Raw genomic sequence first — 144,179 nt, forward strand, 5'->3', positions numbered from 1 at the left:
TCCCTTGAGCCTGGGGATGAGGTTGGATTCCCATAAATACTCTGTTGATACAGACGATTTCCTCTATAATGATAACTCTTCCTTAAGATTATTTGTGAGATCCATACTGATTGACACACCAATGAAGTGCGTGCGTGCATGTGTGGGCACAGGTTTCGGTGTGATTTGGCGCCTCTGTTCTTTGACCATTAGGTGCTGCTGTAAACCTGACTCTGGTCACTCCAGAGAAGGCCATCAAACTAGCTGCCAATGGCTTCTTTAGACAGCACCTGTCCAAGGATGGGTGAGTAGTGCTCAGAGGCCTCTTTCAAATACCTGCCTGAGTGTGTGTTCAGAATAAAACATTGTATCAAGAAAAAGTATGACATTAATCACTGTTTCTACTCTTTTATTCTATTATTTTTTATGATGCAGACATGTTTTTAGGGGGTAGATCAGCTTTGATATTGCAGATAGATTGTGGCTTCTATCAATGTAATTGACTGCATCATTTCCAATTCCCCATATTTTTGTGGTAAATATACTGTATATTAAAAAATCTTGCTTATCTTAATTTATTTCCACAAAATTACAAATAATATGAGTAATAATTTTGGCAGTTCATACAAAGGATTGTTAACTATAACCAGGATTGGCATTACAAAAATATCATTTTTGGCAAGTATTTATTATTTTGACAAACAATTATTGTGATTCATCCTGTATTGTCCCTAACATCATTGCAACAGACATGGGAGACACACACACACACACACACACACACACACATATACAATTGTAGCTGTTTGGGAAGGCATGCAAAATTGAGCAAGAATGGGGAGATATGATTCACCAATATCAAGTCCTAGCTGATGGCGCTCAGATACACCCCCCTTCCCTGAAACACACAAACACTGGTCCCCCGTTGTGAACATTTTCCCAAGCATCTCTGTGCAGTCAGACCTTTTCATTATTTTGTGCCACACGGGCCACAATAATTTGTCCTGATTGCTCTGATTGTCCAAGTATGACCCCCTCCCCATGGGTTACTGCAGCTAGTGTTGCCAGCACTGCCACTACCTGGGTGGGAGCACTCCACCGTAATCCCCACCGACTAGGTACAAGGTCATCAAGGTTCTCATTAGCAGCTTTGAGAAATTCCTTGTATATTATGCTCAGCCATCCGGGGGCTTTGGCTTTATTGGACCAACCCTGCTAGGCAGGCTCAGACACTTGAGGGGGCAGTGCTGCTTTAGTGGGTCACTGACCACCTTTATTTTTCTGTCTTGGCTGCATATAGGCTACTTGCAGTACGCTTATAAAACAGATAAGGATTTCTCCTTACTGTGTGGGTCGCGCAGGTGGGTGTCTAGGGTACAGGGTTGGGGACCGCTTCATCATGATCAGACAATATTTATAATTTATTTTAAAATGTATATCCCATATCTGCACAAAATTGATAACTCTCTCTGTCATAACTCCTGCTTGCAGACACACATGGGCTCTGGCATTTGCAACCATTTCCCTTTTTTACTCACTTAACTCGACTTTTCCAAACACAAACATACACACCCCACCTTCCACCACAATACACCCGCACATACCCATATACTGTGCCTTCTATGTCCTCTGTTCGCTGCTTTTATCCCTACCATCTTGCAACACAATGGACACACGAGGGCCTTGAGAACACATGCAGATTGTTTGTGAGAGGTTAAGATAACAGAAAACATGAATAATGTCCGCACTATGAGTCATCCCTGGCTGACTTGAGCAATGCATATAGAAAGAGGAACTTATGGTTGGTGGGACAAGGGCCCATGAAGCAGAGTTTATGGAAAACATAGTGTGTGCGTATGCGTGCACACGCGTGTGTGTGTGCTTGTCAATGGGCCATGTGATTTAACTTTGTCTTCTATCCAAGCCTTGTCTGATGGTTGGATCTTGTAAAGCTGAGTGCATTGGGGAAAATGAGGAATCGGGAATAAGAAGTGAGAAATCTGGATGTCCCCTTGCACGCCTGTCAGGGGCGGCTCCATGTCATTGTGAAAGAGATGACGGCCAACGAAACTGCTGGTGTCAGTCAGGCAGGAAACCAGGGTCAGGGTCCTCTCTGCAGCCTGTCTATCCAGGCCATGCCCTCAAAACCATAATTTTCCTGACAGTTGCTCGCTTTTTTTGAGAATGTTTTTTGGGGATCTGATATTCTGATTATCCTCCAACACATATGCATACAACCAGTTCTTTATTATCTGGGTAGACAGTAGACAAAACAAATAACTACGACTTACATTTGAATAACCCACACCCATAGCAGTGTGTGTCCACTCCGTTCAATTATTGTCACACCCTGATCTGTTTCACCTGTCCTTGTGATTGTCTCCACCCCCTCCAGGTGTCGCCCATCTTCCCCATTATCCCCTGTATATTTATACCTGTGTTCTCTGTTTGTCCGTTGCCTGTTTGTCAAGTCAACCAGCGGTTTTGTTTGCATCGCCTGCTTTTCCCAGTCGATCTTTTTCTCGCCCTCCTGGTTTTGACCCTTGCCTGTCCTGACTCTGAGCCCGCTTGCCTTACCACTCTGCCTGAGCCTGCCTGCCGACCTGTACCTTTGCCCCACCTCTGGATTGTTTGACCTCTGCCTGCCTGATGTTCGGTACCGTTGCCCCACCTCTGGTTTACTGACCCCTGCCTGCCTTGACCTGTCTATTGCCTGCCCCTGTTGGATTATTAAACCATTGTTAATTCGATGTGTCTGCATCTGGGTCTTACCTTGATTCGTGATAATTATAAACAACTCTCTGATATACATCCAAATCAATAAGGGCCCGTGGTGTTCAGGTCATCATATGGTAATCTAATGGAGTCTATGGCATACTACTGAATTGCACCTGCAGTATAAGGCCTGGAAGGAGCAAGTGGCTCCACAGAGGGAGCAGAAATCAGATCACAGATGACTACCTCTAATCAAGCTTTGCTTTGTGACAAGCTGTTTATTTACCATCTGGTTTAAGGAAGAAGGAGAAGGAGAAGAAAATCTTTTGAGTTCCAGGTTAAATTGGTAAAATTTAAGGAAGTTTTTAGTTCCCTAGTTAAGTTATAGAAATCTCAGATTTCTTGCTCTCTGTGGCAATTTGCTTTAACCGACTCAGTGAGATTCTCCTACATTCACAGAGAGCGTACTACTATCCATGCTGCTCCTGGAAGACTTATGAGAGGGACGGTAAGAGTGAGGCTGGCTGGACTGAGAGAGATGAGGCGTTTCTTCCCATGAGCATCCTTTCATACAGATTGTAATGTTATGAAATATGTTTTTCTGCTGGTTTCAGCTCAGAGATATATCTGTATTATTTGTATTGGTATTCTTGCTACTTTTTATTGAACGAAGTAAAGAGACAATTTGACCTTTGTAGATCACTAGGTTATAGTTTGCATTATATCCTTATCCATTATTTGATTTGATAGTCTTGCATTATAAGTTGTTGAAAAATAAATGCTAATTTACCCTTGTTGATCGTTAATAGTATATTTTATCTTTGACTGAGAGTCAATGGGTTACATCAAGAATAAAAATGTACCTTTAAAAGTTATCTTTAGCTAACATCTAGGCAGTAGACCTATGAACATCACTGGCAGCTAATACTTTGTATCCACATTGGTTTTAATTTGGTTCTTCTAAATGTAATTACTTGTTTTAGAATATGTTGTCAGCACATCAAAACTAATAACAGTACTCTTTAAATAATAACTAGAATGAAGAATGTTTGGTAACACTATTTGGGTAGTCCATCTGTAGATGCTTTACAGACACTATCAGTAACATTTCAACTAACTATTTACTAACCTTAGCTCTAATTCTAACCATTTTCCTAACCCTAACCATAACCTTAGCAAGCAGTTGCTTATCAACATAGTCCGGATTTTCCAACTCACTATCCAAATTAAGTGTTATCGAATGTTTTACTGGGCTATAACATGTTTCCAACTATTCAAGCTAAATTACACTAGTTGTTCAAGAGAGTTTGTCAGAGGATGATTACATAAATGCTGTCAAAACCAGCACAGTGTGGTCATTGATCTGGAGAAATGTTGGTCAAACAATAGACAAAGAGTGCAACATTTCCTGTTGCGACGGTCTCTGTATCCTGTTTTCCACAGTCAGTGGTCTTGCATGTCATCTCCTTGTGAGAGGGTCTGTGGGTACGTTCTCGTGACCCGAAAGTGTGAGGCCACAGAGGTCTAGTAGAGGCTCTCTGTCTGTCCGAATTAAACTAACAGATTATGACATGAGTAATCAAAGGTATCAGTTTAAAGCCAGATATAGTCCTGACTAGAAATGTAGTCCTGCATTGTGACGATTTTGCAATCCTTAAGAATAGTCTTTTGCCACTTATAGCCTGTAAAAATGTTTTTTTACTCAAATTGGTTTAAACCACCTTTGATGGGGATGGGGGCCACAAAAAAATCTGAACTCAGTCTGCATATCCATATCCACATCCATACCCACATATGCAGTCAGTTGCAAAAGACTCTAGGCTTTTGGGGGCCCTAAGCAAAAACATTTTGTGGTGGGGGGGTGCCACCTTACAGAGAAAAAAAAATGTAAGCTGCAATATGTTGCAACTTTTTGGGCAACCAGACCAAATGTACATAGAAATGTGAGTTATAGATATGTCATTCTTGTGCGCTATTTCTATGCTTCCAGTTCTTACGTTTTGTTTTTGCGACTTTTACCTTTGGTTTTGTACACCAGCTTCAAACAGCTAAAAATACAATATTTTTGGTTATTGAAAATACTGCTTGTTTTGTCACATAAACTGAAATTTGGCCAACTATTAGAATTTTAGCAACCAGGAAATGGCGGAGCAATTTCTGCATATTGCATTTTTACATTTTCGAGTACATTGTACACATTTTGCCATGGGGCATAAAGAAAATACTGCAGTTTTAAAGAAAGTTTTTTTCAATTTTACACATTTTGCCATGAGGGGGAAAGAAGGTTTTGCAGTTTTAACAGCTAATTTCCTGCAATTCTAAAAAAAAGTTGCCATTGGGTGGAGAGTAATGTTTGCAATTTTATAAGTAATTTCATGCAATTCTACTAATTTTGCCATAGGGTGGAGATAAATGTTTGCAGTTTTTAATATGATATTTGAGTGAGAGTGACAATAAAATCAATGGTGCTCCCCGGTTGGTAATTGGACAATGATTACTAGAAGTTTAGATACAGTAGCTAGACTAACTTAACAATCCAAAAAATATTTAGCTGACAGGGGCTAATTGACTGGCAGTCAGTAACTGATATAACAAGAGAAAAACTGCTGATGCACAACCACATTTCGAAATTGCACCTTGTGTTTTCTACTGTTCTAACTCAAAACAGTAAGTTGAGACCCTGACTGAGTCCCCCTCCAGTGTATTTTCTGTATTGCTAAATGAGTACTAATGTCACACTGTGGCCCTGAGAACTCAGGGTATTAAAGACATAGGGGTCTGTGAAGTAAGAGGTGTCAATGTGACTGCTTGCTTATAAGGATGCTTTAGCCATCTGAGATATGCATCTTGTGAACATAACTGCATTCAGACATCTCAAGTTGTCGAGTACTCAGTCACTCGCTTTCGTAGCCTAAAACCAAAGCGTCCACGGGTGCAAGTGATACAGTAAACACAACAGCATCCGTGTGCCTGTAGCATAGTTACACACTGAACTTCTGGGCTGGTTTCCCAGACCTAGTCTTGTATTAAAAAGCATGTTTTATGAAGTATTGCCATTAATTAAGTATTTATATTCCAGTAAAAGGCTTTGTGTCCAGGAGCTTTGTCCACAAGTCATTGCTGGAAACCAAACACAGTAGACATTTTATCTACTATGTTTTACCAAAGAAAGAAGCTGGTCTGATCTAGCAGGGACTGATAAGATACGATACGTATTATGTTTCCTTACTGTATGAAAAGGCCCAACGTGATCAGACAAGACAATCACTGAAATACCCTTATAGATTTATATTTTAAGTTTTGCGGCCTAGATCATACTGAAGTTTAGACACACAAATGGAGTCATTCATAGCAACCCCCCCCATAAGGAACTGAATCTAAAAGAGAATTTCCCAGTTCCTCTTTTACATAGTGCGTGTGTGGGGGGGGTGTGAGTGTGTGTGTGCATGTGTGATGCTGAAAATGATGATGGTCAAGACTGAAGTTGACTAACAGTAGAAATGTAAAACCAAATTATAGGCCTGATTCTGTTGGAATGTTATCTGCCTATTTCCTGTAGATTTTTACATTGTAAGAAACACACATTTACTGTATTGAGCCATTCATTCAAACACAGAACTGAAAGTGTGTTCTTGTCTTTCCCAAAATGGGATGAGCACAATGACGCCTGTTTAACTTTCATCTTGTTTCTTAGCTGTCGAAGGCCTAGTAATCTGAAGCCTTATGTAGTATGTAGTAGACCTGTATGTGGATGTACTCTGTAAAGCAAAGTACAGGGGAACAGAAATTACAGTATATCATACTCATCAAACTAACTATAGTGCTGTCCATGAGGCTGAGGGTCTGACCTCTTACTGAGATGTCCACCAATCTCCACCTAATAGTTCATTTTAAACAGATCTGGGAAACCTGAATGATTTATGACAAAACAGCATATTTTTGTGTTTGAGAAAAAACGATATATTCAAAAAGAGAGTCGTTTGTGTGCTCTGAAAATAGCCGTGGTGAAAATAGCGTGCTGGGCTTGCTGTAACGTACATAGTGTATTAATACTAAATGTCATCAGTTTTGCTCAGACAGCTGTGATTAACATGGGGGCCATGGACAGGCAGTGTGGTTTCAGCAGACCTACAAGTGGTAGAAGGATGCAGGGGACTCAAATTATAACCCCAGACCATGCAAGCAAGGCAAACTGAAAAGCCACGTAAACCAAAATCCAACAAAGTCCACCAACATCAAATGTACAGGCCTACCAAATGAAGATAGTTATACCGCACCCAGCAAGTCAAACTGATTGTTTGCCTTTGTTAATGTTGATTATTAAACAAAGAACGCACTGTATTTGGTGCTACTTAGCACATACACATATTATCAGATAAGGTTATAACAATTCACAGAAAATTCAACATAGTCTTTGATAGAGATGAAGTAGAGGAAAAACAATAGAATACATGGACATCCATAATAGAGCAAATCTGACTACAGGGTTTTTGGTTGTGTGTTATATTAAGCTTTGAACAACCAAGGGAATATAATAATCATTCCGAAGTTATCCTCAGTGCGATTTGGATCTTACTGTCTACAGTATTTCAAGTATCTGGTCATTATCAGACTGATGCACTCTTCCTCTGTCCAAATCTACACAAGCCTGTCAGTTGGAGGCTAGGCTTGTGACCTCACTTCTCTTCAAGTTAAAACAGAGATGTTGTGTCAGTGAGAGATACCTGAGACAGATAGGGCTGGTTTCCCAGACACTGCCTAGTCCTGGATAAAAAAGCATACTCATACTGTGTCCTGTAAACCAGACCATATTGTCAGGAGAGAGGGTCATCTGAGTCTAGTAGCAGAGCTACTGTACACTGTATTCATTGTGAGGAAGAATGGTGAATGGTGAGAAAAACACATTTGGTCAGAAAATAGAATAAAACATTTGTGATTTCTCAAGAATCCCCCCACCAACACTACTATTGTCTCAGGAGGTATTTTATCTCCTCTCCCTTAATCTCCACAGCTGTTGCAGGATTGCAAAAAGGAAGTGGCATGATTTTATCTGTCCAGCTAATCTACACACAGATGAAACCATTGTCTGGATAGAAAGATAGCAGAATTCATCGATGTATGTGAGTCATTATTTCATTGATACGGCTAGAACTCAAGCTACTGGTTTGTTTTTTAATTGACATATTTACACCACTAAGTTTATTTGAAGGGATAGCATAATATAGGGAATAACAGGGGTCCAAGTGCCGAACCTTGCTGAACACCAAATGCAATGTACACACTGATACTGGTCTGATAAGTAGGAATTAAACCAGTTAAAAATGTGAGATGACAATGTTTAGGTATCTGGCATTGAAACATGGTAAAAAAAATTCATATTAGATTTGTAATATTCATATAGATTTCAATAGTGTATGCAAGGTATATGAATATGGATACCTGTACTTTAGCCAGGGGTGGAAATCCCGGGGGGGACGGGGGGACACGACCCCCCATCCTGGGAAAAATATGATTTGTCCCCCCCAATATATCACTGAAACATAACTATGTAATTTAAATAATATTAATAATACGCAATGAAAGCAATTGTGCTGATTATAGACACTTAATAGCACGTTTTTAAGTTTCAAAAGATTGCGACCCCCCCACCCTTTGCCTCACAATGGTTTGATCCACTGCCAGTTCCTTAGTTGGCAAGGTAACAGAGGGGTCGTGTCTACTGTCTGAAAGGCACTCAATGAACGTAACTGACGTGAGGTTAATCCAGTCAATCGCGCCCACACACTAGCTGAATATGCAGAGCTAGCGCGCAAATATTAACTATTAAGCTAGCTAGTACCTATTCCATTTATGTGGCCTCGTCAAAGATGGAATCTTTGTTATCGTCAATTTATTCCAAGATCAGCATGCAGATGATGTAAATTAGTGCTTCAAAGTCCCTGTGATAAGGTTAGCGATAAACTGAAGTCCAAACTGAACAGAACTACACTCTCTTCTACCATTGTCTTAAATATATTTAATGGTCTCGGTACAAAAGCTAAATTGTCGCAAGGGAACTTTTATTTATTTATTTTATTTCACCTTTATTTAACCCGGGTAGCAAAGATTATAGCAAACACCACTGAAACGGAATTGGTGCTCGCTAGCTTTGCAAATTCAGCTATTGTTGGAAGCCAGCCAATATGAAACAAACTATTAAAATTACAAAAGGTTGCAGCATATGTTGTGTAAATGGTGAACTCATACAGCTGTCAACTCTTGTCATTTTAATCCGTTTCACATTTGCTAGCTACCTTTTAGATCGAAGCCCAAATAGAATGATAAAAGATAAGATGATAGAAGCCCATCTCCTACTGTAAATAACCTACACACTGTGTGTGTGTGTGTGTAGCCAGCCAGCCAGGTAGAAAAATGGCAGAAAAATAAAAGACAGACATCAGAGCATTTTTCAGTACACCAAAACACAAAGTAAGAACCCTAGTAGCCTAATATCTGAAAGACTAGTTGATAAAATGTTCATAAGAAAGAAATGAAATTTTAATGGAAATGTTTCACAATGATGTCATTAGGCAGAGCAGGCAACAGATGGCACACAGACAGCAGAGTTGGGGACAGATATGCAGGGACAGACTGGCAGAGACAGGGAGTCTCAGGTAAGTTTGTTGAGTCTTTGTTTGGCAACATTATGAAAAGTTCTCCATTTTTTTAACTTGTAAAATAGGAACATAATTGGAAAATGCCATGGATACCCCCACTCTCAACTTAAACTGGTGACTGAACTAAGATTTGTTAAAGGCAATGGTATTGCTGTTGTGATTAGTTGTGTAGTTTTGGGTACCGGTAGTTAGGAGTACGGCAAACACCTTATTTCTTTGGTTCCTCAATATACATTTACCATATTACAATGTAGGCTATGTGTTACAGCACTACTTTTGGTGTCCCCCTCAGGAATTGCTCTTGAGAAAATTTCATGTAATTGTCCCCTCCAAAGTTGATATCAGATTTTCGCCCCTGACTTTAGCCACACAAAAAAAACCATTTAATTTGGTTGGCAAAATGGTCACAATGACATGCAAAGATACTATCCACTGACAGATGATGCTATGCTAGAAGACTGACAGTTAAGACAGGCCTTGAAATGATTGGCTGGTTTGGGAGGCGACGCAATTGAGCCTTAATAAATGTGAGATGTTAGAATCTCCCCCTGACAAATCACCAATGACCAGGAACCACCACCAGACACACTGAGATGTGTACACCTACAAAGATATACAGAAGTCAAAATAACAGGTTCCCTTTTAATTTTCGGTCACTGAGTAGGGCTAATTTCTTTTATTTTCTTAGACAAAATTAGAGTCCCAGAGAATAGCTTGGCTTACAAGTGGATAAAGTTGTGTAGGCAGAAGGAGACATTTTGGGTTTCGTTTGGTGAGAGGAAATTTGGTAAACATTGTGCAATGGTGCGGGAAAAGTTTTGAAAGAGTGTGAGAAACAATTGCAAACTAAGTGCCTGAAGTAGGTCAGTTCAAGAAGAAGCCTTCATGTTGCATCCATACAGAATGGAGGGGTACCTCATCTCACCTGGTCCTGTAAGTACACAATGAGTCAAACAATTTGTGTTAATTCAGTTATAGGCCCAAGTATATACAGGTATGTGGTTATTTGTTGAGTTTATGTACTTGTTTATATACCACAGGATGTACTTATACAGAAAATGCATCTCAAGCATCGTAAACTCACTGAATTCAAGTTTGAAATTCATATTAACATTTCATTTTTCAAATTATGATAATTAATTAAAATATGTTAATAGATTACTGTAACATTATTCATTTCCAAACTCTTAAACTGGTACACAATGTTGGTACTTTTGTGGTCTACATTTTCTAACATAATAGTTTGTTTCACAACAATCAATTTTGTAAGGTTATGACCAACCATGAAAAAAACCCAGCAAAAGAATTATAGTAAATGTCAATGAAGTTTAAAAAGCTCAAAATGTTGTTCAGCAATGTCCTTATCAATAAACATTATCAAGGGCAGAAAGCAATTTGTATATAGATGTTGAGTGTCAGTTCCTTGGAAACAATAGTAAAACTTTATGTGAAGTTTTGTTATGATTTCAGTTGAGGATATTCTTTTTGTTTTGACAGGCGTCAGAAGACATGTACGAACCTGACATCTATAGACAACAGATGTCAGAATATTCATATCCGTATGTCATCAATGCAGAGAGTCAAGGAGGTGAGCTTTAAAACACTACAACATTTTCCCTAGTATTAATACCTCATGTATTATCTATTGATAATCTTGATAACTATGATACAATGATATACATTTCAAATTAATTTCCCTTTCTCTGATGAACTTACCATCACATAATTGTAGACGAAATAAACAATTTGAAAATCACTTATACGGAAGTGAATAGTGCCGGCCCAACTAGATATGTGTTTGACCAGGCCTGAGGAAATCACACACAGTAGCTATATTAAAGGCAATACTGTACATAAAAAGTATCAAGACACTGCAGCTGGAGCCAACCATGTTGCCCCCATGGAGTACAGGAAACAGATGCCATTTCTGTCAGGCACAACTTTCCCCCCTGGGGTTTATTGAAATGGAGAGGTTCGGTTGTATTTTCTCCTGTAATCAACTGATCCTACTGCAAGTATAAACTGGTATTTACTAGTAGGAGCTGTAGAATTATATATGCTCTGCTCCATTTAACAAACTAAATTATTACAGTATGCTTGATAAATATAAAATAATAAGAATGGCAAGTCTCTAAAACATGTTTACATGCGGAATGTTTTTAGAGTTTCTACACGTTTTAACACATTTGTGACATTCAGGCTAAAAAGAAAGAAAAAGACAACTGCCAAAGCAAAGATGTGTGAACAGGAAACTGCCTAAAACATTTTGCTGAACACTTTAAATGAATAGCAGTGTCATGTCCGTGTATGTAGGGGGCAGGGAAGTCAGGCGCAGCAGAAACCAAGTTGGTTAATATGGAGTATTTAATAAAAAAACAACTCCAAAACCAAAGTACAAAATAAATGGGTAAAGTATACCCGTCGCACACCGATACACAAACCCACGTAACATAATATCACAAACAATCACCGACAAGGACATGAGGGGAAACAGAGGGTTAAATACACAACATGATTAATTGGATTGGAAACAGGTGTGTAGGAAGACAAGACAAAGCCAATGGAAAATGAAAAACTGATCGATGATGGCTAGAAGACCGGTGACGTCGACCGCCGAGCACCACCCGAGCAAGGAGGGGCATCAACTTCGGCAGAAGTCGTGACAAGCAGACATTGTGTATTTGGAATCTGTAGTCAAATAGGTTTTCTCTATTCTATGCCATCTGAACATTGCCATTTAGTGTACACTTCCTTCAGACCTACCTCTTACTCTATAAACAATTAAAATGTTTCTCTCTGTTCAGATCACTGGGACTATCACGCTACTCATCATGCTCATCCTCTGGACTTTGACAACCTCCCAGAGGGCCACTTCACTGAGCTCCAGAGTGTCCAGCAACTACATCTACCCAGTATGGCTCGTTACAGCGATATTGACACTCTCTCTCTGGACCCTGGCCTTGGGGGACACAACCATGCCCTACCCCCACCGGTGAGCCCACCCCCTGACCTCTGACCTCTCTTTTCCTCGAACACAGTCAGAGCGTTGGAGTTGATCATTCTTTTCAAGCAGATGTAGTGTACATGACTAATAGAGAATGTTCTGAATGTTCAGGACTAAAGCAAGTAGCAGAATTCCTTTACATGTCCCCTCTAGTGGTGTAACCGATGTGAAATGGCTAGCTAGTTAGCGGGGTGCGAGCTAATAGCGTTTCAATCGGTGACATTACTCGCTCTGAGACCTTGAAGTAGTTGTTCCCCTTGCTCTGCAAGGGCTGCAGCTTTTGTGGCGTGATGGGTAACGATGCTTCATGGGTGTCAGTTGTTGATGTGTGCAGAGGGTCCCTGGTTCGAGCCCAGGTAGGGGCGAGGAGAGGGACGGAAGCAATACGGTTAGTGGCAATAGCAATGCTTCAGAAATGCTTAATAACAGATAAACATAAAATCAACCATCTGGCTTCAGATAAAGAAATGAGTATGAAAGCATATCTGGGCTACTATTTGTTACTGGTGAGCTATGTTGCGTGGAGGATGTAGGGTGCGCCTACACACAGATGGTTTGACATTGGGGCCTTTTCCTAACTGGGGCCTGCTGGTGTTGCTACAGAACTATAATCTGCCAACTCACTAACGGCTGATGAACAAATAATTCTTTTTTTAACCAGAAGTGGCCTCTCCAACATTATGACACACACACACACACACACACACACACACACACACACACACACACACACACACACACACACACACACACACACACACACACACACACACACACACACACACACACACACACACACACAGAGAGAGAACATTGTCTGTCTTCCTAGTGTAAAATCTTACATTTTAAATATTACACTTTAAACAGAGAGCATTAATTAATGAGCGTGGATGAGAATATCCTTAAAGATGCCTTTTCGATTTTTAAATGGAACTGACATACAGCCTCAGAGCAGAAACAGTGGGTTTTTAGAACTGTGTGCTGAATGTTTTGCCAGGATTTTGCACGGCCAAACAGTCAAACTGCAATAACAGCAACCACACATCACACCTCATGCAGCGGGGTGGTGCCCTATAATCTTTGCGACCGCTGGGCTAATTTGAGATGATTATATTGTCAAGAACAGGTCAATGGGCAGAGTTTAACAGATATACTACTCTTAAAAACATGGCGAATGTTTGAACTGAGAATCATGTAAATAGAATTTTGAGTTACAAGTTGTTATTTTGAGTAGTCAGACAAATGTGACGATACCTCTAAAATACAAATGGTCTCCTGACTTGAAACAGAGTCAAATGTAGCAAGCTAGCAGTGACATGCTAAGCTAATCAGAGCAAGCTAGTTAGCTAAGCATTTAGCAACCTCTTAGCTACTCATGTTGAATTAATAAATATAACTACTATAGCTAACTAGGTGTCAAATATACAAATAAGTCAGGTAACATTTGCTTTATTGAAATGTTAAGTTGAATAAGCTTTATGACAAAAACAACAGGGATGGAAAGTTATGCTGCTCCAGGGGCATCAATATAAAATGCTAAGCAAAACAGAACTAGTTGGCTAGCAGATAGCTATCTTTTACTAATGTTGAGTCAAAGAACAGAGCTAACTAGCTAGGTCTCAAATATGTCAGTAAATGTTCGTTTGGGTGAAGATAACCATAGCATTTAGAAAAGGGCAATTCCACGACTCAGATTTTTCACTTAAAATGTATGTCAAACAAAAAACTATTTATTTTAAAGTTTAACAAACCATACAGTGCACAAGGGCTACGTTTAACAATTTACACAGAAAATGTAACAAAACCACATTTACTGGTGGAACTGTGCAGATTCAAAGTTTGGTAACAGAATTTCTGTAAAATTTCAGAATTAGGATTCAACAATGTCTGCAGAAAGAATGGGGTGTCAGCTATGACATGATACCTTGACTTTGAAAAAATCTATTTTGTTATGGAACTACAATCGGTGAAGTGGATTTACACTGGGTAAATTAATTGCGGTAACAGAATTTCATCATGGGTCCCTGATCTGTACTACACAGAAATGCATAATTATGGATATGAATGTTATTCTCTTCATGCGGATCTATCCTAAATAGGTACACAAAGGTATACGTATGCAATATCCTCCTTTGCATATTTTGGAGATTATTCTACACAACGGCTATTACTTTAATGAGCTCTGCCCCCAAACAAAACCAAATTTGCTTGGTCCGAAACAAACTAAATCTGAACCAGTCATAGACGTCTATGTTTCATAAATTTGGACATCAAAGTACAGCACATTAGAGTTCAGTAGAGTACAGTACAGCAGAGCACAGAACAGTAGAGTACAATCGAGTACAGTAGAGTACAGTAAAGTAGAGCACAGTTCAGTACTTTACAATACAGTACTGCACTGTACTTTTCTTTACTGTACTGAACTCTACTCTACTTTTATTTACTGTACTGTATAGTACTGTGCTGTCCAAACTTGTGAACCCAACTGTGGTTTGTGACTACTATGATTTCCCGTCGTAGCCAATTAAATTGCAGAAATTCCATTACCGATTTTTGGGAAATTCCGTTACCAATTTGGATACAGAATTTAGAGTTTTAATCATTTAATAATTTATTATCAAAATTGATATCAGTAAAAACACTATAATAATTGATAGGTGTACTTGTTACTTCTGTGAACTTTCATTATCCTCCCTCCTCATGAGGGAGAGAAATTAGAAAATATCTTAAAGATATGTGGGGTTTTGGTAACCCGGGGAAGCATTTAAACAATGCATTCCAGTTTGCTTAAAGTCTGCCCTTAGGGCACCAAGTGATCTTGACCCAAACTAACATTTCTGCCCCCAGGGTAGCATAAACAGTCTGTTCCATTTTTTTGTTGTTGATATCGCTTATTCAACTAAACTTTTAATAAAACAAATATTAACTGACCTATTGGCAGAATTGAGACCTAACTTGCTAGCTATTTTTATTTTATAATTCATCATTAGTAGGAGGTAGGTTTCTGCTCAGCTAAGCTACATTTAGCTTAGCATTTTACTTTTCTTCCCCCAGAAGTTTATATAGCTTATTTAACTAAATATTTTTGATAAAGTAAATGGGAGCCGATTTACAGGTATATTTGAGACCTAGCTAGTTCTATTCTATGACTCAATATTCTATTTATTAATTCCACATGAGTAGCTAAGAGGTTACTAAATGCTTAGCTAACTTTCTTCCTCTGATTAGCTTAGCATAAGGCTGCTAGTTTGCTACATTTTACTCTTTGCTTCAAGTCAGGAGACCAGTTGTGTCTTAGAGATACTGCCACATTTGTTTGACTACTGTAACACAAAAATCATTTTAAAACATTACAACTTGTAACTCAATGTTATTTCCAAGATTCAGAGTTAGAAACCAATCGGATTGATTCTGCCCTAAACCAGTCAGATTATTTTTGCACTTAGGACAAAGTTGACTACACTTTAAGTAAATCTGCGTTGAAGCTCTTTTTCTCCCACATAAGTATTCATTCAACTCTACTGTCACTTGATAAATTCAAGGGAGTGGGTATTCACAAGAGGGTGTTGAGGGGAGGACAGCTCATAATAATGGCTTGAATGGAGTGTTTGATACCATTCCATTTATTCCGTTCCAGCCATTACTATGTGCCAGTCCTCCCTAATTAAGGTGCTACCAGCCACCTGTGGTGGGGATAAATGATTGGGGGAGTAAAAACGGTTGCCTTCATTAATAACACTTGCGCCTCACTGTGTATATAACATGATCAGCATGGTATCTAATTTGTTTAGCTGTAATTTGTCAGTGAATACTGCTCCAAAATAATGTATTGTAATTGGTTGTAATTGTAATGGTTTTGTATTGTAATGACTACATGGTTATTGTTGTTTGTTGTGTCCAAGGTGCCATATTACCCTCGTGCCATGGGCTACTTGCACCCCTCTCCTCAGACAATGAGGAGCTCAGACGACGAGGAGCAAGGAGGCCGCAGCCCTCCACTAGAAGTGTCTGATGAAGAGTGTCTGAGGGACCACATTGCCCACGTAACAAGGGGAGAATTGGGTAGGGAATTCTTTCATAAATGCATACCTAACATCTCACATGTTTGATTTAGCTTTTGAGGTCACAATAACCCTACCGCATGTAGGTCATAGGTAGGGAACCTCCTCAACTGATTCATTGCATGTTTAACCATTTTGTCACTTTGTCAACATTAATATAGGCAACAAGAAGAAGATCCGTCTGTACCAGTTCCTGCTGGATCTGCTGAGGAATGGGGACATGAAGGACAGTATCTGGTGGGTGGACAGGGACAAGGGCACCTTCCAGTTCTCCTCGAAACACAAGGAGGCCCTGGCACATCGGTGGGGCGTACAGAAGGGCAACCGCAAGAAAATGACCTACCAGAAGATGGCACGGGCTCTTCGCAACTATGGCAAGACAGGCGAGGTCAAAAAGGTCAAGAAGAAGCTGACTTATCAGTTCAGTGGTGAAGTGCTAGGTGGGAGGTCTCACTTGGAGAGGAGGCCATATTCCCATTTGTAGAGGGAGAAACATAGTGGAAGTCCTGAAGAAGGGTAGAGTGAGAGAGAGAGAGAGAGAGATAGTTAACTGTATATAGTATGCAAGATGGTTATCAATGTAATAACTATTGATTGTGTTCAAATTAACAATAACTGTTTTTGCTGCTCTTGTAAAAAGCATTTATGTGAACGTCAAAGCCAATGTCTTAGTGGAATCTTGACAATTAGCAAGTTTTGCTCCAACAACTCAATGATTGCACAATCACATCTGGACCTTTTAGATTCTATAGCACGTAGAAACAGGACCGTTTCAAATGATACTGTCAATAATTATCACCAGAATGCTTGCAGGAGTGGTAATACAGATGACCACTAGAAGTCCTCAGAGATCTCCTTTCTTAAAGCTGGCTGTATTCACTGACTTCTACGCACTGTTGGACTCACTGACCATTGTGCACATTTGACATCGATTAGACTTGGATGCAGAATAAGCAAACAAAAAGACTGCGATAAAGAACTCTTTAGCATTAATGAAATTGATTTGACACTCTGAGATGCACTGACTTGGAATACGCAATTCCTGTTGCTTAACCTTTGGTGTAGCAGCACACAAACACAACATATTATACATTAGCTTTTGCTAATCAGAACTGAGTATTCAGCCAAGCCGTGGTATAAAGCTTGTATATTTGATTGATGGTATTACATGTGTATTACATACTAACTCATGTTAGCGCAAGACTTTTGGAAGTAAACCCTTCTGAACATTGGGAGGTTTAACCTGCAAACTTTTTGGACTGTCCCCTTGACCATTACTTCCCTGTCACAACCCACTGACTTGTTCCTGAAATGGGAGAGGGTGAAGAGGCTTGTCACCCAGCCCTTAACATCTGCTAGTGTTCTGAGATATAGCACAGACCCTTGCCTCCTCCGAGCTACAGTGCAATCTATTCCTAGCCTAGGAATACCAACACAGGGATATTTCTCCCATACTCTCAATCATAGACCCTTGTTTGATCTGTATAATAGTGTATATGACCATTTGTTTTTCCGTACTCTATGTGCTCTCTGTTGGCATGTTTGTATGTTGGCATGACTCAGTTACATATCTGCACGTGATGAACTCGAAAGCATTTCTATTTCTCACGCGTCATGTGGTTTTAGTCGACTCATCCTCACATTGTTCCAGCACATCACAGACTGGCTTTAGCAAATCCTCTGGGAATCACAGCCATGTACGCAGAACCCCAGTGGCTGAGCCAGAAAGTATATAGACATGTGGGCAGCTGTGGAAACATTACTGGGCCCACTGGCAGCATACAAAGCCACCCCATCCCCCACCATCCACCCACCCCCAGCCCAGTTATGTGGCAGCCGAAGCATCTAGGTGTAAATAATTCTGGGTGCTGACACAGCTCTATGATGGGAGCACAGGGCACAGTCTGCAGTGAAAAGTGATGCAAAGTGAGGTATCCAGGGAGGGCACCATCAAGAGACAGATAATAGTTTTAAGTGTATTTTCCCTCCAGCACCATAAAGCAATGAATAAATACAACTGAAAAGGAGACATAAAGGACAGGGATATAGTTAGAATAATTCAATTTAATAATGCAAAATCGTAGAAACAGTGAGGATTGAGTGGCCCGACTGCCAGAGTGGCCCGACTGCCCGGAGCTGCCAGAGTGGCCCGACTGCCCGGAGCTGCCAGAGTGGCCCAACTGCCCGGAGCTGCCAGAGTGGCCCGACTGCCCGGAGCTGCCAGAACCAGAGCCACCTCCAGATATAGGTGGGTTGGGGAGGGGGGGTGTAGCACAGTGCCGTCGTTGACGGCAGCCACCCTCCCTTCCCTCCCTTTAGTAGGGGGATTTTTTTTATTATTATTTTTAATTTTTATTTAAATTGTTTATTTTTTTGTGTGGGGTTGTTGTTTTCTTAAGGTGCTTCCGGGGTTAGCACCTTTAGGGGGAGGGGTACTGTCACGTCCTGGCCAGTATAAGGGTTAATTGGTATTGTAGTTTGGTCAGGACGTGGCAGAGAGTATTTGTTTTATGTGGTTCGGGGTGGTGTGTTAGTTAGGAGGTCGTTTGATTGATTATTTCCGGGTTTTGAGTTGTGGTCTATTTCTATGTTGAGTCTGGTTTATGTATGTCTATGTTTGGTTAATTGGGGTTGGGACTCTCAGTTGAAGGCAGGTGTTGTCTATTTGCCTTTGATTGAGAGTCCCATATATGTGGGTGTGTTTGTGTTTGTCGGTGGTGGGGAATTGTTCTTGCACTGCGTTTGCATAGCCTGTAAGACTGTCCATGTTGTGAGTATCATTTATTGTTTTGTTTTCCGGTGGATGCTTTGCCTTTTACCATTAAAAGAAATATGAGTATTCACAATCCCGCTGCGCCTTGGTCCTTCTCTCTCCCATGCGACATATTCGCCGAATAGTACGACATATTCTGTGACAGAATTCCCCACCAAACCAGGACCAAGCAGCGGAAGAAGTCTGGCGAGGACTGGGGAACACGACGGGTAAGGGAGACCGAGAGGCACCCCCAAGATTTGTTTAGGGAGGGGCACAAGGGCTGTTTGACGGGGCAAGACTGGAGTGCCAGTCAACAGTTACCAGAGCTGTCCGCCAGTCAACAGTCACCAGAGCTGCCCGCCAGTCAACAGTCACCAGAGCTGCCCGCCAGTCAACAGTCGCCAGAGCTGCCCGCCAGTCGTAAGTCGCCAGAGCTGCCCGCCAGTCAACAGTCGCCAGCGCTGCCCGCCAGTCGTAACAGTCGCCAGAGCTGCCCGCCAGTCGTAAGTCGCCAGAGCTGCCCGCCAGTCGTAAGTCGCCAGAGCTGCCCGCCAGTCGTAAGTCGCCAGAGCTGCCCGCCAGTCGTAAGTCGCCAGAGCTGCCCGCCAGTCGTAAGTCGCCAGAGCTGCCCGCCAGTCGTAAGTCGCCAGAGCTGCCCGCCAGTCAGGAGTCGCCAGAGCCGCCCGCCAGTCAGGAGCCGCCAGAGCCGCCCGCTAGTCAGGAGCCGCCAGAGCCGCCCGCTAGTCAGGAGCCGCCAGAGCCGCCCGCTAGTCAGGAGCCGCCAGAGCCGCCCGCTAGTCAGGAGCCGCCAGAGCCGCCCGCTAGTCAGGAGCCGCCAGAGTGGCCCGACTGCCAGGAGATGCCAGAGTGGCCCGAATGCCAGGAGATGCCAGAGTGGCCCGACTGCCAGGAGATGCCAGAGTGGCCCGACTGCCAGGAGATGCCAGAGTGGCCCGACTGCCAGGAGATGCCAGAGTGGCCCGACTGCCAGGAGATGCCAGAGTGGCCCGACTGCCCGGAACTGCCAGAGTGGCCCGACTGCCCGGAACTGCCAGAGTGGCCCGACTGCCCGGAACTGCCAGAGTGGCCCGACTGCCCGGAACTGCCAGAGTGGCCCGACTGCCCGGAGCTGCCAGAGTGGCCCGACTGCCCGGAGCTGCCAGACGTGGCCCGACTGCCCGGAACTGCCAGAGTGGCCCGACTGCCCGGAACTGCCAGAGTGGCCCGACTGCCCGGAGCTGCCAGAGTGGCCCGACTGCCCGGAGCTGCCAGAGTGGCCCGACTGCCCGGAGCTGTTCTTGCACTGCGTTTGCATAGCCTGTAAGACTGTCCATGCTGTGAGTATCATTTATTGTTTTGTTTTCCGGTGGATGCTTTGCCTTTTACCATTAAAAGAAATATGAGTATTCACATACCTGCTGCGCCTTGGTCCATTTCTGAAGACAGCCGTTACAATGACACAATTCATATTTCCAACAATTGTTTACAGACAGATTATTTCACAATTCCAGTGGGTCAGAAGTTTACATACACTAAGTTGACTGTGCCTTTAAACAGCCTGGAAAATTCCAGAAAATGATGTCATGGCTTTAGAAGCTTCTGATAGGCTAATTGACATAATTTGAGTCAATTGGAGGTGTACCTGTGTGGATGTATTTCAAGGCCTACCTTCAAAATCAGTTTCTCTTTGCTTGACATCATGGGAAAATCAAAAGAAATCAGCCAAGACCTCAGAAAAAAAATTGTAGACCTCCACAAGTCTGGTTTATCCTTGGGAGCAATTTCCAAATGCCTGAAGGTACCACGTTCATCTTTACAAATAATAGAACGCAAGTATAAACACCATGGGACCACGCAGCCGTCATACCGCTCAGGAAAGAGACGCGTTCTGCCTCCTAGAGATGAACGTACTTTGGTGCGAAAAGTGCAAATCAATCCTAGAACAACAGCAAAGGACATTGTGAAGATGCTGGAGGAAAAAGGTACAAAGGTATCAATATCCACAGTAAACGAGTCCTATATCGACATAACCTGAAAGGCCGCTCAGCAAGGAAGAAGCCACTGCTCTAAAACCACCATAAAAAAAGCCAGACTACAGTTTGCAACTGCACATGGGGACAAAGATCATACTTTTTTGGAGAAATGTCCTCTGGTCTGATGAAACAAAAATTGAACTGTTTGGCCATAATGACCATCGTTATGTTGTGAGGAACAAGGGGATGCTTGCAAGCCGAAGAACACCATGCCAACCATGAAGCACGGGGGTGGCAGCATTATGTTGTGGGGGTGATTTGCTGCAGGAGGGACTGGTGCACTTCACAAAATAGATGGTATCATGAGGCAGGAAAATTATGTGGATATATTGAAGCAACATCTCAAGACATTAGTCAGGAATTTAAAGCTTGGTCGCAAATGGGTCTTCCAAATGGACAATGACCCCAAGCATACTTCCAATGTTGTGGCAAAATGGATAACAAAGTCAAGGTGTTGGAGTGGCCATCACAAAGCCCGGACCCCAACCCTATAGAAAATGTGTGGACAGAACTGAAAAAGTGTGTGCGAGCAAGGAGGTCTACAAATCTGATTCAGTTACACCAGCACTGTCAGGAGGAAGGGGCCACAATTCCCCTAACTTATTGTGGAAAGCTGGTGGAAGGCTACCTGAAATGTTTGACCCAAGTTAAACAATTTAAAGGCAATGCTACCAAATACTAATTCAGTGTATGTAAACTTCTGACCCACTGGGAATGTGATGAAAGAAATAAAAGCTGAAATAAATCATTCTCTCTACTATTATTCTGACATTTCACATTCTTAAAATAAAGTGGTGATCCTATCTGACAGGGAATTTTTACTCTGATTAAATGTCAGGAATAGGGAAAAACTGAGTTTAGATGTATTTGGCTAAGGTGTATGTAAACTTCCGACTTCAACTGTATACAGTACCAGTAAAAAGTTTGGATACACCTACTCATTCAAGGGTTTTTCTTTATTTTTACTATTTCCTACATTGTAGAAACTATGAATCAACACATATGGAATCATTTAGTAACCCCCAAAAAGTTTAATAAATCTAAATATATTTTAGATTCTTCAAAGTAGCCACCCTTTCCCTTGATGACAGCTTTGCACACTCTTGGCATTCTCTCAACCTTCTTCACCTAGAATTATTTTCCAAATGTCTTGAACGAGTTCCCACATATGCTGAGCACTTGTTGACTGCTTTTCCTTCACTCTGCGGTCCAACTCATCCCAAACCATCTCAGTTGGGTTGAGGTCAGGTGATTAAGGAGGCCAGGTCGTCTGATGCAGCACTCCATCAATCTCCTTCTTGGTCAAATATCCCTTACACAGCCTGGTGTGTTTTGGGTCATTGTCCTGTTGGAAAATAAATGATAGTCCCACTAAGCGCAAACCAGACGGGATGGCGTATCACTGAAGAATGCTGTGGTAGCCATGCTGGTTAAGTGTGCCTTGAATTCTAAATAAATCACTGACAGTATCACCAGCAAAGCACTCCCACACCATCACACCTCCTCCACCATGCTTCACGGTGGGAACCACACATGCGGAGATCATCCATTCACCTACTCTGCGTCTCACAAAGATACAGAGGTTATCAGACCAAAGGACAGATTTCCACTGGTCTAATGTCTTTTGCTCGTGTTTCTTGGCCCAAGCAAGTTTGTTCTTATTATTGGTGTCCTTAAATAGTGGTTTCTTTGCAGCAATTTGACCATGAAGGCCTGATTCACGCAGTCTCCTCTGAACAGTTGATTTTGAGATGTGTTTAGATCTTGAACTCTGAAGCCTTTATTTGGGCTGCAATATGAGGTGCAGTTAACTCTAATGAACTTATCCTCTGCAGCAGAGGTAACTCTGGATCTTCCTTTCCTGTGGCAGTCCTCATGAGAGCCAGTTTCATCATAGCGCTTGATGGTTTTTGTGACTGCACTTGAAGAAACTTTCAAAGTTCTTGATATTTTCCGAATTGACTGACCTTCATGTCTTAAAGTAATGATGGACTGTCATTTCTCTTTGCTTATTTGAGCTGTTCATGCTATAATATGGACTCGGTCTTTTACCAAATAGGGCTATCTTCTGTATAACACCCCTACCTTGTCACAACACAAGTGATTGGCTTAAACACATTAAGAAGGAAAGAAATTACACTATTTAACTTTTAACAAGGTACACCTGTTAATTGAAATGCATTCCAGGTGACTACCTCATGAAGCTGGTTGAGAGAATGCCAAGAGTGTGCAAAGCTGCCGTCAAGGCAAAGGGTGTCTACTTTGAAGACTCTCAAATGTAAAACATATTTCTATTTGTTTAACACTTTTTTGGTTACAACTGTTATTTCATAGTTTTGATGTCTTCACTATTATTCTACAATGTAGAAAATAGTAAAAATAAAGAAAAATCCTGGAATGAGTATGTGTGTCCAAAATTTTGACTGGTACTGTAGTTTACGATAATTACTGGGACACTTGAGAAAACTGGGCAGACACAAGGCCAAGGTAAAACACAAAAAGAAAAATGATAAAATCAGGATGTAGTGTTCAGGATCAGGGTCAGACATGCCTTATTATCCCAAAATGTTGTTCGCCCGCCTCCACACTCCATAATATTTTACTCCAGTCAGTCTGTCAGTCTGTCATGTCCTCGCTATGCCACCAAGCCGAGGCTTCAGACGGTAGGCCCCTACTAATAAGATGCTAAGCTCCAGTGTGTCAGGCAACATTGTATGATTCAACCAGAATAGGATTTCTTTAGAGAGGGTAAAGGTCCCACATATATGTGTATTACTTCCTTAGGAAATTAGGTTCTGATGTAAAATTGTCTGCCATTTGGAATGCTTCTTTTACATGAAAAAGTATTGTTACATTACGAACATAAGGAAAAATGTTTTGCTGTTTACAGTGCTGCCTGTTCAGAAAATGAATGTTAAATTAACCAGATGGATGATGGAAAGCTGTGCATATGGCCATGGAAGGATTCCTGGAAGTCCTTGTTCACCAGGGGAAAAGCACACACATTCCTGCCAACAGATAAAAGGATTGCTCTTGTCTCCTGTCTGCTGTTTTCTGAAGCGGCTACTACTTTTTACAAGGCCAGGCAGCGGCACAAATCTAGAAAGAGCAGGAGACCTCGCTGGACTCAGGTTCTATATTTAACCCTCCACCTCCCATTCCCTCCCTCCCTCCCTCCCTCGCTTTGCCTGTCATGCAGCTCAGGTGTTGGGAGAAGAGATGGTTGAAATAAGGTCTGCAGGAGGTCAGAGGGGTCTGGGGTTGTGTGAGTGTGGGGTGGAGGGATAGGGAGGGATGAGGTGCACGTCTATTATCTCATTGCCGGACAGAAAGGGGATTGGGTCTAGACATCGTGACAAAAGAGGGTGGGTTAGTACTGTTGTGAAGGGGGGTTGCTCAGGAGCCCCACTATTAAACGCAAGTGGTGAGCTAGGAAGGAGTGTGTTATTTATTGTTGATTACTTTCTGGAAGACACATTCAATCAGGATGCCAGAGCCGGTCAAAAAAACAGGTAAGTGTACCTGATCAGATTCCATCTCGTTTTACTTCAGCATCATTGTATCTCCAGTTGCTATCTTAAGACGTCGCTGGATTTTTTACCTCCTCTCCCCGTTTCCCTCTGTAATAACAAATCCCTCCCAACCTGTGGGACTGGTGGGACTTTTGATCACTGATCATCTCATGTCATAGTTTCTTGTCTTCACAGTTGCGTTTCAGAGAGGTTACGTTTGAAAGTTGTTGCTGTTACAAGGGGGAACTTTGCCAATGCCTGCCTCTTCAGCTTCATATTAGCTATGCATGTCTTCTGTGCAGTTTTTCTCTCTATTTGATCCATTGAAACTGTAAAGGGAGTGTACAGTGCATTCGGAAAATATTCAGACCCCTTCACTTTTTCCCATTTTGTTATGTTACAGCCGTCTTCTAAAATGGATCAAATTGTTTCCCCCCCCATCAATCTTCACACAATACCCCATAATTACAAAGCAAAAACAGGTTTTTAGAAAGATTTTCAGATATATAAAAAAATATCACATTTATATAAGTATTCAGACCCTTTACTCAGTACTTTGTTGAAGCACCTTTGGCAGCGATTACAGCCTCCAGTCTTCTTGGGTATGACGTTTCAAGCTTGGCACACCTGTATTTCGGGAGTTTCTCCCATTCTTCTCTGCAGATCCTCTCAAGCTCTGTCAGGTTGAATGGGGAGCATCACTGTACAGCAATTTTCAGGTCTCTCCAGAGATGTTAGATTGGATTCAAGACTGGGCTCTGGCTGGGCCACTCAAGGACATTCAGAGATTTTTCTTGAAGCCATCCACTGTGGAAAAAGCAACTCAACAGATCAGATGACAGTGCAGCCTCCTCCCAGTATCAGTTACTCAGATACAATATGTCTGCTAAGACATCTAGCGTTCAAGATCTCCTAAAGTATAACAGTCATGGGCTGTTTGAGTAATTTAGCATTAACATCAAGACCCTGCTATCAACAGATAATTATTCTGTAAATCTGTTTTTTGTTGAAGTGTCTTTTAAATGTAGAATGAGTCTCTCTACTGATACAAACATGCTTTGCACTGCATCTGCAAAGGGGTTTTGAATTCCCCAACTGATGAAGAAATAGTTTGTGGTGAACTATTTGGACTGAAATAAAACAAGAACTAGAAGATACAGGTGAACTATATAAGTTAATTGGGTAAACACTTACTGGTCCTAATGCTAGCTAACTGCTTTGTTTGCTTGTCAACAATAACGATTGTTAGTTCAAATTATGTTTCAACCCTCATATTATATTTTTTCTCATTTACTTTACTTTATATGGAGGAATTGAAGTGAAATGTAATATAAATAGGCCCAAAAATACACCGCTGAGGTTAAGGAAGAGATACCAGTCATCACTAGCCTGAAAAGGGAGCACACTTGGAAGCCCAGAACAGGCGTAACATTCTTTCTATGCTCGCTGCGCAACTAAAATAGTGTCTCACTAATCCCTCTACTGTGCTACCTGTGCCCCTGTCACTGGGGTTGCCTGCTGAGTGCATTTATTAGTGGGCCACATACGCATTCTATATTTAAACCCATAGGGTCGTCTTGCTCCATGTGGAGGTCATTTAATTTGTGATGTAATGAGCTGATTGGAAACCATTCCCTGGTTAGAGGGTAATAAACCACCTGATACGACTCACAGAGAGGAGAAATGTATTAGACAATAAAAACCTCTCATTAACAACACATTGGAGAGCTCTGATATCAACACACTGCAATGCAGATGATTGCAATGATAAGATCAGCCTTTTCAGCATTTATCAATTTCAATTGATTAATTCAACTGAATTCAAGATAGGGGTACAATTAAGGTCATATACAGTGCATTCGGAAAGTATTCAGACCCCTTGACTTTTTCCACATTTTGTTACATTACAGCCTTATTGCAAAATTGATAAAATAGTTTTTTTGCCCCTCATCAATCTATACACAATATCCCACAATGACAATGCAAAAACATGTTTTTTGAATTTTTTGTAAATTTATAAACATTTAAAACCGGAAATATCACATTTTCATAAGTATTCAGACCCTTTACTCAGTATTTTGTTGAAGCACCGTGGCAGTGATTACAGCCTTGAGTCTTCTTGGGTATGATGCTACAAGCTTGTATTTTGGGAGTTACTTCCATTCTTCTCTGCAGATCCTCTCAAGCTCTGTCATGTTGGATGGGGAGCGTCACTGCACAGCTATTTTCAGGTCTCTCCAGACATGTTCGATCGGGTTCAAGTCCGGGCTCTGGCAGGGCCACTCAACGACATTCAGAGACTTGTCCCGAAGTCACTCCTACATTTTCTTGGCTGTGTGCTTAGGGTTGTTTTCCTGTTAGAAGGTTAACCTTCGCCCCATTCTGAGGTCCTGAGTGCTCTGGAGCAGGTTTTCATCAAGGATCTCTCTGTACTTTACTCCATTCATCTGTCACTCAATCCTGACTAGTCTCCCAGTCCCTGCTGCTGAAAAACATTCCCACAGCATGATGCTGCCAGCCCCATGGTGCCAGTTTTCCTTCAGACGTGATTGTTGGCATTCAGGCCAAAGAGTTCAATCTTGGTTTCATCAGACCAGATAATCTTGTTTCTCATGGTCTGAGAGTCCTTTAGATGCCTTTTGGCAAACTCCAAATGGGTTGTCATGTGCCTTCCTGGAGTGGCCAGACGGAATGGCTTCCGTCTGGCCACTCTACTATAAAGGCCTGATTAGTGGATTGCTGCAGAGATGGTTGTCCTTCTGGAAGGTTCTTCCATCTCCACAGAGGAACTCTGGAGCTCTGTCAGAGTGAACATCGGGTTCTTGGCTACCTCCCTGACCAAGGCCCTTCTCCCCCAATTGCTCAGTTTGGACGGGTGGCCAGCTCTAAGAAGAGTCTTGGGGGTTCCAAACTTCTTCCATTTAAGAATGATAGAGGCCACTGTGTTCTTGGGGACCTTTAATGCTGCAGAAATGTTTTGGTATCCTTCCCCAGATCTGTGCCTTGACACAATCCTGTCTCGGAGCTCTACGGACAATTCCTTCGACCTCATGGCTTGGTTTTTGCTCTGACATGTGCGGTCAACTGTGGGACTTTATATAGACAGGTGTGTGCCTTTCCAGACAATGTCCAATCAGTTAAATTATGTAAATAAGGTATTCCAGCTATTTAAAAAAAAAAATGTGCAAACATTTCGAAAAACCTGTTTTTGCTTTGTCATTATGGGGTATTGTGTGTAGATTGATGAGGGAAACAATTTATTGAAACCATTTTAGAATAAGGCTGTAACGTAACAAAATGCGGAAAAAGGAAAGGGGTCTGAATACTTTCTGAATGCACTGCATAACCTTATTTGTTATTTTTCTGAAGTGCTTCCATTTTGATAATATAACTACTATGGTGTATCATCATAGTGCACTTCAACGGTTTTACATCACAATTTACTGCAAAAATCCATGACAAACTGGGCATCTTAAAGGGAATAATTTCATTCTGACCCATCCTCCCCTCTCCAGTCTCAGCATTTGCCAAGAAACCAAAGACTCAGGTGGCAGAGGAGGGTGCAACAGTGGTTTTTGAGACAGAGACAGAGAAGCCTGATGCGAAGGTGAGATGGCAGTGCAACACAAAGGACCTTGTCTCTGACGACAAGTATGTGATCAAGGCAGATGGAAACAAGCACTCACTTACCATCCAAGCAGTCACCAAGGAGGACGGCACTGCCTATGCAGTGATTGCCGGAGGGTCAAAAGTCAAGTTTGACCTAAAGGTGAAGGAGAAAGAAGTCATGGAGGAAGTCAAATTGGAATTGAAGGAGAAAGTGAAGGAGGAAGTGAAGGAGAAGCAAGGTGAGAGTCTATTAGGCTGTAGACCTGTGTCCAGAGCCATACTCATCTATGAGCACAGTGTGAGGAGCACCGAGCACAGAGGCCACCAAACACCATAAACATGTTTGTTGAACACTGAGCACTGTTTGTTGCACTGCTGGCTGTTATCACCTCAATCACACTCTGTTTTAGACAATCATTCAGTATGTTTCATTTCATCAAGCACAGAGCACAGTGTGTACTGTAACATTACCTACATAGTTGATCACACAGCAACATGTCCTCTTTCAGCCTGGCAGTAGGTACTGTGTGTGGTTTGATAAGATGGAAACATGTCTGGGGTCAGAGAAAGAGAGTGGCTGTGGAGAGCTCAGACTTGGAGCAGCTCCAGCCTGTCCAGTGCTGCTGTGATTCACATCAAACCCTCCCTGATGACCTTCACCCTGGCCTGACACAAACAGATTGTTTCCTCATGAGTAACCACAGCAGCAAGTGCTCAGGATAGATAGTCACAAGAGGCATCTGACAGGAGATAACACAGTGCACATGGAAACTTGATCCGTTCAAAGTTGATAAATGGAAATATTTGCAAGATAAGCATAGACAAATGTGTAAAATAGGGACCTTGTAGCAGTGGTAAGGGCAGGAATGTTACAAGAGGCAGGCAGGTTCAGGTGCAGAAGTTGTGCTTTTATTTATGTCAATGGTGATCCAGACATTCAATTGACAATATTGACAAAGTAATAAAAAATAGTTATTTCCAAACTTCTAATAACACTTATCATGAAAAAGAAAATGCCTAGAGGCAGGCAAATCTGTCTACTCCAGACTCAGGTTGGGGTATAACAGGCTCACATCAGCCTCCTAAAAATGACCGAAACAGGCAATTATATTCTTTTAGCTCCCCCCTGGGACATACCTCTGTCAAAATGACAGTTAACCCATAACTGGTAATGTAAAATGCATATTCATTCCAAAATCCTTCATTACTCTTCAATGTGGAATACTAGTCTAAAGCAGACATAATAATCATCAGAACTTATTTAATTCACAATTCACAGTCGAGTCATTCATAATACTGGCACCCTCACAGTAAGGCCACCTACAACTATTAGAAAGCGCCTGCGCACGAATACATTACAGATAGGCCCACTCAGAGCCATCTAGCAAAAGATTGTCTATTATATTGACAAGATAGTCGATTGACCGCTCCAACAATGGAAATACATGTCCTTTAAAGATGGAAGGCAGGCAGGCAGGCAGGAACAGGTGAGATCAGGTGGGACCATTCTAGCTAATGAGAGGAAAGATACTTGTATGAACAACAGGCTATAGAGATATACTGTATATCTGTGCCATTATAGCATCTGTGACTACCTGGGCAGCGCCATTGAGGCTGTCTCCATTTTAAAGTAAGCAATTTTCTTCTTCTTCATTGGCTGATTGCTCCCAACTAATAGGAATTCCCACCCAGTTGACTACTTTAAAATGGTGGAATCCTCAATGGCAATGTCCATGTTAAAACGGGTTATATCCATGATGAGTCCTCTATCTATCTCTATGACAACAGGCACAACTCTGATATAAAGTAGTTTTTTTCAAAGTTGCCGAAATGCCACGTGTATTCACTTATATCAGTGCATTCGTAACAACCTAACCATTACGGAACTTCTATTCAATCAAATAAGCCTCACGTAGCAAATTAGCAATTCCATTTTTTGTTGACCAAATTCAACACTCTCTCATTGACTACTGCACATTTGAAACAGATGGGGAGCGCCATGGACAAACAGCAAACAAACAATATTTATGGAAATCTCTTGCCTTGTGAGTCTTGCAAAAGTCCATGTGCATTATAAACATTGTGCCCACTCAGAGGAGAGGAAATAGTCAATGAAATGCAACAACATATCATAGGCCTACCAAACATGAATAAAAATGTGTAGAATGTTGCAAAAAAACGGTAAGGGAATGACATTTTGTAAACCTAGCAATTACTGGACGTTCATATGTAACATAGATTTAACAAACATGTTGATCAATTTGAGAAAACAACATCAAACAATAGGCCTACAGAAACAAAGCACTCTCAAATGTTAAGACATTTTATGAGTTAAGAGAGAGCATGCGCATAGGCTAAGTTTCGCCACAAAATGTAACCCCTCGAGCATCCCATTGGTTCCTGCATGATGCCCCTCCTCGATCATCTCATTAGTTCCTGCATGAACCCCCCCCAAGCATGCAATCTTCCTGCTTGTGTGACACTTTTGATATTGTGGATTTCCCAGGATTGTCTATGCAATTAAAATGTGGGTCAAAAGGGAATTAAAGTATTATCTGAGTTTTTCTTTGGTCCACCACCAAAGAACATCCAGCCAACTTGTCACAACTGTGGGAAGCATTGGAGTCAACATGGGCCTGGGGGGTGTGCAACTCAATATTAGGAAGGTGTTCCTAACGTTCTGTAGACTCAGTGTATATGGCCTACAGTCCAAGGTACACTTAGTCTACTAACTAGAGAAACATTCAGTTCTATGAGTCTCTCATTGTTTGTTACCAGAGGAAGCCCAGAGTGGAGCAGGGGACCCAGCCGCTCCAGATCCAGCTGCTACATATACTGTAGCTCCAGCGGAGGCCCCAACCCCAGCAGAGACCCCTGCATCAGCGGACACTACACCAGCAGCACCTCAGCCAGGTGCCAATATACAGGCACATGACACTCCAGGATTTGATGGTTAGACCAATGTTTACAGATTGTTTCCACCGATCCTTTGAGCTACAGGATACACGCTTGTGGTGATGTTGTAGGGTCACAATGCATGACAATGGAGACATTATAATATACTTCACTGAAAAACTTGTGCACTGCGCTTGCCAGTATCACAATTTAGCTTTGTATCAGCCTCACAATCTTCCACAGAGCTCTGAGCTTTCTGTGAAGAAAAAAACACACAAAAAAAACAGATGGTATAACAATCCTCGGTAGTTTACTTGCTCCCAGCTTCTCCCTAGCTCTGTCCTGTTTAACGTTTTCATGTTCCTTTCCCAGAAAGTCAAGCCCCTGACACGAAGACAGACCTCACTGGCCTGTTTACAGAGAAACCCCAGAGTGGGGAGGTCACTGTGGGTGAGTGACACCATTAAATTTTAGTCATTTAGCAGACTCTCCTCCAGAGCGACTTAGTTAGACACCAGACATGGTAGCATTAGGGAACAGCACCCCAGAGATCATAACCATTCATGCAAGCCATTCATAAAGATGTTATGGGCATGTCAAGGCATGTTTCTCTACTGTTGTGTCCAGGTGAGAACATCAATTTTGTGGCTAAAGTGAATGCTGCTTCACTGCTGAAGAAGCCCACCATCAAGTGGTTTAAGGGGAAGTGGATGGACCTGGCTAGCAAGTCTGGAAAGAACCTGCAGCTCAAGGAGCTTTATGATCGTAACTCTAAGGTTAGACTTTTTTCCCATCCATGGGCATGTTACATACTGTTGTTCACCAATGTACAGTTCTGAACATCATGATAGGTTGGACACTGCAATGAGCTGTTAAAGTTGTTCAGGAAAGTCCTAGAGGTCACCTTGCAAAAGACTTCAGAGGTTTTATGGTTTTGGCTGACATTATTATTACCATGAATTTTTTGGCCTTTGATTTCAGGTCTACACCTTTGAGATGCAGATCATTGAAGCCAAGCCCAGCTTCGCTGGAGCTTACAGGTGTGAGGTGTCATCCCGGGACAAGTTTGACAGCTGCAACTTTGACCTAACTGTGCATGGTGGGTGCCCTCTCACACAGTACAATTACTAGGGGCAGATTAACAGAAATTACAATTGTTCTTATTTTCTACTTAGTGCCTTTCCTTGCTAAAGCATACAGTAAATATCAGTTATTTTTATAGTACTTATGGTATAAAAATCAATGATAGAGAAGAGATAACTGATTATTCTATCATGTTTCAGAGGCCCGGGCTGTGGAAGGGTTTGACATCAGGGCAGCTTTCAGGCGAACGTAAGCTCAAACATTTCTTTCTTTCTGTGTGTGTGTGTGTGTGTGTGTGTGTGTGTGTGTGTGTGTGCGGTGCGTGTGTGTGTGTGTGTGTGTGTGTGTGTGTGTGTGTGTGTGTGTGTGTGTGTGTGTGTGTGTGTGTGTGTGTTTGTGTTTGTGTGTCACAGGAGGTTGGTGGCACCTTAATTGGGGAGAACGGGCTCAAGGTAATGGCTGGAGTGGAATAAATGGAATGGTATCAAATACATCAAACACATGGTTTGATGCCATTCCATTCTCTCCGTTCCAGCCATTATTATGAGCCATCCTCCCCTCAGCCTCTACTTGTGTGTGTGTGTGTGTGTGTGTGTGCAAAAGTTAAAAGTATATCAAGTTGTTATTTAGCAAGCTGTATCAACAAAACAACACAAATGAACTTTGTACAATGGTATTAACAAAAGCATTTTTCGACAGCCCCAACTAACAGTCTGCATATTGTTGGCCGGTTATTTGAATGCTTCTCTTTTTTTGTATACAGTATGTGCCAATACACAATAAGTAAATGGGGTGTAATAGTATCTATACAGTCCTTTGGATTTGTGAGAGAAATAACTATCTGGCAATGCCAACTTGTCAGGAGTGGAGCTGCTAAGAAGAGAAGTGGACCATCAGGAAGGTCGTGGCGGGAGGGGTGTTTGCTGCAACATTGGGGGTTCATATTCAAACACTGGGACCTCTGATTACCAAAAAGACTTCAGGGAAAGGTTTTCAGTCCCTCTTTTTCTCTGCTTTCCTTTTTGGTCAAACAGAGCCAGTTTCTGGGAATATTTAACTTCCTCGCTGGAATTTGAGAAGACAACCTTGGTGTGAAAGAGACAGGGTTTGACCTAACTAATCTTTTAAAGACACCACCTTAGATGTTAAATCCACTGGGTCATCCTTTAGCTTGATAGCTTGAACACTGTCAACTTTGACAGAACCAGCTTCTGGTCTGGAGGTGAGAGAGTACAATAGGCTGAGTTAACAAGCAGCTTAACAGCACACCAACTTTATATGTCACTCAAACTCTCTCTCTGATCTACCACGGGGTCTTTATCAAAACAGCGGAGCCAGCTGCACAAACAGTGAGCCGACGTAGTGAGTTTTGGTCTTGCCCCTGGTTCGATGGTATTGAAAGTGGCAGGACGTGTTAAGACACACAGGCTTTTCTGTGGCACTGGTTCTCCAGGGCTGTCGGATGAGAGATATCACTGGAGGAAGTCACCGCCGTGTGTTGTAATTCTACCACATAAACCACCAGGCCCTTGTTTAATCCTGATCGCTTCAGAGATCAGAGGGAGGAGATAAACACTTCCATCCACATTTAAAACTGCTGTTCTCTCCCTGAGATCCCTCATCACATTGATCAGTGTGGAATACAGATTCCATGGGGATTTTGACCAGGTGCTGGCATTCACTTTGTGTGGTTTGTTTTTTGTTTGGAAGATTGTTGCTTCTCATGGTTACGCTAGTACAGGGTAAGCATGCCAGAAAAGACAGTCTGTCTGTCTCTATCCCTCTATATTATACTATATTTACAGTGCGTCCCAAAGTTCTCTTTGTTTCTTACCCCTTCAAATATGTACCAGCTCCCTGCGTTCCACCTTGAAAAAATGTCAAGACCCTTTCTGCTACTGTCTGTAATTGTCCCCCATTATGAAATCGGGGAGGGGATGTGGATTTGTCTCTGTCCGTTCCTTCGTACGTTAGTCACACGCGATATCTCAGACAGTACTGGCCTGATTTTTTAAAAACGTGGGTGAATGATACATCTTGCCACAGAGATCCGGCATTTACAAAATTACACTGATTCGTCCAAGGCAGGAGCTATAGTAATTAACTGAACATCATTCGTGGGGGACGACATGTTTACTGTTGTTTTCTAGGGTGCTGCTCATCTCTTATGGTGATGATGATAACTACACTGTAAGAATACATTGCTTTGATAGGGTACTGACATTGTGTTATTGGCGCTGATATTTCTACAGCAGTATGGATGGAAGCGAGGAAGCAGGAGAGTTGGACTTCAGTGCCTTGTTGAAGAAAAGGTGAGTGTGAATTATCTCAGAACAAGAAGTTGAGTAACATCATTATTTTCCAAATCAGTAAGCTTCTTTCTCTTGGGCATGTTATCTCATTGTGTCCATCTCTCTTTGTCACCCCCTCCGTTTCTTCACTGGATTTCACTATACAGAGAGTAAGTGTCTACTAATAGTTTACCCAACAGATTGGATTAATGGACATGATTTCGCAGCTACTTTATCACTAACCTGACTTCAGGTCTGTCTTGCTGCCTACTCACAATGCATCTTGAGTCCTCCTGCTAATCTCATACTGGTCCCAGACTACTTCTGCCTAGCACACTCACACCCCTCATGCCCTGCAGAAGACTGTCACTTCTACCAAACAAGCTAGAACACATAGAGCAGTACACTATTAGAAAAAAAAGGTTCCAAAACGGTTCTTTGGCTGTCCCCATAGGAGAACCCTTTTTGAGTCCAGGTAAAACCCTTTTGGATTCCATGTAGAACCCTCTGTGGAAAGGGTTATACACGGAACCCAAAAGGGTTCTCCCTGGAACCAAATAGGGTTCTTAAAACTGTTCTCTTATGGGGACAGCCAAAGGACCCTTTAAGGTTCTAGATAGCACTTTTTTTCTGAGAGTGCAGGAGATTTAGCACACTTCTGAATGCACTAGAAGCTTTCACAACACTTTGTGGTCTGCACCTGTTTCTTCCCTATGAGTGTCACTGCATCATCACAATGAGTCATCACTGACTCTCAAGACCTACCTTCCATATCAAGTCACGACTCCACCTGTTTTAAAAGCAATGGTTTATTTCCGCCCCCATCACACACAAACATTGTTCCATCTCACTCAATCCCTTTATGTCAAACCCATCTCCTAGTCTAGTGGATTTCATGCCCTGGCATTTACCTTGATGTCATGTATTGACCTATACGGGCAAACACATTGTTTTAGGATCTCTTGTTTGTTGAAAATGTGAATGTCTTTTTCAAAATTCATAATGCAGTAAAAATGATTCTGATTTGATGTTCTGTATAATTCAGATTAATCGGAATTCATTTTCAATATTTTACAATAGCTATGGCACTTTTCTGTATGTCTGCAGACCACTGCAGCAGAAATGATATTTGTTGTAGGTGTTGTGCTTGTTTGCGGTCTTCATGGGTGGGTTCTAGGGTCCTAGAATTCGATTTTGGGTACTGCAATGTATATTTGATGTGTGTATTAATCCGTTTGGTTTGTCTTGTCATGCATGTCGCTTGGGTTCTGCTTCGGAATGAGTGCAGCAGTTGTTTTAAAGGTTCACCAGGTCATCGGTAAGAAAGAATTGTTGTCCATGTAATAATATGTTATCTGATTGTTATGTGAAGACTGCAATGAGTTTTGAGTGAAACCTGAATGCAAATTTGACTTATAAAATTGTAATGGAAAATTGAAGAAAATGTATAATGAAGAAAATGTATAAGTAGGCCTACTGAGCATGAGTAGACCTAACTGTTACTGTGCATGGTCAGTAATGTAGCCTAATAATAATGCTAAGTGATGGCTTCAGACAGTGGCTTACCTTGTCCCCTTGTGTCCTCTTTCTGTGCCAGTGCCTCTAAGTCCCAGGTCAAAAGTGAGCCTGATGAGGATGTATGGGAAATCCTCCAGAAGGCTAAAGCCAGTGAGTATGAGAAGATTGCCTTCCAGTATGGCATCACAGACCTGCGTGGGATGTTGAAGAGGCTGAAGAAGATGAAGAAGGAGGAAAAGAAGAGTGAAGGTTGGTATCTCTATCTTTGTGAAACCAACACTTATCCTTCAGCTACTACATTATGCATCCTGAGACTGAACCGACCTAAAATGGACACCGCAAACACCCATTTAGGTACTCATCCCTTCAGTCATCCCTCCATGGAAGCCTCCATTGTAGAAGCTAGCTACTGTATCTGTATTTACAGCTAAATGTTACCTCTGCAGCACAGGAGGCTGCTGAGGGGAGGACGGCTCATAATAATGGCCGGAACGGAGTGAATTGAATGGCATCAAGCATGGAAGCTATGTGTTAGATATAGTTGATACCATTCCACTCACTCCGCTCCAGCCATTACCACAAGCCCGTCCTCCCCAATTAAATCACCACCAACCTCCTGTGCTCTGCAGATCAGTATTGTTAACTATAGGAAAAGTAATTGCTCTCCATGTGTCTGTGTCTCCAAACTCCAGTTTTCCTAAAGAAGCTGGACCCTGCCTACCAGGTAGAAAAGGGGCATAAAATGAAACTATGCATTGAGGTGGCCAATGAAGACGTAGATGTAAAATGGTTGAAGAATGGGCAAGAGATTCAATCAACTGGAAGGTAGACATCAGCGGAAAGGGTTTTCTGAGCTGGCATTCAATTAGAATGAATTACTGATGTACCATCTCTTACAAATGTGTGTACAACACATGCTTATTCAGCAACTCAACAATACAATTAGCTATCTCTCAGATTGCTATATTATGTCAGGCTAACGTTTCTCTTCCTTCCCCCCACAACACATGGATGGACTGTGCTGATCTTGCTGACATTTCATGAACAGCAAGTAAGTGCTTTCGTCATTTCAAGCAGCACATCTGAAATTGTTTTGCTAGGTACCAACAGTACCAAAGGGCTGAAATAAGCTACACAGGAATACAACTTTGTCAACCATTGTAAATATGGAAGCTTTTTGGGGTCTCCACACTGCTGTCTACTCTGAAAACATGATGATGACTGATGTAAAACTGTTATGCTATCAACCAATTTACCAACTATCTATACAATGTATCATCAACAAGAATACAGTGTTACGCAGAAGGCTATTGTGGTTTGAATGTTGTCTATGTCTGTCAAAAAGAAAGGACAATTGAGTGAATCATTGAGTGGATAATGAAGGATCTTGTTCATCTACCAGGTACATCTTTGAGAGTGTTGGCAACAAGCGATACCTCACCATCAACCACTGCTCACTGTCAGACGATGCCACATACACTTGTGTGGTCGGAGATGAGAAGTGCACCACAGAGCTCTTTGTCAAAGGTACATGTGAGACAACTGAAAGTGTACAATCAACGGTCCAACATCAATGTTTCATTTGTACACTAGTTTGAATGCATTTCACACTGACATTTTATTTGTGCCTGCGTGATGTTTAACATGGCATCATGACATAACAAGGGAAACTCACAACAAGGGAAATAGGATTATTTGCTAAAGTACCTGGTGGTATAATGGTGGTTCTTATTGTTTCTTTCTCTGTGTGTCTGCAGAGCCTCCTGTCACTATTACAAGTAATCTGGAGGACCAGATGGTCATGAAGGGTGAGCGGGTGGAGTTAGAGTGTGAGGTGTCAGAAGAAGGGGCTACGGTCAAATGGTAAAACGTTTCCTCAACCCACAAATCAAACTCAAACACCATAACTTCCATACCATAGAAGGTGTGAGGAGGTCAACAATGGGTGCCATTCCAGACAGGGTCTTAAGATTTACAAAGTGCCAAGTCCCTGACCCAAGTCCCTGTTCACATTACGTCACTTCACAACAACTCAGACAGACACAACAGATGGCTGTAATAACTAATATGGTGACATAGTGGTACAGTAGGAAATAGCTATATTTTGTGTTTCCCTTGTTAGAAGTAATCCACATATCAGATCTTGGTTTGAGGATAACATTACTCTGGTTGTAAGGATTGAAACAGATGTAGTTTTAAAGTCTGCGCTGCATGGTGCACATTCGTCCCATGTCCGGTAGATGGCATTTGTGTCGCTCATGGCTTTAACGTGTTAGTCACCCCGAGGCTGTGACTTCTCTGATTGACAGATAGATGCTGACCTGCCTGCCACGGTGTCTCTGCCACGGTGTCTCTGCCACGGTGTCTCTGCCACGGTGTCTCTGCCACGGTGTCTCTGCCACGGTGTCTCTGCCACAGTGTCTCTGCCACAGTGTCTCTGCCACAGGGCTAGGCTGGATATCATAACATGCAGTAAATTATCAGCCACATAAAAGGTCACACAGGGCTGTTAGCACCTCCCCTGTCCTTTAGCGGAACGAGAAAGTAATTGTGAATTCTGGTCACCCATCTAAAATACAACAGGGTGATGTTCCTGGAATTGGGCCTAACCATGGGCACAGAAATAAATATCTATCTGCCAGTTTGTTTCTTTGGGCAAACATACAGTATCAGATTGCCATGATACCACTGTTAATACCTGTGCAACAGTGCCTTCATTGGTGAAAATGAAATAGTTGTGGTAAAGTGATGACCATTCAGAAAAGCGACATGTTGAGAACATTTGTAATGCAAAATGGCTGACTGTGTTACATGGACAACTCCGTATCACATTCACTAGATACTGTCTAACAGAACCTCAAATCAAAGCTGTTATAGTGACACCTCTGACTGTTTTGTAGAAATGTAGATTCAATGAATCAGACAATAATGGAGAATTTGAGACTGCTGGTGCTCATGTGGTTCTCTGTCTATGCAGGGAGAAAGATGGTGTGGAGCTGACAAGGGATGAGTCCTTCAAGTACCGCTTCAAGAAAGATGGCCGCAAGCACGTCCTCATCATTAATGAGGCAACTAAGGAGGACTGTGGCCACTACACAGTTAAAACCAATGGCGGTGAATCTATGGCTGAACTCATGGTGTCGGGTAAGTGCTCACATCAGACAACAGAACAGAATGAAATACATCTCTGCTCAACAATGTTGAATATGATAGCTAGTATCCCGGGGTCCAACTACCTGCAGTCCATAAAGCATGTCCAGTTTAAAGACAGACAAAGTAATCTTTGAACTAGAGTACTGGGCTGAAGATACAAAAAACATTCTGAATCCTCTTCCTCACCCTTCACCGAGACCCAGCCTACTCTTGTGTTCCTGTCACTCCAAGCAAGCCCCTGTTCTGCCTAACCTTGAAACATGGCTGCCCATGCCATCAACCATGTCACTATGTCAAGGTTACAGCACAGACACAAGTCTGTTCAAATGCCAGCTAAAGTTAGAAGACATGGCCCATATATTTTATCTGAAGGGTACAGGCTGGCACAGGTGACCCTCAATTGTCTATCTGTGTCTTTGTCTGTCTCTCTCTCTCTCTCTCTCTCTGTCTCTCTCTATCTCTCTCTGTATGTGTTCTTTCTCTCTCTCTGTTCTCTCGCTCTGTGTTCTCTCTCTCTCTCTCTCTCTCTCTCTCTCTCTCTCTATTCTGTCCTGTCCTGTCCTGTTGTACTGCATGTTTAATTTGTTCTGTATATCTAATTTGTGCCAATAGGTGTATATTTATAGGGATATTCCAAAAAGGTATTCAGGGAACACAGCAAACTAAAAATGTTGTCCTATTCCAGCGAGTATAGAGAATCAAACCACAGGCGACGTGGTAGAGACGTTGGATGATGACCATTCAATGGAAACGAACGTAGGAGAAAATCGAAACGAACGTAGGACAAAAATTAAATAACAACATTCATTTTGATTGAACAACAACCATCAATTAACAACGTCACTTCAGCATTTTCAACTGTCACAGAACCTTAGGCGTGTCATTATGACATCTAAAAACACCCATTCTCCACCATCTCGTAACTAAACATCAGTTTATCACCGTTTTACAATCCTAACATGACCATAAGTGCCCTGTGATTGATACCAAGAGCTGCAGTATGAAGACATTGGTTTTGCTGTCTTTAAGTTAGACCTGCATTTTTTTGGGAACATTTTGGATGTAGATGTACAGTACCAGTCAAAAGTTTGGACACACCTACTCATTCATGGATTATTTATTTATTTATTTATTTTTACAATTGTAGAATAATAGTGAAGACATCAAAACTATGAAATAACACATATGGAATCATATGGAAATATATTTTATATTTGAGATTCTTCAAAGTAGCCACCCTTTGCCTTACCACACTCTTGGCATTCTCTCAACCAGCTTCACCTGGAATGCTTTTCCAACAGTCTTGAAGGAGTTCCCACATATGCTGAGCACTTGTTGGCTGCTTTTCCTTCACTCTGTGGTCCAACTCATCCCAAACCATCTCAATTGGGTTGAGGTCAGGTGATTGTGGAGGCCAGGTCATCTGATGCAGCACTCCATCACTCTCCTTCTTGGTCAAATAGCCTTTTTTGGCCACTACATAATTCCATATGCGTTATTTCATAGTTTTTATTTCTTCACTATTATTCTACAATGTAGAAAATAGTAAAAATAAAGAAAAACCCTTGAATGTGTAGGTGTGTCCAACTTTGGACTGGTACTGTATATAAACAGACATGTATGTTTGTATATATACAGTTATCAAACCAAATCAAAATCGAATCACATTTTATTTTTCACATGGGCCAAATACAAATACAACCTTATCATGAAATGCTTACTTACGAACCCTTAACCAACAATGCAGAGTTTAACAAAAATTAAGTAAGTAAGAATTTTTCTGCTAAATGGACTAAAGGAAAAATAGTAACACAATAAAATAACAATAATGAGGCTAAATACAAGGGGTACAGGTACTGAGTAAATGTGCAGGAGTACGGGTTAGTCGCGTAATTGAGGTAATATATACTGTACATGTAGGTAGGGGTAAAGTGACTACGCATAGATAATAAACAGAGAGTAGCAGCAGCGTATGTGAGGAGTGTGATGGAATATTAATGTATGTATGTGTGTGGCGTCAATATGAATCTGGTGTGTGTGTGTTTTGTGTGTGTCCGTGTGTGTATTGCAGTGTCAGTGTAGTATGTGCGAGTGTGTGGTTAGAGTCCAGTAAGTGTACATCGAACCTGTGCAAGAGAGTCAGTGCAACAAAAAAATAGGGGGGGCCAGTGCCCCTGTGACAACAATTTTGGACCCCCTTGTGGTCCCCCGAAATGTGGAGTATGAAATAATTTTTACATAACTAATTTTTGCTATCGTTCTTTTTTTACATCCGTTATTATTAGACAGTGGCAACGATGATGATTATGAACATGGTCTTTTGCCTGTTAATGCCTGCAATGCAGTCAAGAAAACGATATGACAACAATAACGTCTAATGTAACTGCTGCTAAATGACTTAAATGTAATGTAATGTAATGTAACTGGCCCCTCTAACAGTACAACTGGCCCCAGCTTGGCCCCCCCAGTTGAAATGGTCTAGAACCGCCACTGCTCAGCGGTTGTTGCTCGTAGTTGAATTTAAAGATGATATCTGGCCCAGCTCGCAACTATAGTTTATCTGGGCCTCTAATCAAATTTAGCCATTGCCAAGAATTACCAGCTGCCAATCCCATTATGCTCTCGGTAGCAGCTTCTCATTGCTCCTGTCAGCTAACTTCATTCTGCTGTAACCTTCACTAGGAGTGGAGTAGTTTACATTGATCATTGCGGACACTACCTGTCCACTACCCTTAACTGTCTCATACTCTCTCTTATGTTGATAGACTTTGAGCTTGCAGCCTCCATTGATGTCTAAAAGTATTTGTTTCCTGTGTGGATCAGATGCCCTATCCTCTATGCATCTGGTGTTGTCATATACTGTACAAGTTATACAGTATATCCATGTCACTTAGGATCCCCTAGTAAAAGTCCCCCAGAAAAACCTTGGATCATAATGAACACACCCATACTCTGAAATACTTCATATACAACATACATTGTGAATCATCTCTGACCTCTGATCCTTTAGAGAAGGAACTGGAGGTGTACCAGAACATTGCTGACCTCACGGTGAAGGCAAAGGACGAGGCTGTGTTTAAGTGTGAAGTCTCAGATGAGACTGTGAAGGGTATCTGGTACAAGAACGGAGTGGAAGTGAAGGCCGATGCCAGGACCCATATTACACACATTGGCAGGTGAGAATGGTATCCATACTGTTGTACTGGGTAGGGTCAGAATGTTTGTTGAGTAGTTGGACAAATATTTGTGAAAATTGTCTCACTGAAGGATCCACAAACTCACTATCGATGATGTCAAACCTGAGGACCAGGGTGACTACACCTTTGTTCCAGAGGGATACGCATTCAACCTCTCAGCCAAACTCAACTTCCTGGGTATTTTTACAATTACACCATGTCATGTGCCCCTGCATTTCATAATGATCCTTTTCATTTTATGAATTAATTGCGTGTTTGTCTGCTTTTCAGAGGTCAAGATCGATTATGTGCCTCGCCAAGGTATACCATGGTTTATTCTTCATCCTCGCAGCCTCTTATTCAATTGAAAATATTATATATCTTGGATTGCTGGATTAAGAATACATTTACATATGTTGCATGTCCATCACTCTTTATTCCTGAAGATCCTCCAAAGATCCACCTTGATTGCATGGGTCACACGGCCGACTCCACCATAATGGTGGTGGCTGGGAACAAGCTGCGACTGGACGTGCCCATCACTGGAGACCCAGCGCCTACTGTGGTCTGGACAAAGGGAGAAAAGGTAAAGTTGCTGGTTTTCCTTATTAGCCACGCAGGCTAGCATTTAGCCTCTATTCCAATCTTGGTAGGCCAGAACCAAATCTTGTGTGAACGCTGGCCTCTGGCCAGTTGATGTTAAGGAGAGACTACCTCAGTTCCAATGACTGTACAGATGATCAGGTAAGGCTTGCTGTGAGAAGACTGAACCATGTTGTTTTGTCTGCCCCATTAGTAAGTCAGAAGCTGTCTGATACTTTGTATGTTCACTCATACAATTAACTCTTCCACTACCAGTGGCCACGTACTGTTGACTAGCTTAATTATTAATGTTTCTTTCCTTGTTTATTTCACTATCAACTATGGTGTTTACTTTGTTTTCCACTTTCAACTATGTGGTTTCCCATGTTCTCAATTGTCAAACTTTTTAATTTATGTCTTAGCTAATTGTCCCACTTTCAAGGTGAGAGGGTCCCTTCCTCACCCATCCCAACAGGTAGGAGGTCTGCAGGCGATCACATGACCTAAATCCCAGCAGGTGACTGGTTGATTGCTGGGAACGGGAGGTTAGTTGGTGAGAAGGGGAGGACAAGAGGGGAATACCCTCTGGCCTCCTCTTCAGCACCCTTACTGCTTTACTCTGCTCATGTAGGCTGGCTCTGAGGTGGCGGCAGAAACATGGAGCATCAAGGATGGGGATGTGAGTGTGGCCCTAAACATCAACGCTGAGGCCTGTGCATGTCTCTTTTCAATCTCTGTTACTATTTCTCTCCATAACACCTGGGTTCCAAAAAATGCATCTCTTTCCCCTGTATATTTGTGTTTGTGCATTTGTGTCAGTCTCATGCTGTCCTTTCTCTTCTGGCATCCCTGTTACTTTTTATTCCTCATGCTCTCACACACTGTTCATTTCAAACATCAAGGATTTTATTTTGTCTGTGCCAATAGAGGCCTGGGTGGCAACGTGTTGCCTGATAACTTAACACAGCATTCAATGCTAATTAAACAATGCATGCAGTTTCATACTTCCATGACGATCAGGTAAGAGCATGTTCAAAATCTTCTGCTGAAATAAAAGACATCGAAGGGGTGACACCAGGGCAGAACTGTAAGTATTATAGCTGCTTTTGCATGGCCATTTCAGCTGAGTCTATGAGTAAACCTCCCAGTGTGGTTGGTTTTCATGCCAAAAAGCATGACCAGGTAAATCCTTTCCAGCCAATGTGTCTTGGAAAGTGTATTTCATCCTTTTTTGGCTTTGACAATAAACAGTATCATCAAGGGTGTGTTCACTACAACAGACCGGAAGCAAGCAAGCCGAAACAAGGAAGGACCTACCTGAATTTGTCCATTAAGAAACTCTCGTTTGCAATGGTGTGCACTAATGAATACACCCCAGATCAGATGATATAAAAGGTTGCATTACGAATTGGAATTGATCCCTGAAGTTCAGCTGAATGAGAATGACTCCACTAATGAACTGCTGTCCTAATGAGTCAGGTGATGACAGAGGGAGATGGAAGGCTCCACGTGGAGAGCACCAAGGGACACTGTATCTTCACTATTGAGGGAGCGGATAAACAGGACGAGGGCGTCTACTCTGTGATTGTGCGGAACCCTGCTGGGGAGGACAAAGCTGACATTAATGTCAAAGTTGTTGGTAAGATAAAACCACCGTCCACAAGGATTTTTGTTGATACATTTTTCATTCTGTCATTAGTCAAAGAGACAAATTAGTTTAATCAGGTTGTGCCTTGCTTATCCTGTATTTTACACTATATTTCGAGAGCTTGGGACAAAGGTTCCATCTACATTTTTGTCCAAATGTAGTTATTGTCATAGCCTTGTTCTGTTCAATGTTCTCTGCCTATGTGGTACTCTAAATACTCCAATTCATTTTGTTACGTTCAAAAGAATACTAGATAAAAATTGCAGACACCATTCAAACCAATGAGGGTTTGAAACTTTAACGCCAATTATCTCAGAATCAACTTCTTGCAGATAGAACCTTATAGTCCCAAGTCATCTTATTTGTGTTTTTTTATGGCCTTTTCTTTTCCTCAGATGCGCCAGACCCTCCCTCGGCCCCAAGGATCCTCAGTGTTGGAGAGGACTCCTGCGTTGTCCAGTGGGACCCCCCTAAGTCAGATGGTGGCAACCCGATCATTGGTGAGGATATACAGTAGCGTGCATAATCTCTTACCAGATCTTTTGTTCAGGCATACACAGTGCTCACTTGTTTACAGCGAACATGTACAGAGAAAAATATGAGTAGTTTGATTGTAGTATACTGATAGGTACAGTCACGTCTATCAGTGGAGGCTACCATAATAATGGCTGGAACGGAACTGAACGAATGGCATCAGACACATGGAAGCCATGTGTTTGATGTATTTGACACCATTCCACTAATTCCGCTGCAGCCATTAAGGTGCCACCAACCTCAATGTTTGACTTTTTCTTCCCAGGCTATGTGCTGGAGAGGAAGAAGAAGAAGAGCTACAGGTGGATGAGGCTGAACTTTGACCCCTACACTGATACTACCTATGAGGCCAAGAGGATGATAGAGGGTGTGGAATATGAGATGCGTGTCTATGCAGTGAACGCCATTGGCATGTCATGTCACAGCGCTGCCTCACAACCTTTCATCCCAGTGGGTGAGTTCCCCTCCTTGTGATTTTCCTTTATATACGTCTATGAAATGTAACTTCCCTGTTTGAGGAATGGGGAAATACATTTTGTTCCATGTAGCGCCTCGTACAATCAGGTCATTCAAAATGCAAACAGATAGGTGTCAGCTTTCAAAACTTGTTGGTGTAAACTTTGGGCGTTGGAAAGTGATTAATGGGATGGATGGTCATCGTATAGGCATGTGCTCTCCCTTGGGCGGTCACACTGGACAGTCAGACTAAGGGTCAGGTCAGCTAAAGATATCAGTCACTCGCCAGTCATTTGATTATGTTTACATGCACACTAATAATTCGATATTTAAACTGATTATGGCAATAGGCAGATTATGCAATAGTCATGCAAACACCTTACTCTGATTATCTTAATCGGCGTAAGGTCAAAATCGAAGTAAACATGCAGCAATTAAAACATCAGGTTTTCTAAGCAATCTTTTAAATTATTCGGACATGTGTAAACGGCTTAATCGGAGTCCCAGCAGTGCATTTGATCTGCACTTGTGCCAGCACCAGCAGCGCAAGCCTCCCTCTTATGCACGAGGGAAGTTACCACAAGAGGGCACAGTGGTCTGAAAGTATGTATTTTTACAATGCAATCATGTATTATGCCAAATCAATTAAATTAAACCATTACTTATGAGAAGCAATTCACCACACATACTGTAACCTAACACGTCACATACTGTAACCTAACACCTCACATATGGTAACCCAACACCTCACATACTGTAACCTGCTGTAACACAGTGTGAGCTAGCCCATCTAGATGAATAATGCAGAGAAGTAATGACCTGTGTCTGTGGAAAAACTGAAATCTTAGAAATAGTTTTCACATACAAGCTGTATATGTCTGAACTCAGAATCAAGTAGGCTTCCCAAGAACATGGTCGCTGTGGTAGAACGTTTACTTTGATTGGTGATTTTCTGCATTCATCAAAGCCTCATCAGTTAGCCTGATTTCAGATGTGTCCATGTAAACAGGATTATTAGGAAAATCATTATTTTTGCATTGCATGTAAACGTTTTCATCAAACTATTATATTCATCTGATCATTCACAATAATCTTATTGAGGGGTGCATGTATTGTCACACTGTCACATAAACACAACTTTTGTCCTGGCAGAGATGACTGATGTCTGATTTACACTCACACTGACCTGCTGTGAGCTGACCACGGAACATAAACAGAGCATAAAAACAGACGAAACAACCCCATTGTTCTGACTGCAGCTACATACCTGTATTCTCTGAAGATAATGTTGATGTTACTTCCTTAATAATACAGTTGCGCTAATATGTCACAAAATTCCCAATTTGATGTGTCAAATTGAATGCATTTTTTTTACATGATTTTAATTGAAAATGTACAAAACTGTTTTCATCTTAAAGTATTTGGATTACCCATATACATATTTTCAGTGGCAGTGTGTTTGATTGATGTCAGTGCTGTCTATCACTACAGTGAATTGTCTTGGGGTTTTGGCTACTGAGAGTTAAGTTTACATATCCCCTAAGCCATGTAAGGTCTGCTATGCAATCACAACGGGCACCTGTAACCACTCAACAACAACACATGGTCATCTTGACATTTGGTTCCCATGGCATGCAGACTTGTGCTTGTAGGGAAAACATGTTAGGGTAGACACTGTCTAAAATAAGACTGGAGGAGGTGTCTTCAAGACAGAAATCAAAGTCTGGTGGAATTAAGGGGCTCTCTTTGCTGTGTCTCTTATTCTTTTACCTTGGGTCCCCCTCTACCTTCTCCTCCTTCTCGGGGATGTGAGTGTGAACATCGAGGTATCCGGACGGACCCATCTCTTGTAAGACAGCTGATTAGGAAACTATCCGCGGCATCCCCCTCTATAAATAATGGCATGTAAGCGCGCAGCAGGGCTGGGACCAGCTGCTTAGAACACAGGGGCTAGCTGCTACTGTTGAGGCTGCTCTGGGAGGACATTGACCCAGCTGAACTGCTGCTGTCGAGTGCTATCACTGAGGCAGAACAGAGAGAGAGAGAGAGAGAGAGAGGAGCAGCAGCAGAGTAGATTGAGGCGTGTGGGAGACAAGGAACAGGAGGAGTACGACAAGCTCACTTCGAACAGCACTATCTTAACCTTATTCAAGGATGACCAAGCCAATGCTGCCAAAGACGGCTGAGAAGAAGCCGCCAGCGGAGGAGGTTCCAGTGGATGGTGCAGCAAAGGCACCGACAGAGGGGGAGGCCAAGCCAGAGGCAGCAGTAGTACCTCCTCCAGAGGAACAAGCCCCAGATCTAGCACCAGAGGCCCCTGTTGAGCCAGCAGCACCCGCAGTAGAGCCTGTCCTAGCAGAAGGAGCCCCAGCTCCGACAACCCCAGCTGAGGATGGGGCCTCTCCGGCAGAAGGAGACCCACCAGCCGATAGAGCTCCCCCTGCAGAGGGTGCCCCAGGAGAGCCTGCCCCGGCACCAGAGCCCGTACCAGAGTCGGAACCTCCTAAGAGTAGGCATTGATCTATTTTCGTCTAAGCTGGGTCAACTATTAGGGGCATGGTTTGTGCTGTAATAAATACTGGGATTTCTTTAATGATGATGATAATAAGATAGAAGGTAAACCCTGGCTGTGGTTTCTGAGGGTCTGTTCTCCTTTTTACTGTTATTGTAAGGGGCAGTGTAAGTAGGAATGAACAGCGCCACCTTCATTGGTAAATCAGAGATGTTTGTTGTATATTTTGTCTCTCTGTATTAAAACTCACAGGCGCAAAAGAGAAGAAAAGTTTTCTACTAACAGACTTTCCTGTGTTGTTGTTTGTGTGTTGGCTAGTAAAATGAAAAGGATGTTTATCAAGGTATTATGTTAGCTGTGTTCCTGTACTGCCTGTAGCCGCCAGTTGGTCTTTCCCATTCAGTCTGACCCTTTAAACACAGACTGACCTCTGACCTCTTGTACATGCCTACATGGCCCCCCTGTCTGGTTAACCTGTGACATGGGACCATGGGATCAGGGCCCGGGGGAAAGGCAACTCTGTAACTCAGCCTCTGATGGCTGTCAGCTTGAGCTTATTTTAGGCTGCTTTTGCAGGATATCTCTATGTGCTATTATGTTGTTACATGCAAACTGTTAATGTGGTACAAATCAGCTATGACAAGACAAATTACAAATGACCTCAGTTCTCTCTCTTGATATTTGGAGGATTATTCATGAAATACATCTTTAGACTGTTGGATGTAAACAAAAAATGAGTGAGATACTCTATTTGTTTCTCCATTGTTATTTACCCATTTTCTAAGAAAAATGGTGGCATGAACATGACATTAAGATTTATAGGGACTGAATGGTTTCCATAGTAGCATTGATGCAGCTAGCCCAGTATTGCAGCCTGGTCTCATAGACTAGATGTAACATAGTAAAGGTAAATCCAGAACACTGATATTAGTATGATATGTTACGTTTGGTATGGTTACCACAGGAGGTTGGTGGCACCTTAATTGGGGAGGACGGGCTCGTGGTAATGGCTGGAGCGGAATAATTGGAATGGTATCAAACACATCAAACACGTGGTTTCCATGTGTTTGATGCCATTCCATTCACTCTGTTCTGGCCATTATTATGAGCCGGCCTCCCCTCAGCAGCCTCCACTGATGGTTACATAAGACAGATGGTTACTTAAGGGAAAATTAAACTAGGGTGGTTGGTCAGGGTAGAGGGGTAGACATATAACGCAAATATCTAGCAACCCAAAGGTTGTGAGTTTGAATCTCATTATGGAAAACTTCAACATTTTAGCAACTTTTCAACTACTTACTACTTTTGATCTACTTTGCAACTACTTAGCAAGTTAGCATAACGCAAACGGCTAACAACCCAAAGGTTGCGAGTTCGAATCTCATCATGGATAACTTTTGCATTTTATCAACTTTTTAAACACTTACTACTTTTGAGCTACTTTGCAACTACTTAGCATATTAGATAACCCTAACCACAACCTTAACCCCTTTAGCTAACCCTTGTACTGATCTAAAGCTTTAACCAAACTCATAAACTTAATCTTAACCCTAACCCCAAACCATAATCCCTTGCCTAGCTAAATTTAGCCAGGTAGCTAACGTTAACCCCCCAGCCACCTAGCTAGAATTTCTAACATATCATACCTTTTGCAAATTCGTAATATATTGTACGTGTCGCAAATTCGGAACACATTGTTCGTTTTAGAAATTCGTAACATATAATACGAATTGTAATTCGTAAACATGTTATACGAAAAGGGTAATGGACATCCACAAAGGAATACATACCATCCTAAACGGAGTGGCTCGGATTTGCATACAGAATAATACAAAATGCTCTAAGAACAGGTTGAGTATTGATGAAAGCTCTGTCATGCATTTTTTATTTAACCAGGAAAGTCAGTTAAGAACAGATTCTTATTTACAATGACAGCCTACACCAGCCAAACCTGGACGATGCTGGGCCAATTGTGTGCCACCCTATGGGACTCCCAATCACAGCCGGTTGTGATACAGCCTGGATTCAAACCAGGGTGTCTGTAGTGACACCTCAAGCACTGAGATGCAGTGCCTCAGACCACTGCGCCACTCGGGAGCCTGCAAGGTCCATACTTAATCTCCAATGTGCTAGCTCCATGTCAGCTAGCCTGCAGGGGAGCTTAACACATGGGTTGTGGTAAGGTTGGAGATACTGTATTTCAGGAAGTGATGCTTTTATTGGAAGACCCTAGTTTACATGGCTGTTACATGTAGCAACACTACACTTTATCTGCAGCTAAGTTAAGCTGCCTTGATGCTGAGGCATCAGTGACAGGTAGCAGTAAATCCACAATAAAAATATCCTGCATTGACACCTGCTGACACTGAAATGTTTCCTTCTCTATTTTGCAATATGTCTTCTTTACAGTCACATACTGTGACATCTGTGACATAACATGTGAAAATATTGATGTATTTTTTCTTGACATTATTCTAGTCTAAATAAGAAATCAATGTTTCTGAAATCCCTCTCTCTTCCTTTCTTGTCTCTCTCTCTCTCTCTCTCTCTCTCTCTAAGCTCCAACCAGCGAGCCCGTAGGCCTGTGCGTGGATGACATCAGTGACACTACCATCTCACTGAAGTGGAGAACTCCGGAGCATCTGGGTTCGTCTGAGCTGGATGGCTATGGGGTCGAGTACTGCAAGGAGGGCTGTGAGTACTGCATTCAATATTTTGATCCCTGACACACACACACACACACACACACATATCTGGGTAGATAAGGAGGAGGATGGCATGAAAGCTGTTGAAGAGAGTATTTCAGTTAGGAACACACTATTTGAAAACCAACCTAACAAAATAGAAAAACTGTCAAATAAATCCAAACAAATCCAAATGCAGCAACATTTCAGAGAGCATTGCCTGTTTTTTTAAATCTTGACCCTCTTACATAAAACGACATCCTCTATCATGCTAGCTGTATCACACTTTCCATGACGAGCCATTATCTAAAAAGCTTTGGTTTTAGTCTGACAACACCAAAGGCCTAAGTTGTCAAGAGTGGTTTGAGCCAGGGACCATTAGCACAACGCTTATGTAATTAAAGCAATCCCTTCAGGGCTGGCTATGCTGGCCAGCTGCACGTCAATGTTCTAACTCAATCCATGCAGGCAGCCCTAGTTGTGATGACATATAGGGATGGGGCACTGAGCCTTCTTCAGATGTTGCGTTTTGACACCTCTGTCTGGCCGTCTCTTGCCCACAGCTGATGAATGGGTGCCAGCTTTCGAGGGTCTGACAGAGAGGACATCTGTGATCATCCGGGACCTGCCGACCGGGGAGAAGATGCAGTTCCGTGTCAGAGCCTACAACACAGCAGGGCCCAGTGCACCTACCTCCCTAGCACAGGCCGTCACTATCCGCGAGATCATGCGTAAGCATTCCCCCATGATTGCCTAAAACGAATCCCAATTTTTCAATTTTACCCTCCCTCCCATACAATGAGCATAAAGTACAAACATGTACAAGACATAAATAGATTTTTTACCAGGGAAGTTCCTAAAACACTTGCACTGTAAGTGTAAGACATCATCAGTTTATTCAAAACCCAAAGGTTGTAATGGAACGTGAGGTGTCCTGCTGTTGTCTCCTCTCTCCTATTTCTCTACAGTTTGAGATATTTAGCTGATGAGGCTTGAAGTTAGCCTCCACTACCCTACATGGATCTCAGGGCTCACAGATCATGTTTGGGAACACACATACATTGCCAAGGTCATCAGCTATTTCGCTCTCAGCACCTAACAGATTAGTTGTGAGGTGTATTTTGAGGTCTCAGATGCATGCTGAAGCCCCCGGCCTTTCCGCTTGCTGACAGGATGATACTATCACTAAGTGCTGATTGGCAGTAAGGAAATTCCACGGTAACAGAGTGACACTGAGACTCAGATTTTTCACTTTAACATGTATGTAAAACAAAAACCAATGATTGCAAAGGTAAACAAACCATACAACTCTATGCATAATGACTACGTTTAACATTTTCCATTGAAAGTGTTACAAAAACACATTTACTTGTAGAACAGTGCAGATGCAAAGTTTGGCAACAGAATGGTGGCACAAACTCTCATTCTGTTACCAAACTTTGCATCTGCACTGTTATTCAAGTAAATGTTTGTTTGTAACATTTTCTGTGGAAATTATTCAAAGTAGTTCCTGTGCATAGAGTTGTATGGTTTGTTTAATTCTCCAATTATTGTTTTTTGTTTGACATACATGTTAAAGTGAAAGTCTGTGTCACTGTTACCATGGAATTGCACTGAAAAGCACTTGATGTTGTCAACTCAGCTTACTACTACCTCACGCGCGGCTTGTCAATGTACATGAACAGTAACTCATTGGATCAGTAATGGTGCCATCAAGCTAAACGTGATAGTTGAAATGTATTGTGGTACTCCCAGTCTCAGGGAAAAGTCTGAGCCATGAACCACCTTCTAGGGTTGGGCGGTATGCAGATTTTCATACCTTCATACCATTCCTGTACCATACCGGGGTATACGGTATTACTGGCAGTGGACACAATGGCCGGTATTTTTTTCCCCAAAAAATTCCCATAGCGGACACTAGCTAAATGCTAACAAGCGAACATAAACAAATTGACAACCCAGCTCATGAAGTTATATAACTACAGTATCTGAAAAGGCTAATCAGCTTGCTGCAGCACAAAGAAATGTTTGGCAGCCAGGATTTTTATCCAGGAGGGGATTTGATTGTTTCTGCCATAACCAAGAAGCTTGATCTTGCGAGCTAGCCACTAAGTTAGCAAGTTAGCAAACCAAATGCATAGCTGGAGATAATTTATTTGGCACATCTACGATAGTGAAAACGTATAGTTATAAGCAGTGATATAGCACACACCCCCGCGAGGCGGGTAGGCGCCGAGCTTTAGGGGACTGATGGCATTGGCATCATTTCAGGTAAACCGAGGGTAGGCTATAGCAAAGTGACTTTATTTATTCTATTTTCTGCATTCCTACACAATTAAAAAAAAAATCAAATGCTGTTCGGAGAACAGCAAAAACAAGCAATTGACAACAATTGACTCCAGCCATTATCACCTTGGCTGCTGTACCTTCATTCACCTCAGTTGATAAGGGACATAAATAACATTCTTCAGCAACATGTCTTACAGCAATTGGCTGCCACGCACTAGCCCAAAACCGGAATTCAAAACTCGAGTTTAGTTTCAAGTCAAAAAGCTATTACCTAGTCAATTACAGCCATCTTCCACCTCTGCACTGTTTTGAGAAGAAAGTCGGGCTGTTCACCGCAGTCACGCAAACAGCCTTCCCGCCCACTCTGAGGTGTCTTCCCTGTGGCTCAGTTGGTAGAGCATGGTGTTTGCAACGCCAGCATGGTGTGTGCAATGCCAGGGTTGTGGGTTTGATTCCCACGGGGGCCAGTACAAAAAAAAAAAAAAAAGAATGCATGAAATGAAAATGAAATGTATGTATTCACTACTGTAAAGTCGCTCTGGATAAGAGCGTCTGCTAAATGACTAAAATGTAAATGTGTCTGCATGGTCCTAAAGCCAGCCCAAATTGACACCCCTGATTGACAGTATTGAAAATATGGTATACCGCCCAAGCCTACCACTTTCCCTGCACACGCACACCACAAAACTGTACCCAAACACTTTTATTCATTGACATCTTATGATATTTTTGTTAACAGAGAAACCCAAAATCTGGATTCCTAGAAATCTCCGCCAGACCCTCACCAAGAAAGTGGAGGAGACAATCAACCTTGTGATCCCTTTCCAGGTATGGGGTAGAGTACACCCTTCACACTCTATAGGATGAATGTACTGTATATATGCTGGTGCCCTTGCCCATAAGATAAATATGTTAAATGACACAGGAACTAGAAATTGCTATTTCCTTTTCTTTGGTGCATGTTGAGTTATGGAATGATGCTACCCACATGAACAAATATTACAGTCTACTTTAGAATACTAGTCCTACCTATCTACAGGTTTTGGAAAATTTGCTATTTTAGTATTTGTCCAGTATGTTTCCTCAAGGAGAAAGCTCCCATTTGTATGTCAAAGATAATAAAACAAAATGACTGCAAAAACACAACAGTAAATACTACAGTATACTACAGTCTGCAAAAATACTACAGTAAATCACGCTATGTCTCTTTATTCCTTTCTGATTTTCCCTCAAGACTATAAATACATACAGCTTCAGTTTTAAAACTGTATCCTAGTAACACATGCAATTGACAGACTGATAACTGATACAGATTATCTTAAGCAGCTCAGAATGAGTAACTGCTAAAAACCACAAGCCAAGGAGTCTGGGCCACTGCCAAATTTACCACCATCTACTGTATCTATTAGGCACACATATCTAGGTTCAAATCTGCCATAAAAATATCTGAACAATATCATATTTCAAATGTCTTGGTCTGGAGATGTACTGAAATCATCATCACCCCTGGAACTATAATGATTATTTAGTAAACGTAGGTTACTGAGGAAAACCAATATTTCACACATACTAACTTACTTGTATTGTAGTCCTCCAGAATCTGGTTTAGTCTTTCTAAAAAATATTTGAATGTTTATGTTAATTTCCAATCTCAATTCTTTTTTATATTAGGGCAAGCCTAGGCCTGTGATCACCTGGAGTAAAGATGGGGAGCCTCTGAACCCGAAGCAGGTCAGCGTCCGGAACAGTGACACCGACACAATCCTATTCATCCGCAAGTCAGAGAGGAAGGACTCTGGGAAGTACGAAGTCAAGCTGCAGATTGAGAATGTTGAGGACACAGCCAGCATCTCAATTCAAATAGTCGGTGAGGAATCCTCACAACTCTAATGGTTTTGAATAGAAATGGTTTATGATTGATCAGTGGCACTATCAGTTCCCTCAGAATGGGTTTATGCTGTATCTGAGTTAACTATGAAACTGACACGTCCCGCAAGCTGGTCCCATGATCGTTGGATATTGAAACAAAACCACACCTGTCCCTAAAATACAACGTAAACAATATTCTACGTGTACCCACCGTGTGGTTTACATTTCTCTGTGATTGATTGAATTGGAGTTTAAGGTAAAGTTATGGTACAGTATGTTGACTCGATAAATATTATTTCTTATCTTTAGATTTGCCTGGGTCTCCAGAGAAACTGAAGATCATGGATGTTTGGGGCTTTAACGTGGCTCTGGACTGGAAGCCACCCAAGGACAATGGAAATTGTGAAATAACCGGCTACATGGTTCAGAAGGCTGACAAGAAGACCATGGTGAGAGTCAATGTGCTGGGCAGTGTCTAACATGAAAATGTTCTCCTCATTAATTTGTGCAAGAGGTTCATATATGACAGAAAACTAGCAATTAATATTGGTCAGACAATATTGAATGAGTAATGTTATACACTGCCCCTCCCATGGCAGGTTCAGGAAAGCATTATCTATATTCTAAATGATGATTAGGCTAATATTTATTTTCTAACTGACAGACAGAGGTCATCCCAGTGTGTGTGTGAGAGAGGGCGAGCTGCCTGATAATTATCTGTTAGTTCTCTGGCTGGGCTCAGAGTGAACTATGCCAAGCTCTGAGTGTTAGAACGTTGGGTTTAAAAACCATGCCATTGCCAAGGCAAGGTAGCTAAGCTCTCTGACACACGGCCATAATTGACTCATGTATGTACACTATGTGAGGGGAAGAATGCTACATGGTCACCGAGGGGTATTTTACCCTCCCTTGTGACACACAGTCAGCCACAGCTAGGCAGAGAGCCTTTGTGAGCAAGGAGAATTGCATTCTGGGCCTGTTTGTTTGAGCTCCAACTGCCACCTTCCACCACCCCAGGCAGCCACCCAGAGCACAGCAAGCCAAGCACACCCTGTTTTTAGCCCCCAGCCTTGGCCTCATACTGGACATGGCTTGTCTGTGTAGTGATGGAAACCCATTGTACTTCTGAGCTGCAAGGTTAGTGGCTAAATAAAAAGCTCCCTGTTCAGGTTTCACACAAGTCATTATTAGACCCAATTAATTTCCTCCATCTCACAATGGCAGGCTGTGAGATATGAGATTATCATGTTACAAAGAACAATATCTCATTTGGATATTGGAGATGCCCCATTGCTAAATATAGCACAGTTGGGCCCCTTTGTTTGGCAAACACTCATAGGAGTTGGCATGCATTCTCATTCTCTCAAGACACGTTACCCTGACATTGTGGTTTAGTTGTTCTGTACTATTTTGGTAGCCCTAAAATATGGTCTCACTTAAAAATGAAGAGTTTGACTAAAATATGGTTGGTTTTCAGGAATGGTACACTGTCTATGAGCTATATAGGCGAACTAACTGTGTGGTGGCTGATCTCATCATGGGGAATGAATACATCTTCCGTATCTACGCTGTGAACATGGTAGGCCTCAGCCTAGAGCCCTGCTTCTCAGCAGACAGTGCCTACATCCAGAAAACAGGTGGGCTCCCATACCTGGCGCACCGTTCATGACAGTAATACCACCATGACATCATAACTATAAACCAACAATAGTTATACATTTATGTATGAAGGAGCAGCATTCATATGAAATTCATTAAAAAAAAACATCCCCTACTGCCACCTGTGTAAAACCCATAAACTTTCTGAACAAAAGTTGAGCACTGCACCTGTTCATCTGTTTATCAGGTTTCGAATACAAGCCTCCAACCTACAAGGAGCATGACTTTTCCGAGGCGCCTAAGTTCACACACCCTCTAGTGAGCCGTTCAGTCATAGCAGGCTACAACGCCACCCTCAGCTGCTCTGTCAGAGGCATCCCCAAGGTGAGGTGTCCCTATACAAGCAAGAACGACAGAGACAAAGGCTATGCTGCTAACCATGAATGATATAGTGATTTATCACCATCAGAATGACCATCAAATCAGCACGACTATTACATTATCATCATGTCTGCTACTAGTACTGTAGGGGGACGACAAGCATGTCCTGACCAGTAAGAACTATGAGCCTTAGTTATAGCAGATAGACACTATTTCATTTTTTTGCCACATGCATTACTCTAGGCACATCTAGTTCACATTGTAACCTCTCTCTCTCAGCCCAAAGTGACATGGTACAAAAATAAGATGGACATCTCCAACGAGGCCAAGTACCGTATGTTCAGTAAGCTGGGCATACTCACCCTGGAGATCCGCAAGCCCTGCTTATTTGATGGGGGAGTGTACATGTGCAAAGCAGTCAACGCCAGTGGAGAAGATGTGGTGGAGTGCAAGCTAGAGATTCGCCGTAAGTATCCCTAACACTACTCACTTTTTCTCTGCTGGTGAGCTCCTTAACACACCTGGCCTGCAAACCAACTGCCAAATCCATTGTCAATCTTGTATGCTCAGTGGCTAGTTTATTAGGTACACCAGCCTGTTCACGAAAATGGTTCGCTCCTACAGACAATGAATCATGTGGCCGTGGCTTGCTATATAAAGCAGGCAGACAGGCATCAAGGCATCCAGTTACTGTTTGATTGAACATAAGAATGGGCAAAATGAGTGAGCTAAGTGACTTTGAGCGTGATATGATCGTCGGTGCCAGGTGCGTTCCAGTATCTCAGAAATGGCCGGCCTCCTGGGCTTTTAACGCACGACAGTGTCTAGGGGTTACCAAGAATAGTGCGACAAACAAAAAACATCCAGGCAACGGCAGTCCTGTGGGTGAAAACAGCTCATTGATGAGAGGTCGAAGGAGAATGGCAAGAATGGTGCAACCTAACAGGCGGGCCACAAACAAGCAAATAACGACGCAGTGGTGTGCAGAATGGCATCTAGAAATGAACAACTCGTTGGTCCTTGACACGGATGGGCCATTGCAGCAGATGACCGGGTTCCACTCCCATCAGCTAAACACAAGAAGTGGCTCCAGTGGGCACGCGATTACCAACACTGAACAATTAAGGAGTGGAAAAACATTGTCTGGTCCGACGAATCCTGGTTCCTGTTGTGTCATGCTGATAGCAGAGTCAGGATTTGGCGTAAGCAGCTTGAGTTTATAGCCCCATCCTGCCTGGTGTCAATGGTACAGGCTGGTGGCAGTGGTGTAATGGTGTGGTGAATGTTTTCCTAGCACACGTTAGGGCCCTTGATACCAATTCAGCAATGTTTCCATATCCCGAAGAATTCAGGCAAAGGGGGGACTGACCCGGTACTAGATGGGTGTACCTAATAAACTGGCCATTGAGTGTACATGGTGATTTTTACAGTTATGACCACCATAAATAGGGATGTAATTGTCAAGGTTTCCAACTTCCTATGTACTTCACTCTGTTTCCTGTCTGGAACAGGTACCCTTAGTACATATGTGTCCATCAAATATGAAGTCATATATGAATGTCTGAAAATGTCATAATATATGAATGCTCCCCAACTCATATTTGAAACATGTTTTGGGGTTTCCTTATGAAATAATACATTTGGACATCAAATCTGAGATGGAAGAATTATACTTGTACGTGTTAAATGGCATGTTCAAATCTAGAACATGTATCATGGTAATCATAGTATGTTCTAGAGGGCAAATACAGTAAATCTATTCTTCCTATTTGAGATCTCATGTTAACATATACAGACATATCATTATGTCTTCATAAGGGTATATTAACTCCCTGACGGACCTTTGGAATGTACACTGGAATACATGTAAAGGTTCTAAATGGATCCTGCCACCATTACATGATCCATCTCCTCTGACGTGTCTCTCCTTCTGTCTGTAACCCCACCATGCTGTGTCCTGTCATGCTTCTACCCTTTTTATTCCCAGCACCTGGCACTTTCCCCCAAGGTAAGCCCCCACACTCAGTAATAACTGAGGTCAATCCCATTATTATAGAACTGTTTCATTTGTGTTAATTAGAGAAGAATAAAAGGTGTGCCAAAATACTTAACCCTAATTGCTTCTGGAAATCGCTCTGCATAAGACCGTCTGCTAAATGACTAAGATGTAAATGTACTATACATTGCAGTATGTAACAATGTGCATTGTCCATCTCACTTAATTTAAGGTTCCGAGAAGGTAAAATATGTTATATGTTACAAAATATTGGATAATGTGAAAGGATAAGACATGTTTTACCTCATCTGTACACTATAGATTTCTGGAAAAATCTATCTTGATATTAACAAATTGAACTGGAGATGTTATTCTAATCCCAATGTTATTGAAGTAAAAGTCATTTCCTCAGTGGTAAGAATGTATCAAATGGTACGGATATTATAAATAATATATTTATATAGTCTAGAAATAAAATGTAAAAAGACAATAATTAGATTGAATAGTCTAAAATAGTGAAGTATTATCAGTCCTACATTGATCACCAACTGTAAGTTCTAGTATGTTTGATTTTTGAATTGGAAATATGATTCACGAATTAGACTAATTGCCTTGCAGCTCAAATCACCAAAGAGGAGAAGGATAAGCAGATGAACAAGGCCGATTAGGTGTAAAGAAGCCGGTTGAAGATAGGGTGGATGTCCTGTCTCATCCTACACAGACCTCCACTGGGACCCTGGCCAGACTACAGCTCAATGTGACGAGACCAGAGATAATCCATTAGCTTTCATTTCCCTGTGTCCCACTACCACCCCGTTACGTGCACATGTCAATCTTCCCCGTTCCCTGTTGTGAAATCATCTAACATAGGTCATCCAAGACATTACATTCATCCACATTGGGTTATTGTACCTTTATTTATTCCATGGAATAATTTGAGTAGCAAAGGACTGCATTGTTTGATTCACTCTGGCATCCTTTGTAGAAAAAGGTAATTGAGTATTAGTGGCAAAGATAATTTGTTTTATGTATGATAAATAAATGCAAAGCTTTGTCAACGGGCAGTGGGCACCCCTTTTGTTCTCACTTATTCAAATGCATGTCTATCCCAGGTTTCTAGGGTGCCCAATCATACTCATATTCCCAGCTGTAAACTGGTTATAATGCAAATTCGGTAAACCACTACCCCTGGTGTGGCCTGTTCGCTAGTGGGGCCTTATAAAACCCCACCATTGTTTAACATGGGAAACAGACAGTGGACAGGGGTTAACACTGAGATGAATACACAGGTGGAGCAGCACTCGTGTGCCTCATGCTGCCCTACCCACAGAACATGATCACTATGAGGTCAACAAACAGTTGACGCTCTGGCGCTTGAATGCCAGTGGGAATGAACAAAAGCTGCTGGGTATTAATGTAACAAAGCCTAATTAAGGCCAAAAGAGGATACAGCAATATGCTTAATGTGTTTGGCCCAGTGGGAGGTGTGGGGAGGGTTGGAATCGCTGGAATGTCCCATTCCCCCTGTGGCTGCATCGCTGGGAGGTGAAATGTTTGGCCAAGCCAAGCCACGTCCATTGCCAAACAGGGTGTGAGAGGTAAGGCTGCTCCTGTTGGTTTCTGAGGTCCACTGCCAACCACCTACCTTCATCCACATGACACATTTTTTACCCATAATGCAGTCAAACCTTTCCACACACCGGTCAGAGGAGCCAATTGGGAGAGGTGCCAGTGCCCTGTGGACCATTTATAGCCCTGATGATTTCAACAGCACCCTTGAGTGGCACTATGGTCAGTCAGTCAGATAGAACCTAACACTGTAGGCAAAGAAAAACCCTCCTGATAAGTCCTGATGAGGTCAAAAATCAGGCCAACTCAACTGTGTGTCACTGTGGGGCAAATCAATTATACGAATGAGTGAGAATGTGTGTCAGAAATCTTGTACATAAAACATAGTTTTTTTTTAAGCAACTGGTTTTATATATTTTGGTTCACAAAAATCACAGTATACAGTACATACTGTACATTCCTCCCACAATTGGTATCAACTAAAGGCGTGACTTAAATTCAGTGATACTGTACAACCAGATGTATTTACAAACAAAGCCTACAGTTCAAACCAAAATAACAAAATATCAATAGCATAAGAACACACACCTTACAAAGCACCGCTGGTAGCCACTAAAGTTGAAGAGGTAGCTTCCGTGGTTAGACAATGCATCCCATTCTTGATTATTGGTTTTTCTATCAAAAATAATTGACATATGGATAAACAGACAGCAATACACACCGATTTGGAATTTGCACGTAAGGGCTTCATACATCTCCAATACAATCTGGACAGTTGGTTGATGTTAAAATTACACTCAGTCAAAACATTGACAAATCCATACAAAAATAAGAAACTTTGTGATATAATTTCAAAAGCCAATGAGCTTCATAATGTGGACACATTAACAAAATGTTGAGGGGAGTCTAGGCTTCCCTACATTGCCTAATTTCCTGAGCGCTCACATGAATTACACATGTGGATACAAGCTCCTAGGGCGTGGTGGGGTGTAGGCACCATACGAAGTCATGCTTGTGCACATCAAACAGATATTCCCCTACAGTCACACATGATCCAATAAAATGTTTCATAGTGAAACATTATATGTTGTTATTATATCATAATATATACCATGATATCCATTACACCTGCTACACTGCTGAGCTGTGGGATTGTATGCGTCTTGATCAAAATGAATGGGTTGTGAGCACCAATGATGTCTATATATATATGTGTTGCTACAATGCGATCTGTCTCAGAGAACAATCCAGAAATGAAGGCCTTTGTGTGGCATCAACATTCAGCGCCAGAGGCTTAGCTTGCACTTGGTACATGCTGCATTCACCTTTCAAAGCCAACTTCCTGACACCTGAAATAACCTTGTCCATGGCCCAGACATTCTGCTCCTCTTTAAGCAATAAATTAGAACGATCCTGGGGGTAAAGCACAGTTCAACAAAATGATTTTCAGTCCAAGAGACAAAACAAAAAGTCATAAAAGCCTCCACAACAACTGGGAAGAGTGTTGTTAAAACAGTGCTCTCTCCCATTCCCACGTGACATCCAAGACTTTATCACTCATAGCGAGGAAGAATTGTTGACACTTATTGTCAAAGATAATAAACATTTAAGTCATTGTCTTGTAACTCTTGAGGAATGAATACAGGTCATGTGAAGATACATGAACAGATTCAGTTGGCTCACATTGGGAGGGCCTCAATGCAGCTTTCAGATTATATTTAACACATTGTCAGTACCCCTTAATTTAAAGCCGCTGCCATACAATTCTCCTTTCAGTTACTTTACATTCTCATATGAAAAACAACCCTAGAATGAGGATTATGATTACATTTGCTACATATACAAATGAATAGCGATTATGGCAAGGCTTTAAAATCGACAGACCAGGGAATGACAAGCTACAGGTAGAACCTACAAAAGGATGGCACATAGATCCTTGCCTTAGCAAGAGACGTGACAGATTCATTCAGGCTTGTAACATCTTGATAATGAGTTCGCTCTAAACCAAGAAGCAGGCACTGGTGGCAAGGTTTCCTCTTTTGTTACATATTTGACAGCCAGTTTTGTGTTATCACACAGGAATCAGTTCTAAATCCTGAAGGGCAAAACAAGTGTTGGCCAAAAGTCTCAGGTCTCAGAGAAGTCTAATTTAATGCCAGATTCCCTTTTTGTGACGGTTGAGTCTGGTTCACACAGTGATTAAAGAAGTGCTTCCTGAATGATTTGTGTGCACGGACCCTGCACATGTTTTGTTGTGTATCACAAACCTTTCTTTTTGTTATAGTGTCCAACACACACACACACACGCACGCACACGCACAAACAAACACAGATGCACACACACATCTGAAGAGTTTCTCAGTCTTTGATGCGAGGTATGTTGTATGCGTAGTGGACCAGAGGGAGTCCTCGGCTCTGGCAGAAGCAGGCTCGTCCACAGGCCTGCACCTGGTCGGAACTGTCGGACACAAACGAGTCCCCCTCGTCAGCGTACTCTGACTGGGCAGAGAGGGTGCCGCTGTCTGCCCAGTAGCCCTCCGTACGCTGGCCCGCTGCCGCACCAGCCGAGAGGGTAGGGCAGCTGTGGGACTTCACCAAGTGTCTGCAGACTGATGATGAGGAGGAAGAGGTCCTGGCGTGTAGAGCCGCCTCGCAGCGCTCACACATGACTGTCTCCCCACAGAGCTGGGAGTACACCCCACAGTCATAGCCCAGCCGTGTGGAGGAGTCCCCGTCCCCATCCACGACCCCAGAGCCCCCCGCACACTGCCCAGCCTTCACCCCCCGGGCCACAGCTCCATGGCCCCGCAGCCGCAGCCAGTCCTCCCGGAAGGCTTGGCTGAAGAAAACGTAGAGCACGGGGTTAAGGCATGCCGGTAGGGGGAAGAAGATGAGCGTGACGGACTTGGCGATCTCAGGGCCCCCCGCGGTGCCAGACCTGGCCAGTAGAGGGGCGAAGGAGAAGGCTGCAACAGGGCAGAAGAAGATGCAGTTGGTGAATATGAGCCATGCCACGTGGCGTACGGCCCCTGCCTGCTCCTGGTCTGCCAGCTCCACCCTGCCCAAGCCACAGTAGAGCTGGGTGTACACTGCTGCTGTGAACAGGTAGGCCAGAGCGTTGAGCAGCACCAGGGCCACAGTGACCCCCAGCGCAGGGCCCTCACCGCCAGAGAAGGGTAAACAGAGAGGGGAGGCTGAAGGGTCGCTGGTACTGAAGAGGGGCAGGCAGGCTGCTGCAGCCGCCAGGAGTCCCAGAAGAGCAGCAGCCAGGGCGAAGCGTCTGTTCCCGAACCCCCTCTCGCTGCTCCTCCTGGGCGAGATGGCCTTCCCCAGGAGCCCCCTCACCGCCACGCTGCGCTCCACAGCCGCCAGGGGCAACAGCAGAACCGCCCACTCGGAGGAGAACACCGCCAGGGCCCCTGTCGCCCGGCAGCCCACCCCCGTCTCCCACCAGACCCCAAACTCAGCGAAGGAGCCCCAGGTGGCAGCATCCAGGACAGTGAGCACCCCCACATAGACCCCAGTTAGCAGGTTGGTGAGGGCCAGGAGGCCAACCAGCAGCCTGGCAGGGGAGAGGGCCAAGGCCCGGCGGGAGAAGGTGGCTGCCAGCACCAGAGTGTTGAAGATCAGGGCCACCAGGCAGATGAACCACACAGTCAGACGGATCATCCAGCTGCCCAGGAGGTGCTCACAGGGCTTGAAGGCTCCTGGAGGAGAGAGACAGAGTCATCCTTCAGTTAGTAAAAGATGTGATGATGTACACAATTCAATGCTGTAGATGACAATAAAGTGACTGTGGTTTACCTGGAGAGGGAGAGCAGTGCATTACCATCGATATCCTCTCCATTTCTTCTCCACCTAGAACACAAAGATTCATTAGCTAATCAATTTCAATAAACTTTTTATCTCTCCTCTGAATCATACTTGTTTATGTCAAGAGTGGTCTAATGACCAGTCATGACTGACATCATTTACCTGTAACCTTCTTGATGTCCTCCTCATCAGTGGAAGATGTTGAAGAATCACATCCCACAAATGCACAGCACTGGTAAGCATAGGGAACTGATACTGACCTGTAGACCACAATAGGACCATTATCATTCAAAGTGTTGCATGACCCCAACCTCACAGTTGGACTTAAGTTTAGTTACTGTAAGTGAATTGGGTTTGGCACTACAGTGAGTTCACATCTAGTTCAGGACAGTGTGAGGTCATTTGGATGAATTACTAGGATTCTGACCTGAGTTTGGGGAGGCTCTTTGCAGTAAATACATTTTTCATCTGCAGGTTTCCTGTGAGTTTCAATTGGTTCAGGGAACTCAGTCCAGTTGTTGGAATGCTGGTCAGCGAGTTTAAACTCAGGTCTCTGAAACAAACAGGACATATTAGCATACATACATTCCTGGAACACACTACTAACATATGTACACATATGTTTAAACAGTAATGTAATAATCTTATTAAATACTTTTTTCTTTACATAGTTGAATGTGCTGACAACAAATTCACACAAAAATAATCAATGGAAATCCAATTTATCAACCCATGGAGGTCTGGATTTGGAGTCACACTCAAAATTAAAGTGGAAAACCACACTACAGGCTGATCCAACTTTGATGTAAAGTCCTTAAAACAAGTCAAAATGAGGCTCAGTAGTGTGTGTGGCCTCCACGTGCCTGTATGACCTCCCTACAACACCTGGGCATGCTCCTGATGAGGTGGCGGATGGTCTCCTGAGGGATCTCCTCCCAGACCTGGACTAAAGCATCCGCCAACTCCTGGACAGTCTGTGGTGCAACGTGGCGTTGGTGGATGGAGCGAGACATGATGTCCCAGATGTGCTCAATTGGATTCAGGTCTGGGGAACGGGCGGGCCAGTCCATAGCATCAATGCCTTCCTCTTGCAGGAACTGCTGACACACTCCAGCCACATGAGGTCTAGCATTGTCTTGCATTAGGAGGAACCCAGGGCCAACCGCACCAGCATATGGTCTCACAAGGGGTCTGAGGATCTCATCTCGGTACCTAATGGCAGTCAGGCTACCTCTGTCGAGCACATGGAGGGCTGTGCGGCCCCCCAAAGAAATGCCACCCCACACCATGACTGACCCACCGCCAAACCGGTCATGCTGGAGGATGTTGCAGGCAGCAGAACGTTCTCCACAGCGTCTCCAGACTCTGTCACGTCTGTCACGTGCTCAGTGTGAACCTGCTTTCATCTGTGAAGAGCACAGGGCGTCAGTGGCGAATTTGCCAATCTTGGTGTTCTCTGGCAAATGCCAAACGTCCTGCACGGTGTTGGGCTGTAAGCACAACCCCCACCTGTGGACGTCGGACCCTCATACCACCCTCATGGAGTCTGTTTCTGACCATTTGAGCAGACACATGCACATTTGTGGCCTGCTGGAGGTCATTTTGCAGGGCTCTGGCAGTGCTCCTCCTGCTCCTCCTTGCACAAAGGCGGAGGTAGCGGTCCTGCTGCTGGGTTGTTGCCCTCCTATGGCCTCCTCCACGTCTCCTGATGTACTGGCCTGTCTCCTGGTAGCGCCTCCATGCTCTGGACACTACGCTGACAGACACAGCAAACCTTCTTGCCACAGCTCGCATTGATGTGCCATCCTGGATGAGCTGCACTACCTGAGCCACTTGTGTGGGTTGTAGACTCCGTCTCATGCTACCACTAGAGTGAAAGCACCGCCAGCATTCAAAAGTGACCAAAACATCAGCCAGGAAGCATAGGAATTGAGAAGTGGTCTGTGGTCACCACCTGCTGAACCACTCCTTTATTGGGGGTGTCTTGCTTATTGCCTATAATTTCCACCTGTTGTCTATTCCATTTGCACAACAGCATGTGAAATTTATTGTCAATCAGTGTTGCTTCCTAAGTGGACAGTTTGATTTCACAGAAGTGTGATTGACTTGGAGTTACATTGTGTTGTTTAAGTGTTCCCTTTATTTTTTGGAGCAGTATATTTGTTATCATGACTTGTATGAGAACAGATTTAGTTTTTACCACAGTATAGTGTCCTACTCACAGGTTTGTTAGCACCGTCAAATAGAGGAAAGCATCTCTGTGGATGGTTTTCATTTCATTTCTACTCAGGTCCCTGCAGGAAAGAAAATTACTTAAAGATGTGTTCAGAATGAGGGCAGCAAATTAAGCATGCTTTTTTAAATGAGCCTCTGGCATGAGCTAGTGATGAGTTCAACTGAGTTCATTTCCAATGAGATCTACTTTGGCCTTTACCTTTAAGCCTCAAGGTACTATAGGCTGTGTGTGTGTGTGTGTGTGTGTGTGTGTGTGTGTGTGTGTGTGTGTGTGTGTGTGTGTGTGTGTGTGTGTGTGTGTGTGTGTGTGTGTGTGTGTGTGTGTGTGTGTGTGTGTGTGTGTGAGTGTGTGTGTGTACTCACAGCAAGCGCAGGGCAGACAGACCCTGGAATGTGTCCCTGTCGATTTGCTGGATGTGGTTGTGCTGCAGGCTTCTATAATTAGGACAGAACACAGAATATACACTCAGAAAAAGGTAGAAGGTGGGGGTCATCTTGAGTGTAATGTTTAAAAATGTGTTTGTGCTCTTGCTCACATTCCCAACAATATATACCATACTCACATTTCCTGCAGCTTTAGACAGCCCTGGAAGGAAGGCAGCTCCTCAATCTCATTGTAGGACAGGTCTCTGATGAGCAAAAGGATGAAATAATGTAATCTGGAATGTCACCAGCATTTATGTGAACTAGATTAATAAGGTAGGATAAGGGTGAGAGGTGAGGTTGGGGATACTAACAGAGTCCGCAGCACCTTGAGATCCTCACAGAGCTCAACCGGTATGGCAGAAATCTTTGTGCCTGTCAAAGTGCTGAGAAAGAAACACTCTGATTTAATTACCACTGACAAACTGTCTCACTTAACCTCAAACAAGGCAGAAAAAAAGCCAATCACTCACAATCTGTCTAACACAAACACATTCATTCTAACATTGTCGGTCTGTGTCAGTTGTGTATGTTGATGTAAAGCGTCTGCTGTATTGTGTACTCACAGACTCTCCAGGTTGTTAGTCCCAGTGAGACAGGGAAACTCCTGCATCATACTGGCTCCACGTAGCATCCTGAAACACATACCTCACAGGGTTAGAATACAATAGGTATGACACACCAGAGACTAACTTTAGTCTGAATAACTGTCCACTTGTAACATTACATCATGGTATGAAATAAGCACCAGCGATATTCAGTGTATTGTATCACATGGTGATTAATACACTTTTATTGTAAATCAGTTAATTCAGAGATCCTTACCACACTATGAACATAATGTTCAGAGTACCAGACTTGGTTTTCTAACAGATATGGACAGGGACTTACAGGGAGTGCAGGTCAGACAGGTTCTGGAAGGCTGAAGTTCCCACAAAGGACAGGGGGTTGTCATACAGGTGGCTGGGGAGGATAAGAGAAGAGGACACTCACAGTAAACTCATTTACTATGAGAGAATGGCACCATCTTCTGGACAAGTATCTTCTAGGGCCCATGGTCAGTTATTATATTACCAGCGTGGTGCTGTCTGTCAGTCATTATATTACCAGCGTGGTGCTGTCTGTCAGTCATTATATTACCAGCGTGGTGCTGTCTGTCAGTCACTATATTACCAGCTTGGTGCTGTCAGTCAGTCACTATATTACCAGCGTGGTACTGTCAGTCAGTCACTATATTACCAGCTTGGTGCTGTCAGTCAGTCACTATATTACCAGCTTGGTGCTGTCAGTCAGTCACTATATTACCAGCTTGGTGCTGTCAGTCAGTCACTATATTACCAGCTTGGTGCTGTCAGTCAGTCACTATATTACCAGCATGGTGCTGTCAGTCAGTCACTATAGTACCAGCTTGGTGCTGTCAGTCAGTCACTATATTACCAGCTTGGTGCTGTCAGTCAGTCACTATATTACCAGCATGGTGCTGTCAGTCAGTCACTATATTACCAGCATGGTGCTGTCAGTCAGTCACTATATTACCAGCATGGTGCTGTCAGTCAGTCACTATAGTACCAGCTTGGTGCTGTCAGTCAGTCACTATATTACCAGCGTGGTGCTGTCAGTCAGTCACTATATTAACAGCGTGGTGCTGTCAGTCAGTCACTATATTACCAGCGTAGTGCTGTCAGTCAGTCACTATATTACCAGCATGGTGCTGTCAGTCAGTCACTATAGTACCAGCTTGGTGCTGTCAGTCAGTCACTATATTACCAGCGTGGTGCTGTCTGTCAGTCACTATATTACCAGCGTGGTGCTGTCAGTCAGTCACTATATTACCAGCGTGGTGCTGACAGTCAGTCACTATATTACCAGCGTGGTGCTGTCAGTCAGTCACTATATTACCAGCGTGGTGCTGTCAGTCAGTCACTATATTACCAGCGTGGTGCTGACAGTCAGTCACTATATTACCAGCGTGGTGCTGTCAGTCAGTCACTATATTACCAGCGTGGTGCTGTCAGTCAGTCACTATATTACCAGCTTGGTGCTGTCAGTCAGTCACTATATTACCAGCGTGGTGCTGTCAGTCAGTCACTATATTACCAGCGTAGTGCTGTCAGTCAGTCACTATATTACCAGCGTGGTGCTGTCAGTCAGTCACTATATTACCAGCGTGGTGCTGTCAGTCAGTCACTATATTACCAGCTTGGTGCTGTCAGTCACTATATTACCAGCTTGGTGCTGTCAGTCAGTCACTATATTACCAGCGTGGTGCTGTCAGTCAGTCACTATAGTACCAGCTTGGTGCTGTCAGTCAGTCACTATATTACCAGCTTGGTGCTGTCAGTCACTATATTACCAGCTTGGTGCTGTCAGTCAGTCACTATATTACCAGCGTGGTGCTGTCAGTCATGTGCATGTCAGTCATGTGTGTAAATATGATAAACTGTACATGCTAGTACAGTGTTTCTCAACTCCAGTCCTGGACTACCCCCAACAGCACACATATTTTGTAGCCCCGGACAAGCAGACCTGATTCAACTGGTCAACTAATCATCAAGCACTCAATGAGTTGAATCAGGTGAGCTTGTCTGGAGCTACAACCAAAATGTGTACAGTTGGAGGTACTGGAGGACTGGAGTTGGGGAACACTGTGCTAGTACATGAATGTGTGAAGGCTCAAGGTTCTATTCTATAGTATTTGTTGACAGTAGGACTGGCTTTGAAGTATAGCCTTACATGGTGCGGAGCAAAGGGTTCTTGTGGAAGGCTCCCTCAGGTATGGCTGCTATGTCATTGCTGTGAAATCCACTGGAGGAAAATTAAAATATACACAGTGAATATTATTCTAACCACAATCTTTGGAATGAAGGTGGAATATTAAATGTGCAACGATACAGTTGCAAGAGCTGAACGAGAAGAACAAGATACAAATTGTGATTAGAAAAACAGATGGGTCCAAATTAAGTAAACTGTTATAGTTGCCAATATGTAAATGACGACTAATTCTGTACACGTGTGCTACAGCTTCCTGATTTCTGCACTTAATGTGGCTAATTCCAGTTTTCACCATTAGATGGCATCTTTCAATCTAATGTGTGTCAATTATTTGACTGAAGGTTTAATTGCTAATTAATCTATACTGCTGTCATAAAACATGGTAAATTCCATATCTGTTCAATATTGTTTTTCCATCAGAAATATGAAAGGACACCATCTGGAGAACAGTTGTGACTGTCCACATGAAACGTGAAGTCAAGATCTATTGTTCAAGATGTCCCAGTGACACTGTGAAAACAAAGGCAGGTAATGTACCTAATGTGCCTGCATCTTTTATCTAGTAGACATGTCCCTTATATCCATCACAAGTTCAAGGGATCAATAAACCATTGTACAGGAACATTAAGACAGCCTCTCTCTCTACTACAGCTCTGACAGACAGGAGAGGAGAGCAACAAAGGTAAGGAAAACAGACAGAGGAGTGTATTCTTGGGGGCACTATTCAGACCCCATCATTCATCTCTCAGCTCCCCCTGCCAAGGTTCACAGTTCCACCGAGACACATCAACAGCTCACATTTCTACAAAAACACAGCAGCCTGCACGCAACCAGAAAATGATATCACCTCTAGGCCACATGCCGCTTACTGACTAAACAACCTAATCCCTCAAAGTTGACGTTTCAGATTTTAAAAATCTCACTAAGGGAATCTGTGTACGCATGTGCATCACTGTGTGTGTGTGTGTGTGTGTCGGTATCGGTGTGTATGTGCTTCCATTTGTGACTGTGTGTGTGTGTGTGTGTGTGTGTGTGTGTGTGTGTGTGTGTGTGTGTGTGTCATGTGTTTGTCATGGGACAGTACTCACAGCTCCTTCAGTTTGGGTAGTGCCTGGATTGCTTCTGGGAAGGTCATCAGGTTGTTGAAGTTAAGATCCCTGAGGGGCCAAAAGGAGCAGGGAGTTTCATAATCATTACACCACACACCACAGCACACTCAATCATACCGCAACCATTCACTAGCAGTGCTGTGCAAACATACAGTCACCTTAACGATAGTAAAGTATTGATCTTCCAGTTTCAGGCACTACACTATAAAACATTATCTTGAAGGGATATCCAGCGTTCACGAATAGCCAAGTGTACTGTAGTTCCCATGACAGACTGGAGTGCTCACATATAAGCTAGGCTCCTATGGTAAGTAAGAGAAATATTTTTCTGTTTTATCAGTGTCAACGTTGTGAGTGAGTGTGACACTCATGGTACATCTAATATGGCTGCTGTTAAACCATAGGCCAGAATGTCTCTGTCCTCTCCGGACTAAATAGGTTGTGTCACTGTTCAGGCTGGCGACGCAGGAGGAAGCGAACAATGGGAGGGTAGTGCAGATAGCCATCATGGACTCCGCTCCATTTATCCTGGAGCAATTACAGGAGGAAGTGGACACACTGACGTCCCAGCCGCTCTGGGTGTGTGTGTGTGTCTGTGTGTGTGTGTGTGTGGGGGGGGGAGGGCTCATACACACTGTTAATGAGTTTGTATTCAAATGTACTTACAGCGTCTCTAGGTTCTCTAGCCCCGTGAAGCAGCTCTCCCCAATCTCCTTAATTCTGTTATTATGCAGATGCCTGGAAGATAAAGGATATATTTATATTCCATTCCCAGCTCAAAATAGACTTCACTGTTGCAGACGAGCCAAAACGGACATTGAACAACAGAAGGAACATGTATAGGATATCTAGTCTATGTGATTGAACATGCAGGGAGGTTTTAATAGGGGTCTGTCTGGGTTTTTAAGCAGGATATAATACAGCTATTCTTTGTGACATACAACACACATAAAACAAAATGCTCAATCTGCCACATGGCATCTCATCCTTTGTGGATGAACAACACAGCACTTTTCACATCTCCCACACTCCCTGCCTGATAGTAAGACCCAATTCAATCTATTCATAAGGTAAATGACCTCTGCAGCTATCACCAGAGACCACAGTGATTGGTAAGTCAGGTATCATTGTGAGTGCTGGTGTGTCGAAGCCTCATGGATTCAAGGTATTTTCTTCCTGTTTATTCTTGCCAGCCACTAGGGACACAGCTCTGTCCTATTTCCCTCCAACTGGGCCCTGCAGCAATAGCATTTTTATTGTGTGTGTGTGCGTGCATGCGTTTGTGTGCGTGTACATGTGTGCATGCGTGCATTTGTGTTTGAAGTGATGGCTTCATACAGTGTGTTGATATATTTATCTAAAAATTTCATTTGACTTGGAGTGGAATGGATTTGAACATCTGCAATATTTGAATGGTAGAGAAGTGTAATCTGATGGCTTGTTCCTTTGACACTGTTTAAAAATAACTGTCTTTCATAATAAAAGTGGAGATTGTTCTATTACCCATGATTCCATGATTCTACATTTTCTTCTTCCAACAGATGTAAATTGGGGTGGCAGGGTAGCCTAGTGGTTAGAGCGGTGGACTAGTAACTGAAAGGTTGCAAGTTCAAATCCCTGAGCTGACAAGGTACAAATCTGTCGTTCTGCCCCTGAACAGGCAGTTAACCCACTGTTCCTAGGCCGTCATTGAAAATAAGAATTTGTTCCTAACTGACTGAAGGTTAAAACATTATTATTTTGAAATAATAATTTATAGAAAAAAAAGAATAAAAAATCTCCACCAAAAACAGCTCAGATCTGTGCTATATCTGAATCTACAGTATACTATCAATGAGTTGAACGCCCCAAACTCTCCCCTAAGGGAAGGAGCACAGAACAGATCCAGAACAGCACCAAGATCACACATGGGTTTAAATACTATCTTGAGATTACTGAGCTTGCCTGACACAATGGAACCAATAGAATAATCACAAGGAGTCCAAACCCTGCCCCTCTTGCACTCCAGAGAGACTAGAGAAAACGCTAAACCTATTTGAAAGATTTCAAATAGTATTTGAACCCAGGTCTGGAATAGATAGATCTGCAGCACTCACAGCACCACCAGACTGGAGAGGTTGGCAAAGGCATTGTTGGGGATGTGGGTGATGCGGTTGAGTGCCAGGGTGAGAGCCTGCAGGTTAGCCTGGTGTCTCATGGGGCCCACTGGGACCTCAGTCAGGCTGTTGTCATCCAGCCAGAGGTGGCGGAGCTGCTGCAGGCCCTCAAAGCTATCCTCAGGCACCGTCGTGATGTGGTTGGCATCCAGACGTCTGCAGAGGGAGGGGGGGAAAGAGATTTTAGAAACCTTTATCTTACTAGTTATGTCACACCAATGTGTGAATTCTGTCATACATTCACCACCATGGACATTCTCACGTTGAGGACATCTCATATTGATACAGCACATAACGAGAGAGAGAGAGAGAGAGAGAGACAGAGAGAGAGAGAGAGAATCAAGGGCCATGTAAGGAATGGTATTTATGAGGTATTTCTATTGCCTCAGTAGAAAAACATTACACTATGGTCTTCCATTTTTAACAGCTTTCCATTGGCCTTACTCTTGTCAACTGCAAATATTTGAATGAGCCATTGGATAGCCTACTACATTATAACATATGTATAGTAAGTATGGTGTTACTATAAAAATGTGCATTTTATTCTTCTTCTAAATATTCTGCATTTATTTCTAACTATTTAGACTGTTCTGGTGAGAACTATAAACAGAAGGTTATAAATAGCTTTGTTCTACAATCAAGGTTTCTACTAGTTTTGTATTTGGCTGGTGCTGCACATTCTGTTCCTCATTCATGAAACCTGCTCCTTAATGTGTTATCACAACATTCACTCTCTCTTGCAACAAAAGCTCTGTCCCTTTGTTATTCCACTCTTCCCTTCACAGACTCCCTCTAAGTTTCACTCTCCTCTTCCCTCGCTCTCTTTCCACCTCCATGACTCCATATCTCTCTCTCCCTCTAAATTCCCTACGAGTCTGTGTTGGAAGTAGAAAGGCACGATGATTGACATCTAACTCTCAAAGGCATTATACAAACCTAGCTAGGCTCTGCCAAAACATATTACTTCAGCTACAGACCTTAACCCCTAAGAGAGAAAAGACTTGTGCAAAAAAGAGAAGGAAAAAAGAAGGGGAAAACGTGGGACTGAGGGAAAGGAACTGGAGGTGATAAATGGCAGAAAGCTGGATTTTCAGCACGTCCCGGACCAGGCTTCCAGCTGGATCTCATCCTACACTATTCACAGTCAGAGTCAAAAGAGGCACAGGGAAACAAAGATGGTGTAATGCTCAGTCATAGTCCCTCAGAGAGTGACATGCAGTAGTCACAGAGAGTCACTAAGTTAAAGTCAAAGGAAAGAGACGCTGAGGAGCTGGGGATTTGGAAACCAGTGCAGGGCTCTACGCGGACCATTTTTACAAGGAGCACATGTGCGCGCCTAAGTTGAAAAATGTAGACATATAGGAGCACAATGAAAAATATTTGAGGTATTAAAGCTAGAATCCTTCATTTTTCTAGGCACATTGGTGACTAAATTCATATTCCAGGTCGCACAGCAATAACTAAAATGGCCGCACTGTAGAGCCCTGCAGTGTCTGGGAAACATAACAACCCACACACATCCCTTTCAAACCTATACAGGCAAAAACCAATCACATAAATAAATAGATGATGTCTCACTGTTGGTAAATGCAATGTGGTGGGGGGTAAAGACAGCATGGTAACCAGATGGTTATGTGTGAGCTGTGTAAAGGTTAGTGCAATGATGCAGACCAGTCTAGAGGAAGCTAATAGGTCAATTGGATTGTAGAGTGAATGCTTCCCATTGTAAATGTCATGATTATGCTTACGATGTCCATTTGAGGAGTTTTGCCATTTCAAGTCTCTAAAAGGTAGGTGTGTGTGTGTGTGTGTGTGTGTGTGTGTGTGTGTGTGTGTGTGTGTCACAGTCGTGTAATTCCAGATGGGTGAAGAGATAGGGGGACTCACAGAGACTGTAGAGAGTAGAGGTTTTTTATAGCTGTACTTGGAACAGTCTTCAGCTGGTTATTCTGCAGCATCCTGAGGGAGAGAACAGTTTTATAACCTGAACTGTGGTCGCACCAACATGACTCCCCATTACAATTTCTGCACAACCAAATCAAATCACATTTTATTGGTCACATACACATATTTAGCAGATGTTATTGCGGGTGTAGTGAAATTATTGTGTTCCTAGCTCCAACAGTACAGTAATATCTAACAATTCACAACAATACACAAATCTAAAAGTAAAAGAATAGAATTAAGAAATATATAAATATTAGGATGAGCAATGTCGGAGTGGCATTGACTAAAATACAGAAAGAATAGAATACAGTATTTACATATGAAATGAGTAAAGCAGTATGTAAACATTATTAAAGTGACTAGTGTTCCATTACTAAAGTGACCAGTGATTCCATGTCTATGTATATAGGGCAGCAGCCTCTAAGGTGCAGGTTGAGTAACCCGGTGGTAGCCGGCTAGTGATGCAACCAGCAGTCATGTGGTGCGTACGAGAATGAGAAGATCAGCTCTGTAACAAGTTAAAGTGTGAACACAGTATGAAAATGTATGCACTAACTACTGTAAGTCGCTCTGGATAAGAGCATCTGCTAAATGACTAAAATGTAAATGAACACAAAAGGATTACAAAGTGTTGCAGCCTCAGCCTCTTATCTCTGTAAAGAGTCAAAGTCATTGACTCTAACTAGCACCTCAGGCTTTGTTTCATAAGCTTGTGTATGGGTTCGGGGTGAAGTAGAGTGTACAGCATGCATTACAGTATACTTGACTGTGGGGAGGATGTGTGTGTCTCTGAGCACACACATTTGTGTATGCATGCATATCCCATATGAAAAAAGAATATAGTGTATACTATGGTAGGAATAGTATAGTATTCACTGTAGTGTTTTTGCGAACTTTACTCACTGTATTGTTTTTGCAGACTGAAGTCCGCAAAAACACTACATTGAACTGTAGTATTTACAGTTTACTGTAGTATACATACTGTAGTAAAAAAATAATAGTATATACTATAGTAATTACTGTAGTGTTTTTGCGGACTGTAGGATACTGTAGTATTTACTGTAGTGTTTTTGCGGTCATTACTGTAGTATTTACTAAAGTGTTTTTGTTTTATTATCTATTAGAGGTCGACCGATTATGATTTTTCTACGCCGATACCGATACCGATTATTGGAGGGCCAAAAAAAATCCGCTACCGATTAATCGGCCGATTTATATATATATATATATATATATATATTTGTAATAATGACAATTACAACAATACTGAATGAACACTTATTTTATCTTAATATAATACATCAATAAAATCAATTTAGACTCAAATAAATAATGAAACATGTTCAATTTGGTTTAAATAATGCAAAAACATAGTGTTGGAGAAGAAAGTAAAAGTGCAATGTGTGCCATGTAAAAAAGCTAACGTTTAAGTTCCTTGCTCAGAACATATGAAAGCTGGTGGTTCCTTTTAACATGAGTCTTCAATATTCCCAGGTGAGAAGTTTTAGGTTGTAGTTATTATAGGACTATTTCTCTCTATACCATTTGTATTTCATATACCTTTGACTATTGGATGTTCTAATAGGTAAATTAGTATTGCCAGCCAAATCTCGGGAGTTGATAGGCTTGAAGTCATATGTTTTACTTGCTATATTGTATTTACTTCGCCACCATGGCCTTTTTTTGCCTTTACCTCCCTTATCTCACCTCATTTGCTCACATTGTATATAGACTTATTTTTCTACTGTATTATTGACTGTATGTTTGTTTTACTCCATGTGTAACTCTGTGTTGCTGTATGTGTCGAACTGCTTTGCTTTATCTTGACCAGGTAGCAATTGTAAATGAGAACTTGTTCTCAACTTGCCTACCTGGTTAAATAAAGGTGAATTTCTTTTTTTTAATTTTTTATAAACAGCGCAATGCTTGAAGCACAGAGAAGAGCTACTGGAAAATGCACGAAAGTGCTGTTTGAATGAATGCTTACGAGCCTGCTGCTGCCTACCACCACTCAGTCAGACTGCTCTATCAAATCATAGACTTAATTATAATATAATAACACACAGAAATACGAGCCTTAGGTCATTAATATGGTCAAATCCGGAAACGATCATTTCAAAAACAAAACATTTATTCTTTCAGTGAAATACACGGAACCGTTCTGTATTTTAATCTAACGGGTGACATCCATAAGTCTAAATATTGCTGTTACATTGCACAACCTTCAATATTATGTCATAATTATGTAAAATTCTGGAATATTAATTACGGTCTTTGTTAGGAAGAATTGGTCTTCACACAGTTCGCAACGAGCCAGGCGGCCCAAACTGCTGCATATACCCTGACTCTGCTTGCACAGGATGCAAGAAAAGTGACACAATTTCCCTAGTTAAAAGAAATTCAAGTTAGCAGGAAATATTAACTAAATACGCAGGTTTAAAAATATATACTTGTGTATTGATTTTAAGAAAGGCATTGATGTTTATGGTTAGGTACACATTGGTGCAGCGACAGTGCTTTTTTCGCTAATGCGCTTGTTAAATCACCCGTTTGGCGAAGTAGGCTGTGATTCAATGACAAATTAACAGCCACCGCATCGATTATATGCAACGCAGGACAAGCTAGATGAACTAGTAATATCATCAACCATGTGTAGTTAACTAGTGATTATGTTAAGATTGATTGTTTTTTATAAGATAAGTTTAATGCTAGCTAGCACCTTACCTTGGCTCCTTGCTGCACTAGCATAACAGGTAGTCAGCCTGCCACGCAGTCTCCTCGTGGAGTACAATGTAATCGGCGTCCAAAAATGCCGATTACCGATTGTTATGAAAACTTGAAATCGGCCCTAATTAATCGGCCATTCCGATGAATCGGTCGACCTCTATTATCTATGACATAGAAGTGGGGGGGCTTTCTCTTGACAAAACGTAATAGACAAATACTAAAAGAGCAAATTTGCCATAACCTGTAGGTAGGAAGGACTGGGGTCTGAACGGAAGGTTCAGAGCTTCTGCTCATTTCTATAACCAGAGGGAATAAAATACACTTAGTGTACAATGCATTATGAACACCTTCCTAATATTGACTTGCACCCCCTTTTGCCCTCAGAACAGACACAATTTGTCAAGGCATGGATGCTACAAGGTGTCGAAAGCGTTACACAGAGATGCTGACTCCAATGCTTCTCACAGTTGTGTCAAGTTGGCTGGATGTCCTTCGAGTTGTGGACCATTCTTGATACACACGGAAACTATTGAGTGTGAAAAACCCAGCAGCATTGCAGTTCTTGAAACACCCAAACCAGTGTGCCTGGCACCTACTACCATTACCAGTTCAAAATACACTTAAAATCTTTTGTCTTGCCCATTCACCCTCTGAATAGCTCACATACACGATCCATGTCTCAATTGTCTCAAGGCTTAAAAATCATTATTTAACCTGTCTCCCCTCCACTTCATCTACACTGATTGAAGTGGATTTAACAAGTGACATCTATAAAGGATCCTAACTTTTACCTGGATTTACCTGGTCAGTCTATGTCATGGAAATGTTTTGTCCACTCAATGTAAACGGTCTATCCTTGACATGTATGTTTCTCACTTACAGGTGGCACAAATTGGGATATGGGGAGGGGAATGGGCAGGGTATATGCAAATTAAATACTGTAATATTTACTATAGTAAAAACAAGTTTGGGCGGACTGACATTTCATCAGTATTTACTAGTGTTTTTTGTGGATAATTCTGTAGTATTCTACAAAATTATATACTACTAGTACTACACATGATCAAGAGATACTACAATGTGTAGTATAGAATTCTACAGTATACTACAGAATTATATAGTAAGTACTGTAGTATTCCATAGTAAAATAGTATTTTTTTATGTGGGATGTGAGTACTTGACCATGTAATGATGAGCGTTAGTATCTGTCTGTGGATCCTAGTATCTACTAGATACAAATGTGGTTATGGTGACTATCTCCCTTCCTCTCTACTATCAGTAGTCTCTGTCGTCAAAGCAGGCTAGGGCCCAGGGGAACAGGCCCTCTGGTTTCCTGCCTCTTCACACACGTCACATGGCCACCGCTCGTTGGGAAGGAAGTGAACACCTCTGTTTATTCTGTTATTTCATTCACCTGTATTTCATTCACCAGTTTTATTTACAGGTGTGTGCGTGTGAATGGCTGTGTGTTTGGTTTGTGTGGGTTGTGCCCGAGCACTCACCAGTACTGGACTTTGAACCCTTGGCTCAATGTACAGTCACAGAACATACAGGTATTATATGAGTGTTTGTCTGTGTGTGCGTGTTGTAAGTGTGTGTGTAGGACCAATGAGCGGCACACTTACAGGACTTTGAGCTGATGTAGTCCAGACAGAGCGTCAGGGTGGATGAATGAGAGGTCATTTCCTGCCAGTCGTCTGAGGTAGAGAGAGACGAAGAGAGAGAAAGAGGGAGAGAAAAAGATGGTGATCAATTCATAATTGCATCGAAAGCTAAACGAGGATTCGTACAGTAATCTATATGTTGTTGGTACAACTTTTAATGCTCTCAATTTAACAGCTTCACTTTGAAATGTTAATACATACAAGATTGAAAGTCATCGACCCTAAAAAAACAAATGAAAACACCTCACAGGCTCCAGTTTGCGTTATCAGGCATAGCATAACATAACATAGCATAACATAACGCCTGGGGTGCCAGAGAGACGTGTCAGTGCGACGGCATGTTGTCAATTCACCAGACACTCTGGGGAGAGAGTGGACACATTAGGACTAGGCCTGGGTTTCCCCTCCTGGGCCTGGTCTACCTCCCCTTCCAGCCAGGATATCAGGAAGAACTGGCAGTGTGAATAATCATGTGGGGGCGGGCTGTCAGGGACTCATAGTTCCACCAAATCTGGCCTGGGAGATTAGCACCACATTTATCACCCTCTGCAACTTGAGTCGAGTGGCATTAGATTCCACTGCAGCCAATAGCTGCTGGGTGTGAGCCTGAGAGCCTGGGGAATCTGAGTAACAACTCCCACCATGCCCTAATACAACCCCACAACACACCCCCTTACTGGGGCCTACTGGGGGACACACTTCCAGGGATGTCAAATACTGTTGGTCCATCATATAACAACCAGCCAGCATCATATGACAGGGTCTCTAGTCTAAACACACAAACGCTAGTGGCAGACTTCCACTGTGATCCAATGGCAGACCATGTTTAAAATCACATATTTGTTGTGGTTGACAAACATGGTTAGGATTTGGAAGGCTATATAATGGTACATGCTCTACAACTTGACTTGGCTCTGGCTCAAACCAAATGATTGCCTTCCAGTGGTGGATTCCACAGGACACGCTTCACCATCAAACACCCAAATCAATTTGGCTTCTCATGTGTCTTTATCAACTATTCATTGACTGAATTGTTTCCTTTGTCAGCATTTTCATTGTTTCCCAGCAGTAAATGAACTGTTGAAGTACTTGTAGTCAAATGGGCCAGTTTCATGCACATAAATCAAGCCTACTCCTTGACTCTATTGCGGCAACTACAATCCCAACTACTGACAATTATTTATTATTAATCTAGGACTCAAGTAACACAGCTTCAGGTTTGAAAGCAGAGTAGGATTTATGTGCAAATTGGTTAGTGTGTCTGCCAGATTTATAAGGTACTGTAAACTTTACGTCCACAGCCTTGGAACTGGTCAACGCCCACATGTCTATGGCCCAGCCACCACACGCAGGCCTGCTAACAAATTGCTAGGACATCCTTCACATTTCAGGGTGAAGAACCTCCCCACTGATTCCGTTTCTCTCAACAAATTCAGAACACATCTCCCTAGGCTTTGATGAAGGCAGAAGAATGTGCTAAGCCTTGTTGAGGAAAGACTAAATCCTTCCCTTCTGTAGCACCACTCCCACAACCATTCTATTTCACTAAGAAACTCACTGGTAGACAACATACACTTTAACATCAGAAGGTGAAGAGATTTGGAACACACACTCAGGGAGACAAATGTGTGCAGAGACACACAGACAAATAAACAAGCACTCAAACACAAATTGAGGGGGAAGACTCCCCTACATCTCTTTATCTGTCAGGATGGTAGCTAGGCTGTGTTGTGCTTTGTTCAGGGTGGGAGGTGTGTATGAAGGAGGGTTGCGTGACTATCAGAGAGGGAATGTACCTCTCTGGGCATGTCCCCCTCTCTCTCAGTCAGCCCTCAGGGCTGGAGCTGTGGTTAAGTGACACAACACCACCCCGGGCTACAGAGCCATCCGCTCTGTTCACTCAATGAAACATTATGATTTGTTTCAAGGATAAGGCTAAACAAACACAAATTAAAAACTATAGACAGCTGTCAACAAAACAGCATTCCGAAGCACGAATATAACTGCTAGGCCCTACAGTGCTGCTCAGTAGGGTTGGGCGGTATCCCGATTTTCATACCGAGATACCGTTTCTGTACCATACCGGGGTATACGGTATTACCGGCAGTGCACACATTGGGAGCTAATTCAAACAAAACAAAATTAGTTTTTTTGGGGCACAGAACAATTTAAGCAACAAGGATCCTGATCCAGGAGGGAATTGAATGTCTCTGCTGTAACCAAGAAGCTTGATCTTGACATCTAGCCACTTAGCTAGCAAGTTAGCAAAACAAACGCGTAGCTAGAGCCCTCAGCCGGATATAATTGATTTTGACACATCTTAGATTTCTTATAGTTATACTTAACTTATAGTTAAAAGCAGTGGCGTAGCACACACTGTATGTATTGAAAATGACACTGTAAGTATTTTGAAAAATACCCCGGTATACGGTATCTCCCAAGCCTACTGCTCAGCTCCAGAGCAGGATGGAACCTAGAGAACAGGTTTCACTAAGTATATATGACACTGGGCAGAGACCCCTGTCCCTGCCTGAAAGGTAATGTTGAGTGGTAGAGTGCAGCAAGGGTGCGTTTTTAGCCAGGTTGTCATGGAAACCATTGTTTTGCCTTCTTCCTTCCTGCCTGGCATTCCTCCACTTACAATGCGATGAAAAGTAAATTGCCCTTTGACAAAGCAGATGAAGTAGGCCTAGTGTTCGGAAAAGAAGGGAGTGAAGACTGGTTCGAGATGATAGACACACACAGGCTAAAATAACATGGGCACAGAAGCAGCACTGGGTGCAGAATAATGTTAGCTGGTAATTTTGCATTCTCAGGGTTACATGTTACCTGATATCAGGTAGACAGATCTTATCTTTACTTCCAGCTCTGAACCAGACAGAGGGGTATTTCAAGAGTAAAAAAAGACACACACACTCTAAGATTAGATATGCTCATTGAATGGGTCCCAGAACTGAGACATGCAAATTCTCCACGAAAACACAATGAAATTCTCCACGAAAACACAATGAAAGAAAGAATGTGATGCATCTCACATACATGTTCTCTGGAATCATACGTAGCCTATAGTCATGGTACTTTTTGATAGCTACCATGGTATAACTTGCCCTTTCTAAAAACACTGCAACTTAGCCGACTACAATGGCATGACTCTTTGGTGTAAGAGAAACTACAGGGTTCTTTATATCTTGTTGAGCAACTTGATGATCAAACACATAATACAACAGGTCTGTTGTGGTTGAAAACCACTGATTATCATATGCATGTGACATAAACTGTAGTGGGTAATGTACTAGAAAAGATTCATACTCACAGTTCTTCTAGATAGGGGAAGTTCTTGAAGACAAACGCCGGGAGCTCTGTGATGTTGTTCATGCTGATGTCACTGTGGAACCAAACAACAAGTGTCATGAGTGGATCAGTATTTCTCTCAGGTTAGAAAAAGAACACAGCCATGATTCCAATTAAAATCTCAAACAATCAAGCTGGATTTATACTCCTAAAGATGCAACAACATAGAATTGCAGAAATAGTACATAATGTTTGATGCCATGGTAGTGTGTAATAAATGTATCTTTTTGGAGGCATAACTAGTAAGTAACTGCTCAGAAGCATGCTTTCAATACGGTTACGTTGGTTTTCAAGTACTGTCATCTTCCCCAGCAGCATAATGATTCATTTGGGCCAAAACAGGTCCCCAGCAATACTGTAAACCCTTGAAGAAACGCTCCTCGTATTGCCTAGGGGACGTTCACTTTTCCAACTCACTGCAGAGAAAGACAGGCATGTAGCAGCACGACAGCTATGCAGACAGCACTCACGTTTCTTCCCCACCTGACTAATTCAGTATGTGACTTACATACAGTTGAAGTTGGAAGTTTACATACACTTAGGTTGGAGTCATTAAAACTCGTTTTTCAACCACTCCACAAATTTCTTGTTAGAAAACTATAGTTTGGCAAGTTGGTTAGGACATCTACTTTGTGCATGACACAAGAAATGTTTCAAACAATTGTTTACAGACAGATTATTTCACTGTATCACAATTCCAGTGGGTCAGAAGTTTACACAAACTAAGTTTACTGTGCCTTTAAACAACTTGGAAAATTCCAGAAAATTATGTCATGGCTTTAGAAGCTTCGGGTAGGCTAATTGACATCATTTGAGTCAATTGGAGGTGTACCTGTGGATGTATTTCAAGCCCTACCTTCAAACTCAGTGCCTCTTTGCTTGACATCATGGGAAAATCAAAAGAAATCAGCCAAGACGTCAGAAAAAATGGTAGACCTCCACAAGTCTGGTTCATCCTTGGGAGCAATTTTCAAATGCCTGAATGTACCACGTTCATCTGTACAATAGTATGCAAGTATAAACACCATGGGACCACGCAGCCGTCATACCGCTCAGGAAGGAGACATGTTCTGTCTCCTAGAGATGAATGCACTTTGGTGCGAAAAGTGCAAATCAATCCCAGAACAACAGCAAAGGACCTTGTGAAGATGCTGGAGGAAACAGGTACAAAAGTATCTATATCCACAGTAAAACGAGTCTTATATCGACATAACCTGAAAGGCCACTCAGCAAGGAAGAAGCCACTGCTCCAAAACCACCATAAAAAAGCTAGATTACGGTTTGCAACTGCACATGGGGACAAAGATTGTACTTTTTGGAGAAATGTCCTCTGGTCTGATGAAACAAAAATAGAACTGTTTGGCCATAATGACCATCGTTATGTTTGGAGGAAAAAGGGGGACGCTTGCAAACCGAAGAGCACCATCCCAACCGTCAAGCACAGGGGTGGCAGAATCATGTTGTGGGGGTGCTTTGCTGCAGGAGGGACTGGTGCACTTCACAAAATAGATGGCATCATGAGGCAGGAAAATTATGTGGATATATTGAAGCAACATCTCAAGACATCAGTCAGGAAGTTAAAGCTTGGTCACAAATGGGTCTTCTAAATGGACAATGACCCCAAGCATACTTCCAAAGTTGTGGCAAAATGGCTTAAGGACAACAAAGTCAAGGTATTGGAGTGGCCATCACAAAGCCCTGACCTCAATCCTATAGAAAATGTGTGGGCAGAATTGAAAAAGCGTGTGCGAGCAAGGAGGCCTACAAACCTGACTCAGTTACACCAGCTCTGTCAGGAGGAATGGGCCAAAATTCACCCAACTTATTGTGGGAAGCTGTGGAAGGCTACCCGAAATGTTTGACCCAAGTTAAACAATTTAAAGGCAATTCTACCAAATACTAATTGAGTGTTGTAAACTTCTAACCCACTGGGAATGTGATGAAAGAAATAAAAGCTGAAATAAATCATTCTCTCTACTATTATTCTGACATTTCACATTCTTAAAATAAAGTGGTGATCCTAACTGACCTAAGACAGGGAATTGTTACTTGGATTAAATGTAAATTATTGTGAAAAACTGAGTTTAAATGTATTTGGCTAAGGTGTATGTAAACTTTTGACTTATACTGTATGTAATACATAGAGAGTAACCATGGGCAAAATTGTCATCGAATCCAACTGAAGTTCTAGGAATTGAGAGATTGTTATATAGGCAGGTTTAGTAAAGATTGTAAACTGATTTTAGAAGGATCCTAAAGCAGCCTACAGATTAATGCACATCCAACTTCCAATAAAAATTACACAGGCTATAGCATAAAAAGACTGGTATGGTATGACACTATAAAAATGGTATGACACCATAGCCATTCCCTTGTGTTCAACAACTCAACAGAGAGTACCTTTTAACTTTGGACCACTCGCATCTTGATTCAAAATCCTTTCATTGGTTTAAAAGAGGAGCCCATAGACACCAGATGTTAGAGTTGAAGCACAACAGGACTGAAAAAACATCCTGCTTTTGATAATGAAGCGAACCCCCCTAAAAAGGGTCCATCTTGAATTTCACTACCAGCCGTACCAAAGTCTTGCATGTGTGTGCATGTAGGACTGTGGATCCTTAAAGGATAATATCGGCCGCCACACTCCCACCCCCCATGTTTCTAACTACAAAGGCCCCCAACAGAAGCCCTCATCATCCCTGCCATCTATCTTTCCCATCTCCAGGTTACCTAGCTTATCCAATTTCCTTCTAGGCTCTGTACAATGGAGCTTCCACCTTGATCCCCCCCACAGACTCTCCTTGGGGCGTTGTGTGGCCACTATTTGGAAGGCTTTCCCGGTGGTCCCTCCTTTGGATACATTCTGTCTTGCTGACAGCACCCCTACACCTGCACCCTGTAACCATCTTTCACAGGCTGTAGACTGCCATGGTCAAGAGTGCAGGCAGCCACAGGGACAGGATGAAAGGGTGGTCTGTGAATGCTGTCCCTCCCAGCTGCTTTAGTCATCAGGGGACCTGCCTATCCTACATAGAAATACAGCTGTGATACATATAGAAAAAACAGCACACTTTCTGAAGCAAAACAGTTACATGCCCACTGTTTTGAGGGTATGAAATGTCACCATGACATCAAATAATACAAAGGTGTCACTTTGGGCTCATAGCAGCCTTGGTGGGAAACCGAATGAATCACATTTCCAGCAAGAGTTGCCAAAGGTTTCACTTTTCAAGCGAGATTTCCCTACATAAAAAAAAGAGATCGGTGACAAAGACATCCTTCAAAACACTAATCACATCCAACAGAGGAAAGTATGGGGAGCAGGCAGCAGAGGCTGTTGTCAAGTCTCAACAGAGCACCTTTAAAACTCCCTGGGATTTCACTGCCAATCCAAGTAAATAGAGACATACAGATCATCTTTACTCAGAAATAAATGTCAGCTAAAAGACACAAGATACTTTTCCTAAATCACTTTTGGGGTCAAAGACAAAATCTACACCTTTTACACAATTAAAAAAATAAGCAATAATTCATCATCTCTGCTATGATGCAAGATGAGAATAAATATATTATCTCAGCATTATCTCAAAGCCAACCACAACCTCTCCATGGTAAGAGGGTCAAAAAGAGGTCCACCCTGTTCAAGTCTCTGGCAAGTGAGAAATTATACTTGTTATTTAGTGGCTTATTGTGTGGTCTCTGATGGTTGGTGCATGGTTTTAGAAAGGTTTGTGGTCATAAGCACATCCTTAAAGACTTTGGTGCTGGGCTAATACAGAAGGCCTGCACACGGTTTATGCTCCCAATTCACTGATTTATTGACAACGTTTGGATCCGAAACGGATCTTGGTCAGAATGATTTTAACCTGAGCTCAGCATTAGCTTCCCCCTCACAATTACACAGGCCACTGGTGTTTGTCCACAGACCAGACAAGGACCTCAGCAAAGCCACACAAAACAACCACAGAGCTCCACATTACAGACAGAGAAATATACATGGAAAGATTGCCAAGCAGTGCAAAGGCAGACCAAAAAGAGATTAAACTTAAAGCGACTCCAAAACCAAGGCGTGTATATGTGGTATGTGTGTGGGCGGATCAGACACTGGCTGGCATGGAGCCATGAGAGGGAGGGGAAGCTACCGTGCCAAGAACAGCAAGGATTGACAGACAGGACAACGGCAGATAAGTAAGATAGAGATTTGGGGGAAAAAGGTTACTATGTCCTTCCTTTGAAGATCTCTGGGCGCAGAAGGTGGCAAGTGTAAAAAGTATCTGATGTTGTCTTTGCAAGGGCCTTGCTTCAAGGAGGCATAGCCTTAGTTCAGATGCACCATGAATCCCAAGGTGATCTTCAAAAGGAGGACAACTTCACTTCTTCAATACCTTTTGGCAGTGTTTATTTAGCCGGCTAATGTAATCTAAATGAAAATCGATATCTGCCGGTAGATCATTTGTTGAGGTAGAGAAGCCAAACCGGGCACCAACCCAACCACCTGCTTGCTGCTAACATTGACTACCTCAGAAGTAAAGCAAACTCAGTAATGCTTTTGCTTTTTAGCCCCCTGGTCCCATGACAGCAGAGTTGTGGGGAAAAATGCAGGTAACGGGTAACTATTTTCTCAGCTGGCTGTTTCTTATTGATTAGAGAGGAGGTAAAGGTGGTGAGAATTGAGGAAGATGGCTGAGGTTCCCTGACTGCCATACTGGAAAGGAACAAGGGCACTTTGTATACACAGACGGGCAGAGTGTTCCACCATGGGAGTGCAGAGAAGGTCAAGCATTTACCACATGGGTCCTAGGGGAGACTGATTCGCTGTAGCTAGAGTGCAAACTACCAGCCTGCAAGGCAAACATGTCAGTCCTAAAGCGGTGAGAGACAGAGAGGAGAGAAGTGATTGATATTGGTATGGGAGTTGTTGTCATTGTAAATGTATTGTTATTTTGCTATTCAAATGTATGTGTTTTATACCAATTTACAACATTGAATTGAACCAAGAGAATGAGATTGACAGAGAATGTGATGATGAGAGAGTTGGAGAGGACTATGGAAAAAATAGGATGAAAATTAGGAAGATAAGTGATCAGAAGTAAAAGAGAGTGTGAGTTGTGTGAGGGAGAGAGAGAAAGAGATAGATAGAACAAGAGGGGGAAGGGAGAGAGAGAGGGCAGAGAGAGAGAGAGGTAAACATTCTACCATCTAGCAGTCATCCTGTTTGGGAGCGGGAACCAGTGACTAGCTCCTTTCACCTCTGCTGACCATGAACAAAAGTATCATTCAGCTTAAGATGGATAGAGGGCACCAATGGCGAGTGAGCTGGCTGGACCAGTGAGTGAAAGGGCATTAGTCCCCCTATCCCCTCCCTCCCCTAAACTTGTGCTTGTTCACACTATGAAAGGACTTCAATTGAGATGAGATGTGAGAAGTGACCCCCTCCTACCCCAAACCCTCATGCCCCCTGCATGCACACATGAGAGCGAGAGTGCACACACAGTCACCAAGCTCTCAAGAGACTGAGATGTTCTTTTGTCACTCGTATCTGCAGAGATGCAGCAGGCATGCACTGTCAGAGGGGAAATTGGTGTACAGGGTGAGGGGGGTTCCAGAACTTATTTCTCTTTCTCCCCACCTGTTTTCCTCAGGCAGGAGAGTCTCAATTTCAGCTGCCAATAAAAACCGTAATGTACACACCAACATGCTGCAGGCAGCTCCACCCCCCAGCCCACCTCTCCAACCTTCCCCTGGGCTGCTGGCTGGTGCCAACCCAACACTCTGATTTATGGACTGATAAAACAAAGGGCAGGCCAATTCCCATCTGTGTCAAATTCCGTAAGATTATGCAAATCAACAGATGCATAAATGTTAAATATTGTAGGATATTGCCAACGAAAGTGGCAATGTACAGTACTGTATATTATTTTGTGACTAAGTAAATGGGTTACTAACTTTAAAGAATGACAACACATGAAATAAAAACTTGAAGTAACGCTCTCTAAATAACTACAAATGCAGGACAAGAGCAGGTCTAGTCATACCTCTGTCTGAAACTATTCCAATTTAAGAGGACATTCCAGAATTCCAAGGCCAGAAATTCAACAAAAAACCTGACTGTCAAAAGATGGAGTTAATGTCTGTGGCCCTATTTATTTTAGTCATCTTCATAACAGAACTGCTGCCCTCCATTCTCCTCTCTGCTTCTATGTCCAACAGTTTCAGTACATTCATGGGGTGGCAGATTGTACTGGATGGAGTCACAGCAGGAGGAAAATCACAAACAAAGCCAACCTTCTGGGAAACCATTCTCCCACCTCTGGGGACAGCAGGGCCTGCAATGTGCCTCTTGTAAGACTGCTGGACCTGTCTGCTTCTGTCATTATTTGTGTGTGTGTGTGTGTGTGTGTGTGTGTCTATCTATTTCTCTGTCTCTTTCTGTCCATTAATCTCTCCCTTCAGTAATTTTCCATATCTCAATTTATCAAGCTCTTCACTATTTGCCTGTCTTGTTGATCCCTGTCTGTCTCTGCTGTTTGAGCAGAAAAGCTTATAATTGCCACTAAACGTCACAGCAGATGATGTGTACCCCAATTAATAGATGAAGTTGTTTGTTTGCCGACACACTAATGTAAAGTGTTACCAAAATATATTTCTAGTAGAGTACTAAGGATGTAATTCCACTTTTGATGAGTGCTAAATGGGATTAAATTAACATTATGGAGGTGAATATTTTGTTTAGTTCTTTAAACAAACATTAGCTCACTTCCGGTAAGGAGCATTACCAGCTCAGCACAGCCTCCCTGTGCATTAACTCTGAAAAAAAGAGTCTTTCTACAGCTGTGATGTGTCGCACTAATCCATCATGACCCCTGCCCTCTCTACTCACCAAAACACAGAAGGAATGGAAAGAAGGGGAGTTTAAGAGACGGAGAAAAGACATTGAATGGAGAGAGGGAGAGAGAGAGAAATACAAAGAGAGAGAAAAAGAAAGAGACAGCTGCACTAAGGGTCAATTCCACAGTAACATACAAACATGTTTACTTTAAAATGTATTTCAAACAAAAACCAATGATTGACCACTTTTGACAACGTCCAGTGAACATTTACTTGAAGAATTGTCAGTGGAAATTGCTAAGTAGTCCCTGTGCATAGAGTTGTATCATTTGTTTGCAATCATTGTTTTTTGTTTGACATACATTTTAAAGTGAAAAATCACTCTGTTAGCGTGGAATTGCTCTAAGGCAACCCGTCAAATACTCTGAGGGCTTGAACTGAATATATCACATAGTTATGAGCTAAAAAGCTGTCACAAAGCATTTGGTTAACTCTTGCTCAGTGTAGGTGCACAAGAAGCCTTCACGCCCACACTTCCAATCGTAATATGTAGACTTGGCAATTGTAATACAATATTTGGGGATATGTTGGTAACTTACACGCAAGTCTGAAAAGATCGTGATGTTTGATAACAGCATACACTACACTGTGTCTTAGTTGACACATTGGTAAATACCACGGTTTCTCTTCATTTTACCTGACACAAAGCATCCCTACATTGGCAGTTTATTGGGTCAACTCTAAAGCATGTGTATTTCTACAACTCTGCTGGACATTAATGCACTCAGGAAGTCAATAAAATGTACTTACAGTCCATGTGGTGTAACGTTCAGGTACCTAGATGGAAATAAAGGTAAAATCCAACCCCTCAGCTTTTATGTTTAGTAAATAAAGGTGATGGTGATATTGTATATATTTACATTTCTCATTCAGTCTTGGATATGAAACTGTTCTGTATCAATACCCACCGGGTCCAGACGTCAATTCAACATCTATTTCACGTTGGTTCAACGTAATTTCATTGAAACGACATGGAAACAACTTTGATTCAACCAGTGTGTGCCCAGAGGGTAGTCTTCTCAAGGTCAGATCCTTCCTTCTTTTCCACATTAGGAAGCACATTTCCTTGGTCCACCTTCAATAAATAACACATAGACCCTTTGACGCCCTTGGGCGGCTGCTCTGTTTATCATTAACTAAGACATTGTGAAACCTTTAAGGCTAGTTAACCAGAAATGTATTAACTATGCAGACCCAGTCTCAGTTTCTCCTCAGTTAGTAATGCTCTTTCTCTCTAGTAAGGTAGTGCAGAGCAACTCGCTTTTTCTGGTACAGAGACAAAGACAGACATGAAGGCGGAATCACAGGGAATACAGAAAAGAAACAATGATCATTCCTTAAAAATAAACTATAGGCTAACTAAAAGAGCCATGTCATAGAGCTTTTGATTTAGTTGTTATTTTGTGTTGATCACAACAGCTTTTTCCTTTCGGCGGTTCCTGACCAAGATTCAGAACATATTTTATTTGTTAAAAATATAGTCTACAAATAATTTAACATTGCTCATTTTCCCCATGTTGATAAGTTGCTTGAGCCACATGTTTGCACCTTAGGAAACTTTGGAAGGAAAGTAAATACGACTTCATTATTACAGTAAAGTGTTACTGAACTGACAAATTCTGGGGTGAATTCTGGTGTATCCCTGTAAGATGAATTTGAATTTGCATTACTTTGTAAAGGACATGTAATGCATATGTAAAGGATATGTAATGCATATGTAAAGGATATGTAATGCAAATATCAGAATACCAACCACAACAACTGTCTCTGAGATGATGGGTAAGTGTGTCCACAGTGTTTTCTTTTAGGGATAGGCTTACACCTAATGTAACCTGGGACTTTCTCTGCCATGATGTGAGTTGGTGAGTGGAGCAGCATTCAGGTTAAACAGTCTCAGGCAGGTACAATCACCTTTCTGCCCGGGTATTTCTGGGATCTGTTTATGTCTGATCTCCAATATTATTCAAATCAAATTAAAGGTATACACCGAAGCATCATGAGGTTCCCTCTGTCAATGCCTGTTCTGGATCAAACCTCAGCCTTCTCATAGCAGCAGACACAAGATGTCTTCGTAGTTCTATTCCTTCATATCTCAACAAGGAGTCAGTCGAGACCACAGAGACAAGACAGGCCAAAGAATCAGCAAATGGAGACAGATCCACCTTCTTGCTTTACACAGATGATGGGCTACTATTCCACATGTCCCTAAATATAAGTGGCTGTAGTCTAAGAAAGTGAAAGTCCAGGTCCCAGGCCAAGGAATATGCTATAGCTTGTATGCTTTTCAGTATAGTAAAATACTAGGGTATAAGAGGGGTCATATCAAGGAAAGGTCAGCAAGTGAATGAGTTTGGACCAGCATGAAACATTTTGGCAACCATTGCATAAAAAAATAGCCTAGCCAATACTGTATATACTGTACCAACCTTTAATTTTAAGGCCTACTTTTCCTCTGGCTGTTTTTCATTCTTTGTGTTTGCTCTCACCACAATAATGTGTTTGTTATCAGTTGAATAACTGATCCACAGCCCAAAGTTGTAAAAACGCACTCGATTACTTGGCTTCATTGACAGCCATTGTGCAAAAGTTTGCTCCAGTACTGACGTGGAGAGGTGCCCCTCTCGAGTAAGTAGTGGCCGACCTTACCGTTACAAACACGTCCTAACCAGGGAGAGAGATTGATTCTAGGTTTAATCGTGTTTTATTACACAGTTTCAATATGTGTTGATACTTACAGATAGTAGGTGAAGGCGCTTAGACCAGTCGGGACAGTGGTCAGACCTTTCCCAGAGCAATCCGCGCCTCCGTCCTCGTCGCAGCTGCATGAGGACGAACAAATAGCCGGAGTGGATTGTCCTTGACCAGCCGCACCATCCCGTAGTGAAAACAACCGCAAAAATATCCAGATGACAAACACGCGCATGTTCTTCTTCTGTTCAGACTGAGCAAAAATGGCTTTACGTTTTTCTCTTATAAGGACATGTAGGCTACTTTTCATGTGACTGCTCTGTTGTGATGGCTTGTCCAAGAAGCTTGAATACGTATTCTTGTTGATAGGTAGTCGACCACTTCAAGGATATAACATGTTAATGCATCAGTCCCACCAAACATATATCCTTAACTACCCCTGTCAAATCTGGGACATTTTCTTTACTCAAACAATGCGGTTTACCTTGCACTAAGTGTCCTCCTATTCCTATTCATCCCGTGTGGAGTGTTGGTCCCATAAAAATAAGTAGCACCCGTCCACACAGACGAGAAAATTGGCACCTTTTGCTTTTTCCGTTTTCGTTGTCCCATTAAATCAGAAAACCAGGCGGATCCGTGCGTGGACAAAATAAGAAGCCTCAATACAATTCTGCAACCGAAATGGGAAACACTTGGTGACTTATTTTTGCTATCGTTTCCCTCTCCTGATTTGTTTCCTGTAGAAAAACACAGTCAGCTTTCAGCCATTCCTCACGTTTCCTTCCTTTGCTCTCTGCCACCAGCAGCCCGCTTTTTCTTGCTCACTCTGTAAGCACCCTGCCGGACAACCTGCCACACGATCTGCTGAATACAGTATGTTAATACTGACCTACATATTAATTATTTCACAACGTCACACTTTAGCTTTAGTAGGCAACATACTCCAATTAATACGTTTGTAATTGTGTAACAATTAATTGAAATGATCAGTTCATTTCCACCTCAGTCCTTTCATTGAGTGTGGTACCATCGCAGGTTAGTCCTTTGGTAGTAATTGATCAATATCTGAGATAATGATAGGTTAACCATTCTTGTTTTAGTGAATTCCAACTGACTGAAATGTAGTTATTATTAGATAGGCCTAATTGTCAGGTTATTATCATTTTACCATATGCTTTCTACCAATAATACTGTAGGCCTAAAATAAAGTGTAAACGGACAGTTTCTTCAACAACTACATGCTCCATGCCAGATGAAACGTGTTAGTTAGCCTTCTAAGGTCAAATGTTATTTGTTTGATTACATAATACTTTGTGTGGGTCCTGTGATTTGTTAAGTTGCAACTTGGGCCATGCACCCTTTTCTTTATCTTTTTTTAATTGAACTTTTATTTAACTAGGCAAGTCAGTTAAGAACAAATTCTTATTTACAATGACGGCCTACCCCGGCCAAACCCTCCTCTAACCCAGACGACACTGGGCCAATTGTGCGCCGCCCTATGGGACTCCTGATCATGGCCGGTTGTGATACAGCCCGGGATCAAACCCGGGTCTGTAGTGACGCCTTAGACTGCTGCGCCACTCAGGATTTCTGCTTGACTCCTGCCTCCAACAAGGGGGAATGTGAAAGTGTGACAACAATCCAGCTAGTAGAGAAGATACTTCTCTCTCAATGGTTTAAGAGTCGCTGTGCTAAATAGGACTCTAGCTTCACCAACCGGGTGGCGGGCAATGTACTTTGTTACTTGTCCATTGCTCCCTCCTCCAAGCGTTGCTCTTCTCTGTGGTTGGGCAGGCAATCCTCTGTGACTTGTGTCAAAGCCTCTGCCGCAGAGGTGACCAGTGCGAGTTCCCCAGAGGCATGAAGACCTACAGCGGGTGCTGTCCAAGGTGCCATTCAGCCTGTTCAACGTAAAAATATATGGATAGTGTATGATATCGAAGTGATTAGTGTATGATATCATTAAGAAACGTTGTAGAACCAGCCATCTCTCCAAACTGAGTAGCCAGAGAAGAAGGAAACTTCTTAAGGATGCCACCATCGGCTATACCAGCTTTGAAAGAGACACATCATGCTCTACACATCATGCTCTGAGCATCATGGAATCAGGGCTGTGTTCTGTTTCATACCTGAGAGAAATACTGATCAGCTCATTATGCTTGTTGTTTGGGTCCACAGTGACATCAGCATGAATAACATCACAGACCTCAGAGCATTCATTGTCAAGAACTTTGAACAGAGAGTATTCATCTTTTCTTGTACATTACTCACTACATCGTTTTTGTCATACCCATATGCTAATCAGTCATTTTAAAACACAACAGAGACATTTTTAGAAAACGTGTTTGATCAATATGTTGCTCAACACAATATTAAGAATTCTGTCTTTTCAATTGAAGTTTCTCTTACATCAAAGAGTCATGGTATTGTGGAGTCGGTTAATGTAGTGTTTTCAGAAAGCCATACATTTTTTCAAGCACCAAAATGATACTCACAAAAATGTCATCCAATAAGTTCTAACTGTTAGTAGTGCACATGATGGTGACATACTTATAACATACAACATACATTCCGCCACTGTGTGTGAACGCAACAGCAGCCAAGTTTGTTCAGTTGGAGAGGAAGATCCTGCAAGGTTGTCAGTTTTCATGTAAATTATATTTGCATAATTTTGCAAGTGAAAGGTGCAAAGGCACTTGTTATGATAGATTGTTTGAGAAGGAAATTGTCCAAACAGAAGCACATTAACAAAGCAAATATCTATGTAACATAGCAGGTTTATCAAAGCATTGGTGGACATACATAATGGGCAGAGGTTACAAATGTGTTTTTAAGTGACACATTTTACAAGTTTTGGATCCCTTGATGTTAAATGGAGTATGTAATACATTATTAGATTGTCACATTTAATGCACCCTACCTATGGACCTGTTATGTCACCTTTTATACAACCTTTATAGAGTATGACATAAGTTTTAAGATTAGTCAAAACCTTTTGCACGCTATATAAAGCCTTTATAAGGGGAGGGGGTGTAGATCAGCTTTAATATTCCAGATAGATTTGGCATTTATAATCCCCCATTTATACAAATAAATACAAATGAAAAGCTGAAATGTCTTGAGTCAATAAGTTTTCAACCTCTTTGTTATGGTAAGCCTAAATAAGTTCAGGAATAAAACATTTTAATAACAAGTCACATAATAAGTTGCATTGACTCACTCTGTGTGCAATAATAGTGTTTATCATGATTTTTGAATAACTACCTAATTTCTGTAACCCACACATACAATTATCTATAAAGTCCTTCAGTCGAGCAGTGAATTTCAACAACAGATTCATCCACAAAGACCAGGGAGGTTTTCCAATGACTTGCAAAGAAGGGCACTTATTGGTAGATGGGTAAAAAGCAGAAATTGAATATCCCTTTGATCATGGTGAAGTTATTCATTAAACTTGGTGTATCAATACACCCAGTCACTACAAAGATGCAGGTGTCCTTCCTAACTCAGTTTCTGGAGAGGAAGGAAACCACGAGGCCAATGGTGACTTTAAAACAATTTAAATGGATCAACAACACTGTAGTTACTCCACAATACTAACCTAATTGACAGAGTGAAAAGAAGGAGGACTGTACAGAATAAAAATATCCCAAAACATGCATCCTGTTTGCAACAAAGCACTAAAGTAATATTGCCCAAAAAATTGTCAAAGCAATTCACTTTTTGTCCTGAATATAAAGTGTTATGTTTGGGGCAAATCCAATACAACACATTACTAGTACAACCATCCATATTTTCAAGCATAGTGGTGGCTGCATCATGTCATGACATGGCTTGTAGTCGTTAAGGACTGGGGAGTTTTTCAGGATAAAAAATTAACAAAATTAACAAAATGGAGCTAAGCACAGGCAAAATCCTAGAGGAAAACCTGATTCAGTCTGTCTTCCAACAGACACGGAGAGACTCCTGAGTGGCGCAGCGGTCTAAGGCACGGCATCTCAATGCCAGAGGCGTCACTAAAGACCCTTGTTCCAGGCTGTATAACAACCGGCCGTGATTGGGAGTCACATAGCACGATTAGCCCAGCGTCGTCCGAGTTAGGGTTTGGCTGGGGTAGGCTGTCATTGTAAATAAGAATTTGTTCTTAAGTGACTTGCCTAGTTAAATAAAAATAAAAATGTATCTTTCAGCATGACAACAACCTAAAACACAAGGCCAAATATACACTGGAGTAGCTTACCAAGACAACATTGAATGTCGTCGAGTTACAGTTTTGAAAATCTATGGCAAGACTTGAAAATGGTTGTCTAGCAATGATCAACAACCAATTTGACAGAGCTTGAAGAATTTTGAAAAGAATAATGGGCAAATGTTGTACAACCCAGATGTGCAAAGCTCTTAGAGACTTACCCAGAAAGACTCACAGCTGTAATCGCTGTCAAAGGTGATTCTAACATGTATTGACTCAGTGGTGTGAATACTTATGTAAATGACATCTTGTATTTAATTTTCAATAAATATGCAAATATGTCTAAAAACATGTTTTCACATTGTCTTATGGGGTATTGTGTGTAGAAGGGTGAGAAAAATAAATACATTTAATCCATTTTGAAGTCAGGCTGTAACACATCAAAATATGGAATAAGTCAAGGGGTATTAATACTTTCTGAAGGCACTGTACCTACTGCCAGTACACTATGGGTTGTTTCCTGATTGGTTCCAGAGAATAAGAAAAAAGGAGCTAAAATATGAGTTAATCATCAGAAATAAGCTTGAGTTAATCTGCCAAAATGGAGACAAAACGCTACGCAGACATAAAATGATTATGATGTAGAAGAACAACTTACATGCAGTTGTTGTCAGCAGCAACCAAAAGAGATCCTCTGCCTCTGATAGTTCTGGGTTACTGCCAGACTGAGAAAAACATAGATAGTGTGTTAAAAGTCATGTAATGATTAACTACGCTATTTAATTACCAAGACTTATTATACATAATTTCTTAGAAATAATGTAAACATACCTCCTCTTAGTCAGCAACAGTTTTCTAAACCTAAATTGACTCCACACTGAAATACTGAAATAAACATAACAATTAGCTAATTGCCCAGGCTGTCAGGCTGGGTCTCTATCTCTAATTTGCATATACCATAATAAAAATGTTTATTTGAAAGTGGAGAATTAAGGAAGCCCATTTTTTTCTGTTTAGCTAGCAATGTTAGCTAGCTAGCTTACAGTGCCTTGCAAAAGTATTCATCCCCCTTGGCTATTTCCTATTTTGTTGCATTACAACCTGTAATTTAAATTTATTTTTATTTGGATTTCATGTAATGGACATACACAAAATAGTCCAAATTGGTGAAGTGAAATGAAAAAAATGACTTGTTTCCAAAAATTAAAAAAAAATTAAAACGTAAAAGTGGTGCTTACATATTTATTCACCCCCTTTGCTATGAAGCCCCTGAATAAGATCTGGTGCAACCAATTACCTCCAGAAGTCACATTATTAGTTAAATAAAATCCACCTGTGTGCAGTCTAAGTGTCACATGATCTGTCACAGGATTTCATTATATATACTGTACACCTGTTCTGAAAGGCCCGCAAAGTCTGCAACACCACTAAGCAAGAGGCACCACCAAGCAAGCGGCACCATGAAGACCAAGGAGCTCTCCAAACGGGTCAGGGACAAATTTGTGCAGAAGTACAGATCAGGGTTGGATTATACAAAAATATCTGAAACTTTGAACATCCCACGGAGCACTATTAAATCAATGATAAAAAAATGGAAAGAATATGGCACCACAACAAAACTGCCAAGAGACTGCCACCCACCAAAACTCATGGACCAGGCAACAGACCAGGCATTAATCAGAGAGGCAACAAAGAGACCAAAGATAACCCTGAAGGAGCTGCAAAGCTCTACAGCGGAGATTGGAGAATCTGTCCATAGGACCTGGGATTTACTGAAGAGTGGCCAGAAAAAAGCCATTGCTTAAAGAAAAAAATAAGCAAACACATTTGGTGTTCGCCAAAAGGCATGTGGGAGACTCCCCAAACACATGGAAGAAGGTACTCTGGTCAGATAAGACTAAAATTTAGCTTTTTGGCCATCAAGGAAAACGCTATGTCTGGCGCAAACCCAACACCTCTCATCACCCTGAGAACAGCATCCCCACAGTGAAGCATGGTGGTGGCAGCATCATGCTGTGGGGATGTTTTTCATCTGCAGTGACTGGGAAACTGATCAGAATTGAAAGAATGATGGATGGAGGTAAATACAGGGAAATTCTTGAGGGAAACCTGTTTCAGTCTTCCAGAGATTTGACACTAGGACGGAGGTGTCACGCCCTGATCTGTTTCACCTGTTCCTGTTATTGTCTCCACCCCCTCCAGGTGTTGCTTATTTTCCCCAGTGTATTTATCCCTGTGTTTCCTGTCTCTCTGTGCCAGTTCGTCTTGTATGTTAGTCAAGTCAACCAGCGTGTTTTTCCCATACTCCTTTTGCTATTCTCTTTTTGCGATCATTTGGAGGAATTCATGGCAGAGGTGAGAAAAGTTTTTGAGTCTCCGGTATCTGGGAGAAAGGCGGCCAGCAAACTGCTTGACTTACGTCAAAACTCCCGTAGTGTGGCAGACTATGGAGAGGACTTTCGCACGTTGGCTGCTGAGAGTGCCTGGAATCCGGAGTCTCTTTTTGATACTTTTCTGCACGGATTATCTGAGGAGGTAAAGGATGAGCTAGCTACTCGGGAACTGCAGGTGAAACTCGACTCTCTTATCGCCTTAACCATTCAAATTGATGGATGCCTAAGGGAACGCAAAAGTGAAAGGAGGTCTGGTCTCGGGCACACTTGTGCACCCGATGTGGCGCGTTCCCGATATATGGAATCCGGAAGTTTCTGAAGGCAGCTCTTCCGAGAGGAGTTGAAGTCACCTGAGCTCTCTCGTGAATCTACGACTGTTTAGTTGGATACTCCTGAGCCTGTGCAGTTGTGAAGAACTAGGCTATCAGTTTGGGAGCGCTCACGGAGGATGAATAGTAACTGTTGTCTGTACTGTGGAGGGGCAGGACATTTTATAGCTACCTGCCCTATTAGGAAACCCTTGTCTCTAGTGGGTACCAGTACTATGGTGAGTCAGACTGAGAGTTCCCTAATTCCCATCACTCGCACACCCCTTTTTGCTCTTGTGCTCTCCGAGTGCTCATTGACTCTGGTGCTGATGAATGTCTTATGGATGCCACGATAGCTTCGGAGCTTGGTATTCCCACTCAGCCTCTGTCTGTCCCCATGGATGCTAGGGCACTGGACGGCCGCTCTATAGGGGAAGTTACCCATAGTACTGTGCCCGTTCAATTATGGGTTTCTGGTAACCACAGTGAGACAATACAGTTCCTCCTCATTGCATCTCCCCATGTTCCGGTTCTTTTGGGATTTTCCTGGCTCCAAAAGCACAATCACGTGATTGACTGGACCACAAGCTCCATCCTGGGTTGGAGCCCATTTTGCCATTCTCGCTGCCTTCAAGCAGCACAGCCTTCCTCTAATCGTCTTGCTCAGGAGGTTAGCAAGACGGTGGATGTCTCTCTTATCCCCACAGAATACCATGACCTCCTGGAAGTATTTAGCAAGGCACGTGCAAAACACTTGTTTAGCAATGGCACCATCCTTAGTGTTTAGCAATGGCACCGTCCTTATGATTGTGCCATTGATCTTCTCCCAGGCACTACACCACCTCGGGTCGGTTGTACTCTCTGTCCGGACCAGAGACCATTGCTATGGAGGAGTACATAGAAGAGTCTCTGGCCACTGGGGCCGTCTGTCCTTCTGCATCTCCTGCCAGCGCAGGGTTTTTCTTTGTGGAGAAGAAGGACAAGACCCTGCGCCCGTGCATTGACTACCGGGGACTTAACGATATCACTGTCAAGTATCGTTACCCCTTACCTCTCCTCTCCTCGGTGTTTGAACCTCTCCAGGGGGCTACCATGTTTTCCAAGTTGGACCTTCGGAATGCCTACCACCTGGTTCGGATACGCGAGGGGGATGAGTGGAAGACAGCCTTCAACACAGCCAGTGTACATTATGAGTACCAGGTCATGCCATTTGGACTCACCAACTCGCTGTCTTCCAGGCTTTGGTCAATGTTGTCCTTCGGGACATGCTAAACTGGTTTGTGTTTGTCTACCTGGACGAAATCCTGTTTTTTTCCCGATCTGCCCAAGAACATGTACTCCATGTCAAACAGGTCCTTCAGCGCCTCCTGGAGAACCAATTGTTTGTGAAAGCCGAGAAGTGTGAGTTCCACCGCTCTTCTATCACCTTTCTGGGATATGTCATTGTGGAGGGCAATGTTCAGATGGATCCTGGAAAGGTGAAAGCAGTGGTGGATTGACCTCAATCAAGATCCAGGGGTGCAGTTGCAACGGCTTCTTGGTTTTGCAAACTTCTACTGCCATTTCATTCGGGATTACAGCACCCTGGCGGCCCCCCTCTCGGCACTCACCTCCCCCAAGGTACCGTTCAAATGGTCTCCAGCTGTCGACAAAGCCTTTGTGGACCTGAAGCATCGGTTCACAACAGCACCCATCCTCATCTATCCAGACCCCTCGCGTCAATTTGTGGTGGAAGTGGATGCTTCGGGTGTTGGGATGGGGGCCATCCTGTCCCAGCGATCTGCCCAGGACCAGAAGCTTCATCCCTGTGCTTTCCTGTCCCATCGTCTCAATCCTGTTGAGAGGAACTACGATGTTGGCAACCGAGAACTCCTGGCGGTGAAGATGGCATTGGAGGAGTGGAGGCACTGGCTGGAAGGAGCAGAACAGCCATTCCTGGTCTGGACCGACCATAAAAACGTGGAATATCTCCTTTCAGCCAAGCGCCTCAACTCAAGGCAGGCCCAGTGGGCCCTCCTGTTTACCAGATTCAACTTTACCATTTCCTACCATCCTGGGTCTAAAAATGTGAAGCCTGATGCTCTCTCCCGCCTATACAGTACGTCGGCCAACCTGTCATCCAGATTCCATCCCCAAACTAACGGTCAGTCGGAGCCGAGCCAACCAAGGCCTCTTTAAGGTGCCTGGTCTCAACCAACCCCACTATCTGGAGCCATCAACTGGTCTGGGTGGAGTTTGCCCGGAACACTCTTCCCAGTTCTACCACGGGACTCTCCCCTTTCGAGTGCTCCATGGGGTATCAGCCTCCACTCTTCCCTGAATAAGAGCAGGAGGTCAGTGTACCCTCGGCCCAGATATTTGTCCGCCACTGTTGACGTACCTGGAGAAGAGCCAGGCGGCTATTCTCAAGACCAATTCCAGGTATTGTCGACAAGCGGACCGTCGCCGGACCCTAGCTCCCCGCTACCACATTGGGCAGAGGGTATGGCTTTCCACTTTGGATCTGCCCCTTCGAGTAGAGTCCCGCAAGCTGTCTCCCTAGTTCATTGGACCTTTTCCCATCTCCAGAGTCCTGAGTTCCCCTGCTGTCCGTCTTGTGTTACCCCATACCCTCCGTATTCATCCTACCTTCCATGTGTCTAGGATTAAGTGTCTCACTGTCCTTTGTCTTCTGTCTCCAGGCCCATCCCTCCCTCCGGGTTATCGGTGGCCAGCCAGCGTATATGATGAGACGCCTCCTGAAAGTTTGACCATGGGGCAGGGGTTTCCAGTACCTGGTTGACTGGGAGGGTGTAACGGCTGTCTTCTGAAATGAACCAAGGCGCAGCAGGTATGTGAATACTCATTTTTTAATTACCCAACAAAAGGAGTAAAGCATCCACAGGAAACAATAAACGTGACAGCAGCAACAGTTTGCAGGCTAAAAAACGCAGTGCAAAACAACCACCCACAACCCCAAAGAAAAACACACACACCTATATAGGACTTCCAATCAAAGTCAACTCAACGCACCTGCCTTCAATTGGAAGTCCCAATCAACAATACAAACATACCCAACACAAACATGCCACGTCCTGACCAAAACTAAAACACTAGCTCCATCTGCTGGTCAGGACGTGACAGAGGGTTATGGCCCGGAGGAGAGGTCTTTAGCAGGAACCCAGCACATCTTGGACCCGGCCCTCATGGCTGATTTCCACCGCCGGGTGAATACTTTCGCAAGCCACTGTACAAACGTAATCAAATTCTAATAACATTTCAACTTTATTTATCTAGCCTATAGTTTATCATATGACTTTGGCTTCATATATTTGAATTAAATAATCAACTTTGCTTACCTTAATACATTGAAAAAGAATGGGCTTATTGGTAGACTATTTGCAAGTTGGTTCATCCTCTTACATCATCATGCTGGAATGGCAGTTGGTTTTTGATACCGGAATGACAGTTCAATTTTTAATTGACCAAAAGTTTCTATATAAAACCCCTTTTTTTATTTGTTGCTAAGAGTGTATTTTATTAAACACATTTCCTCTTGCTTCTAGCTAGCATTTAGTTTACAACAGCAGAGGTTTGTATGAACCTTGCTGTTTGCCACTCAAACCTCGGCAACAAAACATGTTGCAAAATATGAATTAGATCTTCCCCATGCCATAGAGAGCTAACGTGTTGGACATCAGCTTGCCATTTTTCTGACCAGGCGAAATCATGCAGCAGCATCATTAATGTGGATATAAATATCAATGCAAAACAGCCTAAACAAATTAAAAGGGAACAATAGCTGTCATTTCAAAGTTTGATGTGACTGGTTTAGCTTTTGTTAGCTGTTGTTTTCTAAAATCTCCATTACACTCTGAGGTAGGGATAGAACCCTGAAGGTTCTTTGCCTTCACTGGGTATATACACTGAACAAAAATATAAATGCAACATCTAAAGTGTTGGTTCCATGTTTCATGAGCTAAAATTAAAGATCCCAGAAATGTTCTATACACACAAACAGCTTATTTCTCTCCAATTGTGTGCACAAATTTGTTTACATCCCTGTTAGTGAGCATTTCTCCAAGATAATCCATCCACCTGACAGGTGTGGCACAATCAACTCCTTTATTTTGCTGACATTGAGGGAGAGGTTGTTGTCCTGACACCACAATGCCAGTTCACTTACCTCCTCCCTATAGGCTGACTCGTCATTGTTAGTGATCAGGCCTACAACTGTGGTGTCATTAACAAACTTGATGATGGAGTTGGTGTTGTGCTTAGCCACACAGTCCTGGGTGAACAGGGAGTACAGCAGAGGGCTGAGGACACATCCCTGGGGGGGTCACTGTGTTAAGAGTCAATGTGGAGGAGATGTTGTTGCCAATTCTCACAGCCTGTGGCCTGCCCGTCAGGAAGTCCAGGATTCAGTTGCAGAGGGTGGTGTCTAGGCCCAGGGCCCTGATCTTGGTAACGAGCTTGGAGAGAACAATAGTATTGAATGCTGAACTGTAGTCAATGAACAGCATTCTCACATACACATAGGTGTTCTTCTTGTCAAGGTGTGTTAGGGACATGTGAATTTCGATGGAAATGGCATCTTCCATAGATCTGTTGGAGCAGTAGGCAAATTGGAGTGGGTCCAGTGTGTCGGGCATGCTGGCCTTGTTGTGGGCCTTGACCAGTCTCTCAAAGTACATCATGATGACAGGGGGGTGAGTGTGACGAGACGATAGTCATTTAGGCATGTCAACTTGGTTTTCTTGGCCACTGGAACGATGGTGGTCTCCTGGGACTACAGCCTGGTACAGGGACAGGTAGAATGTCAGATGTCAGAGAAGACACCTTCTAGCTGGTCAGTGCACACTCTCGAGGATGCACCTATCTCTGCCATCTTGTGAGTATTCACTCTTTTGAGAGATTTCCTCATGTCAGCCTCGGAGAGCGAAAGCACCTGCTCACCCGGAGCCGTGACAGCCCTCCTGGATGGCTCGGTGTTGTCTACCTCGAAGCGAGCAGAAATGTATTAAACTCGTCTAGGAGGAAGGATTCAGTGGGCGCCACACACCTGGATTTGCTTTTGTAGTTTGTGATAGCCTGTAGTCCTTGCCACATGCACCATGAGTCTGAGTTGTCGAACAATGATTCAAGTTTGAGTCTGTATTGTCTTTTTGCATCCCTAATGGTTTTCCAGAGCTAGTACCTGCTCGCCTTGTACACATTGTGTGCAACCGAGTCATCAGGGTTCATTTTGCTGACATTGAATGCTGCAGTACGGGCTCTCAGCATGGCACAGACTTCTTTATGGATGAGTCTTTGAACATGTTCCAATCAGTATTCTCAAAACAGTCCTGCAGCATTGAGTCCGCTTCCTCCGTACAGCGCCTCACTCTTCTCTGTTCTGGACGCTCCCTCTTGAGTTGCTGCTTGTAGCCAGAACAGAGAGACGTGATCGTATTGGCTGAAGTGGGGACAGGGGGTGGCTTTCTACGTGTCACCGATGTTTGTGCATATGTGGTCTAGCATGTTATTCCCTCTCGTGGTGCAGGAGACATATTGGTGATATTTTGGGAGAATTTGTTTTAAACTTGTTTGGTTAAAATCTTCTGCGACGATAAAACTGCTTACAAGTGAGAGGATTCTCGATGGCTAATGGTCTTGTACAGTTCACTGAGTGCTGCTGTGATGTTGGCTTTTGGCAGTATGTAAACAGCTGTGGGAGATAGTGGGGTCAGCATTTTAGCATCAAAATCGCCAGAATGGGTCAACAGGAGCTCGAGATGTTTTCAACTTCGGTACACCAGGAATTGTTAATGAGAAAGCATATACCTCCCCCCTACTCTTACCAGAAGCCACCGTTCAATGCATATGGAAAATTAAGAACCTGTCTGGCTGAATAGCAGAGTTCAGTGCATTGTTCATCAACCATGTTTCTGTGAAGACAAAGACAGCATTCCCTGATGTCCCTCTGCGATTAATGCCTTGCTCTGAGTTCACAAAGTTTATTATCCATTTATGTAAATGTTGAGCGGCTTCACTGCAGGTAGATTGTATGTTTTAAAATTCAATAAAAATGTTTTAATATTATTTATTTATTTATTTTATTATCCAGTGATTGGATATTAGCCATCACAATACTAGGAAGAGTAGGCTGTGTTGCATGTCTATTCAGCCTTGCTTGGAGTCTCCCTTTCCTTCCTCTTCGTTGCCCGTGTTGCCTTCTGAAAGATACTGTACGTTTGTCCAGAGGGTGGTTGTCGGTTGTAGGAAATTATTACACAAACATTCTGAGCAAACAAAGTAATAATTATTTAAAAAATGGCAAGACACACGCCCTACCCAGCGCCACCATGTTACATGTAGCCATCTTACACATAGGGTTGTGGTTGGGGGTGAGAGTTGAACTGGGATGTGGACATGACATTAGGGTTAGGGTTGGGGTTGAGGGTTAGGGTTGAAACAGGATTTGGACATGATGCTAGGGTTAGGCTTGTGGTTGAGGCTATAGGTTAAACCGAGATGTGTTATTAATAAAGGTTGATATGTATAATACTACAACATTCATTAAGGTGTCATGACTGGTTTCATAAAGGTGTTATGAATGCATTATACTCCCTTCAAGTGATGTGTTTACTGTAAAAACTGTCATAAAGACACTTCTCATGGTTATGACGTAGTTTTGTAGTCTTGCCAGATGTCCTCCTAACACTTTTTACTGTAGCCTAATTTTAGCCTAAGTGATGAGGCGACATTGACTGTTTTGTCAACATACAGTACCAGTCAAAGGTTTGGACACACCTACTCATTCAAGTTTTTTTTTAAAACTATTTTCTACATTGTAGAATAATAGTGAAGACATCAAGACTATGAAATAACACATATGGAATCATGTAGTAACCAAAAAAGTGTTAAACAAATCAAATATATTTTATATTTGAGATTCTTCAAAGTAGCCACCCTTTGCCTTGATGACAGCTTTGCACACTCTTGGCATTCTCTCAACCAGCTTCATGAGGAATGCTTTTCCAACAGTCTTGAAGGAGTTCCCACATGCTGAGCACTTATTAGCTGCTTTCTTTCACTCTGTGGTCCAACTCATCCCAAACCATCTCAGTTGGGTGGAGGTCGGGTGACTGTGGAGACCAGGTCATCTGATGCAGCACTCCATCACTCTCCTTCTTGGTCAAATAGCCCTTACACAGCCTGGAGGTGTGTTGGGTCATTGTCCTGTTCAAAAACTAATGATTGTCCCACTAAGCGCAAACCAGATGGGATGGCGTATCGCTGCAAAATGCTGTGGTAGCCAAGCTGGTTAAGTGTGCCTAAATAAATCACTGACAGTGTCACCAGCAAAGCATGGCCTACCATGCTTCACAGTAGGAACCACACATGCTATCACGTTCCAGGAGAAGACCCAGATGCAGACAGTGTCGATGTAACAAAAATGTATTACTAGAACAGGGTGCAGGCAAAATGACAGGGCAAGGGCAGGCATGCCCCTTTCAAAAAATGTAGAACTAAGAACAGATATAGCCCTTGGTTCACTCCAGACCTGACTGCCCTCGACCAGCACAAAAACATCCTGTGGCAGACTGCACTAGCATCAAATAGTCCCCGCGATATGCAACTGTTCAGGGAAGTCAGGAACCAATATACGTAGTCAGTCAGGAAAGCAAAGGCTAGCTTTTTCAAACAGAAATTTGCATCCTGTAACTCCAAAAAGTTTTGGGACACTGTAAAGTCCATTGAGAATAAGAGCACCTCCTCCCAGCTGCCCACTGCACTGAGGCTAGGAAACACAGTCACTACCGATAAATCTACGATAATCGACAATTTCAACAAGCATTTCTCTATGGCTGGCGATGCTTTCCTCCTGGCTACCCCAACCCCGGCCAACAGCTCCACACCCCCCGCAGCTACTTGCCCAAGCCTCCCCAGCTTCTCCTTCAGCCAAATCCAGATAGCAGATGTTCTGAAAGAGCATTTTTATTAACTTTTTTGCTCTTTTGCACAGCAGTATTTCTACTTGCACATCATCATCTGCACATCTATCACTCCAGTGTTAATTTGCTAAATTGTAATTACTTTGCTACTATGGCCTATTTATTGTCTTACCTCCTCACGCCATTTGCACACACTGTATATAGACTTTTTTGCTATTGTGTTATTGACTGTACGTTTGTTTATTCCATCTGTAACTCTGTGTTGTTGTTTGTGTCGCACTGCTTTGCTTTATCTTGGCCAGGTCGCAGTTGTAAATGAGAACTTGTTCTCAACTGGCCTACCTGGTTAAATAAAGGTTAAATTTAAAAAAATGAATTAAAAAAAGAAGTCAGTAATCTGGATCAGAGTCCATAAGGTACAGAACTACGAGTCTCGGGGTCAGGGCAGGCGGAGGTCAATAATCCAGGGTGGTGTGACAAGGTACAGAACGGCAGGCAGGCTCAGGGTCAGGGCGGGCAGAATGGTCAAAACCTGGAAAACGAGAAAACAGGAACTTGAAAAAGACAGGAGCAAGGGGAAAATGCCGGTAGGCTTGACGAACAAACAGGAGATAAAGATACAGGAGATAAAGGGCTGTGAGACATGGGTTTGATCGTAGACACATACGTGTACATGAAAAGTGGGATGTATACAGAGGGTACGGGGCAACAGAAGACGAACAGTAGAGGGGCTAATGACCTTGGAGATGGGGAAAGGGCCGATAAACCGGGGGGACCGTTTGTGGGACTCCACCCGGAGGGGCAGATCCCAGGTGGACAGTCATACCTTCTGCCCAAGATGATACCAGGGAGCCGAGGTGGTCTTGAGAAGGGCTGACCGGGTACTCTTCCAGGTACGACGACAGCGGTGGACAAAAATCTGGGCCGAAGGTATGCCAACCTCTTCCTCTTGCTCAGGGAAGAGCGGGGGCTAATAACCCAGGGAACATTCAAAGGGCGAGAGACCCATGTCAGAGCAAGGAAGGGTGTTGCGGGCGTATTCGACCCACACTAGTTGCTGGCTCCAGGTGGTGGGGTTGGCAGAGACCAGGTAAAAAGAGGTCTCCGGGTCTTGTTTGGGTCACTCCAACTGGCCGTTGGACTGGGGTGGAACCCAGAGGACAGGCTGGCCGATGACCCAATGAGAACATCATTAACCAGAGCCTGGAACACAGCTGGGGCGTTGATAAGGCCAAATGGCGTGACCAGACACTCGGAGTGACCGCTGGCCGTGTTGAAGGCAGTCTTCCACTCGTCCCCTTCCCGTATCTGCACCAGGTGGTAGGCTTTCCATAAGTCCAGCTTGGAGAACACGGTGGCCCCTTGGAGCGGCTCAAAGGGCGAGGAGATGAGTGGTAGCGGGTTGAAGGTCTTTATCATGATGTCGTTGAGGAACCAGTAGTCGATGCAGGGGCGCAGGCTTTTGTCCTTCTTCTCCACAAAGAAGAACCCTGCGCCAGTGGGGGAGGCAGAAGGACGGATGAACTCGGCAGCTAGGGAGTCCTCAATGTAGATCTCCATAGCCTTAGTCTCTGGACCCGGCAGAGAGTACAGTCATCCCCGGGGTGGAGTGGTAACTGGGAGAAGGTCAATCCTGCTGTCATAAAGTCGGTGCGGCGGAAGCGAAGTGGCCCAGGCCTTACTGAACACGTCCCGGAGGTCCTGGTACTGCGCGGGAATGGTGGAGAGGTCCGGGGCAACTTCCGAGCCCCCAGGAAGACGTCCCGGGGCAGACTGCATTGACTTCAGGCAATGAGTGTGGGCGAACGGGCTCCAGCCCATGATGGCACCAGCAGACCAGTCAATAAGGGGATTGTGTCGCTGGAGCCAAGAGAATCCCAATACCACAGGAACCTGAGAAGACTTAATGAGCAGGAATTGAATCATCTCACTGTGGTTCCCTGATACACGTAGGTTGATTGGGGTGGTATTGTGGGTGACTCGGCCTATAGAGTGCCCGTCCAGTGCTCTAACGTCCATGGGAATGGAGAGGGGCTGAGTGGGTTGCATCCATAAAGTCGATGAGTACCCGGAGAGATTTTGATTGCTTCCCCCACAGCAAAATGGAATGAAAAGGGGTGCGAGTAAGGGGAGTGGAAAAGTTCTCCGTATGGCCCACCAGAGTACTCGCTTCTACCGTTGAGCCTGGTCTTTTAGTGGACAGGTGGAGACGAAATAACCAGTAGTCCCGCAATACAGGCAAATCTTAGTGTGAAGCCAGTATAGCCGTTCGGCTGGAGACAGCCTAGCTCTGCCTAGTTGCATTAGCTCGGGAAGAGGTGAATCGGTATACTTCGGAGACTCTCGGGGGAGCTCGGGTAGCCTCGAGTTCTCTCGGCAACGGAGCCATCAGGGACTTCCAGGATGCCTCAAAGGCGAGGTGTACTCCTTGGGCGGGCGAGTGAAATCAAATCTCCCCTCCTTCCTTCGTTCCAGTAGTTGCCCATCGATCAGAATGGTCAAGGCGATGAGCGAATCGAGATCCGTTGGTTGTTCCCGGGCTGCAAGCTCGTCCTTTACTTCCTCCAAAACTCCGTGCAGGAACATGGTGAACAGTGCTTCCAGGTTCCAGACACTCTCAGCTGCCAACGTGCGGAAATCCAACGCATAGTCTGCCACACTGCGGGAGTCTTGCCGAAGCTGGAGTAACTTCCGGGCAGCCTCTCTCCCAGACAATGGAGCATCAAACTTTCTTTACCTCCACCACGAACTCCTCCAGACTGTTGTTCCCATACTGCCGTAGCCCAGCCGAGAGCCCTCCCGGACATTATTGTGATGAGGTACGCTATCTTAGAGTGGTCCGAGGGGAAAGAGGAGGGCTGCAGCTCGATGATGAGGGAACACTGAGCGAGAAACGCCCAACAGGTGCCCGACTCTCCATCGAAGCATTCCAGGGGAGGTAAGCAGGGTTCCCAGGGTGGCCGGGGAGGCGGCACTGCTAACAGCCGGGTTACTGAGGGGCTGGGAGGTTACCGCTGTGGTAGGCTGCCTAACAGACAACCCGCAGAATTGCTGCAGCAATGTGTTCAACGCTTGGTCATGGCGTTCGGCCAAGGTCTGGAACCCTTCCATAAGATCACGAAGCAACTCCTCGTGCCTTCCAATGGTTGCTCATTGCGTTGCGGAGCTGGTCCGAGTCTGCTGGGTCAGTCATGGGCAGTTCGTACTATCACATTTTAGGGAAGACCCAGATGCAGATAGTGTCGATATAGGCAAAACGACAGGTCAAGGGCAGGCAGAGGTCGGTAATTCAGATCAGAGTCCAAAAGATACAGAACGGCAGGTAGTCTCAGGGCAGGCAGAAGTGAATAATCCAGTGTGATGTGACAAGGTACAGAATGGCAGTCAGGGTCAGTGCAGGCAGAATGGTCAAAACCGTGAAAACTAGAAAACAGGAACAGACAGGAGCAAGGGGGAAACGCTTGTAGGCTAGACAAACAAAATGAACTGGCAACAGACAAACAGAGAACATAGCTATAAATACAAGACAAACAGAGAACACAGCTATAAACACACCGGGGATAATGGGGAAGATTGGCAACACATGGAGGGGGTGGAGACAAGCACAAAGACAGGTGAAACAGATCAGGCTATAACAGTTTCATAGTTTTGATGTCTTCACTATTATTCTAGAATTCCAAGATGGCGTAGCAGTCGGACGTGTGTTTTGTCTTGTCCCGCATAAATATCGTGTTTTTTTGCATATATTTTGAATATATTTTAATCTCACTTTCCATCTACGGACTGAATATACTCTCCTGCCTCACCCAATGTGGTATGAATCTGCTATTTTTATACTTTAGAATCGGAACTCCCATCAGAAGCTAGCCAGCTAAATAGCTACTAGCTAGTAGTCAGTTCGCCACTGCTAGCGGTCTTCACCGTTATCTCGGACACCAGCCAGCCTCAGCTCGGTTAATGTCTGCCAGTCTGCACAGTGCGATATCAACCCAGAGCATATCGGACTGCTTTTTCTCTACCACATCTCCGGATTCCTACCGCAAGCCCTTACACCAGATCATCGCAGCTAGCTATCCACAATCCGAGTGGCTACTACTGGCTAACGTCTCTGTCCCAAAGCAAGCACCAGTTAGCCTTGAGCTAGCCTCGAGCTAGGCCATCACCCGGCTAGCCAAAGAGGTCCACCAGCCAATTCTTGGGCTACAATACCTCTTTTGTCAATTGGCCTGGACCCTTTACTGCCAACACGGAACCCCACCGATCCATCACGACTGGTCTGCCGACGTAATCGTCCGAGGTGGTTTCAACAGGCTCTTCCATTGCGATGTCGCTGGTGGCCCATCTGCTATCCCCGGCCCGCTAGCTGTCTGAATCGCCGTGTCTCCAGCTCGCCTAGCGTAGTAGCGACTACTGAATCGGCTCCCTGACTCATCTATTGCTACTCATTGGACCCTGCAGCCCCCAGCACCACTCCCATTCCCCAGGCGCTTTCATTTGTTGACTTCTGTAACCGTAAAAGCCTTGGTTTCATGCGTGTTAACATTAGAAGCCACCTCCCTACGTTTGTTTTATTCACTGCTTTAGCACACTCCGCCAACCCTGATATCCTAGCCGTGTCTGAATCCTGGCTTAGGAAGGCCACCAAAAATCCTGAAATTGCCATCCCTAACTACAACATTTTCCGACAAGATAGAACTGCCAAAGGGGGCGGAGTTGCAATCTACTGCAGAGATAGCCTGCAGAGTTCTGTAATACTATTCAGGTCTGTGCCCAAACAATTCAAACTACTACTTTTAAAAATCCACCTTTCCAGAAACAAGTCTCTCAGCATTGGCGCTTGTTATAAACCCCCCTCAGCCCCCAGCTGTGCCCTGGATACCATATGTGAATTGATGGCCCCCCATCTATCTTCAGAGTTCGTACTGTTAGGTGACCTAAACTGGGAGATGCTTAACACCCCAGCCATCCTACAATCTAAGATAGATGCCCTCAATCTCACACAAATTATCAAGAAACCTACCAGGTACAGCCCTAAATCCATAACCATGGGCACCCTCTTAGATATCATCCTGACCAACTTGCCCTCTAAGTACACCTCTGCTGTCTTCAACTAGGATCTCAGCAATCACTGCCTCATTGCCTGCATCCGTAATGGGAACGCGGTCAAACGACCACCCCTCATCACTGTCAAACACTACCTAAAACACTTCAGCAAGTAAACCTTTCTAATCGACCTGGCCCGGGTATCCTGGAAGGATATTGACCTCATCCCGTCAGTAGAGGATGCCTGGTTGCTCTTTAAAAGTGCTTTCCTCACCATCTTAAATAAGCATGCCCCATTCAAAAAATTTAGAACTAAGAACAGATAAAGCCCTTGGTTCACTTCAGACTTGACTGCCCTTGACCAGCCCAAAACCATCCTGTGGCATTCTGCATTAGCATCGAATAGCCCCCGCTATATGCAACTTTTCAGGGAAGTCAGGAACCAATATACACAGTCAGTTAGGAAAGCTAAGGCTATCTTTTTCAAACAGAAATGTGCATCCTGTAGCACTAATTCCCAAAAGATTTGGGACACTGTAAAGTCCATGGAGAATAAGTGCACCTCCTCCCAGCTGCCCACTGCACTGGGGCTAGGTAACACTGTCACCACCGATAAATCTACGCTAATCGATAATTTCAATAAGCATTTTTCTACGGCTGGCCTTGCTTTCCACCTGGCTACCCCAGCCAACAGCTCTGCTCTGCATATCATAACCTCCATCGATAAAAGACGGTACTGTGCAGCCATCTTCATTGACCTGGCCAAGACTTTCGACTCTGTCAATCACCGCATTCTTATCAGCAGACTCAATAGCCTTGGTTTCTCAAATGACTGCCTAGCTTGGTTCACCAACTACTTCTCAGATAGAGTTCAGTGTGTCAAATCGGAGGGCCTGTTGTCCGGACCTAGGTAAAGCTAGGTAAAGCCCCGCCTTATCTCAGCTCACTGGTCACCATAGCAGCATCCACTCGTAGCACGCGCTCCAGCAGGCATATCTCACTGGTCACCCCCAAAGCCAATTCCTCCTTTGGTCGTCTTTCCTTCCAGTTCTCTGCAGCCAATGACTGGAACGAACTGCAAAAATCTCTGAAGCTGGAGACTCATATCTCCCTCACTAGCTTTAAGCACCAGCTGTCAGAGCAGCTCACAGATCACTGCACCTGTACATAGCCCATCTGTAAAAAGCCCATCTATCTACTTACCTCATCCCCATACTGTATTTATTTATTTATCTTGCTCCTTTGCACCCCAGTATCTCTACTTGCACATTCATCTTCTGCACATCTACCATTCCAATGTTTAATTGCTATATTGTAATTACTTCGCCACCAAGGCCTATTTATTGCCTTAACTTACCTCATTTGCACTCATTGTATATAGACTTTGTTTTCTTTTGTTCTACTGTATTATTGACTGTATGTTTGTTTATTCCATGTGTAACTCTGTGTTGTTGTATGTGTCGAATTTCTATGCTTTATCTTGGACAGGTCGCAGTTGCAGATGAGAACTTGTTCTCAACTAGCCTACCTGGTTAAATAAAGGTAAAATAAATAAATAAAATAAAAAACCTCTGGCGGTCTCTATGGGGGTGCCACAGGGTTAAATTCTCGGGCCGACTCTTTTCTCTGTATATATCAATGATGTCGCTCTTGCTCCTGGTGATTCTCTGATCCACCTCTACGCAGACGACACCATTCTGTATACATCTGGCACTTCTTTGGACACTGTGTTAACAACCCTCCAAACGAGCTTCAATGCCATACAATGCCTCCAACTGCTTTTAAATGCTAGTAAAACTAAATGCATGCTCTTCAACCGATTGCTGCCCGCACCCGCCCTCCTGACTAGCTTCACTACTCTGGACTGTTCTGACTTAGAATATGTGGACAACTACAAATACCTAGGTGCCTGGTTAGACTGTAAACTCTCCTTCCAGACTCACATTAAGCATCTCCAATCTAAAATTAAATCTCAAATCAGCTTCCTATTTTGCAACAAAGCATCCTTCACTCATGCTGCCAAACATACCCTCGTAAAACTGACTATCCTACCGATCCTCGACTTTGGCGATGTAATTTACAAAATACCCTCCAACACTCTACTCAGCAAACTGTATGTAGTCTATCACAGTGCCATCCGTTTTGTCACCAAAGCCCCATATACTACCCACCACTGTGACTTGTATGTTGGCTGGCCCTTGCTACTTATTCGTTGCCAAACCCACTGGCTCCAGGTCATCTATAAGTCTTTGCTAGGTAAAACCCTGCCTTATCTCAGCTCACTGGTCACCATAGTAACACCCACCCGTAGCACACGCTCCAGCAGGTATATTTCACTGGTCATCCTCAAAGCCAACACTTACTTTGGCCGCCTTTCCTTCCAGTTCTCTGCTGCCAATGACTGGAACGAATTGCAAAAATCACTGAAGCTGGAGTCTTATATCTCCCTCTAACTTTAAGCATCAGTTGTCAGAGCAGCTTACCGATCACTGTACCTGTAGACAGCCAATCTGTAAATAGCACACCCAACTACCTCATCCTCATATTGTTATTTATCTTGTTGCTCTTTTGCTCCCCAGTATCTCTACTTGCACATCATCATCTGCACATCTATCACTCCAGTGTTAATGCTAAATTGTAGTTATTTCGCCTCTATGCCCTATTTATTGCCTTACCTCCCTACTCTTCTACATTTGCACACACTGTACATACATTTTTCTATTGTGTTATTGACTGTACGTTTGTTTAAAAACAACAACTCTGTGTTTTTGTTTTTGTAGTACTTATTTGCTATATTTTGACCAGATTGCAGTTATGAATGAGAACTTGTTCTCAACTGGCCTACCTGGTTAAATAAAGGTGAAATAAACATTTTTAAAAATTATAAAAAATTCTACGGTGTATAAGAATAAAGACAAACCCTTGAATGAGTAGGTGTGTCCAAACTTTTGACTGGTACTGTATGTCATACACCTATCATAACTATTTCTAAATGAAAATGACACTGCCTTGATACATGCTATTCAGTGACACAAGATATCATGACATCTTTCGCACATTTAGTACCTTGTTTTCTCATATCATCACATCTTGTCCTGATGTGAGGAAACAGAGGGCTCAACACTTCTGTAGAGAAATAGTACCACTTAGTGGTGAGTATTTAAAAGTGCTCCTAAGATTTTTTCCTAGTCTCCCATGTAGGCCTACAGGAGAAGAAAGACAGGCTGGGAATCGTATCTGCACTGCAGAAATACATTGTTATTGCACAACACTCAAATGTATTTCATGTCAAATGATTAATTTAACTGAGTGAAATAAATATGTTATTTTGAGGAAGGTAGTTGATTATTGCATCTGTGCATGCTGGTTAACATCTTAAGCTGCTAAATTGGTCTCATTCCAAATGCTCCACTTGCTCTCCATATTGGAGGTGGACAGGCCAAAATGTCCATTTATCCTCACTGTGATGATCCAGTTTACACTAATGAGCCGTGCCCCACTCATGTTATCTCCACTCTGCTCTACAGACGTCCAGTCCTCACAGTCAACTCCAATAGGATTCTTTGTGTGGCAGAAAATGTGTCACCGACAACCATTTTCTCTTTTCTCCTTTCAGCCTTAGTTTTCAATAGGAAGCCAGTCCCCTTAGGGGCCTATGGAGTGTAAGACCTAAGATATTGGCAGCAGGGAGCAAAGGAAGGCATTAACACCAGATGACGCTGTCAGTCTGTCCTCAAAGAAGTGTCCATGATTATCACCTGATGAAAGGCCTGTGGATGGTCAATGATCACTGTCAGGCCATCATAAAGCAGTGGTTGTCTGTAGAATACAGCTGGCAGAAGAAGGACATCACAGACAAACAGGATGAGAGAACAAAACAGACACAAATTTGCTAATAAATTCACAATTATTCACTTATAAGGAAATGAATTTCTTTCAGAAAGCACAGATATTTGTCGTATTGCTCAGGCAACGTTACGTAAATAACTTTGGGGCATTGTCCGTTTTTGTAACCAGTCAATGGAGGCATTGAGGGTATGGTCGTTGCCAGTGCGTTGTTGCTCACATGATGTGTGTCTGCTGGACCAATTACATCACGATGTGTGTCTGCTGGACCAATTACATCATCCACTGGCCCCTCAGAGAGCTGTATTGACTGAGAACCTGTTGTCAGGGAACAAAACAGAGGATGAATTTGATTGGCCCGTTATAGAAATGGAATGGGGCTTGTGGTTTGGATAGCGATGGTAGTGAAACCGCAACTTTTACAAAGCAAGTATCTGTCATTGTCACCATAGAGATCAAAGAGACTTGACGGTCCATTTTACATGCATATGATGGTCGGCTAGTGTGGTCCTGTCATTCATTCTCTGAGCCTGGTATGACTGGGTATGACTGGGTATGAATGGCTGGTGTGTTGCTCGCCTCAAGTGATTTATATCATCAGACATTTACACCATCAACACAATAAATGCTGTTGTTTAACATGAGTTGATGACCTCAGCTATAAGCCTGGTCTGTCTCTTCATCTGTCTGTGTTGTAATGGGATGTATGGTGCAGATTGTCATCCGCAATAAGAATGTGCGGTGGAGTTACTAACTGGTTTGCAGTTATAACATAATGTTGTGAGAATTATTCTCTATAAAACATTTCTGGAATTGCAAAATACACAGGAATCTGGCCCAAATCATAAATTCATGACATACAGTACTCTATTAATGTGAACTCCTGGATAGAGGGCTTGCACCAAGATAGAAATATCAAATTAGTTGTCTATTTGTCTAACCTTTTTGTGGGAAACAGGCAGTTCAGTAAACAATACAATGGAACAACAGATAATTATATATTTTTGTTTTATTATGCAAAGTTTATTTGACAGAGAACATTTTCAGCTTGTGATAGCAGAGAGCAGTATTGAAAATATGTCTGACTCATACTGACTCATACTAACTCATACTGACTCATACTGACTCATACTCATACTAGTCTATATTCATATTCCATCACAATTCTAGGGGGTTTCCATTATACAGCACCAGTGTGTCACCAGTGATTATGTTAATGTTAGTTCTAGTGTTATTCCGTGGGAAATGTGTTTCTATAGCTAGGGCTGACACTGAAGAGCAGAATCAACAACTTCTGCATCATCAAGACAGTTGCTTTGTGAGAAGTTGTTAACCGTGGAAGGTGTTAATCCATGTTCCCAGTTAGCCATTGTTATGTAAATGGAGGCTGAAAAGTGCCAGTGGCCTGGTCTTGGCCCCAAGTCAGAGCAGGTCCACTGAGCAAGTCTGAGCCTTTTTGGTAAGACATTGGTCTACAGTTCAAATAATTTATCCTCTGAAAATAATGAACATTTTATGTTATGAAAATGAAAATTCCAAACACTTCCTGAATTGACAACTGAGATGCAATTGACCATAAACTTGGTGAGTTACTGTTTTACTGCAGCTTCAGCTCAAAAAAGAGATTCACAAATCGGTCACAGATCTACTCAGATGAAATGGCAAAGGGTGTGTGAAAAACATACCAGATTCATGTTAAATGCAAATGTGAGTCCCAGCAACCACAGAGAATGTGTCTGAGTTCATGTGTTCAAACTTACCCCCAATAGTCTGAACCATAATTCATTGAATAATAATTGAAACAGGCAAACCAAGGAGATGCAGAAACACATATCAAAGCCCATGTGTCCTTTAGCTCCAGGGTCTTTTTTGAAAGCACGCTGTCAGATTAATTTCCAACCTCTCAATCTGGTAGAAATGCTGATGGGTAGGTTTGGCTAATCCTGTCGGCTCATTGTGAAACAGCATTGGAAATGATGAAGCACCAGAAAACCATGCTGCTCCCCCTTTGTGTACCCACAAAGTGCACTGGCCGTAGACAATGAACTGAAACATTGGTGTAATTTTAACATGGCAATGAGCAGGGGGGTGGAATCAGTGCAGTGGATGCTAATTCACTTAAATGCCTACCCTCTTGATGGAAGATGGGAAATGCTTGGCCTAAAAAGAAAAGCCCTGGCGCAAAAATGTGTGGACAGAATCTTTTTCCATTTTTCTGTGTTGGCAAACGTACATGTCCAAACATACATTTTGTCAGCGGTAAAAAGGTGTATTTCTATGAGAAGCTTTGGAGGTGGAATAGCGGCTTTTTTTTAGGCCCAACGAAGAGAAATAAATTGTTTCATCTTCACACTGCAATTCATCACTAAGAGGTGTGAATCTTCTTAGGGCCACAGATCAGGTGAGTCAGATGCTTTGTAATGTTATTTTCATGGTCACAGACCCTGCAGAAATGAAATAACAGTGCCTGCAGATTGACGTCATCTCCTGGAGCTGCATAAAGCATTCTATGGGACTATTGAGTTTTAGAATGACTCACAATGGCCTATCAGACTATATTGTGATGCCATTTGGAGAAAGTGGTGGTTCTAATACAATCAAACAAACATGTTCTCTCTAACATACGTACATTATGTGAGATTTCAAAGATATATCTGAGGACTGCTGTATAGAAATACTTCTCTGGACCAAATGCCTCTAGAGAAAAGAAGCCAGACCCTTGAGTGGGGAGTGGAATCAGAGTACCATTGTAATCTAATTGAGTTGGCTATAAGAATATTACCACTGCTAGGATTGATGGAAACCAGTGGGCTGTCCAACACTTACATACTCATACAGAGACATACTGTCAGTGCCAGTTACACTCACTACTCAATAGCTTTCCCTCTGTTATTAATGATGATCACAGCTTATGAATGCTGTTGGATCAAGTACATCATTAGACCCTCACTGACTGCTCTCCTGACAGCTTACAGAACATTCATGCATTGTTTGCCCAACTCTCTCCAAATGTAGATTACAGTACTGTATGATCCTGAAAACTACCTGTATATGGTGTACCGTTATTTTGGAACTCTCAACACCCCGACACCACTCTCTCTCTCTCACACACACACACACACACACACACACACACACACACACACACACACACACACACACACACACACACACACACACACACACACACACACACACACACACACACACACACACACACACACACACATTTACCCTATACGACATCTCTTGCATCCCTCTAAAATCACCACCAGTATTCCTTTTTCTTTCAGAGAAAAAATCCACTCCCCACTGAGAGACAACGGAACGATTTCCTATCGGTTCCCAAGATCCAAACGGTGAGTGTGACTCATTGCCTTATGCAACATAAGTCTCATGGTTCTTCAAGCTTTCTCAGCTCTCTTTCGTTCTGCCTCTCTCTCTTCCTCAATGGTGCCGAGTCTCAAGGGTAGACTGAATGTCCTCTTCCATTCAGCTGCTATTTTGGTCTCCATGTCAACAAGATGTGAGTCACCACGCAAAAAAAACACCTATTTCATGGACACTCCCTGAAATGTGTCACTATACAGCACCCAAGTGAAATCGGTTTATTTCCTGGCTCATTACCTTGCAATCCCAATATGCACAATACCTCCCTATGCATACTGTAGAACACTTGTCATAATTATTTTAAAGCAGTATTGTTGTTACCAAGAATATTATCAGGATGTACACTTGATAGTGTATGTTAATGTGAAGGAGTATGCTGGCTGTTTTATAGAGTCATTTTGGGTGGGCTTCTCCCCTGAGTTTCAACACACCTAGAAGCCTATTTTCATAGGCAACACCTCAGCTCATCCATATTTCTTCAACAATTTCTGCAATTCTTGGAAAAAGATAGATCCTCGCGTTGAATTACTTTGACACCGAAAGGGATTTTGGGTATGAACCAAAAGAATGCTGTATTCATAGGCTACTTTTGTCAAAATGGGTGTTTCATCCCACTGCCATAGCGTTTGTTGTTGTGTGCAGCACTGTCATGTTAGTGACTCATGTAATGGCAGACAGCTCAGGGGGAAGAGCGTGAGAGAATAGGTTAACCTCATAAGTCGACAGCCGAGAAGAAAATATAATGGTAGCTGAGGGATTTGGTCCCCATTCACCATCATGAACAGAACGTTACCAGTGCAAAGAAAAGAGAAGCGATACGATATCTCTCTTAGTAGTGCTGACAGTTTTGGTTTGAAGCTACAGGTTGTTATCCATAATTCTTTGTTTATGTCCAGCTTCCATGGTTTGCAACCTGCATAAGTGTCTCCCAAGGCAGCGGAAGTCTTTGCCCCACAGCTCTCTGCATAAACAGAGCAGCCTCCCTGAACAGCCGCTGGGTGTAAGCAACAAGGCTGGCCATTGTGAGACCAACCGGACGACTGCTGCTTAATGACTGTTCATCAGGCAGACCAGTACATTCCTATCATCTTCACATATGTTCATACTTGTCCAATTTCTTTTGTATTAATATTGTTTTGTATTAATATGATTGAAGATATGAATGCACGCACATGTACACGCACATAAGCTAGGCATACACACAGATTCACATATAAGCATCAGATGTTTTGTAATAAACATATCTTCCCCTCTCTGCCAGTTTAGTCAGTAAGAGGAGAACTCCTTGCTCATCGTAGCCTCAAGCACAGCCTATATATCCAGCCTACCCTTCTTGTCTCCAACTAATGAATAATTTCTCAGTCAATGTGCTCCGCCAGAACACATCAGAGGGCCAGATCACGTCACTGGACCTCTCTTACGCACATCCCTGCCAATGCAGCTAAGCAAGGCTTTTCCCATAGACCTCTGGGAGTTGTTGTTTTTGTTTCGGTGTAATGGCTGGTGTTATTAGTTTGCCGTGAAGCGCAGAAATTCTGAGGGACTAAAAGAGATAAATATATCTGTTCTGGGAAATGATCTGCAATAAGAAAACATATTGTGGCTTTTGATTAAATCAAATCTAAATCTATCGGAGACCTCTATTATTCAAAGCCTTACACACACAAAGATAGAGATCTTTACCAAACACAGAGCTATCTCTCTCCCAACTCACTAAATGTACCCTGTTGTAAGGAAGGCAGCATCAGCAGCTGTTGGCGTAGGAGGAGCTTCTCTGCTCTGTCCTTTCTGTGGCTGAGAACCCCCTCATGGAGTAATTAAGAATCTCTCCCAGCTGAGGAGCTGTGCCTTCCTAAATCACTCATACACACACACACACACACACACACAAACAATCCCTTTCCATCACCCACCCTCACCTGGGGAGGCTGTGTGCCAATGTGTGCAGAAATTCTGTATTATTCCATGTCATTTTAATATTTGTCTTTTTCCCTTTAGTGCAATCTCTACCTCTGGCCTGCCATCTCCCACACTCTGCCTCTCTCTCTCTCTCTCTCTCTCTCTCTCACACACACACACACACACACACACACACACACACACACACACACACACACACACACACACACACACACACACACACACACACACACACACACACACACACACACACACACACACACACACAAAATTTAGTCATTGGCCCATAATGTTATGAGTCACTTAGATGGCAGGAGGGTCATTTAGAGTCATGGGCCCATTCGCTATGTCACTCAGACAGCAGGAGGGTCATTCCACCAATAGAGTGCCTTTTGGGTAGTGTAATTAGATTTTTAAAAAACATTTTTTTCACCTAATTTTAGCATTCTGTCATAAAGAGCACATGTTCAACCTTATATGAGTTTATATTAAGAAAAACGACTATAGTAAGTGCCAATTAAGGTAACAGGGTTGACGTAACATGGTTGAAGTTTTCATCAGTCATAAATCTCCTTGTGAGAAGGGAAATGGAAGCTTGTTGTGTGCAACAGCGAGGGGCAATTCAATGCAAGCGTCACAAAAATATTGAAATTGTTAAAACATTTCCAGCCTATCTATCTATGGGTTGAGGTGTAATGCTCGACCGGCTCAGTTTCCCGCCACAAAACACCAGAAAATGGCCAAGAAGAGCAGAACCAGCTCACCTACTTTTACACTATGATTTTACGATTGTATGTTCAATGTTTCTTTTGAAAAATATTTAATTTAAAAAGGAATAGTTTCACCATATTAAAACGAGAGTTCAGTTCACGTAACAGGGTTGACCTTAAAATGAGAGATAAACATAAATTAATCACTAATCACATGAAATAAGTAATAATCTTCAGAAATGATTTTTTTTCAAAGAATAACTAGGCCTTTATAATGATAGTGAAAACTTGGGTAAATATTTGGGTTAAGTGGGTCAAAATGTTCATAGAAGTCAGAGAAACATGAGGGACATGTCAAAATGCACATTTTTGGCACTTTAGCAAGTCTTTTATTCATATAAGAAATTAGATTTATTGAGATTTCCACGTGCTCTATATTAAAGAGCAATTTATTTAATATAACAGGCTTTTAAAATTCAATATTGGTGCACAATTTCTACTTAAAATATCAAAGGGATGCAAAAGGAACTCTTTGTGGAACGACCCAGAAACAATGCTATTTCTGTAGAGACTGGGTTCCAGGTGAATAGCACCTTTAATGAATTGTCTGCACAGTCATCTCTACACAATGATTTGAAAACATGCTGTACCTTACCATTCAGGGAAATGTAAGATCCTTGACTTTATTATCACCCCCCCCCACACACACACACACACACACAAACATACACACACACACACACATCAACACAATATGACTAATCAGGTTTTCCCATTGAGGATTTGGAATTCTCGGCACTAGAAATGACTGACATGAACTTAATGAAGAAAGGGGATCACAGAAGTGCACTGCACAATGCTTCTAATTTGAAATATTCAATATACTGTAGGTCCTACATACTATAGTTGAAAAACATACAGATATGTATTGGGGATACAATAATCTGCTGCAATGTTGCAATGTACAGTATATGCATCCTATTACTGCTTAACCCTCCCAGACGAAATGCATCAGAATATTAGCCCTGTCCATATTTTAATTATATGACATCTAAGCCCTTGATGATGTCTTTTAGAATATTTAGATGACTCTTAGGCCTTTACAGTATCACACTGGGATGCCATGACAAGACAATTAGGTGTAAGAAATCCTGCAATCCTGCCTTATCCTATCATCAATAAAATAATGATTGCACTGGACTCCCAGAGATGCAGGTGCGTTATTGCAAAGATCAACACAGACAATTTGATGATCATTTCTCTGTGTATCTAATTAAAAAACAAGCTCTGGTTATAAACTAGCAGGTGGCGATATTTAGTGCAGAGCCAAGAAGGAACGAGACGTGTCTTTCTCATCGTATGACACACCAGGAATACTTTTTTGTTGTTGTGAATTACAGACAAATCGTTTTTGGCCTAGTGTCTTCAAAGCTTATACAATATCCCAATAGCATATGTAAAGGGTATATTTATAGAATGATACTTAGAATGATCATACATCAGATGATCTCCCTCTTCACTATCGTTCTCTGATTGTCACAGTTTTTTTCTTATGTTTGAATCTCTCTTTTCACTTCTGACCATATCTCTCTGTGTGCCTATCTCCGTCTCTCATTCACCAAGACTTACTATCTGCATCATCCTCCTTCTCCTCTCAAGGGAAGCTCACTTAAGCTTTCATTGGTTCAGTGAATCCATGTTGTGATGACATCTCACATCCTTAGCTTAAGTAAATACTGGGCTGTTCAGAATTTTTTTATTACGATTTCTCTCTGTGAGCTTAAATCAAATGTGTTTTTAAAAAAAAATTTATACATTTTTTGCATTTAATAAAATTATGGACTCTGAGCTTCAAAATGGTATATCATACACTGTAGTTGGAGGAAACAAAGAAAAGTTATGATAGACCTCTTGTGGTGTAAAGTACTTAAGTAAAAATACTTTAAAGTACTACTTAAGTAATTTTTGGGGGTATCTGTACTTTACTATTTATATTTTTGACAACTTTTACTTTTACTTCATACATTTTCCCTGACACCCAAAAGTACTCGTTACATTTTGACAGGAAAATGGTCCAATTCACTCACTTATCAAGAGAACATCCCTGGTCGTCCCTACTGCCTCTGATCTAGAGGACTCACTAAACAAAAATGCTTTGTTTGTAAATGAATATCTGATTGTCGGAGTGTGCCCCTGGTTTGCATCATATAAGTCATTTGAAATTTTACTTTTGATACGTAAGTATATTTTAGCAATTCCTTTTACTTTTGATACTTAAGTATATTTAAAACCAAATACTTTTAGACTTTTACTCAAGTAGTATTTTACTGCGTGACTATCACTTTTACTTGAGTTGTTTTCTATTAAGGTATCTTTAGTTTTACTCAAGTGTCAAGTACTTTTTCCACCAGTGCACTTAGGAGACAAGTAGAGGGAAGCCCTTGCTGAGATTTTCACACTTGCCAGAGAGCTCTTCTTTGTTTACGTCCATTCAGCATCGTTCACACCCTCTTAAGCCTTAGCCCCACCCATCTCTTTAAGAATTCACATGTAAACTCATGTGAGCCAGCATGGCATTGTCCTCCAGAAAGTAGTCTCTCTACTTAAACTTTCTCCTACTGAGCTTTGTCAATAGCCCCAGCTAAATTCAGGGCAGCAACGTTTTTTCAGAGCAGTAGCAACACTTTTGCAGTTATCGATAGCTGTGTCTTTCCCAACATCTGCAGAAGCAAAGATTATCAATGGCTAGCCCCAAGTCGTTGTCTATTCATTTTTTTATTGTGCATTTTGCTATTTTGCTATTTGCCTCATGACTACAGCATACTTTGTTGACTACGAACTTTCTTTACCCGACTGTGGGGCAGACTATGTTTGTTCCCACACTCGGTATTCTGACTCTCTATTGGTTACACAGACTTTTGGCCTCCAATCCAATTCTAACCACCTCTTGCCGGCTTTGTATTCATGTTACCTGATGAAATTGCTGTACAATATGATCTTGTTGCCATCTGATGCACATTCAGATGCCATAAATCAACACTGCAGAGCTCTCCCTGTACTATGCCGTGCCTTGATTGTATTAATGTTGATGATATCTGGAAATGTGCATGTACACCCTGGCCCACCTACTGCTGCTAGCCCCAATTCTTACTTGTGCTCTGATATCTGCTTCACTGATTTCTGCTCTTGTAAAAGCCTGGGTTTTCTGCATGTTAACACGAGAAGCTTATTACCTAAAACTGATCAATTGAAAGTGTGGGTTCACAGCTCCAATCCAGATGTGTTGGTCATTATTGAGACGTGGTTAAGAAAAAGCGTTTTGAATACTGATGTTAACCTTTCTGGTTATAACCTTTTCCGGGATATTCCAAAGGTGGGGTACTGGCAATCTTTACCATGGATCACCTTCAGTGCTCGGTTGTCTCTACCAAGTCTGTCCCCAAACAATTTGATTTGCTGGTTTTAAGTATTAAACTTTCAAAAAGCTCTTTGTTGACTGTTGTTGGGTGCTATCGTCCTCCATCAGCACCGGCCTGTACCCTAAATGCCCTAAGCTCTCTCCTGGCCCCTTACACTAAGTCTGAATTTGTCCTGCTAGGTGACCTAAACTGGGACATGCTTAAACCACCTGACCAAGTCCTAAAGCAATCCGACTCCCTAAATCTTTCTCAGATTATTACCAATCCCACAAGGTATGACTCCAAACACCAAGAAAAGGCTACTCTCCTCGATGATATCCTCACAATAATCCTGATTGGTATCAGTCTGGTGTTTTCTGTAATGACCTTAGTGATCACTGTTTTACAGCCTGTATTCGTAATGGCTGCTCAGTGAAACGACCTATCCTGATTAGTCATAGACACTTGCTAAAAAACTTGAATGAGCAAGCCTTCCTTCATGAACTGGCCTCTGTAAAATGGTATAGAATCATCTTGATCCCCTCTGTCGAAGACGCTTGGACGTTCTTTTTTGACATTTTCAGTGGTATTGTTAACAAACACGGCCCCATAAAGAAAATGAGAATTAAAAACAGGTTCAGTCCCTGGTTCGACTGTGATCTTGCAGAGTTACTCCACCTCAAGAACTGCATTTGGCAAAGGCTCGGCAAACGCATACTCAGGCTGACTGGCTATCGTTCAGGCAAATGAGAAATAAGTGCACTCAGGCTATCCGGAAGGCCATGCCTCCTTGCCCGTCCAACATTTCCTCATCTCCCACCCCTTCTAATGTGACTATCCCCAATGCTTCTCCCTCTTTTTCCCCTGCCCCGCTACAAAGTTTCTCCCTGCAGGCAGTCACTGAGTCCGAGGTGCTAAAGGAGCTCCTCAAACTTGACCCTCAAAAAACATCTGTGTCAGATGGTTTAGACCCTTTCTTCTTTAAGGTTGGTGCCCCTATCATCGCAAAGCCTATCTCCAACCTTTTTAACCTGTCTCTCCTTTCTGGGGAAGTTCTCATTGCTTGGAAGGCAGCCACAGTTCGTCCTTTATTTAAAGGGGGAGATCAAGCTGATCCTAACTGTTATAGTCCTATTTCTATTTTGCCCTGTTTATCAAAAGTGTTGGAAAACTTGTCAATAATCAACTGACTGGATTTCTTGATGTCTTTAGTATTCTCTCAGGTATGCAATCTGGTTTCTGCTCAGGTTATGGATGTTGCCCTTGATTCTAAGCAATATTGTGCTGCTATTTTTATTGACGGCCAAAGCTTTTGATACGGTAGACCATTCCATTCTCGTGGGCTGGCTAAGGAGTATTGGTGTCTCTGAGGGGTCTTTGGCCTGGTTTGCTAACTACCTCTCTCAAAGAGTGCAGTGTATAAAGTCAGAAAATCTGCTGTCTTAGCCACTGCCTGTCACCAAGGGAGTACCCAAGGCTCAATCCTAGGCCCATGCTCTTCTCAATTTACATCAACAACATAGCTCAGGCAGTAGGAAGCTCTCTCATCCATTTATATGCAGATGATACAGTCTTATACTCAGCTGGCCCCTCCCTGGATTTTGTGTTAAATGCTCTACAACAAAGCTTTCTTAGCGTCCAACAAGCTTTCTCTACCCTTAACCTTGTTCTGAACACCTCCAAAACAAAGGTCATGTGGAGTATGGCTAGAGGGTGCACTGTCCTTCTCTCAGCACATATCAAAGCTGCAGGCTAAAGTTAAATCTAGACTTGGTTTCCTCTATCGTAATTGCTCCTCTTTCACCCCAGCTGCCAAACTAACCCTGATTCAGATGACCAACCTACTCATGCTAGATTACAGAGACATAATTTATAGATCGGCAGGTAAGGGTGCTCTCGAGTGGCTAGATGTTCTTTACCATTCGGCCATCAGATTTGCCACCAATGCTCCTTATAGGACACATCACTGCACTCTATACTCCTCTGTAAACTGGTCATCTCTGTATACCTGTTGCAAGACCCACTGGTTGATGCTTATTTATAAAAACCCTCTTAGGCCTCACTCCCCCCTATCTGAGATATCTACTGCGGCCCTCATTCTCAACATACAACACCCGTTCTGCCAGTCACATCCTGTTAAAGGTCCCCAAAGCACACACATCCCTGGGTCGCTCTTCTTTTCAGTTCGCTGCAGCTAGCGACTGGAACGAGCTGCAACAAATACTCAAACTGGACAGTTTTATCTCAATCTCTTCATTCAAAGACTCAATCATGGACGCTCTTACTGACAGTTGTGGCTGCTTTGTATGATGTATTGTTGTCTCTACCTTCTTGCCCTTTGTGCTGTTGACTTTGCCCAATAATGTTTGTACCATGTTTTTGTGCTGCTACCATGTTGTGTTGCTACAATGTTGTTGTCATGTTGTGTTGCTACCATGCTGTGTTGTCATATGTTGCTGCCTTGTTATGTTGTTGTCTTAGGTCTCTCTTTATGCAGTGTTTGGCTCTCCTGTTGTGATATGTGTTTTTTAGTTTTTAGTTTTTTTAATCCCAGGCCCCCATCCCCACAGGAGGCCTTTTTCCTTTTGGTAGGCCATCATTGTAAATAAGAATTTGTTCTTAACTGACTTGCCTAGTTAAATAAAGATTAAATTAAAAAAAATCTAAGCCCCCCATTCTCTTATAGACAGAAGACTGTGACATGACAGACCAATCAGGACTCATCTCTTGGCATCACCAACCCCTCCATTATCTCAGCCAATCATGGCTAGCCAGGAAGGATCCTATCTTTCTCCCTATATTGCTTAGTGCTTTCTCCTTGGCTAAACTAGGCTCATAATATATTTTTTAATGAATATATACAGATCCAATACGAGTTTGTAATTAAGGCACATGAAAGTTCACATGTTCAAGAAGGCATTTCTGAAGAAAAAAGATAACAATAATAATATTCAGACACAGTTCACTGCCGGAACAGCACTTGGAAGTAAAGAACATGTAGCTACAGTAGTCACTCTATTCTCCTGACAGCTCCAGTTCTGAATGAGCAATCCTTTGGTCATTTGGACCCAACTGTTGCACTGCAAAAACTGTTCAAAATCTACCTGCAGCACATTTAGTCAAATCAACATCCAATAAAAAAAACGTATTTGAGCTTTCCCAGGTGAGACGAAGTAAAGTAACTTGAGGAAATTTTAACAAAATTGGCTTCTTATAATTTAACCAAACTGAATTCCACCTGGACTGGCTGACCTCAGAGCAAAAGATGAGCTTATGCCATGAATCCAAGAAAGGGGCAATGCCTAATTGCACCTGACACTGGATCAATGAATTTTGACTAAACAATAGCTTCCAATATTGATCCAGTAATATCCATCACTTTGGATTGCTAAATGATCACTATCATCTCATTAGGAAAATGTTTGTCACTATCTCATTAATGGCTTAAAGCAACTATAGTCACAAACACTTTCAACACACATTTTAGGAGTAGTGTTTGTGTTCACGCACCATTTAACCAGCTCTGTTCCCTTTCAAATGTCCAGCTCTGTTTTGTTTAAAAGTTGGCCTGCCTGAACCCTTATTCATTCTCCCAGGGCTTTTATCAGCCTTTCCCTGCCATGGTAGGGGGTACGTCTTGGATCAATTCCAGTTGCATGATTAATCACTCCATTGAATAGCTTTGCCCAGGGCCCTGAACCTGAAACTCATTAAGCCACCGGCTCAGGTTGTCAATAGAAATAAGGTACAATTAAACGTCTCTGTTCCACGCCTCACACCAAACAGGAAGCCCACTAGTGGAGCACGGAGCAGGTGCCACTGTCCTATTCACAGAGGGTCACTGTGAAGTCAGGAGAGCGTGTCCGCCTATGGCATGGCAGCCACCGAACACAGACTGTGAAGTCTAGGAGATATTATCATAATAGTGAGTCACAGTCTGATTCCTCAGATACCTATCCTGAATTGGCATATGTTACTTGTAATGTCAACACAGTCATGTTTACAGAGAGGTGTTTATTTAATTACATTTGGAAAGGTCTTGGTTATTACAATCATCCTGTGCTTTATGAATGTATTTCTTCCTCACAGAGATAAGATGGAGGTCTACAATCATCATCAGCTTCTCCTATCATTTTCATACAAATGTTACTTAGTTTTGTCAAGATACAAATAATAGATGTACGGTATTTTCAACTAAAACTAAATTTCATTCATAACCTTATCCTCGGTTCCTCTGTATTCAAAGGATTGTTTCCCTATCCCCACAGAGGGTTACCATTCAGAGGGAGCCAGAGACCTGCCAATGCATCATTTTTATACCTCAGAAATCTGAGGGATCATGATTGATGCACTGTTTTGACGTCATTCCTTCAAAGGCTCAGCATCTTTGATTTGACAGCCGGCGGAGAGAGGAGAGTGAGGGGAGAGGCAATAGAGTGAGGGAGGGAGGTTTTCCAGATGACAATAAAATCAGCTAGCAGCTGCTGCTTGTTTTGAGTGCTCCTCCGCGACCCTTAAGACATCAGCCTGCTCCACGCTCATAATTACCTTACCACTCTCCAACACTGTGTCTCCGCTGTCCTCCTATGATGTGTGATTCTTTTATCAATGTGAGGTTTGTTTACATGATGTGACGTCCCTTTATTTTGTGTAACACTATATGGAGGGAATCATACACTGTACTGGTAGGTGTATGTCTTACCACGGACTAACATCTCTGTCTGTCTCTAGTGTCATACTGTAGGACCCTCTGACACTGTCTGCCTTATCCAAGCCTTGCTTAAGGTATTGTCTGGAAGTGAAACGCAGTTCCTCCCTCCATGACTGAGAGGTTCATGCTCTGTGTCTCTCTTCTCTGTCCTGCTGAGGCCTGGCTCAATCCAACAGCTCAGTGGGCTACTGCATTAAGCAGCACCCTGCATCCATCTTTCTCTCACTACATTCTTACCTTCTGTGGTTCATCACTACAATGCACCAGTCAAGTTCAGGATTACAAAAAAATGGTAATTGAGTGGATAAGGTTAAAACTTTTATGCAGAGTAATTTATTTGTCAGGTACAGACCACGGCCTTCATTTTGGAACCAACATGCATACAGTGTTGCTGTAGCACAACTAGTGTTAAAACAGCAAGTCAAACCCCAAAAGACACATAAATCACATCACTTTTAGTGTTTGGAAAAACAATTGAACCTATTAACCAAGCACAGGCATGGAAAGTTGTGTCATTGGCTTTAATTGTGATGGCATAGTTGGAATGCCTAAGTCTACTACCTCATCAATCAGGTGGACGGGTTATGGGATGCATGCATGTCTTATATGGTCAGATAATGAACATTGTTTACATCAATCATCATTTACAGTAATCCCTACAACATCAGTATGTTGATGATCTTCATTGAATGACCTTTTTCCCCAGTTGCATGGCTGTAAAGTGTTGGCTTATTCTTCAACATTCCTAATAAGGCTTTACCTCATAGTAGTTTTAGTAGTGACATTCTAGGGTTCTTAGTAATGAGTACAGTCACCCATTCCAAAGGCTGTTGGCTTTCCAATGATAACATTTACATAGCAAGGAAACAATGTCAATGAAAGGATTCAGGAGATAGGGGCCATGTCATATATTTATACCAACAAATTGGGGTTGTGCCAGCAACAGAAAAGTGTCTGTTAACTCAATGCAGATATTTCGGTTCTTTGCATTGCTTCCAACCCACTCTGTCTATTTGTTTTTCTCTCCATCTCTCTCCATTGGTTTCTCCCTGTTTCCCCCTTAGTGTAATTCTCACCTCCTGCAACCGCAGCCTGGCTGACTCATCGGCCCCATCATTAAGCTCTTGCCAAATCTCCCTGATTAAATGGTAAAGGATGAGAATAATGAGCTCTGTCGAGCACCCTTGGCCTCCCGCACGTTTTGGGACAAACATGAGGCAAATATTAGCCTCTGGAGGCCACACAGGTGGCCATAAAACAAAAAGGTGTATTTCTAAAGCTTCGCTCACATTTCTCAAGGCTGGGGCTATTTAAAGCTAGGAGGTAAGAGGTAGATTGGTGCATGGGGAGCAAGGGAGTTGGTGTGGTCGTCAGTGAGTGTGTTAGGGCACAACAGCTTACATCAAAGCTAAGTTTCATTAGTTCTCATGCCACCCTCCTCCTTTTCTCCACCTACAAATACATGACGTTTCCTCCATGTCATAAGGAGTGAAACTTTTGGAGGGGGAGTTAACCAGGCTGTGACGCTAACACCTGCATCAGTATCAGTAACCATGGAGATGATGACTTCCACAGTGAATTATCTTCTATCCATCGATATTAAGGTAACACATGCAAATGCTCATCACTGGCTTGTTATTTACATGTAGCTAACAAATCACTGCACCTTATATGAAACACTTACATCTGACAGACATGTTTGGTTATGAAATATAATTGTGTGCTTATGGATTGTTGGTTTGTTGCATGTGATGCCTTGTACTGCATGCTGGAGTGCATTGATGGCTGTGTCTCTCAGCTCACTGATCTAATTCATATCAGTGGTCTATCTCTCTGCATGACTTGCGGCTACAAGTGGCCCATATTGACACTTTGGGGGCACATATCAATACAATATTCTCAAACATCCTCCTGTATCTAGTGTGTACGTAAAACCTAAGGACTGCAACAGACTCCACAGAGCAACTCTTCAGATTTTTGGATGACGATACCGAAATTAATTGCCACTCATTGCTAGTCTTAGGGATTTTGATATTGCTTTTATCTGCTGCTTGATTTGAATGAAGAACACTGCACTCCACTGGAGAGGAAATCAAATGCACTAAAATAACTTCTCTCTATGTAGCTTCAGAGGAATTTATAGCACATTGAGTCAACCACCCCATCGCCTTCCTAGCTCAGAGACACACTAAACACGTTTTTCTGTGTAGCGCAATATAAAGAGTTTAATTCACCTCTTCATATCTGAAACTCATTATCATAACTATGTTTGAAGCATTTCAAAAGCAATTTGTCATTGATTTTGTTCCCCCTCTTTCTCTCTTTGTTTTTCCTATTTCGTTATAAGACATGTGCAATAAAATAATCAGTATCCTGTTGTCCGGCAATGGAGACAAAGTCCTCCTCTATGTGTGGAATAAGGCAGGGGGTGTAGGGGGATGAGTCATCCACAGGAGCGAGGCATGGAAATAAGGAATCTTGGAGACTGTGGCCTCTCGCTGAGATGAAAACATGAGACTTCTGAGCATTAGACACGATACTGCAGAACAAAGACAGCCAAAGTGATCGCTGTAACGACGTGTCGATACACACTCTTCATTTATTTTATATTGGTTGTGATAAATTACAATGATATATTTTACTTTATAACGACTGAATGCTAAATTAAGGCTACCTAGCTTGCTAGGACAGAACAGATCAGATCAATTAGCACTGAGGTGTGAAGTGAGAGGTGTCAAAGCCCTTGAGCCCAACAATGGTAGGAGAGTTTCACAGCCTCCCCCACCCAATTGCAGAGGCCTTTGAAGCCCCCTCCATCTGTGCAGAGGTCATTACAATACAGTACCACCTGGATTCATCTCTATTTTGAAATGATATGCAGCCAGGACACTTCAAATGTAAATTACCTCAATAAGAAAAAATATTGTTTCTTTGATCATATCAGAAGATATCCTCCTCGCAATCTCCAAAATACAACAGCCACAGGACAACTTTGTTTGGATGACGTAAAAGACCATTTACCGAAACTGAAGAGATATAACTAGATAACGACCTCCTTTTCCATGTGGAACAAAAACGGTGGACAGAGACTTGCTAGCTACGTTAGGTAGCTAACTGGGATTTTCTACAAGGAATCTGCCTCCCGAAAAAAGCTTCTCCCAAGTGGGTGTGACACCTAATTCCGTTGCCTGCTGCACTGCTGCTTGGATTCCGCCTTGCGATCTGTTCACCGTCTGTCCTGGCCTGTCTCCCCCTGTCTGGTACATGTACCGGTGGACAGAGACTTGCTAGCTACGTTAGGTAGCTAACATACTCCCCCCTCTCTCCCAAGCATTCACTCGCCTCCAGCACACACGCACTGTTGGGGCGAGTGACTCTGAACTTACAATGGCTAGCCCAAATTCGTTACATTTTTTTATTGTGCTTTATGCTATTTGCCTCATGACTCCTGCATGCTTTGTTGACTATGATCTTGCTTGTTGGTTCCCACACTCGGGACTCTAACTCTCTATTTGTTACACGGACTCTTGGCCTACGATCCTATTCTAACCACCTCTAGCCGGCTTTGTATTAATCTTACGTGATGAAATTGCTGTACAATATAACCTTGTTGCCATAAATCAACACTGCATCAATTGAAAGTGTGGGTTCACAGCTCCAATCCAGATATGTTGGTCATTACTGAGACGTGGGTTAAGAAAGAGTGTTTTGAACACTGATGTTAACCCGAGTGGCATAGCAGTCTAAGGCACTGCATCTCAGCGCAAGAGGCGTCACTACAGACGCCTCTGCCTAGTTAAATGAAGGTAAAAAAACAGATCGGCAAGACAGATCTTCCAAAGGTGGTTGAGTGGCAATCTTGACCAAGGAACACCTTCAGTGCTGAAGTCTGTCCACAAACAATTTGATTTGCTGGTTTTAGGCATTCAACTTTCAAATAGCTCTTTGTTGACTGTTGCTGGGTGTTATCGCCCAATTCTTACTTGTGCTCTGATATCTGATCAGCTCCAATCCAGATGTGTTGGTCATTATTGAGACGTGGTTAAGAAAAAGCGTTTTGAATACTGATGTTAACCTTTCTGGTTATAACCTTTTCCGGCATCTTCCAAAGGTGGGGTACTGGCAATCTTTACCATGGATCACCTTCAGTGCTCGGTTGTCTCTACCAAGTCTGTCCCCAAACAATTTGATTTGCTGGTTTTAAGCATTAAACTTTCAAAAAGCTCTTTGTTGACTGTTGCTGGGTGCTATCGTCCTCCATCAGCACCGGCCTGTATCCTAAATGCCCTAAGCTCTCTCTTGGCTCCTTACACTAAGTCTGAATTTGTCCTGCTAGGTGACCTAAACTGGGACATGCTTAAACTACCTGTCCAAGTCCTAAAGCAGTGGGACTCCCTAAATCTTTCTCAGATTATTACCAATCCCACAAGGTATGACTCCAAACACCAAGAAAAGGCTACTCTCCTCGATGATATCCTCACAAATAATCCTGATTGGTATCAGTCTGGTGTTTTCTGTAATGACCTTAGTGATCACTGTTTTACAGCCTGAGTTTGTAATGGCTGCTCAGTGAAATTACCTGTCCTGATTTGTCATAGACGCTTGCTAAAAAACTTGAATGAGCAAGCCTTCCTTCATGAACTGGCCTCTGTAAAATGGTATAGAATTATCTTGATCCCCTCTGTCGAAGACACTTGGACCTTCTTTTGTGATATTTTCAGTGGTTCACAAACACCCCCCATAAAGAAAACTATGTTAAAAACAGGTTCAGCCCCTGGTTCGACCGTGATCTGGCAGAGTTACTCCACCTCAAGTATTACATTTGGTGAAAGGCTCGGCACATGCATACTCAGGCTGACTGGCCCTAGTTCAGGCAAATGAGAAATAAGTGCACTCAGGCTATCCGGAAGGCCAAAGTTAGTTACTTTAAGGAGCAGTTCTCTCTCTGTGGGTCTAACCCCAAGAAGTTCTGGAAAACGGTTAAAGACCTGGAGAATAAACCATCCTCACAGCTGCCCATGTCACTTAATGTTGATGATGTGGTTGTTGTATGTAACGGCTGTCGGGAGAGAGAGTAGACCAAGGCGCAGCGGAGTTAGTGTTCATCATGATTTTAATTTAATAAAGAACACTACACAAAACAAAACTAGAAAACTGACAGCCAAACAGTCCTGTCAGGTGCAAAACACTTAACAGAAACAGAAACAATTACCCACAAAACTCCAACGGAAAAACAGGCACTTATGTGTGACTCCCAATCAGCAACAACACTCTACAGCTGTGCCTGATTGGAAGCCACACGGCCAAAATCAATGAAACAAACCAACATAGAAAAATGCACATAGAACGCCCACCCAATGTAACACCCTGGCCTAACCAAAATAAAGAACAAAAAACCCCTCTCTATGGCCAGGGCGTTACAGTACCCGCCCCCCCCCCCCCACCAAGGTGCGGACTCCGACCGCAAAACCTGACTCTGAAGGTGCGGGACGTGGCCTCTGCTCCACCCTCGGCGTCACCCTCTTAGGTGGCGCACCTGGCTGCGCCGAAGGTCTGGTGGGCGACCCTGACTGCGCCCGGCTGGCGGGCGGTGATAGCTGCGCCCGGCTGGCGGGCGGCGATGGCTGCGCCCGGCTGGCGGGCGGCGATGATTGCGCCCGGCTGGCGGGCGGCGATGACTGCGCCCGGCTGGCGGGCGGCGATGGCTGCGCCCAGCTGGCGGGCAACCCTGGTTGCGCCCGGCTGGCGGGCGTCCCTGGCTGCGCCCAGCTGGCGGGCATCCCTGGCGGCTTCGGCGGCACTGACCCAGGATTCACCAGGCTGAGGAGACATGTAAGAGGCGTGGCCCTAGGCGCAGGCACAGGACTCACCGGGCTGGCGGGCGGCTCTGACTGCTCCGGACAGGCGGGCGGCTCTGGCGGCTCCGGACAGGCGGGCGGCTCTGGCGGCTCCGGACAGGTGGGCGGCTCTGACGGCTCCGGACAGGCGGGCGGCTCTGGCGGCTCCTGACTGGCGGGCGGCTCTGGCGGCTCCTGACTGGCGGGCGGCTCTGATGGCTCCTGAGTGGCGGCAGGCTCTGGCGGCTCCTGACTGGCGGGCGGCTCTGGTCGGCTCCGGACTGGCGGGCGGCTCTGGCGGCTCCGGACTGGCGGGCAGCTCTGGCGGCTCCGGACTGGCGGGCAGCTCTGGACTGGCGAGACCCACTGGAGGCCTAGTCCTAGGAGGCGGCACAGGACGGACCAGGATGGGGAGACCCACTGGAGGCCTAGTCCTGGGAGGCGGCACAGGACAGACCAGGATGGGGAGACCCACTGGAGGCCTAGTCCTGGGAGGTGGCAAAGGACGGACCAGGCTGGAGAGGTCCACTGGAGGCCTGGTCCGAGGAGGAGGCACAGGATAAACCGGGCTGTGGGGGAGCACTGGAGTTCTAGACTTTACGCTCTTTACCCATACTCCAGGCTGAATGCCCACTTTGGCCCGGCACGGGCGGAGAGCAGGCACTGGGCGAACTGGACCCTCCCAGCGCCCTGGAGACACAGTGCGCAGAGCCGGTGCAGGATACCCTGGCCCGAAAAGGCGCACTGGAGACCAGACGCGCTGAGCTGGCACAACCCGTCCTGGCTTGATGCCTGCCCTCGCATGGCACTTGCGGGGGGCTGGCCTATAGTGCACCGGGCTATGCACACGTACTGGGGACACCGTGCGCTTCACAGCATAACACGGTGTCTGACCAGTACTGCGCTGCCTCCTGTAAGCACGAGGAGTTGGCCCAGAATTCCTTCCTGGTTCCGCCACACTCCCCGTGTGCCTGCCTCCCGTGTCCGTTGCGCTCCCTCTCTTCGTAGCAGCGCCTCTCAGCTCTCGACTCTTCTATTTCCCATTGCGGGCGGCGATAATCCCCCACTTGAGCCCATGGTCCTTTCCCATCCAACATTTCCTCCCAAGTCCACGACTCCAGGTAACTTCTCTCCTGGTTCTTAACCTTGCTCTGCTCCTTACTCCGCTGCTTGGTCTTCTTGTGGTGGGTAATTCTGTAACGGCTGTCGGGAGAGAGAGTAGACCAAGGCGCAGCGGAGTTAGTGTTCATCATGATTTTAATTTAATAAAGAACACTACACAAAACAAAACGAGAAAACTGGCAGCCAAACAGTCCTCTCAGGCGCAAAACACTCAACAGAAACAGAAACAATTACCCACAAAAACCCAACAGAAAAACAGGCACTTATGTGTGACTCCCAATCAGCAACAACACTCTACAGCTGTGCCTGATTGGAAGCCACACGGCCAAAATCAATGAAACAAACCAACATAGAAAAATGCACATAGAACGCCCACCCAATGTAACACCCTGGCCTAACCAAAATAAAGAACAAAAAAACCCTCTCTATGGCCAGGGCGTTACATTGTATTAGAAGCGGTGGGAGATGAGGAAATGTTGGACGGGCAAGTCAGGATTCCTATTTGACTCAGCCATGCCTCCTTGCTCGTCCAACATTTCCTCATCTCCCACCCCTTCTAATGCGACTAGCCCGGTTGCTCCTTCCTCTTTTTTGCCTGCCTCGCTACAAAGTTTCTCCCTGCAGGCGGTCACTGAGTCCGAGGTGCTAAAGGAGCTTCTTAAACTTTACCCCCAAAAAACATCTGGGTCAGATGGTTTAGACACTTTCTTCTTTAAGGTTGCCCTATCATTGCCAAGCCTATCTCTGAACTTTTTAACCTCTCTCCTCTCTGGGGAGGTCCCATTGCTTGGAATGCAGCCTCGATGCATCCCTTATTTAAAGGGGGAGATCAAGCGGACAGCGATCGGTTGAAGAGCATGCATTTAGTTGCAACTTTTCAGGGAAGTTAGGAACCAACATACACAGGCAGTTAGGAAAGCTAAGGCTAGCTTTTTCAAACAGAAATTTGCATCCTGTAGTACAAACTCTAAAAAAAAATTCTGGGACACTGTAAAGTCCATGGAGAATAAGAACACCTCCTCCCAGCTGCCCACTGTACTGAGGCTAGGAAACACTGTCACTACCGATAAATCCACAATAATTGAGAATTTCAATAAGCATTTTTCTACGGCTGGCCATGCTTTCCACCTGGCTACCCCTACCCCGGTCAACAGCCCTGCGCTCCCCACAGCAACTCGCCCAAATCTCCCCCACTTCTCCTTCACCCAAATCCAGATAGCTGATGTTCTGAAAGAGCTGCAAAATCTGGACCCCTCAAATCAGCCGGGCAAGACAATCTGGACCCTCTCTTTCTAAAATTATCAGCCGAAATTGTTGCAACCCCTATTACTAGTCTGTTCAACCTCTCTTTCGTATTGTCTGAGATTCCCATAGATTGTAAAGCTGCCGCGGTCATCCCCCTCTTCAAAGGGGGAGACACTCTAGACCCAAACTGCTACAGACCAATATCTATTCTACCCTGCCTTTCTAAGGTCTTTGAAAGCCAAGTTAACAAACAGATTACTGACCATTTCGAATCTCACCGTACCTTCTCCGCTATGCAATCTGGTTTCCGAGCTGGTCATGGGTGCACCTCAGCCACGCTCAAGGTCCTAAACGATCATAACCGCCATTGATAAGAGACATTACTGTGCAGCCGTATTCATCGACCTGGCTAAGGCTTTCGACTCTGTCAATCACAACCTTCTTATCGACTCAACAGCCTTGGTTTCTCAAATGATTGCCTCGCATGGTTCACCAACTACTTCTCCGATAGAGTTCAGTATGTCAAATCGGAGGGCCTGTTGTCCGGACCTCTGGCAGTCTCTATAGTGGTGCCACAGGGTTCAATTCTCGGGCAGACTCTTTTCTCTATATACATCAATGATGTCGCTCTCGCTGCTGATGATTCTTTGATCCACCTCTACGCAGACGACACCATTCTGTGTACCTCTGGCCCTTCGTTGGACACTGTGTTAACTAACCTCCAGATGAGCTTCAATGCCATACAACTCTCCTTCCGTGGCCTCCAACTGCTCTTAAATGCAAGTAACACTAAATGCATGCTCTTCAACCGATCGCTGCCCGCACCTGCCCGACCAACCAGCATCACTACTCTGGACAGTTCTGACTTAGAGTATGTGGACAACTACAAATACCTAGGTGTCCGGTTAAACTGTAAACTCTCCTTCCAGACTCACATTAAACATCTCCAATCCAAAATTAAATCTAGAATCGGCTTCCTATTTCGAAAACAAAGCATCCTTCACTCATGCTGCCAAGCATACCCTCGTAAAACTGACCATCCTACCGATCCTCAACTTCGGCGATGTCATTTATAAAATAGCCTCCAACACTCTACTCAACAAATTGGATGCAGTCTATCACAGTGCCATCCGTTTTGTCACCAAAGCCCCAAATACTACCCACCACTGTGACCTGTATGCTCTCGTTGGCTGGCCCTCGCTTCATACTCGTTGCCAAACCCACTGGCTCCAAGTCATCTACAAGTCTCTGCTAGGTAAAGCCCCGCCTTAACTCAGCTCACTGGTCACCATAGCAGCACCCACCCGTAGCATGCGCTCCAGCAGGTGTATCTCACTGGTCACCCCCAAATCCAATTCTTCCTTTGGCGGCCTCTCCTTCCAGTTCTCTGCTGCCAATGACTGGAACAAACTGCAAAAATCTCTGAAGATGGAGACTTATATCTCCCTCACTAGCTTTAAGCACCAGCTGTCAGAGCAGCTCAAAGATCACTGCACCTGTACATAGCTAATCTGTAAATAGCCCATCCAATCTACCTCATCCCCATACTGTATTTATTTATTTTTTGCACCCCAGTATCTCAACTTGCACATTCATCCTCTGCACATCCTACCATTCCAGTGTTTAATTGCTATATTGTACAGTGTGTCACGTCCTGGCCAGTATAAGGGTTAATTGTCATTGTAGTTTGGTCAGGACGTGGCAGAGGGTATTTGGTTTATGTGGTTCGGGGTGGTGTTTTTGTAGTAAGGGCATTTGATTTAAGTATTTCGGGGGTTTTTGGGCACTGTTTGAGATTCATGTATTCTATGTTTAGTCTAGGTAGTCTGTTTCTATGTAGAGTTTATTGGGGTGGACTTCCAATTGAAGGCAGCTGTGTGGTGTTGCCTTTGATTGGAAGTCCTATATTAGTTGGGTGTGTTTGTCTGTGTGTTTGTGGGGAATTGTTTTTGCACTGCGTTTTTGTATAGCCTGCAAAACTGTTGCACTGTCGTTGTTTATTGTTTTTGTATAGTGTTCACGTTAGCGATTAATTAAATTCAAAGATGAACACGACCTCCGCTGCGTATTGGTCTATTTTGTCAGATGAGGACTTTTCTATTTCTTCTGAAGACGAAGACAGCCGTGACACAGTGAGGGAAAAAAGTATTTGATCCCCTGCTGATTTTGTACGTTTGCCCACTGACAAAGAAATGATCAGTCTATAATTTTAATGGTAGGTTTATTTGAACAGTGAGAGACAGAATAACATCAAAAAAATCCAGAAAAACGCATGTCAAAAATGTTATAAATTGATTAGCATTTTAATGAGGTAAATAAGTATTTGACCCTTCTGCAAAACATGACTTAGTACTTGGTGGCAAAACCCTTGTTGGCAATCACAGAGGTCAGATGTTTCTTGTAGTTGGCCACCAGGTTTGCACACATCTCAGGAGGGATTTTGTCCCACTCCTCTTTGCAGATCTTCTCCAAGTCATTAAGGTTTCGAGGTTGATGTTTGGCAACTCGAACCTTCAGCTCCCTCCACAGATTTTCTATGGGATTAAGGTCTGGAGACTGGCTAGGCCACTCCAGGACCTTAATGTGCTTCTTCTTGAGCCACTCCTTTGTTGCCTTGGCCGTGTGTTTTGGGTCATTGTCATGCTGGAATACCCATCCACGACCCATTTCCAATGCCCTGGCTGAGGGAAGGAGGTTCTCACCCAAGATTTGACGGCACATGGCCCCGTCCATCGTCCCTTTGATGCAGTGAAGTTGTCCTGTCCCCTTAGCAGAAAAACACCCCCAAAGCATAATGTTTCCACCTCCATGTTTGAAGGTGGGAATGGTGTTCTTGGGGTCATAGGCAGCATTCCTCCTCCTCCAAACACGGCATGTTGAGTTGATGCCAAAGAGCTCAATTTTGGTCTCATCTGACCACAACATTTTCACCCAGTTGTCCTCTGAATCATTCAGATGTTCATTGGAAAACTTCAGACGGGCATGTATATGTACTTTCTTGAGCAGGGGGACCTTGCGGGCGCTGCAGGATTTCAGTCCTTCACGGCGTAGTGTGTTACCAATTGTTTTCTTGGTGACTATGGTCCCAGCTGCCTTGAGATCATTGACAAGATCATCCTGTGTAGTTCTGGGCTGATTCCTCACCGTTCTCATGATCATTGCAACTCCACGAGGTGAGATCTTGCATGGAGCCCCAGGCCGAGGGATATTGACAGTTCTTTTGTGTTTCTTCCATTTGCGAATAATCACACCAACTGTTGTCACCTTCTCACCAAGCTGCTTGGCGATGGTCTTGTAGCCCATTACAGCCCTGTGTAGGTCTACAATCTTGTACCTGACATCCTTGGAGAGCTCTTTGGTCTTGGCCATGGTGGAGAGTTTGGAATCTGATTGTTTGATTGCTTCTGTGGACAGGTGTCTTTTATACAGGTAACAAACTGAGATTAGGAGCACTCCCTTTAAGAGTGTGCTCCTAATCTCAGCTCGTTACCTGTATAAAAGACACCTGGGAGCCAGAAATCTTTCTGAATGAGAGGGGGTCAAATACTTATTTCCCTCATTAAAATGCAAATCAATTTATAACATTTTTGACGTGCGTTTTTCTGGATATTTTTGTTGTTATTCTGTCTCTCACTGTTCAAATAAACCTTCCATTAAAATTATAGACTGATCATTTCTTTGTCAGAGGGCAAACGTACAAAATCAGCAGGGGATCAAATACTTTTTTCCCTCACTGTAATTACTTTGCGACCATGGCCTATTTATTGCCTTACCTCTTTTATCCTACCTCATTTGCACATGCTGTATATAGATTTTCCTACTGTATTATTGATTGTATGTTTGTTTATTCCATGTGTAACTCTGTGTTGTTGTATGTGTCGAACTGCTTTGCTTTATCTTGGCCAGGTCGCAGTTGCAAATGAGAACTTGTTCTCAACTAGCCTACCTGGTTAAATAAAGGTATATTTAAAAAAACATTTTTATTTTACCTTTATTTAACTAGGCAAGTTAGTTAAGATCAAATTCTTATTTTCAATGACGGCCTAGGAACAGTGGGTTAACTGCCTTGTTGCCAAAGCACAGCCCCCACACTACTAGAGGGATACCTTCAACCACCAACTTACCATCCTGAGACAAGGCCAAATATAGCCCACAAAGATCCCTAGGAGGGGGGGGGGGGGGGGGCGCCAACCCGGACAGGAAGATCACGTGCATGACTCAACCCACTCAAGTGACGCACCCCTCCTAGGGACAACATGGAAGAGCACCAGTAAGCCAGTGACTCAGCCCCTGTAATAGGGTTAGATGTAGAGAATCCCAATGGAGAGAGGGGAACCTGCAAGGCAGAGACAGCAAGGGCGGTTCGTTACTCCAGTGCCTTTCCGTTCACCTTCACACTCCTGGGCCAGACTACACTCAGTCATAGAAGTCTACGTCTTTCACATGGGAAGGCAGACCATTCCATTAAAATGGAGCTCTATAGGAGAAAGCCCTGCCTCCAGCTGTTCGCTTAGAAATTCTAGGGACAGTAAGGAGGCCTGCGTCTTGTGACCGTAGCGTACGTGTAGGTATGTACGACAGGACCAAATTGGAAAGATAGGTAGGAGCAAGCCCATGTAATGCTTTGTAGGTTAACAGGAAGCCAGTGTAGAGAGGCTAGCACTGGAGTAATATGATCAAATGTTTTGATTCTAGTCAAGATTCTAGCAACCGTGTTTAGCACTAACTGAAGTTTATTTAGTGCTTTATCCGGGTAGCTGGAAAGGAGAGCATTGCAGTAGTCTAACCTAGAAGTGACAAAAGCATGGATGAATTTTTCTGCATCATTTTTTAACAGAAAGTTTCTGATTTTTGCAATGTTACGTAGATGGAAAGAAAGTTGTCCTTGAAACAGTCTTGATATGTTCGTCAAAAGAGAGATCAGGGTCCAGAGTAACACCGAGGTCCTTCACAGTTTTATTTGAGATAAATGTACAACCATCAAGATTAATTGTCAGATTCAACAGAAGATCTCTTTGTTTCTTGGGACCTAGAACAAGCATCTCTGTTTTGTCCGAGTGTTAAAAGTAGAAACTTTGCAGACATCCACTTCCTTATGTCTGAAACACAGGCTTCCAGGGAGGGGAATTTTGGGCTTCACCATGTTTCATCGAAATGTACAGCTGTGTGTCATCCGCATAGCAGTGAAAGTTAACATTATGTTTCCGAATGACATCACCAAGAGGTAAAATATATATTGAAAACAATAGTGGTCCTAAAACGGAACCTTGAGGTAGACCAAAATTTACAGTTGATTTGTCAGAGGACAAACCATCCACAGAGAAAACTGATATCTTTCCGATAGATAAGATCTAAACCAGGCCAGAACTTGTCCATGTAGTTCAATTTGCATTTCCAATCTCTCCAAAATAATGTGGTACAGTAGGCCATTCCATTCTTGTGGGCCAGTTAAGGAGTATTGGTGTCTCTGAGGGGTCTGTGGCCTGGTTTGCTAACTACCTCTCTCAAAGAGTGCAGTGTATAAAGTCAGAACATCTGCTGTCTCAGCCACTGCCTGTCACCAAGGGAGTACCCCAAGGCTCAATCGTAGGTCCCACACACTTCTCAATTTACATCAACAACATAGATCAGGCAGTAGGAAGCTTGTTCATCCATTTATATGCAGATGAAACAGTCTTATACTCATCTGGCCCCTCCCTGGATTTTGTGTTAAACACTCTACAACAAAGTTTTCTTAGTGTCCAACAAGATTTCTCTGCCCTTAACCTTGTTCTGAACACCTCCAAAACAAAGGTAATGTGGTTTGGTAAGAAGAA

The 144,179-nt window shown here is 43.1% G+C and overlaps 3 protein-coding genes and 1 long non-coding RNA gene across 11 annotated transcripts; 3 read left to right on the forward strand and 1 right to left on the reverse strand.

The window, feature by feature from the left end:
- The first annotated feature begins 2,930 nt into the window (after window positions 1–2,930).
- LOC123730745 (uncharacterized) lies at window positions 2,931–3,488 on the forward strand. Its single transcript, XR_006762170.1, has 2 exons — window positions 2,931–3,040; window positions 3,154–3,488. It is a non-coding gene; the product is annotated as an uncharacterized lncRNA (long non-coding RNA).
- A 6,232-nt stretch (window positions 3,489–9,720) lies between these two features.
- On the forward strand, window positions 9,721–19,261 carry LOC106587480 (transcription factor PU.1). The gene is made up of 5 exons (XM_014175897.2): window positions 9,721–10,283; window positions 10,848–10,938; window positions 12,155–12,342; window positions 16,257–16,416; window positions 16,577–19,261. Exons 1-5 carry the CDS (start codon window positions 10,236–10,238, stop codon window positions 16,897–16,899), a joined length of 810 nt encoding a protein of 269 aa, XP_014031372.2. The 5' UTR covers window positions 9,721–10,235; the 3' UTR covers window positions 16,900–19,261.
- Window positions 19,262–24,465: 5,204 nt separating this feature from the next.
- On the forward strand, window positions 24,466–60,054 carry LOC106587482 (myosin-binding protein C, cardiac-type). 8 transcript variants are annotated; one of them, XM_014175898.2, is made up of 34 exons: window positions 24,466–24,715; window positions 28,231–28,563; window positions 31,103–31,276; window positions 31,592–31,669; window positions 31,847–31,995; window positions 32,201–32,318; window positions 32,503–32,551; window positions 34,555–34,614; window positions 34,761–34,763; window positions 35,882–35,911; window positions 36,191–36,360; window positions 36,804–36,936; window positions 37,160–37,162; window positions 37,514–37,638; window positions 37,869–37,974; window positions 39,089–39,255; window positions 42,275–42,440; window positions 42,532–42,638; window positions 42,732–42,761; window positions 42,887–43,026; window positions 43,654–43,701; window positions 44,502–44,661; window positions 45,066–45,170; window positions 45,470–45,658; window positions 50,732–50,866; window positions 51,420–51,587; window positions 53,885–53,973; window positions 54,817–55,012; window positions 55,324–55,463; window positions 56,492–56,651; window positions 56,861–56,997; window positions 57,274–57,460; window positions 58,982–59,002; window positions 59,609–60,054. In XM_014175898.2, exons 1-34 carry the CDS (start codon window positions 24,691–24,693, stop codon window positions 59,656–59,658), a joined length of 3,951 nt encoding a protein of 1,316 aa, XP_014031373.2. In that variant the 5' UTR covers window positions 24,466–24,690; the 3' UTR covers window positions 59,659–60,054. The 8 variants fall into 8 exon arrangements, with proteins under 8 accessions (XP_014031373.2, XP_014031376.2, XP_014031374.2 ...); XM_014175901.2 differs by having other exon boundaries at window positions 31,103–31,237; XM_014175899.2 differs by lacking the exon at window positions 58,982–59,002.
- A 2,586-nt stretch (window positions 60,055–62,640) lies between these two features.
- On the reverse strand, window positions 62,641–93,184 carry LOC106587483 (leucine-rich repeat-containing G-protein coupled receptor 4). Its single transcript, XM_014175906.2, has 18 exons — window positions 92,380–93,184; window positions 82,719–82,790; window positions 79,367–79,438; window positions 74,955–75,026; window positions 73,008–73,223; window positions 71,578–71,649; window positions 70,891–70,959; window positions 69,764–69,835; window positions 67,922–67,993; window positions 67,597–67,665; window positions 67,345–67,416; window positions 67,171–67,236; window positions 66,971–67,042; window positions 66,595–66,666; window positions 64,800–64,925; window positions 64,535–64,632; window positions 64,364–64,417; window positions 62,641–64,266 (listed from the first exon to the last, which is right to left on the reverse strand). The coding sequence occupies exons 1-18, from the start codon at window positions 92,640–92,642 to the stop codon at window positions 62,918–62,920; spliced, it is 2,958 nt and encodes a 985-aa protein (XP_014031381.1). The 5' UTR covers window positions 92,643–93,184; the 3' UTR covers window positions 62,641–62,917.
- Between the last annotated feature and the right edge of the window lie 50,995 nt (window positions 93,185–144,179).

The sequence above is a fragment of the Salmo salar genome, chromosome ssa26 (genome assembly GCF_905237065.1).
Source record: "Salmo salar chromosome ssa26, Ssal_v3.1, whole genome shotgun sequence".
NCBI classification, from domain to species: Eukaryota; Metazoa; Chordata; class Actinopteri; order Salmoniformes; family Salmonidae; genus Salmo; species Salmo salar.

Coding starts and splice junctions, on each gene's coding strand:
- LOC106587482 (XM_014175898.2), top strand. CDS start 24,691: ATGCCAGAGCCGGTCAAAAAAACAG. Junction 56,998..57,273: donor CTGTCAGAGGCATCCCCAAG/GTGAGGTGTCCC, acceptor TCTCTCTCTCAG/CCCAAAGTGACATGGTACAA. Junction 57,461..58,981: donor GTGCAAGCTAGAGATTCGCC/GTAAGTATCCCT, acceptor TTTTATTCCCAG/CACCTGGCACTTTCCCCCAA.
- LOC106587480 (XM_014175897.2), top strand. CDS start 10,236: ATGTTGCATCCATACAGAATGGAGGGGTACCTCATCTCACCTGGTCCT. Junction 10,939..12,154: donor CAATGCAGAGAGTCAAGGAG/GTGAGCTTTAAA, acceptor CTCTCTGTTCAG/ATCACTGGGACTATCACGCT. Junction 16,417..16,576: donor CGTAACAAGGGGAGAATTGG/GTAGGGAATTCT, acceptor ACATTAATATAG/GCAACAAGAAGAAGATCCGT.
- LOC106587483 (XM_014175906.2), bottom strand. CDS start 92,642: ATGAAAAGTAGCCTACATGTCCTTATAAGAGAAAAACGTAAAGCCATT. Junction 67,417..67,596: donor ACTAACAACCTGGAGAGTCT/GTGAGTACACAA, acceptor TTTCTTTCTCAG/CACTTTGACAGGCACAAAGA. Junction 67,043..67,170: donor TGTCTAAAGCTGCAGGAAAT/GTGAGTATGGTA, acceptor TCCTAATTATAG/AAGCCTGCAGCACAACCACA.